At 44.2% G+C, this 144179-nt stretch overlaps 9 protein-coding genes across 12 annotated transcripts in view; 8 read left to right on the plus strand and 1 right to left on the minus strand.

The window, feature by feature from the left end:
* Window positions 1–2732: 2732 nt before the first annotated feature.
* LOC106746022 lies at window positions 2733–13266 on the plus strand. The gene is made up of 10 exons (XM_014622120.1): window positions 2733–2765; window positions 6472–6603; window positions 6807–7109; window positions 9752–9860; window positions 10162–10285; window positions 10808–10981; window positions 11139–11297; window positions 11890–12221; window positions 12307–12583; window positions 13038–13266. The coding sequence occupies exons 1-10, from the start codon at window positions 2733–2735 to the stop codon at window positions 13264–13266; spliced, it is 1872 nt and encodes a 623-aa protein (XP_014477606.1).
* A 17746-nt stretch (window positions 13267–31012) lies between these two features.
* LOC106746011 lies at window positions 31013–36377 on the plus strand. 3 transcript variants are annotated; one of them, XM_014622106.1, is made up of 4 exons: window positions 31013–31254; window positions 33500–33596; window positions 34917–35003; window positions 35108–36377. In XM_014622106.1, the coding sequence occupies exons 1-4, from the start codon at window positions 31240–31242 to the stop codon at window positions 35350–35352; spliced, it is 444 nt and encodes a 147-aa protein (XP_014477592.1). In that variant the 5' UTR covers window positions 31013–31239; the 3' UTR covers window positions 35353–36377. The 3 variants fall into 3 exon arrangements, with proteins under 3 accessions (XP_014477592.1, XP_014477593.1, XP_014477594.1); XM_014622108.1 differs by lacking the exon at window positions 31013–31254 and adding an exon at window positions 31287–31659; XM_014622107.1 differs by lacking the exon at window positions 34917–35003 and having other exon boundaries at window positions 31023–31254.
* A 349-nt stretch (window positions 36378–36726) lies between these two features.
* LOC106745999 (uncharacterized membrane protein DDB_G0293934-like) lies at window positions 36727–42174 on the plus strand. Its single transcript, XM_014622087.1, has 4 exons — window positions 36727–36975; window positions 39808–39874; window positions 40165–40699; window positions 40770–42174. The coding sequence occupies exons 1-4, from the start codon at window positions 36958–36960 to the stop codon at window positions 41605–41607; spliced, it is 1458 nt and encodes a 485-aa protein (XP_014477573.1). The 5' UTR covers window positions 36727–36957; the 3' UTR covers window positions 41608–42174.
* Window positions 42175–44576: 2402 nt separating this feature from the next.
* Window positions 44577–49466, plus strand: LOC106746010 (neuropeptide-like protein 31). Of its 2 annotated transcripts, none has more exons than XM_014622104.1 (3): window positions 44577–44679; window positions 45672–45846; window positions 46409–49466. In XM_014622104.1, the coding sequence occupies exons 1-3, from the start codon at window positions 44662–44664 to the stop codon at window positions 46492–46494; spliced, it is 279 nt and encodes a 92-aa protein (XP_014477590.1). In that variant the 5' UTR covers window positions 44577–44661; the 3' UTR covers window positions 46495–49466. The 2 variants fall into 2 exon arrangements, with proteins under 2 accessions (XP_014477590.1, XP_014477591.1); XM_014622105.1 differs by having other exon boundaries at window positions 45672–45831.
* A 5417-nt stretch (window positions 49467–54883) lies between these two features.
* On the plus strand, window positions 54884–76908 carry LOC106746000 (extensin). Its single transcript, XM_014622088.1, has 4 exons — window positions 54884–55045; window positions 74147–74301; window positions 74476–75706; window positions 75763–76908. The coding sequence occupies exons 1-4, from the start codon at window positions 54884–54886 to the stop codon at window positions 76906–76908; spliced, it is 2694 nt and encodes an 897-aa protein (XP_014477574.1).
* Window positions 76909–78126: 1218 nt separating this feature from the next.
* LOC106746001 lies at window positions 78127–83744 on the plus strand. The gene is made up of 5 exons (XM_014622090.1): window positions 78127–78273; window positions 80234–80667; window positions 81601–82008; window positions 82454–82885; window positions 83252–83744. The coding sequence occupies exons 1-5, from the start codon at window positions 78127–78129 to the stop codon at window positions 83742–83744; spliced, it is 1914 nt and encodes a 637-aa protein (XP_014477576.1).
* A 1084-nt stretch (window positions 83745–84828) lies between these two features.
* On the minus strand, window positions 84829–102300 carry LOC106746128 (cadherin-87A). The gene is made up of 14 exons (XM_014622360.1): window positions 102222–102300; window positions 95027–95330; window positions 94498–94769; window positions 93742–93906; window positions 93062–93500; window positions 92376–92617; window positions 91591–92115; window positions 90879–91231; window positions 90456–90670; window positions 89739–90298; window positions 89199–89507; window positions 88660–88954; window positions 86641–88285; window positions 84829–86048 (listed from the first exon to the last, which is right to left on the minus strand). The coding sequence occupies exons 2-14, from the start codon at window positions 95322–95324 to the stop codon at window positions 85838–85840; spliced, it is 5529 nt and encodes a 1842-aa protein (XP_014477846.1). The 5' UTR covers window positions 95325–95330; window positions 102222–102300; the 3' UTR covers window positions 84829–85837.
* A 10671-nt stretch (window positions 102301–112971) lies between these two features.
* LOC106746023 (neurogenin-1) lies at window positions 112972–114265 on the plus strand. The gene is made up of 2 exons (XM_014622121.1): window positions 112972–113157; window positions 113744–114265. Exons 1-2 carry the CDS (start codon window positions 112972–112974, stop codon window positions 114263–114265), a joined length of 708 nt encoding a protein of 235 aa, XP_014477607.1.
* Window positions 114266–140600: 26335 nt separating this feature from the next.
* The window catches only part of LOC106746013 (vitamin K-dependent gamma-carboxylase), a 6760-nt gene continuing 3181 nt past the window's right edge, over window positions 140601–144179 (plus strand). The window contains exons 1-7 of the mRNA XM_014622111.1: window positions 140601–140733; window positions 141016–141280; window positions 142358–142679; window positions 142770–142952; window positions 143449–143612; window positions 143760–143990; window positions 144061–144179. The exon at window positions 144061–144179 is cut by the window's right edge and continues 138 nt beyond it. Coding sequence (XP_014477597.1) covers window positions 141043–141280; window positions 142358–142679; window positions 142770–142952; window positions 143449–143612; window positions 143760–143990; window positions 144061–144179 — 1257 coding nt within the window. The 5' untranslated portion in view covers window positions 140601–140733; window positions 141016–141042. The remainder of the gene's footprint in view (window positions 140734–141015; window positions 141281–142357; window positions 142680–142769; window positions 142953–143448; window positions 143613–143759; window positions 143991–144060) is intronic.

Genomic DNA, 144179 nt, shown 5'->3' on the forward strand with positions numbered 1-144179 from the left:
CACACCACATATCGCCACATATTTCATATGCAAAATAACACTTTCGCCATTTTACCTTTTCCAGCGCGATATTACATAGATCACTCGATATTACGACGCCCGCGCTGCGCTTTCGAAGCAATTCCATATGATTTAATCTCAGGTGAGAAAGTCCACGACTGCAACCCGCAATCGTGTGGCGCTCCTAGCTGTTAAACGTGCTGTTATACAATCCATTCTTCCGTGAGATGCTCCCCGAAAGGGCTGATCTCATTGTCAGTGGCGGATGGATGGAGCGGCCTAATGACTGGTGTCGCGAATTTCCTTCCAAGCTGACGTCGATCGTCGAGTGGATGTAAATATAACGTTTTCGAAACGTTAAAAACGGGATAGTTACGCATAATCCCGAATAAGAATCCCGAAAATAAGAATCCCGAAATTTCAGAAATGAGACAACACCCTTAAAAATCTTAATCCCGAAAAATGAAAGCCGAGACAATCTCTCGAAATATTGGAAGAAAATAAAATCGTCTCGCAGGATTATAATTTTGTGAAACAATTCCAACATTTCGGAAGATTATCTCTGTATTCGATTTTGGAATTATGACTTTTCACGATGTTATTCCACTTTTTGAATTTCGACACGATTTTTTCGGGAATATTCGTGTCCACCGAAAATGGAAAATCGGCTGCGACGTGCTTTACAGATTGTCACGATCTATTTGGCGCGTCGAACGCATTATCAGGCCGCGCGTAGAAAATCTCGGACAGTTGCGGACTTTCTCTAAACAATCGTTACTCCGTTAATCGCGTTATCGAAAGTAAGGGACACTGAATGGCAATCATAGTGAAAACAGCTTATCGGTTAACCCGCTGTGGCCGCCGGTTAATTTCGCTTCTTCTTTTTACAGATACGATATCTACGAGCGACCGACCGAACGTGAGATTGTCACAAGGACGCGTTTTCGCGGGAGCACTGGACCTCGAAAAAATCGTACAGGGGAAAAGCAATTCCGTTGGTGTAACTCAATTTCCTGTCGCCTGGCGACCAGACGTAAACTCGGTTGTAGAGACGGAAAGATTCCGGTATTCGGGGAAAAAAATTAATATCAATTCAGGACTCATATTCTCATGCATAAATAAGGTGCAATAGTATCAAAAACATTAAGACTGTACTATATCTGTTGTATTTCTTTTTATTTTTATTTGAAAATCCTAATAAAAGATATTTTCTTTAGTTACTATGTACCTAGTTTCCTAATTACTATATATTATATACAGTACATCAATATACCGTATCAACACATTCTATGGAAAATATGAGTTAAACAAAGTGATTTACTCATCTTAAAGGCTAAATCCTCCTTTGGAGTTTCACATGAAAATTTCTTTTTATCTCTGTAATTGCTTTCAAATTACCAACTTCTCAAAAGTATAGAGTAATTTATTATTATTTATCGGGTAAGTTACTGTCAGGTTGGGTCATTTTCGTCTCAAATATTTTGCGAATATTTGTCTGCGTTAAAACTCGGCCGAGACAACTGGAAGCAATTAAATCAAAACTTTCTACAGGAAGTTTATCATATATCCTGTAGTTTCGGCCTAGTCCGCAAACAACGGAAAATTCAATCACACCGATAAGATTATTTCTTCCGTGCGGGAACTGTTTTCTTTTCCGTGTACAGATATCCGTGCGACTACTTGCTTCGCGCACGCGACGGGAAGATCGGTTTTGCGATGATCGATGCCGAGGAAAAGCTTCCTCGACACAATAGGATGTCACATTGGCCGGATCCGGAACAGCAATCGCAGAGAGAACAACGTGTTGATCATCATTATGTGCTAACCCATCGTTCGTGCAACGTCGCGCTCTACAGAGTGTCCCACGCTCTCTCTCTCTCTCTCTCTCTCTCCATCTCCGTTTCCCTTTATTCACGATTCTTCTTTCATTTCCCCGTCAACTAGCGATCGTCGATTTGTTCCGAACGAAAGTTAAGCGAAGCGCCGATCTCGCGAGGCCAACTGTGTTCATGACGATGAAGTCCGCCTCGAATCGAGACTTCGCGCTCTCTTCTCGTCCCCGGGGTTTTATTCCCGCGACGTCCTTACGTTGTATTCACCTCCGTTGAAAGACAACTGGACACAAAGACCCGGACACCCTGTATAGCGTGGCGCAAGAACCTGGCGATGCTGCGCGCGTAGTCTGTTGACCGAGAGTAAAGCCACGGCTCTCTCGAAGCAGAGGAGGAGCTCGGCTGGCCGACTTCTTCCTTCTCTCCGGTACGACACGCTTATCCACCAACCCGGCGACGGTCCAGTTTTCTCGGTCACGGTTGCACGAGAGGGAGACCCCGGGTTCCTACATTATCCCCACGTGCGGGGAGCTCTTGGTCGGCTACCTCCTCTCTTCGGGAGAGCTGACGTCTCGCGCTAGTTCGACGAGCGGATCGGCCACAGGTGGATTTCGCGAGCGGAATTCGCTACGGAGAGGTCCTTCCGGAGGTCCTGCTACTCGTGTCCCATGTACGGAGCACTTGGCTTCGCGAGACTAAGCTTCGATTAAAAGGGCGCACGAGCCACGCAGTGGTGACCGGTCGCGAGGGCGATTCTTCCGTCGAGGTTTTGATGACAGCATTTCACGGGCATGCGGAGAGCTTGATGAATAGTCGCAGTGACAGTGACAGTGTGATCCGTGAGAATCGCAGGGCGCTTGATATCGGAACTGTTGATAAGACTCGCTATCGGCCGTTACGATGAGGATAGGAAGGTCCTGCTGGGTGCTATTGGTAAGGTCTTCCCGCTACGAGATTAGTGGTCTCTCCCCAGGTAGCAGGGACTTCTGAAAGATGTCTTGGAGACGCCTAAAGGACACCCGAATGGTGTTTTTAAAAGAATTTTTAAACTTCTGCTACCTGGTCCCAGATCGCTATCCTGATTCCTGAATTTTTATCTTTCTATCTCCAGACTAGGCTTATTTAGATTTTATATCGTCGGCGCGTTCTCGTGAAAAACATTCAGAAAGAATTATAGAGAAACGCAAGCATCATATTACACTTTTATGTGAAAGATCAAATTTCTCTCTCCTCTTACAAGATAAGATTTTGTTAGGTGCTGCTATTAAAATTTGCCGCGCTAATCCCGGGGTACAAATAAAAAAAAAAAACAGTTATTCGGCAGATACTAATAACACATTTACTTAAATCTGAGTGCTTTTATTTAAATAGAAAAACATTTTCTCATAAAAAACTACAGTTTTAAGAAAAAAAATTCTTTCTCAGTGTAGAAGTAAAAAGAAACGTATTATTACTACTCGACCGAACAAATATTTTTTATTTTCTTAATATTTCTCTCCCTCGGTGCACGACTTAAAAATTAGAGAATACTCTGGACGCATACCTCGCGAAGAACTCACCGGGGGAATTTCGAACAAGAACGTCACATTACATTTCATGCAAGAGGCAACATTTCTCTCCCCTCTCGCGGGAAGTAGCGCGAGATGGAATTTTGTGTGGACCGTCAAACGGTGGATCGCCCGTTATCGGTGTCCATAATTACGGTCGGTCGATAATCCCGTTGTTGACTCGGCTCGAAATCACGTTCATAAACAAGTTCCACTTAGGCTCCAACTCTTCCGTCCGCATCGTGCGGATTGATCGTTCGTGTGACGCTTTCTGCGTCTCGACTCACCTGGTCCAAAGTGGAACAACCTTTGTCGCGGCCTTGATCCAGCGGCCGACCCGGCCGGTGGACGAGGAAAAGTAATATAAACGTTTCGAGCACGCGCCGGAATAGCGAGTTCGCTCTCTGCTCGCGTGCATACGCGCGCGACCGCCGGAAAGGCTTTTCATTCAACGCGATGAATATGTATAGATATTCGCGTGTACTTACCGTAATATGGGAGCGGTACTTACTTAAAGCACTCGGCCACCGTCACGCGACTCCGTTCATCTCTGAGTAACTGATGAATGCCAGTGAAATCGTCCGCTCGACTCGCTGATTACTGGATCGTTACGTCGACGATAAACGCCGAGAGCGCGGCAGGATCTCGGCTGCACGACGCAGGATCAAGTGGACGATCTCCCGCACAGATCTACTATTTCGTTGAACATTGCGATTAACTTTCATGTAAGCGAACCCACGATGGCATTCCGCGCTTCCTGCGGCGGCTCGACTTCTCGCGTTCCCGCGAGATGCAAGGCATAGTTTTCATTAGGGAGAAAATCACCGAGGAAGAATATTAATCCCGTGTCCGTCGGTTTGTCTCATTAATTATTAAGGCGCATCGCAGCAATTAACCAGCGTCGATTATAAGTCCGCCGATCCGTCCCACTAACGTTGATGAGACCTAAGTATCGATAAGTATAACATCGCGTCCTAACTCATTAATCCGCTGCGGGACATAAATTTATAAGAACCGTCCCGCGCGCCCGCGTTGACGTGTGACGACTTTCGTCGTGCGATCTCTTCGCGGCCCGTAGTAATAATTGAGTCGCTTAGTTTAAGTAATTAAATTGGAGCCCGCCACCGTTTATCACGTCGTCCAATTATGGGCCGGCCGACTATTAAGAGTCGCTCTGAATGAAGCTGACGGGCATTTACTTTCACTAAAAGCCGCCCGAGTCGCGCTGAAATTCTGCATGGCGCATACAAGTATAAATTACGCGAGCGCGAGTCATTTAATTCGGAGCGACCGTTCGACTGAGCGAGGCGGATTCAATCGTTTCTCCCGCGCGACGGGATTTTTCGCGAGGGGGGAGGGAGACTCTTCGGTTTTTTCTGCTGAATGCCATACACTGAGAGAAATCCCACTAAAATCATATGTCAATTATAGTCATCTTCGACCCCAACTATAGGCTTTGAATCAAAAAATAGTAGCGATAATGTCCATGTCAAGTTATCGCTACTGTATATTCATAGTTAAAAAAATGTATACTTATACAAATTTATATTAACATATAAATATATTAGTACACGGTAAAAAACATTTTGTGCTTGTGTTAAAATAAAACTTTATTCAAATTTTTATATTAAACGTTTAATATACTCGTGTATTAATTTAACATATTTAACATATTGCGTTTATAAAACAATTTACAAAGTATTACAAATTTATTAGAAAAATAGTTCTCCTGACTGTATACATATCATTCTTTCATTCTCATGCGATTATAGTTACAAGTACAAGAATGAGTACAACAAATTACAAGTGTAATATAGTATAGTATAGTTACAAGTACCAACAATTTTTTTTTTCAATGTACATTTTTCGGTACAGTAATGGGATTCCTTTTGACGATCGAAGTAATTGAAACAAAAATAATCAATAAGGTGAGGTGATCACCAGGTCGACCGACATTAGAGACAGAAAAGTAAACAAATCGTGAATATACATATGTAATGTCAAAGCGGAAGTAGAACCGAGCCTTTCTTTTTCTTTCTTTACTTGGCGATTGCACAAAGTTGCGTAGGGCGGCTCCCGCATGCCGCAAAAAACGCGCGTTGCAGTCACAGCGTCGCTTCCGGTACAACGCAGGTAAACCCAGCCGTTGTTTCCCGGACGGCTCTCCCCCCCCCCCCTTCTTTCTCATCGTCCTTTTTTTCTCCTCCTCGTTCTCCTCGTGGGGAGGAAAAAGGAGAGAAAAGAAGATCCCTCGCGCGCGATAGGCGGTCCATGCTCTTGGCAAACAAGAGATACGCGTAACGTAATTTACGCTTCCTTGCGGTTCATTCTCCGGCTATGTATAGCACCGCGCGACGTTGCACAATCGTTACGATTGTTCCTTTCCGGAAGTTGCATTTTATTGTCCCCTTCTTCTCGTTGGATCGCGCGAGCGCGCGCCGTTTTCACTCGCGTTTCATTACAAACGGTCGCCCCGTGCGACGGCCGGCCTAATTAGCGATGACGGAAATTGTTTAACATATTATGTTATCCGGCGACTTGCGAAAATTCGCTTTCATACGTTCCACGTTTTGCGCCTCGCGATCTTAGGTCCGCGGTTAATTATTGCTTCTCGTATCGCTTGGGATCGCGGTGTCTCCCGGCGAAGTTCTCAGCTCTCGTCCCGTAAACTTCAAATAGCCTTCAGCCGTTTGAATCCTAATTTCCCGGAGCGTTATGTCATGTATACCCTGGATTTCCATGTAAACATGACGTTCTTGAAAATTTCACTTCTTTACGAAATATTCGATAAATTTTAGAACTATCTTAAAACTAATGCCAACATCTGTAAATTTTTGCATTAAAATACCGTGAACAGATATTGTAAAAAATTTCGTAAATTAAATATCCCAAAGATCTGGAATGAATATCGCGTCACTGAAAAATAACGGATTCAGTGTTCATTTGAACACAAGTTAATCGTTCAATTTGGACTAGGATTGAATTAGTAAATAGTCCTTGCGGATCAATTGGTCCTTAGCCTTTCTAAATTAATCAGATCGCCGTTTGATACATAACGATTATGTATAATGCGAGTTTTTTTTGCTCATTAGATAGTCGCGCTACTGTCCCCGATCAACGGCGAGGAGGACGCTGATGAGGTGAGCGATGACGGGAAAGCTCAAGCGAAGATATCGACGTCGCTCAAGCTCGTCGACGAGGAGGACCAAAACAGAACCGATAAAGTAAGAGAAGCATAATAGAACGGACGAAAATTTTTGTTTTGTCCGTTTCGCGACTTCTCCTTTCGTTATTTCTACTCTTCCCCTTTCTTTCTCTCTCTCTCTCTCCCTCTCTCTCTCTCTCTCTCACACTCTCTCTTTCTCTTTCTCTCTGTATTTTCAAGCTTGTTGATCTCACTGAACCGCCTCATCCTCTTTTCTTCCAGGCAATGAAGCTGCCGGAGAAGCAAGAGCAAATCGGCGAGCAAATGCAGCTGGCACGTAGCGTGTCACCGCCGCCGCAAAAATTGTCAATGGCGGCATTAATCGCCAAGAGAACGTCGAACAGCGACACGACTTCCCCGTCGCTCGAGGAAACGCGTCCCCCCATCGGCGGCAGCAGAGCGAACGTCAGCAGGGAACTCATGTTGCCGATCAACATGGACATCACGAAGATTATATCCGATGATTCCGCCGAGGAGACTGACGAAGAGGAGGACGAGGACGACGCGCCTGAGGCGCTGCCCGAGGTTAGTGAAACATTAGTAACTTGAGGCGCTCCATAGATGTCTAATCGCCAACGAGAAAGGGAAGAGCAATATTTTACATACGAGGGTGAAAACAAGGGAAAATTGATGTATTTGTACTCGGGCATTTCTCTCCGTCGCATATGGAAAAAAAAATCGACTGCACGGTAACAAGTTTTTTTAATTTAATAACGACTATTCAAATTTTTGTGTTAATTTAATACGAGGTGAATATGTTGAAGAGTAACACAAATATTATCTCAAAAATTGACGCGAAATTAATATTCATAAGATTTTAGTTTATACTGAAAAGTATAAAATGTGTTATTTTAATACACGTTCAATATCAATTCAAAATGTTGAGATAACATTAACATAATATGTTAAATCAGCACACGGGTATGTTAAAAATTTAAACAAGCACCGATTTTAACACAAGTACAAAATGTTTGTTATTATGTGAATTTACCCGACGGTGAACAAATCGCTCTTTGACTGAAGGAAACAGAATTTCGGGTTTTTATGAACCGGATCCAGTTCTTATAACCAGAAATTCCGTCTCCTCCGACCGAAACATTGCCAGGTGAATCGAAACAAACCCTTTTTTCCACGTGGGCAAATCGTTTAGACAACCACGTGGACTTTTTTCCCGCCGGCGGGCACAGCGCGGTAGAAAGTCGCGTTTAACACGACCATCTGTCATAAATTTCAGCGGGATTTATCTCCCGCGGTTGAATATGTAGACGCGTTTCCCTCAGCGGAGATGTTAGAGCTTCCGGTGTGATTCGCGAGCACCGAATTTCATCTACAAGACGGGCGCCATAAATTGAAGTCGCGCGGCGATTTCTAAATCACGAAGGCGAAGTCCGAGACGTCGTCGCCATCGCGTACATTTTATTTGAAGATCGTCCGTTATAAGTTAATCATGCAGATTCTTAATCGCGATACGCGGAATTTTTTACTTGCCATCGACAGCTCGCTCAGTCGCGAAACTCGTATTATAATCACGCTTAAAGAAAATTGTTTTGTCTGCTGTTCAATTTTGTAACGTTTTAATTTCATAATTAACCGTTCCCTCGCGTGGTATTATTCTCTTTAAAAAACACATCGATAGCTTAAATAAAATAAGATTACGCTTTGAGGTCTTCAGACTGGTGCTTTTCGGCCGATAGGGTGAAAATCGTTACTTCAAAAATATTATATTTTTACTCATTATAATGATATATCATAAATTTGAATCTGGAACATATTACACAACTATATCCGGTCGGTAATGTGTTACGCGGTGTTCGACGCGTAAGGTTTATTCAGCATCCCCGTCTGCAGCATCCCCGTGTCCGGCATTCCCGGGCCGCGTGTCTACGATTTAGAACGAAGCCGCGTGGACCGCGCGCATCGCTCGCGCGGTTTCACTCGTAGCCGACGGCCTTCAAACGGCACCTCTTATGCGAGTACTTTCACGCGTTCGATATATTTTATTACGACGCCTCGTGGACCGTCTGGTGAATCTCGAGTGGCGGCGGTCGTGTCTGTGTACGCGCCGTCGGATATTCATCGCCGCGCGAGAACACGACTTTCCATTCGGGACATTAATTAGCGAGCGAGAACTGGACTGCCATAGGCGGATGTGGATTTATTCTTCGCGTAGATCAACGACGATAGCGCGATGATACAGTCGCGGGCGGGACGGGGTAATTGGAGAATGGCTTGTGTGAACCGTTGTTCTCGTTGCGGAGACATTTCCCGAAAAGCGGAGAAATTTGCCGAACAGACGCATCCGCGATAAATTCAAGGCGATATTGAAGGCGCATGGAATTCAGGTCGATAATAAAATATATAATTTGCGAGTCACTGTGTGCGTACACATATACAGTACTGGTGCATATAGCCTTAATAAGCAATTTAGAATCAGGTCACTAGTATTTTCTAACCGTTCGTAATTTTTTTTGGACGTTAAGCAAAATTTAGCTCTTAATGTGATTGATGACTTCGATTGGTATATTATTTTTAGATCTATTAGTGGTTTATTATTTTCGGTCTCTGTCAAAGATCTGGATATACACTCCGATCGCAAACAATAAAATCATTAAATACTTGCTAAGAGCTGGCTTCCGCTGAACGCAATCACTGTGCCAGATAAACCGCTTTGACACATCGTTCCCGTTTTTCTTTGATTACTCGACAAACAATAAATTGATTGTGCGTACGATTAGAAAACCCTAATGGCCTAGTTGAGCATGACATGTTAACTTTATCATGCCGGTCTGCGTACACAAAACACTCGGTGCGGGGTGGTGTTCCTCTTTCGATCTAAACGATCATTAAGGTCAGCGCACACGGACAATACTTGCGCGCGCTTATAATTATACGGCGAATATAGTTGTTAAGTTCACAATTTTCACACGGCAAACCGCGATTAGGCGTTTATCGCGTCTCGTTACCGATAACAAATTACCTTGTAAGTTTAATAAAAGACTTTATTCGCGGATTGTACTTTTCAACCTCCGCAAGGCAGATAAATGGGAAAAGAAATCTTCCGACGGGAGAATTCAACAAAAGTTCTGATCGAATCGAGCATAGCCGGAACATCACAGTTTTGTGGGAAGTTCTATAGTTTGTATGTACGTGTTGATTCCTAATTAAAGGCCCAGGAATTGCGAATGATGAGGCCACAAGATCGCCGACGGCCACTTCCCATGAAACCTTTGCGACCCATCAGGCCGTCTCCACCGAACAGGAGGAACGTTTACACAGGTCAGTTTTCCGCGAAAGTCGACCTTCGCAAAAACTGCGGAATTACATCTAGTTGATTCTAGCACTTTTTTTCTATGCGCATATAAATGGCAGCATCGAATCCTAAAAAACAGTCTTAAAAATGTTGCAAATAAAGCGATAGAAATCATAGCTCGTTACTTCTTGGATAACGATAACGATAAAGAGTTACTTCTTTAAAGTGACTACTCAACCGTGATCAAACGCGTTTAATGAAAGATGAGAAAAGGAGTCGCGAGATGAAGAAATGGATCAATCGACTGATCGATCGATCACTTTCCAGGACCAACAAGGACTCCCGTGATACGGTCGTCTAAGCGACCGAACGACTCGAAGAGGCGACCCACGGAGAACGAATGTACTTTCTTCACGAAGACGGTGTGTCTCGAGGCCAACGATTATCCGCAGTGAGTCTGTCCCGAACTTTCGTTTCCCCGTTGAATTAATGACGGACATTGTTACGCGGCAATTTGCATATCGGCGAGATTAAAATCTTCCGGGCCGTCTTAATTGGCGAAGCTGCGGCGAAGTTTTCACTTTTCGCGCAGCCTCCCCCCTCGGCAAGTGCGACGACGGGCGTCCGAGGATTTTGGAGATAAATAAAACGAAGCACACCGAAGCGCGCGCGTCTTCGAGATCTCTCTGACGTTGAATTAATTGAGCGGTAAAAGTTTTTACGCGCCAGTTATTTACTGGAATTGAATAATTTGCAAAATCACTCCTGCGCTTCCTTCTCGAGGATTATCCACGGACGAATGGCTCGTCCGTTGGATTAATCTGAAAACTGGAATCGATGTTATTCCCGAGACCTCCTCTCGCGTAAATGGCGGGTACGCTGTGGAAGGAATTTTCCGCATCGGTGAAAATACCGCGCGCCGTTACTGCTCGCTTTCGCGCGTGGACGCTTAATAGCGGCCTTAACTTTCCAGCGAGGCGATAATAAGGAGTTTAAGGACCAATAAGGAAATGGTGGCGGCACTGCTGACCGACTATAAGATGCCTGATTACGGAAGCGCGGAGGAAAAATTGCCGATCCCCCTGCCGCTGGAGAATAAGTTTGAAACTCGCTACGAAAACAGATACGAGAATAACGAGATTAAAAGGTGAATAAGAAGGATACATCCGTTTTCTCTATTGCCTTTCATTAATGTCCGTTACTTTTCCAAACGAACGGAGGAACTGGTTCGTTAATAAAGCAGGTGTGGTAAGGTAGAAAGGAATTTATTTTTCGTTACTTCACGCGTAAATTCTTGATTTCAGACGATCGGACAATCCTTTCGACAACGTGGAGGAGGGTTTCACCTGTCCGTCAACTGTCAAGTATGCTCGTCCGCAATTAGCGAGAGCCGCTTCCGGAGTCTGGAAGTACATAATAAACACCGGCGAACACACCCAGACCTTACGACTGGAGAAATGCTCGTAAGTGTGACACGCGATATATTATAACGTCCGAAAGAAGAGATGTAATTTATTTGGGCATTAATTACCGGATTATGTAACATTCCGTCGTGAGCGATTAAATGAAGTATGCATGTTCGGTGGCGAACCACGGCGAAGTTTGCTCCGTCGTGAAGTACGAAATATGGCTTGCGACGAGAAACTTAATTAGAGAATAATTAATCACCAGTTGTGGGAGACGGGCGATACACGACGAGCGATGAATCGAAAGGAGAGGGGAGGTCTTGTTTCTTTTTTCTTTATCAAAAGATCAATTATCTTCCCGATATTTTCGAATTCAATTAATCCCAATCACACTATTTGAGGACAAACAATATTATGATTTTGCTTAAAAAAGATATCCTGTAATATTTTATTATAATATATCACAGATTAAGTATAACATATACAGGGTATTTCATAATATGTGGGCATAATTTCAAAAAACGAATGTGTTATTTTTGTGTCGTAAATTTATTTTTCAAATTATGTCCACACATCGTGAAACATCCTGCATAAAACCTTTTAAATTTCTTCCTAACAATAATCGTTCTCTGACGTTTCCCCATCGCAGCAATCCACAGTCGAGCTGTTCGTTCATCTCCGAGAATTACCGCTCCTCCTGCGTGCAGATCTACAACTACCACCGGCTGCTGACGTGGGACCAGAAATTGGGACTTCACATGGACATTTTCAAAGTCCCGACTTGCTGCAGCTGCCACGTGCACGGTTACGCCGAAATCTTCCCGCCTCATCAGAAGGACCCACCGATGAAGTCCAAGGAGACATTCCCGGGCGCAGACTTCGTCACTAACGACCACAAGGATGACTTCCAGGACCTCAGCAAGCCCGCGCTGAATCACATCAACAAGTACAATCCCAGTGCGAGCTTCGATTCCACTCTCGGTAATTTACCTAAGAGAACATCACTCGACGTCGGCCGACGATGCCGAACGATCTCGATTGACGTGTCCTCGCTTCTCTGCTTCAGTGTCCAGCAACAAGAAGCCGGTGCTGGAAGTCAGCCCGAGCAGACCGAGCTTCACCCTCCCAGGTAGAACCAGAACGAAGAAGCCCTCACCGGTCCCGAGGCCGTACGACAAATTGCCGCAGCAGCACGCGCCCAATACGCGAGCGCCGGGCTACAAAGGACCGCTGACGAAGGGCAGCAGGCCCACACGACTCAGCAGGCCGCCCTTCAGGAGGGAGTCCACCTCCCACGTCGAGGATTACACGGAGGCTCCCGGTAACAGCTCGGTCAAGAACCGGTGAGTGAAGCAGCATTTTGTATCGAAGCGATATACAAGCGGTGGATTCGACCCTACAATAAGCGACACGCCTCTTAGCTTACTTGTTCGTGGAGAAAAATCGTCTCGGATCGCGATTATTTAAGCGGATAGCAAACTTACAGTTTCCGTTTGAAAGAATGAAATACAGAGAGACTTTTTTAAATTAAGATTTTTTAAAATCAATTTTAAAGTCTGAAAATAATGTTGAACATAGTGTTGAATTAATTTACGAAGTAATGAAATTTACACTTATGTAGGTGTGAAAATTAGAATCGTTGATATTCCATTTCAATTTTTGAAACCAATTATTTTGACCCTCGGAACGTCTTAAAGATCGTTACAAGTAACATATATTTTTTTGCCTTTAATATATATGATATTATTTGTTTTTTAACGTATTGATTATTATTGTCATTGGATATGGGAATTTCAGATACAGTCAGCCGTACGACCAAGAAGTGGACACCTCGTTGAGGCTACAAAATGGGGGTTTCGACGAAGAATATCAGGAACCGCAAAAGAGGATCAACTACAACTACCATCCCATCATAGACTTCTTCAAGCCAGAGGCTTCCATGCTGCAATCCGTCGAGCCGCAGCATACCAACCAGCCGGCGACAATTCAAAATGACAATAACGCGTGGAAACCGATGATTACTTAGAACGTGAAGTTCCAGTTCGGAGTACCTGACATCCTACTTCAATGATGATTTGAAATCACATCGTTGTACGACGTGTTTTCAGAATTTATCTCCACGATGGTAAGAAATTATTTGTCCTCGGAGAAACATATCAGGTGTCCCTTGATATGAAATGTCTGTAGCAAAAATATTTATCTTCACTTTTTAACTCTGAGCTGAGAAGCTCAAGGAAGAAACAAGTTCGCAGCGTAATTAAGATTTATAAGATATCGCGTATGCTAGTTATAAGCGTTAAAATTTTATCCTGTAGCTGAAATTTACTTAGTCTCGATTTCATCTCGAAAACACAATTCGATTAGACATTTCATCGTAGGACACTAGATACGTGTAAAAAAATTTAAATGGGTATTCTGTCCAATTTGTTTTTCCGCATCGTTAATTATTGCATTTAATTATATCGTCTAATTACATCTGTCACTCAAAGACTTGATAGATAATGATATGTTTTTATGATGTATCGTTCGAAGGGGGATCCTCTGTATAGTAATAAAATAAGAGTCAGAATAGTTCTTAAAAAATATTCGTAGATATATATGTAGTCGTAGATATATACTTAATTGAGTATTATGGCCATGATGGGCAGATGCAATGACCGTTCTTTCTTTTCTTTTACTTTAACATGTTCTATATTACGTTCGTTTGGACTTTTTATTTATTAGTCGTTAGTTCTACAAGTTATTTATAAATCACACTTAAGGATTTTTTTTACAATATTAAGAAATCTTTGAATAAAAAAAAGATAGATGCGTTTCTTTACACGTGTTTTCCTGTATGTTTCGAGATTGAAAAAAAGAATAACAATTTTCCTAATATATTTTAATAATATTGAATGCAACGAAACTTTTTGAAATCATGAGGTAGATATAAAAAAATGTAAAAATAATGCGTAACGTAACCCATATACATAATATAAAAAAATATCATATAATGTATTTAATTGTAGTCCATATTAAAATTGTAATTATTATACATTGGATTGTATTATATGTTATGATAAATATCATATTTTATAATATAATCACTTTATTTTATACCATATTTTAGATCCTATTATGTATTATTTTATATTTGATTAAATTGTATTAAAATATAATAAAAGTAGCTGTGCAAAAGTTATATATGTTACTTTTTTTGTTATTTCCTTTTTCATGTCGTATTTCCGATACAAATCTAGAGCCAAGTTTCAAATCACTTTAGCCAAGACTCAAACCAATTTGGTTTGAGTCTTGTCTAGTGAATATTGGCCGTACAGTATGTTTCCTTGAGTTTCTGGCTATTGACATTTTTGTCTCCAAATAGTAGATTCTTTCATTAGATGTCGATTTAGAAAACGTGGCATATTTGCAAAATTTTTGAGTATGAATTGCATTAAGAAAATATTTAAAAAAATATATTAATATATAGAGAAAAGAATATTATATATATATATATAATTGAAAGAAAAAGCAAAAAAAAATTATATCAACAGTACACGGTGTTCCCAAGTGGTCACCCATCCAAGTACTAATCGTGCTCATCGCTGCTTGACTTCAGTGATCGGACGAGAACTGGTACTTTTAGCGAGATTTGACCGTTGACGAATATTCATTCTTTTCATTAATATTAAGACTAATTGCAATGGTATGTAGCAACTAGAATTAAGTGTTTATGAATAAAATACAATAGTCTACATGGTCTGTAAACTATATATAATATATGTAAACAATCTATGTAAACAATAAGTAACCTATTAAATGTTTTGGAACGGTTCGTCTTTTTCTTACATCTCATAAATCTTATTTTTATATTTTTATTTTCTTAAAAGCTCATAGGTAACCTGGATGATAACATTTATGTATTAATAACAAGCAGACGCATCTTTTATCATTATAAAGATATTTGAAATATGCATATAGTGAATTATATCTAATTTAACCTGTATCAACTTTTAAATGTTTGATATCAAATATCTTTATAATTATCTTTATAATATCGACATCAGATATGTGCGCTATTTTATAGCTTAAATTAATTTAAATTAATGTAGTGGAGACTCAAACCTTTTTAAATTAGTTTAGCCGAGACTCAAACTAAAATAGATCAAGTCTCAGCTAAACAGGTTTAAAATAGTTTGAATCTTGGTGAAAGCGATTTTATTAGTTTTGGACCGCAAAATTAGTTTAGCTGAAACTCAAACCATTTTGATTTCAGTCTTATCTTTGTATTTATTTCTTCATTCTGTTACGGTCTTACGTTACCCACTCTGCGCATTCTGTTGCCGGCTGGTCCATTATAATACCCTAGATTCACACTATTGGCGCTGATGTTTGCGCAGATACAATTCGATCCGTAAAAAGCGCGTTAATCAATACATTGTCGAAAGAACCTGATTAAAACATTTAACTGCCGACCAAATTGATAATTAACAAATTCAACATACTAATATACATACTCTACTGTATATGCGGCACTTGCTTAAAACTCGATCGAGTACTTAATGTACTCGATCATATGATTTATTCGAATTCATAAGAGATACTTTCATTGATGATGAGATTGTTCTCTTTTTTCAAAACTTATTTAATGGCGCGATACAGGCTGATTTTGTATTATGCTACATGTGCAACAGTCGATGACTGAAAGAGACAAACTGAGAAAAGAGAGAAAGAGAGAGATAGAGAAAGAGTTCAACATTTTAGTATCGGAATGCAGCCAATGCCAATAGCTTTCAGCATGGATTGTGCAGGATTATTATTTACCCGCCGCAATTTACTTCGATCAACGATCTGTGAATGCAGTTTCGCGTGCCCGCGTTTCGAAATCGAAAAATCCAGCTTGCTTCCTGTAACTCGCTTTCGTGCCAAGGTGACTGACCATCGGTCAATTTTCGCGGTGAATCGCGGATATCAGGATTCAGATTTTATGTGAAAACGAGGATGTAGCCCAACCGTGTCATCTTCGCACTAACGGAGAAAGTTGAATTTTTTTTCTTCGCCTGTTTCTTCACCGAAGACTTCCTCTCAAGGGTGCGGGCTCGACACAACAATGCAGAAGCAGGAAGAATTCTGATCTGGTTCTTACCGTTCGGTTTTTCTGGCCCAACTTCTATTAGCTTACTCGCGTTTCTGTTGCTCATTACACATCGCTCGGTGGGAAGAGAAAGTGAGACCGAATAAAGAAACGGGATTAACATGCGATAAAGCAGTTCGTTTTGCAGCTCGGTGTACTATTATTTGGAATTAGGATTTCACGCTGTGAGAATCGTGAAATGAATTTGACCACTCGTCGATTGGTCGTAATTTATTATGTGTTCGGATGCCGCTCAGCTTCGTCAGCTAAAGCTTCGAAGTAAAAGCGCGACACATCTCGTTGAGAGAGAGAGAGAGAGAGAGAGAGAGAGAGAGGGAGAGAAGAGTCAGCTTTCACATGAAGAAGAAGATGTACGACGTATAATAAAACGCGCATTAAACCGCGAATATATTTAAAAACATATTTCAGAGATGTTAAACCGAATTTATACGAGGACAGTTAAATACATGTAAGCGCCAGTTGCGTGAGCTGTTCTTACGATATGGCAACGCGTTATAGCGCGTAAAACCATCCTTGCCTTCGCGAAAGGCGCTACATTGCGCTGTGACCGTCGAAAGTTGGGAAAGGGTCCATGTTACCACGATTAAACGAACTTCGTTTTCTTCTCTCTCGAATTTGTACACTGAAAAATGAGTTTGGTTGGATCTGCCAAATAAAATAATTAATACAATAAAATGAAGTAATTAAAGTAATCTAATTAAAATAATTAAAGTGATCTTTATTTATAAGTAAAATAATTACTCCGATATTTTTTAATAAATATTTATTTGAACGCACTACTCCTTTTTTTTCTACTGCAGAAATTCTGTTCCCTTCAACCAAAACGCGTTTGCTTGTCTATTGTCAGGTGGATCCAATCGAATTCATTTCTTGGTGAAACCATGCTCGCATCGAGCGCGCGAACAACTAATGTCTAATAAGAAAAGACACACGCGTTTACCAGTTGTAAGTCCTCGAAATGCAAGGTTCCATTTCCACGACGCTCTTCTGCGACGGGCTCGTCAGAGCGAAGAAAGTCCCGGAGCTCGAACGACACGCTTCGCGGCCTAACGCGGAAAGACGCGGGAGACAATCGCCGAGCCGAGCGGAGCGCGGCGCGGCGTAGCCGGCGAAACGAATTCACAGCTGACTGATTGAAGTAAATCGTGCTACTTCGTCTCGTTCGAGATACCCCTGTCGAAATTTCGTTTCTACGTTAACCCCGCGAATTTCCGTCGAACTTGAAAGACCACAGCGGAGTCTCCTCGTGCCGCAAGCTCCATCTTGATTCTGCCTTCACCTTTCTTTCTTCTCGATTCCTTTTCTTTTCGATTCTTCTTCTTGGTTCAATCTTGTCGTGCCTAAACCTAAATCCGAATTTACTTTTAAGTACAATAAACAAAGCTAAATTTAAATCTCTGCTGATATGCACAATATTATTGAATATCTAATTACTATAATTGCCTTTAGAACACCCTTCTCTTTTATCCCATTCGACTCTTCAAGTTCCATCAAAATGTCAAATGCTAATAAAGGAAATTATAAAATAGTAAATTCTCTTTACGGAAGTTTGCTGTCTCATTTATCTACTTTAAGCCTTGTCGGATTATTTAATATATGCTTATCATGCCGCACTCAATCTGCAGTCGAGTAAGTTGCAATGATTGATGCATCGCTCACTAGAACTAAGGAGAAAGATGAGACGCATACAAAGTATCGGGACGACCGAACATTGAACGATTCTGAGGCAGAGGTCCCTCTTCACGTCTCAACACGGAGAAAACGACAGTGGTGACAGTAACCATTTGTACCACCGATTGTAGGGCAATCTCTTGTATAACGCTACATCCGGAGATTTTCCATCGATCGAGCCCCTTCAAGTTCCACGGGACTTGCAGAAATATTCGCGGGAGCAGATGTGGGGCAAAAATTTCGACTGGAGAAAAAAGAAACGTTCCCGTAGTGTCGCGTCCTGCATCTCGGCCGTTCCCTCCTCACCCTCCTCGCGCCGAGAGTCTTCTTCTTGGCTCGCATTAACAGTGGCGCGTTTCTCTCGATTAACGACGCTGCTCGTCCTTTCGAGCCGATCTTTTATGAGGCGCCGTGCTGCGCTCCAGCACTCGTAATTGAGGGTACGAGTGCGTCGTAATTAGGATATCGAAGTTCTAACGAAGTTTCTAATGCGTTCACCGGCGATAGACGAGGAGGAGGAGGAGGAGGAGCCGAAGTATCGTCTGGGTGAAACGGCGAACGGATCCAATCGAGAGTGACAGAATCGTTGATCTGCTCGGATCCTGCACGCTTCGCGGAGCAGGGTCTCCGGCTCGTTCCAGCCGTTTTTCACCCTACCTCGCCTTTCAGAGATCGCTGGAAAATATAAATTAGGCCAGACAGCCCGTACCGCCGACCAGTTCGACGCAAGACCTCGATCGAAGATGATTAGAAATCACGGCGGTTCGCGCCGGTCGCACGTTCATCGCGAATTTCTCTCTTTTACCGCAACCGACGCAATTCCTTGATCCGTCCTCTTATCGTCCATCTGTCGTCCTGAGGAAGAACGCTCATCGCGGGCCGGAGGGGTCGAGCAGCGTAACAGTGTGTCGTCCATCCGCGGCGCGCGACGGTTCCTCCTCAGAAATTCTTAGCCGCGCCGTTGGACACGTCTTGCGAATTCGGTGCTCTTCGGGTCTCGCGTAATCGACCTCTTCGGGTACGAACTCATTGCAATCGGATTCAATCTTAAAGTGACGCAGATGTGACAGTTGTCGAGCGTGCGACGAGATTTCTCTTTTCCTCGTGGAACTTCGCAACAGACGTTTATTCTCAATAAAGCTCGTCATACTTTATCGATGATGCTCGAATTACTATTTGACAGACTTTCAATTAATTTAAGAAAAACAATTAATAAAAGTAAGGATAAAAATTAATAATAAAAATTCAGCCCATCGTGTATGTATCGATATCCCCGTAAAAGTTAATCGATAATCAGTTGCATCCCGTCTCGGTTGGCGATAACGCGTGTTCAAATTTTCACGAGTACCTCCGGCATGAACGCAATATTCAGCATCGGAAGCGCGTTGAAACCGCCGTTCATCGCCGCGGTGCACTGAAAGCTGCTCCACGCTCTGATGGCATCCGGTGAGCACGTGCCGAACATTACTCTCGCCCGCCGATAATGCTATGAAGCAAGGTCTGATCCGACGGAATGGAGCGACTACGAGTGACTCTTAAGCTGATCGTCGCGTTTCTGCTGACGGTCGCCAACTTGGCCGCGCTCTCGTCCAGCCAGAACCTCTACACGTTCACTACCACGATCAACATCGACTCTACCGGCAGACCCGACCAGCAGATCGATTACTCCTGGCTGCGGCCGCCCAACACGACGATCTCGATCTCCCAAGAGACCACGACCTACCTGCCGGCTCCGACGACCGTCCGACCGCAGGAGATCCTCGATCCCGCGGAAACGGGTTTCCCGGGTCGATACGCCGACGAGCCGCCTCGCCGCCGTGAAGAGGAGGCGGAAGACGACGACGAGCCCGAGGGGCCCGCGATTTCGTATTCGGTGCACGAGGAAGCAAGGGACGTGCCCACCCGGCCGAAGTACGTCGGCCCAGGAGTCTGGGCGAAGCCGCCGCCCGAAGTCCTGGACTTCGTGCCGACCAAGTTGCACGCGCAGGTCAGGGGCAGGCATACTGTGAAGAGGCTGCCGCAACGAGAAGCGATCGAGAGCGCAGAAACCGAGGAAGAGAGGCTGAACGCGCATCGTTTGAGAGAGGTCGTCACCAACACGAAGGTCAACACCGTCTACACCGAGGAGGGCTACGAGGATGCGGCGTACGATCACGCGGGCCACGTCAGAGACGCCGACTTCCACGAGGGATTCGCGCGGAAGCTGCACGATCGGAAGAACGACAAGCACGGCTCTCGGAGCGGAAAGAGGGGGAAAGGGAAGCGCGAGAACCTGACGCCCGAGGACCTTAAGGAGTACGATGAGGACTACCAGGATCATCTGGAGGAGGGCAGGAAGCGCGAGAAGAGCTCGGACGACGAGTACAACTTGATAGGATACGGAAGGAACGCCTGGGAGGGGTCGGAGATAGATCCCAAGTTGGTCGTCGAGAATGGTATCCAAGAATTGGAAGAGGACGTCGAGGAGGACGCTGAAGAGGCCGAGAGGAGCGAGAGGATCTATCAAAGGGAGCAAGAATCGAGACCTCTCGGTGAGGGTATCGACAGCTCGGGGTCGGAGGAGACTTACGATGAGGGTGATTTGAGGAACGAAGAGAACAAGCCGGCCGTGTCGAAGAAGGAGAAGAAGGTCAAATCGCGAGACGGGAAGCCCTATGATCCGGAGAAAGGAACTAAGGCGAAGGAGCGGAAGAAGAAGCCCCGTAAAGAAAGTTACGAGACGACCGTGCTTCCACTTAACTACAAGGCGAGTTCAGAAGTCGACCCTGAAGCATCCGCGAGTCCTCGCGGCTTCGTATCGAGTCCCCTGAGCTCGCAAGTGTACTCCGTCGACCAGACGACCTTGAGATACGTCGCTCCAACCTCGTCGGCCGCGTTCGCAGGTCTCGACGAGCCGACGACCGGCAGTTACAGTCAGCTCTTCTGGGATTACTTCAAGTCGAGGCAAGAGCGGTCGACCGTCGAGCCGACCGCGCTCGTCCCGGACTCCACGACCCTGGAACCGCGACAAGAGGAGCAGCACACGCCCGTCGCGGTGGCCACCATCGACGGCCACGGCCCGTACCTGTTGGTCACGAAGGAGGAAACCTCGACGATGCCGTCGACATTCTTCGGCACGCCCAGCTTCCACCCGCAGAGCCTCTTCTCCGATCGCGTGGAGTTCGACCCGAGCTCCATTTCGGAACAGAGTCTGTCTGGACAAAGCGACGAGGTCGGCTACACCAACGGCGCAAACAACGTGATAGCCTCGTCGACGGTCGCGACGTTCACCAGCCTGCAGCCTCTTCTGCTGCAACCCTTGCGGTCGACGGATATCGAGGATACAAAGTACTCCTCGACGACGACTCTGTTCGAGGAGGCGGCGTCCACGCCGGCTGTCATGACGCTCAACTTCACGAAAGAAGCCTATTCACGGATAAACAATTACCAAGCGAACCCTTTCCTCAGTCCTATCCTCGAGAACAGCAACATCGTCGTCGCCCGGGACAAGCTCAAGTACCGAGTCCTGGTGCGACCGACACCGAAGAAAGCCGCCGAGCCGACGGTCCCTCCGCAATCGTCCCACCGAAGGACACCGTCGTCCGCCAGCCTCCGAAAGGAGGGCGAGAGAACTCGCGACGCGCTCGGCGCGAAGTACACCAAGATGCTGGATTACCTCAAGAGCAAGCACAAGGTCAAGCCGCTCGCGGGCAACAAGAAGATCGTTCTCCCGGAAGAACTCACCTTGCTGAAACCGCCGGTTCCTCACCAGCGACCCACCCATCCGGTCTTCCCGAGTCGTTCGATCGCCGATCACTCGAGCGTGTCCGTCGAAAGTGAATCAACGCGAGAGGCTGACGATTGGAGAGGCGCGTCGCGCGATCAGCGTCGCTCTCAGCCGTCCTACCGTCTCGATCCCTTCGTCTTCGTCAATCCTGTGAAGTTGACCTATCGCAAAAACATGCTTCCGGTCACGAAGCTGCTGCCGCCGCCGCCGCTGCCGCTGCCGCCGCCGCTCTCGGTCCTCGGCGCCCACTTCGCGCACCACGGCGGCGGGCAACACGATTACCTTTCCCACGTCCCGGGCAAACCGCAGCAACGTGATAACGCGCTCAGACTTTTCCCGCTGATACCCGAGGCGAGCTGGAGAACGCGCTCCAGGAGAAAGAGGTCCAGCGGAGGTGAGTCTCTCGCGAGATACGGAGATTGTCGCGCGCCCGATGTGAAAGCAGCGGCAAACAATGCTGCGACTAATCGCGTCGGAGCGAATCGGAACGATACGAAGGCTCGCTCGGCCGCACCTGCCGGAGGAGAGAAATTGAACCCTCGAGGTGCCCGTTCAGCCACGAGGTAGCACGTTTGTGTCCGACATCGGTGTCGGTCAATAATGTAACGCACTCTTCTTCCGGTGGCTGGATGAATAAATCGGCTGATGGTTAGAGGGAAGGAATTAGTTATGAGATGAGAAATTATCAACTGGTCGTCAGTAATGTAACTTCTGCTTCTTTAAGATTCTTACGAAATAGCGTAACTTCAATGTCGACTCGTTTCCAAATTAAAGATGCTGTACGGTAAATAATTTGGTGTTAATCACGGCCCACTGAAATTTCATGTTACTTTAACGTGGGAATATGTTAAAAAGCACACAGATGTATGTTAAATTAACATATTCGCCTTGTTAATACATTATTTTCTAACATTATTTATCTTATATATATACATAATTTCCGATTTGCTGGATCTCAAAAATATTGTTCATCAATTACAATTCTTTGCTTGTAATGCACACTAAAGAACTTTCCCGTTGATAAACATTATTATTATAATTATTATTATATTTCATCCCTAACGAGCTAGAACATTTGATCTAGCCTATTACTAATAGCTAGTTAGCTAATTGGTTCACCTTGAAAAGCTAGTAGAACAGTTTGTTAGTAATTAGTTGCTAACGTTTGACTCAGCTCAACTAGCTACGTTTTCATTCGGATAACACAGATAGAGGAGGAAAAGTTGCCGGAACCGGAGTACTCGAGGATGATACACCGGTCGATGTTTCAGACACGATAAACGCAGCCGACGTCGTCGTCAATGAAGTTAACGCCGAAGAGTCCGTGAAGAAGAAGAGACGCGTTCCGCAGGATATAAGGCGATCGGGAAGGAGTCCGAGGAAGAGCGGAGCGAACGGCAGGGATCACGAGAAGCTCCTAAACGAATCTCCGAAAATCAGCGGCGACGTCATCGACAAAGAGATCGCGGCGCGTTTCAACGAGTCCGACGAGGACGGCAATGAGACCTCGATGGAGAACAAAAGCGGAGGAAAAGTCGAGGTCGAAGTGCCCGACTTCGATTATGTGAAAGAACTCGCCGGGGGCAGCCCGGTGGAAGTCTCCACAACGACGGAAGCGGCCGTAGACGTGAAGAAGTACCCGTTTTACAACAACAATAACGTGCCGGTTGCGTCCGCCTTGAAGTACGTGACCGATCCCAGGACGATCCCGCGGAAGACCTCGCGCGGCATGGAGTTCTACGATTCCCGCAACGCCTACAAGCAGTGCGACGAAGTAGAACCGGAGCTGGGCGAAGTGTTGCCCGAGAAAGAGGAGCCGGACCCCGAGCGAGGTCCACCGGAGAAACTACCGCGTCTTCGCGGTCTGGGCGACAAGCTGAACTGCTTCAAGGCCAAGTACTTCGACGAGAACCCCTTGGACAATCCTTTGTTCGCTGAGAAGCTGATCCAGGACCCGGCACCGCCCTCAGAGCTGGATCCGATCAAGTTCACGTCCAAGGTACTGCTGCTGCCCGAAGAGGACGACGACTATGTCGTGCACCGGGTCTCGAAGAAGCCGGAACGCCACGGTCGCAGGCAGTGGAGGGGCAGGAATCCGCAGTACGAGACGCACGACTCGATACGAATCAACTACAAGCACGACCCCATGACCGGCAGAGGTAGGAACGCGTACTTGCACAGCGTGAGAGGCTCGAAGCCGACCGTTGGGGCGCGCAGGCTGAAGAATCGCGGCTCGAAGCCGAGGAGTCCCATCACCACCACCACCACAACCAGCACCACCACCACTACACCGTCACCGAGGTCCGATTACCAGACCGAGTCTTACCAGAACCAGGTGTACGAGGACGTGATGGGCAACATCAGGAACATGGCGAACGGTTACGAGGTGTACGAGATGACCACCTTGCCGGCCGCCACGCAAATTCTGATTGCGGGCAGCGAGAACGCGCCCCGGATCGCGGACGAAGCGCCGGATTTCTCCGTGGAGAAGAACACGACGGACGCCGCTAACGTCACCAGCAGCAACGTCGTATCCTCGGAGATCATCAAGGGTCTGATGCCTCCGCCGAAGTACTTGACTCCGCGACGACTGGCGAATTACAGGAAGTACAGGCCGCCCGGTAAGAGAGTCTCCTTGTTGAGAGCCCCGAGTCTTTCTCGCATCATCGCCCACCATCACGCCGTCAAGATAAGAAAGAGGAGTACGAAAGACGACGCGAATTCCTGGGGAAACGCGAGAGACGAGGGCAAAGGGAAGACGGTCGGAAAATTGACGGAGGTCGAGACTGGAAACGACACGGTAATTGAGACGACAACAGTCAAGACGAGCTCGATGCCCGCGGCATTGGACGCGGAGATCGAGGAGAGCAGACTGGTAAGTGCACGGGACCAGAGTCCGCTGCTGATGAGCCTGAAAGTCGACGAGAAGAAACGACGAAGGAACTCCACGAGCGCCGACCCGGGGAATGAAACTCCTCGGAAGATCGTGTACACTATCCGAGACCGAATCAGGTACTCGAAGCCCAAATGGGACAGCAGGGGGTTCGGTAAGTTCAGCAACAGCCCGAAGACGGCGGATGTGGACAGCCGGAGAAAGGAGCCCAGGTATAATCACTCAGTGAGGAAGAAACTAGCAGCTGATTCACAGGTCAGTTCTACGTCGCTAAATATGATCGACAGCGCTTTAGCCATCGAAAGTGCAACATCACCGATAGAAGGCGGGGAAATCGACGCGACCGAGGCTCATCGTCTGGAGGAGCCCGTCGCGCATCAGTCGGTCTACGGCAGGAGGATTGAGTATCCGGAGGCGGAAGAGGCGGAGAGTGTCAACGATGCGAAATCTGAAGAGAGCTCGGAGGAAGAAGAGAATGAGGATGACGAGAAGACGAAGGGAGAAGAAGAAAAAGAAAAAGGAGAAAAAGAGGAAAGCGAAGAGAAGAAGAAGGAAGAAGAGACGGAGAATACGATGCACGCGTATCGCGTCCACGAGGACGTCGACGAGGACGTTGCCACGACGACGACGTCAAAGGGGCTAACGAGTCCTTTGAACTCGAAGGAGATCCTGAGCTTCCAAGAGTATTTGGAGGCTGATCCGCCAGGATACGCGGAAACGTTCTCCGAGGAACTGACGACGCCATCGAGTGCGAACACGAAATATATATCGAAAGACAGCGACGAGAAACAGGATGAAGGGGCTGATAATTCGAAAAACACGGCGGCTTCGTCGGAGGACGATTCCTCGGAGAAGGCTGAGGAACAAATCGAAACGCCGATGAAGACGGAGAAGGAAAACGACGACTCTACCGAAGATTCCTCTTCGAAGGAAGGCTCGAAAGAAGACCAAAAGTTCTACACGACGCAACCGTCATGGGTCGAGGGTAACAAGGATGACGAACGCTCTGAGAAGACGACGTTCTATCGTCCTTTTCCTTTCACGAGGTACAAGTCGATGATAAAAAAGAAAGAGGACGAGGACGAGAACTTGGGTTCCGAAGAGGAGAGCGAAGAGGCGAGCAAGGATTACGTGTTTCCTTGGCACGGCGACAAAAAGGGTGAAAAGAGGAAACAGAAGGATTTCGACAGATACGAATATCCTTGGGAGAGGAGAGCGAGATTGGATAAGGAACGACAGAAGAGGCGGCAGCGAGCGAAGAGATTGAAAAAATTGATCCTGGACGACGACGAGGACGAGGATGAAGAAGAGGAAGGGGGACCCAGGAGGCGAGAGGAGCTCGAGTATCCTTGGGATAGGTACAATGTTCCTTCCAAGGGCCACGTGAACACCAGGCGCGACGTCTCGTCCCGAAATGCGGACAACAGCGAAGAAGAATCCAACAGCGAGGAAGTGACATTTGCCAAGTACAGCAGCAGATACAGGACCGCCAATGCAGAGCCGACGATGAGATCGTCCAGTGCGCGGGAGATCGGCAGGTCCATCAAGAAACTCCTGGAGGACGACTCGCACGAATCAAAGGAAGAGACTTCGTGGGAAGAGAGCTCGAAGGAGGCCGAAGATCACACCTCTTCGTCCTCACAGGTATCGCCCTTCACCAACCGAGGGCTCTCCAAAGGGACGCTCGTGCCGGAAGATATCACACAGCCGCCTAGGAGAAAATCGAAAAGAAGAAAGATGTCCCAGTACGACAAGGACATCTCGAGCAACTCCCGGTTCGATTCGAAGAAGCTGAAGAGCAAGGAGGCCGATGATGAGGAAGAAGAAGCGAAGGAGGAGCTCGTGAAGAATTATTTGAAGCTGGATAAGAACGATTCAGGGGATTCGAGGTCGCAAGCGAGCGACCACATGTCTGACGTCAAGAAGAAAGAGTCTCCCCCGCTGCGTAAGAAACGTCGACGTATAATATCGAAGAACAACCCCACGACTTCGCTCAACAACGCGCTGGCCGAGACCTCTACTGTCAGTCCACCGTACGAGTCTTCCACCGAAGCCGCCAAGAAAAGACGCAGAAAACCTCAAGCGTCAAGTACAACACCAGCTACGCCTTCGGAGGCTGTCGAAGACCTTAAGACGAGCAAGTCAGATTTCGCGCACTTACGAAGGAGGTACTCAATGGGCGACGTCATGCAGACGAGCGGGCCGAATTCTACCGAGGAGACCGCGAGTTCCACGGATGAAACAGTCAAAGGCGACAGCGCGGAAGCGGAAACCTCGACCCCGAAGACGCGAACGATCGAGCATCGATCGCGTGTCTCGAAGGAGAAGATCGTCACGAAGACGACGTATCCGGACGAGACGGAGGCCTTCGACACCGTAAGGAAGAACGCGACGTTCGCTTCACGGCAAGAGCCAGTGAAGAAACTGAAGATCAAAGTGAGTCGCCGGAAGAGCAACGGTAAACGGAAGAACGACGGCGGCGGAGAGTTAAGCGATAACGAGAAACTGATAAGACGAAGAGGCGGAGAACATTACGACGTTCGTTTCAAGAAGGACGGTGCCGAGAAATCGGTGACGTCGGGAAAACCCGAAGTCGAGGGAAAAGATAATCCTCTGAAAGGCTTCGGGATGAGGGAGGAAGAGGTTAAGAGGATTAATAACTTTAGCACTTTCGACGGGACCGTTAATGATGAGGACGACGACTTCGGCGACGCAGTGCCGGCAGAAGTAAGTTCGCCATCGCAGCACAGGACGGTTCAGCTGACTGAATACGGCTCCAGACAGATAATGTCCTCTTTGTCGTGGGTCTCAAAGAATTACGATTAGTAAGGCACGGAATCCTACCTTCTTCTGTTCTCTCGCATGCGATCTTTCCAACAGAAAATGACACTTTATTCCAAATTTATTTACCGTAAATCCAAAATCTATTAATGTCAAACAACGACAGCGAGGCCAGGGTATTTATAGTTATAAATTATCTACAAGAAGTCTTTGGATTAGAAATATAATTAGTCACGGATTAATTTATTAATTGCATAATTCATTATAGATTTGTGTTCGTGGACTGTCATTGAGCTGTTTGAATCAACTTTTTCTACGATGTAAATATAGAGATAGATGAATAATCAGAGACTCATGATTCTGTAACTTGTTACTTATCAGATACAACGATGAACTCTATGAATACCGGCCTAAATGTATTTTAAAAAATGTAAACATTTTAAATATATATTTATTTATAATTCACCCGGCAGCTTCCCACTAATGAAGAGATCTTGCGATTTCAGACGTACGTGTTGAACAGCCTGCTGCGGAATATTCCACCGAGCCGTAGAAACGATCGAGCGACGAAGAAGACCAAGAGTGACTCAAGCAGAATAAGCGAAAAGTGGAAGGAGCAAATTAGCATCGAAGAGAACAAGAGAGCGCAGGAGGACGATACAGAGGAAAAGCCGAGGTCGTTATTGCAGGCCAAGTTCATAAAGGATCCGAAACGCAGACTGTACTATTATGTAGAACGTAAATGATTTCAGTTAGTGCTTTCACTGTTTAAATACAAGAGAAGAAGAGGAATTTCCACGACTGCTCGTAGAACGACAAATACGTAAACACGCGACGTTAATCCTAAGGTAACTTAGTATCCTGAATAATCGCGTAGAAATGTCCTCCGTTCAAATTTGCGATCGACCTTAGTTTTATTTTACGCGCAGTTAATAACAATAGTATATGAAGACGAGCCCTCCCCTTCCCTGCCGCGGATTGCATTAGAAACTTAGAGATTACTGTAGTTGTCGTTTCATTGTACAAATACAATTAAGAAATTCGGGTGATCACTGGCAATAATTATCCTAACCAAAGGAAGAATTGAAGGCCATGAGGGATCAAAGCACGGATGTGATCATAGTGTCATTTAAATATTAATATTGACAGTATTAATATTTAAGTAGAATTAAAGATCATTCGTGCTTTGGCTTTTCATACACTTTAATTTTTCCTCCGGTTAAATCAAGTAAAGAGCAGTTAATTAATTTAAATAATTATCTTCACGAAGCACCGACACTTAAAAGAAGCGGGAAGAAAGGAAACGGAGACACGACGCGACACTCGCACTCACAGTTAACCCCCAGAAGCACGATACTTCATCGATTTGTTTATTTAACAGCTTACCGCGTCGTACAGCGGTATTCCAGCTAATTAATCATTGTTCCAGAGAAAGCGCATTTTCGACGTGGACCGTTACTAAGCTCCGACTGAGGATGTTGTAACGGTTTCTTTCATTGTGTTGTCACATTGTTGTACATAATCTAGCATACCTTTGTTATAAATAAACGTTATAGAAGGAGATTGCTTAATCGTTCGACCTAATCGGCATAATCATTCGAAAGCGCCATCATGCCCCGTTCCTTTTTTTATCGATAGCGGGACCAGCGAGCGCGGCCTCTACGAACGTCGCGAAGAAATCTCGTAAAACCACGGAGAAATTGTATCTACGGTCGCGAAAGAAGTTCCATTTAGGAGCCGAGGATTTCTCGGCGAAGCCGTCACGCTCGTTCGCGAATTCGCAATGCGCTCGTAATAATTGTTCGTCATTCTTGCGAGCCGTCCGGCTATTTTATCTTAATTAGAAAAAAAACGCACGACAATATGCTTCATATTTTAAAGCGTTAGTAGTGGGCCCGTAGAAACAGTGGACGAAATTATACTTTCCCTCGTTAGAAATTCTCCTGTACGTCGATTACATCGGTGAATAATAATAATGTCAGCATTTCCAATAATTGGGCATTTTCTTTTTTTTTCATTAAGTCGATGTTTATCGTCGCTCCGTTTTAGTATTTTAATTGCGACGTACCGTTTTATCGGCCGATGTATTTAACGTCGTAACGATCCCCGAAATCGGTCTTGAATGGGATTCGGTTGCGTAATCGCCTAGCTGGTTTCCAAAAAGTGGACAGCCATGATCTAATTTTCGGCGCGCAAGAGGGCAATAGCATTCCGAGCCGCTCCTTCTTGCGACGTGAATAAAACCGAGCATCAGTAATAAAATACTTTCCAAACGTTTTCTCCCCCTCCCTCCCCCCCGCCCCCCGTAGCGCACACCGACTTCTTCGAGCGTCCATTATAAGAGCGCATTATGCGGCATATTATATTAGTTAATCGCGACGCGCGCTTTCTCGACCAGCGTCCTCGGACAAAATGAATAAGATTAACTCGCAACGCCCACACGTGGCTAAATAGTTGCACGCAATTAAGCCACGATCCAAGACGCGGCTTCACGCTCGCGTTATTCAAATAATATACGACAGCGCATCTTCACGAATTTTCTTTCTTGTATTGTTTTGAATGTTATCGAACATATTTCCGTGTATTCTTCAAATTCTCGCATATTCAACCGTCCATTGGCTTCGACCGTGTCGTTATTAAGATAGTTGGCCCGTGAATTAATTTTCTCAGGAATCTTTTCAAATTTTAACAGCATATTAATTGAAATACGATCTATACACATGTAAGAAAATAATTTACTATACCGAGGCTGAAGTAATTGAAATTAAAGTTAGCAATACGCAATATCACACAGGTACGGAAACGGCTGCCAATATCACATTTCCAGCAACCAAACTACTCTTACTCTTACTTAGTGACAGACGAGAAGATAATAAGAGAGAGTTGTGGAAATATGAGAGTTGTGGAAATATGAAAAAAATACAAGATTGTTAACCATTTCAGAAACTGATGTGTAAAATGTACAATTTCTGATAACGTTTGAAAAATATTCTTGAATTGATACTACTCTGGAGGACTGAATTCCCTTTGTTTTAAGCTTTTGATGCTGCAGCCTTTGATGCTGCAAGTGAGAAATCATTTCCGTTTCCTTCCCCTCGAAGACTTAATGCCGACTCGGGAGTTTGCAATTATTGTTATTATCGCTACTATTCCTATTATTTCTATTATTATTATTATCATATCGTCAATGCAAAATCATCTCGGTGATCCGTGAGCCACGGATTTCGCTGTCGCCCCGTCGGATCTCTCGGCTGGCTCTCGACGTTTCTCGCGCGATAGAAGAACGAGCGCCGTTTCGTTAGTCATCGCGTCCTTCTGTTCCGATAGGAACGTCGACGCGTGTTTGTCACTCTCGTGGAGGACGGTCTCGTTGAAAAACCGAAGCGAAGAGACACAAGAAGAAAACGCGCGTCGACGTCGCGTCAATCGGGAGGAAATCGGTCCTTGGCGCGCGCAAGGATCCGGGGGAATCTGAGAGATCGCGCGGCTATGTGAGAGGCGGTGCGCGCGCGCCAAGGTTAAGGTGCCGCGTAACCCACACTCAGCCGGCGATATCCTTCGCGCGCGCTCTGATAATATCCTAGACGGGCAAATAAAATGCGCGTTCGAACGAAAGGGAATACTGGCCGACGATTGGTCAACGTTAACACACACGACACGCCACGTGTATATAATTCGATCTTTGCCATTGTAGACTAGTCACCTGCTAAGTGTTCTGCTGCGCGTCGAGTGTCGTTTGCCCGCGAACAGCGATATGCTGCCCACCAAGGTACGTGAAAGGGTCCCTGCGATCGGAAACGGGATCGGGAAGCGGTAATTCCGAGCGTGCTTCCGGCGACGAGGAAGTCAGTGTGACGGGTTTGAGAATCCGGTCGTTTCAAGATGTTCTCGGGATTTCGGACGGTCGAGCTCAGGTGGAACGGAAAACGACTATGACGTCGATATGACGTTAAAGTGGTGACCGTATGATCTGAAAGTGAAGTTTTTATCATCATTTCTACGTCATTTCGACGTTACCGTGACTTCTGTTCTATACCGAGAGGGCGCAATAGTTGAGATTATTTTGAAACTCGGATGGATAGATTGATGCGCGTTTGAGTATGGCGGAGCGTCTCGAAGGCGGATCTACGCGAATGCGTCGTCACGTCGTTCCTCTATCACAGCAATTTCGAAGGTAGCCCGGTCAACGAGGATGTCAGTGCGGCATATTCAAGGATCTTCTCGGAGTTGCATGCCGAGGATAGTGGCTGAGATTTTTTGAACACCCACGAGAACAGATTGGTGCGCGTTCGAGTATGGCGGAGCGTTTCGAACGCGGATCTGGCGGAATACGTCATCATTTATCTTTGCAATCGAAAAGGAATTACAGCAACTTCGAGAATGATCCCGGCGAGAGACGGGGACATTAGTACAAATGGCTTTGAGGCTTTCACGATAATGAAAACGGTAGCTGTGACTTTTTTCTACGTCTCTTGCGAGGACAGATTGATACGCGCCTTATAATGATGCGTTTCGAAAGCGGATCTGATCGTCAGGATCTATCGATCATCTTCGCTATCGTGGACGGATTATGGTAATTCCGAGAACGGCCCCGAGGACATCGGTGTGACGGATTAGTCCTCGCGGAAGCTTACACGGTTACACGGAAAGCTGAGACCTTCTCAGCTCCCACGAGAACAGATTGACACGCGTTTCCCTCGAATACGGTAGCGAGCGGAACGAACGCGTTGTCGTGCCGTTCGTTACGTAAAGGTGTAACGTCGACCGGCTGTTATTTAATCGGACGCTCGTTGCGCGCATTGAGGGTTTAGCAATAATTATTGATTGATCAGCCTCTCGGCGGTTCTGCACGGTGTATAAAAATCGAACGTGAGGGACGACGTGCGGCAACGCGCGAGAGAGATCGCGGGTTAATGCGCGCGTCTAATGCAAACCGTGGAAAAAGTGACATGCAAATGCGCACGGCACACTTTCTATCCGAGGCGAGGCGTTTTTTATCGCGATTGCCTAAATTCACCCTAATGCAGCAGGTGGACGTTCGAGGTCGCGACGCCTACGCGACACCGATCTCGCTTCAGTCGCCAGTCGATATCGTCGAGTCGCTCGATAGCTCGGTGACACAATCGTGGCACGGCCGTGTGTTTAATTCCATGAAACACTACACGCACGATATTTTTAGCCGCGCTCCGCTCCATTGTTGAGTCACGCAAATATATGCACGTACGGTGAATTGTTAAGTAATTCGCTGCGTAAGGAGGCGGATTATCGAATGGTCTGCTTTGTTCGAGTTCGCATTTCGCCAAAATCAGAGCGAAGAACACGTTTGTTGATACGGTAATGCCAAATATTACCGATTCTTCCAAACGATTTAACTATATTTGATAGTTCCGCGTTAAATATAATTAACTATTTGATACAAATATAATTCGTTACTTCCGTGTCAAATATAATTAAATCCACTATAGACGTTCGATCTCATTTCGGCGAAGGCGAGCGCAAACAAAGCGTCATTCGATAATCAATTAATGAGATGTTAATTAATTAATTAGAATATTATTATCTATTTATTTGTGGGAGGATTTCCTTTACACACATCAATTATAAGTAGAGATTCAATACATCATTTCGAAAAATAAAATGAGAAAAGAAAGATAAGAAAATTTACATTAAAAAAGATTATACATTTTTTGTAAATTTTTTGTAATTTTTTCATATATTATATCAATTAATAATTATATCAGAAGAAGGGTGTGATGTAAACTTTTGGTATTAATATGTTTGATACCGGAAATTTATCATACTGATTATCGTGCCGGAATTAATAAAAATCGTTGACATAACATGTCGACCTTTGCTAACGGAGAGAGGAGGAAAGAAGAGGATCGTGAGAATTATATAAAATGTACTAAATTAATAGTTATATTTTTTCCCGGTATGCTTACGTTAACAGGACACTACCGTGTGCGCATATTGAAATCAGCGGATCGTCATGTCTGATATATAATTTCCCGCAGGTCACTCTGTTATTTGGATTCGCGACACTGTTAAAATTATCATCAGCCGCACCGGACAGCGCGGGCATTGTGGAAATGGCGAATGGATTGGCGTATGGTAAGTCAGACTTCTGCTTCCTGACTTTCTAGAAAATTAGAGACCCGCGCGTGAACAAGCGCCTGACGAGTTTCCCTGAGAGATTCTGGTTTCGCGTATTATAATTAATAGTGCATATTTATAAAAGAGAAAAACACATTTTCTTAATTATACGAATATTACAATACCTTAAATATTAACGATAAATAATCTTCGGATAAATAATCTATTTCTCTTCGGATAAATAATCTATTTCGCTCGATTCACGTTTTGAATCGTTCTGCAATCGTTACTAAATATTTCTATATATGCGGAGTAGATTAAATTATCAACGAATAAATAAAATAAAATATTTTAGTCCCCACGTTTTCGAGATCGATTCAGATTAGACTCCAACAGAAAGCAGCACCGGTGGCCACTCGTGTGTCTAAACCGTTTACCTTTCACCAGAGAAGAATAATCAATATGCCAGACATGGGCGGCCATATCAGATAGTTAGAGAAAAATATAGTAAATTTATTGATTTGACTGTTCGTTAATCAATTCGTCAGTAACTCGGAATCTAAATTTTTATACTATCGTGTGAAACTATTTTTGGAGTTGTTCTTTGCATTGTGTAGGATGCTCTGGCGCAATTATTTAATATTTCAGACGCCAGATCAGGTTTCAACCCACTAAATTATTTTCCAGACGTAGATCAAAGAAATCGCTTTACATATTTCCGGGATTCTCTTATAAATTACGATGTCTTTGCGACAATTATCGTCTCTTCGCAGACGATAACAGTGTGTAAACAAGATTTATCGGCTCGTTTCGCGAATAGTCTATAATGTGTGACCCAAGAGTCTCCCGAATCCTATGAATATCGAATTAATTTACGACAATGTTAATTCTCGTAATCACAATTCGCGTTAATAAGAATCATCATCAGATCAGATCACCCATCGAACATTTTATTTACCCACATTTCTTTTTATCAAGTCAATTTATTAAATCGACTTATTAAATATATTATTAAGTCAATTTATTTTATCAATCTAATAATAACGTCGACTTTTATCAAGGTGATAGCAAATAAATTCAATCGATAGATATTAAGTAATAATGATTCGGTTCTGGTTTTAAACAAATTTAGAAATGATTTAGAAATTAGTAAGAGCGTAAGCACGGATATCCTAGTGCCATTTTGAATATTAATATAATTATTATTATATTAACCATGTCATGTTAATATTATTATATAATATTATTATAATATTAATATTACTATAATATTAATATTAACTATATTAATTCGTGCTTGGACTCTTATTGATCCAGAAATAATTTCTCAATCGATAGAATGGCAATTTCAAAACACACGTAAGACAAAAGGAAAGCGAAACGTTTTGGAACAGTCAACACGGACGAAGGAGTCGTGTATTGCGCGTGAGATCTCTTTCAGTTTTTCTTTTTCCGCTCACCATCCTCGTGATTTCGCGTGCTATGTAACAACTCCGTTGACGTAACGAGCTGATTGTGTCACTCAACAGGTGGGATCCCGTACGGAAGTGTGAGTGGCATGCTGGCCAAGTACCCGGGCTACGTTCAAGTCAACAGCCCTCATCAGGCCAGACAATTGGACACCTTCGGCTTCGCTCAGCGCCCGGTGATCATTACGCCGAATCTGCGCGCCAACCGGCCGCTGGGAGTCGCGTCCCGACCCGTGCAGATCTACAATCTACCCGCAGTCGTCGCCCCCGGCATCGTCGGTACGATCAGCCAAATCGGCTATTAGCCTGCCGAGCAGACCTCTCCGTTGGAGAAGCGCCGAAGTCTCGCTGTGATCATTCGAACGCTGCAGTCGCATGACGGAACATCCTCCGGCCACTCTCTTGTCATTCGTGAAGAAAAGAATATGTTGAGAGCGTCCCCTGTTGAAAAAATCAGGTGGGAATCCATATAGGAAATTTATATAGGACGTTCATGTGGATTTAAGTCAATAATCCAGATTCTAGTTAACAATCCATGTGGATTCTTATATGGATTTTCACACATCGTGTGGATTCCCGAGTCGAGATTTTCAATTCTACATTAAGTCTCCAAAGGAAAGAAAACGGAGATAAGTTCCTATTTGTAGTAACAAAAGAGTACAATAAGTTTTCCTTTAATACTACAAATAAAAGTGAATACCTTCAGAGTCCAAATTTTAGTTCTGCGTTAAATCTTCAAGTGGAAAAAAACGGCAATAATTTCCTCATTTGTATCACAGGAGCGCAATAAAAGAGCTTAAAAGACTAAATATAGAATTAAATTCGACTTAAAGTAGAACTAAAATTTCGAGTCGAATTTCGAGGTTTCACACACCATGTGGATTCTGAATATCCTATGCGGATTCACATGAATTCCCTTGGATTTCCGTGGGAATCCACCTGGAAATTTTCAACAGGGTTGCGGGGGTCGCGCAAAAATTGCATCCCGCTGCGGTCGAATCGGCGATCGCGAGAAGTACCGTCGCGAATGAAGTTCTTACGTTCTTGTCGCCGAGTCAACGAGATTCGCAAGCGCCGAGCTAAGCTGCGCGACACCTTTCGCGTAAATTATCCGTAATTGCCAACGATAATGCTCGTTACTTGAGGATTATTCTCTCTTTCTCTCCCGCTCTCGAGCCCCAGTCGGAGAGCCTTACGAAGCGACGCTACGTGCGCTCCAACGTCGTCCTGTATTTATGTGCCACTCATTCATTCATTGCCATATTTTTTTAGTATACTGTAAAGTCCATGTTTGTAAAAATAGATAAATATACACGGATGCCTGGCGAGACGTCGTTGCGTTGTTATTAATGTCACTTGTTAGTGCGACCATTTGCAAGTTTCACACGTGGAAATTACGAAGACGACACCCCCACGGATGTCACAAACGTGTGGTGATATTTGACACTTTTGCGATGTGGAATGATGACATTTGTCTCGAATTAGAATCTTCCGTATACAAACAAAAAATGCTATTTCATCAATAAAATTAATCAACACCATAATTATAGTAAATCTTCTTGATTCGATAACGGTGCTATCGGAACTAATACATAACACATTGTTTTGATAAAACTCGAGTAATAATTTCAATACCGCTAATAATACAGATACAGATCAGGTGCTCCTCTTCTCTGACGAAACAACCTGAAATATTCCCGAAATGCCGGAAACGATTCGACCGAAAAAACCGTTTGGCTCCCGATCTACGCGATTTCGCGAGGATCGAGCGGATCACGAGTCCGCGATCCACCCTTCCGACACACCCTGGACACGGTGCAACGAGGGTAAAGAGGCACGTTTGAGGAGAGAAAGTATAAATGACAACGGACACGATGTCTGTCCCTTAGTCGTCACGAGCCGCACGCACGATGCATTACACGTTGCACGTGAGTATCCTCGCATGTCAAAGCAGGTCCGTCCGTCTATTCGTCTATCGTACACGAGGAAGGGGAGGGGGGGGGGGGGCGAAGAGAACCGCGATTTCGCAATAAACCGGAAGTCACGAAAAATCCGTCGCGTGCCGAGGAGATCAGTGCGAAGTGTCGGATCGCGGATTATTTCGCGAGAAAGCGCGGACGCAGGATCTTCCCCTCTTCCTCTGTCTCTCTGTCTATCTGTCTCTCGGTCGGTGGTAAATCGTGGAAATCAATCACAGCGCGCGATTCGACGTAATGACCGAACGAGACGCTCTCGAATTCATTTACGAGGATACCCGTCTGCCTCGGTCTTCGTGTTACTTGATTTGTTGCGCGCGAGAGCACATTCGGTATACTGCAACGTAAACGTTCGATTTATCCCGTGGCTGTTTAATATGCGAGGAGAATGGCAGCTTTCAAAATTCACGTTCGGCTGGGTTCAGTAGATCTCACGATACAGGAATATATTCCCGTTTCGGTTAAGTTCAAGAAACAGATAAATCACCCGGCGGCGTAACAACCCGCCATTAAGCGTGTCATCGTGATCTGCAATTTCACGCGCATAGCGCGGCTATAAAGTTAGTCCAGTTCTGAACCACGATGATTCATACGCAACTCCATGTGAGCAAATGCTGGCAGACACGTCGGCATTACAAGATGTGCAGTTATTGGAAATTTCAATCAGCTCATTCGCGTGCCGCTGAAGCCGAACGATAATATCTTTATGAGATCCCAGGTATTTTGTAACAGCTGTGCCGTCGGTGTTTAATTATTATTTTTATTTACTTCTCGCGTTGAGTGGACAAAGATTATCACTTATTTTTCTAAACTTTTATCACTTTCTTTTTTTGACATTTCCTTCTTCGAATATTTCGTATCCAATTTTTGCCGTCGATGGCACGTATTATTTTTTCTCGGAATCGCGGCTGATGGAAGAAAAAACATTGAGTCGTCGGGGGTTTTATTAAGCGTACGATTTTTTGGCGGATAGATAATAATAAATGTAAAATGTGTGTCGCTGAATGAGCGCCCGCCATGATGTAGGCGCCAGAGCGTTAGCGCGGCTAACTTGATGTGAACGTCGCAGTATACGGCGGAAGTCGCGTCGTCCAGCTGCATTACGCATTATAAAGTGCGCTGACATTATAAAGCGACGGTCTGAAATTGCTGCCTGATAGCTATATATCTTATAAAACGCCGGGTAAGAAATAACAGGCGGTGAAAGATCCGTACATAACGCTACGCCCTCGCGCTCGTACGAGTCTTACATAAATCGGAGGAGTATCTGCGATCGCAACTTCCGTTATAGAGTTTCCATCTTGCGGAGCGTTGAGCAATTAAAACGACCGATCGATTGGGAAAGAAATTTTTCAATCCGAAGCTGAGTAAACGCTGAACGCTTCGTAGAACGATGTTGGCCTTACTTGGTCAATTAGAACCTAACGCAAATTATTCGCGATGAATTTTAATTGTGGGAGGATAATAATGTTCAAAAATACGCAAATGCACTCGCCAAATTTTCTTGTTATACAAATTTTCTCAAATATGCACAGTAAAATTATCTTCCACCCATCAAAATTATGAATCCTTCGAAATATTAAATGAATTTCGTTCTTTACTTGATTCGACAAAAACACGATAAATCTTTCACGCCAACTTAATACCTCCCCGTCGACTTTGTGATCATTTTTTTTGCCGGATGTGAATTAATTTTAATTAATTTAGCAGCGTCAAAGTAACTCGACTGTGCGAATTTGTCCGGTTCGTGCGGCCTTGCCTCAATACGTGTGTACGTTGCACTTCGCGAAAATGCATTCGGCGTGACCGCACACAGACCGATCCGATTCTGCTATTATAAGAATCGGTTTCTACATGAGGAGAGACGACAGACGGCTAATAAGCACGCCGGGAGACGATATTTGCACGCGCGGGCGTGCGCGCGTGCGTGTCGACGCTCCTCTTCGCCGAGATTTTGCACAATCGGCACACACACGGTGCGTTGATCACCGGATTTATGTGCATACGCGTTTCTCCCTCTCCCTCTCTCTCTCTTTTTCTGTCTTCTAGTCGCCTTATGCAATGACAAATAAAACATAATGCTATAGAAGGATCGTCCGTCACGCTACCAGTGCACCGTCGCGCGTTGCGCTGTCCATAACTTCTTCTTTCTCCCTCCTCTTCTTCTTCATTTTCTTCTTCTTTGCAAAAATCTCGCGCGAACACGGCGATAATGTCGAATTATTTCGCGCTCGAATCGCATAAATATCGACATTTGCCGCGAAATGACCTTTCGGTTTCGGAGAGAGGAAGAGAAAGAGCGAGATAGATAAAGAGAGTAGAAGAGAGATAGATTGTTACCTCGATATTATATTTGTACTCTCTCCATGCTGAGGTCCCCGTCCACTCAAGCATGCAAATCCTATATTTAGTTAATACTAGTTAATACTAATATCTGCTTATAATCGAGTGTTTTGCAAAATAATCGCGTAGCCGAAATTTATTGCCGAACAGTCGCTAAATACGAGCGTGTATTAACGACGAAGTTATTACCATAAAATATGGATGCGTTATGCTAAGTATTGCGCGGAAAAGAATTTTTTTATCAACCGAATTATGCACAAAGTCACCGGAACGCTGTCCGCACGTTGATAAATTTTCAAGAAATTCTGACAAAAAAATGGTAGAAAAACGCGAAGTCGCGCGATCTCGCAAACTTTGCCACTGTATATATATTTTTACCTGAAAACGAACGCCCCTTTCCGCGACCGCGGTGTTAACATCGCGGATTCTCCTCCGTTGCAGATGCTGTTCCACTGCGTCGTGCTCTGGTGCGCAATCAGCGGCGGCAGAACAGCGCGAAGCGCGATCAGTAAGTATGCCCTTTTCTCCGAGTAATTGACTCATTATTCAGGTTGGACAGGTGTACGTAAATTTGACAACTACTTTATTAGTCGTTAAAAAAATTCTTTTCTCTCAAATTGATTTCCGAGTCGGATTTGTTCGCGAAACGTCGGAAACAAATCCTTGAAGTACGACAGATCACGTCCGCGAATGCAAATCAAAACGTTTCGAGACATTCGCGTTTAATCGCCGTTGAGATTCGACCAGCGATAAAATATCTCTTTTATTAAACCACTCCTTTCTAAATCTCCTTTTTAGGCCCCGAGATCTTGGTGAACTTCGCTAAGAACGTGGCCTCGGCGATATCGCCGGCGATATTAGGCGACGAACAACAGCGCAGCAACCAGTCGTCCTTCCGATCCATCCTGGCGATACCCATCCGCTTCAACGGCGATGAGTTGGAATCACCTTCGACCTTGGACAACGTAGTCGACAAGACGACCAATTCAGCCAATTATTACGAGCCACGCACGAACCCTTATCCCTACAACGGCCTCTACGAGAATCCTGCGACAAAAGTGGAAGAATCACGAGGGAGCGGAGGACTCGAGCAATCCTTGCCGAACGAAGAATCCTACCTGCGCCAAGGACGGCCGAGTTTCTACAATCAGCCTTACAACTTCCCTCCGAGTGACAACCTCAGGGCGGCCGAGAAATCGGCCGTCGACGGCCGATTTACGACGAGCGACGTCGAGTCGCCGATCGGCAACATCGAGCAATCGTCCACCAATCAGTACTCCTCCTATGCGGGTGGCTTTCACAAAGGTCCCTTCGGTCTCTATCTAGGCGGGAAGCCCTACGGAGGTTTCCTATGGACACTTCCACCCTTACGATGATCATCACGGGGACCACGACGGCGGGAGTTCAGAAGAGAACGCGCGGGTCGAAAACAACGGCACGCACAATCGTGGTTACGGGCCCTATTTCGGCCACCACGACCATGGGCATCACTATGGATCCTATGGTGGCTCGCCGTTCCCTTACGGCGGGTATCACGGCTACGGGCCTCACGGGCACCATCACAGAAACGGGAACGACACCGACGGGCACGGACGGAATGGACAGTACGGGTATCATGGGCCTCATCATCACGACGGGCCTGACTTTTATGGGCCTCCCGGCTATGGTTATGGACACCACGGTTATGGGCACCACGGTAACGGCAATAGGAATGGCAACGGCAATGGTAATAACAGGCAGACGGAGGAGCCGGCCAATGGCAACGGCGACAGGAATAACTCGACAAAAAACGGCTACCCGCACCCTTATGGGCCCCCTTTGAAGCCCCTATTCCCCCTCCACACTTTCCCGCCCCCGTTCAACATTCTGCCGTACGACCACTTCCACTTCAAGGGCGGACCTGTGGCCGGGGTTGGCCACGTTGGCTATCCTCTATTTGCCGATCCTTATCTGATTGGCTTACCCTTCCACTTCCCTTACGGACCTTTCTTTCACGGTAAGAAGTACCTACCGCCGAAGGGCAAGCCGGTCGACTCCGGCGAGTCCGGCGAGTCCGGCGAGTCCGGTGAGCATCCGGAGTCGCCCGGAGAACTCACGGACGACGGCGAGAATCCCGAGCGAATAACGGCGATCAATCAAGAGGAAGTGGCGCCGGCTCCTACCTCGAATCGATACAAGACGTCAGACCAGAAGAGTCTCAAACGGATCGGCCTGGTCAGCTTGGAGAATCGGAAAATCTGAAGACACCAACGTTAAAAATACAACCACGTTTATTAACTTTCCAATCTGATATTCGGTGAAACTGACAATTGCAAGCGACATAAAGAAAACCGCAGTGCATAGCGAATCAAAATCGCGGGAAAAAGCTTCATTCTATTTTTCGGATAAGAATGGGCTACCCCCAAGTAGCGTCGTAATAGGAATAATCTATTTTGGGACATCTTTGGGTATTCTAATCAGAATCAATGCTGTATCTAGAAAAATCATGAGAAATTTCTACGCAGGTAGACGTAATAATGCGTATATACGAAGTACATGCGGTATGAGAATCTCGAAGCAATCCTTGTGTCTTTCTGAGCGGATTCCCGAGTAACACCCCCTCCTTTATTTGTAAGACGGAAAGTTAAATAACGATACAAGGAATGCGCCTAAGTGTAATTTTAATTTTAAGCGTGGTCCTTTCGAGTTCAGCTGAGAAGTGCGAGAGGGAAGAGTCGCGGGCTGAATATAAGACGGGAACATCACACCATGATTTTCTGCGAGTTTCCTCCGGCTAGCGAAATAACGTGATTTAAGCGCTGATTGTTGTTGCCGATTATGTATACTATTGAAAGATATAATAAAGTTAATAATGTTCACTGAGAAGGTTATGAACTTCATCCAGCGCGGGCGCACCGTCACGAAGAATACGGAGAAGCGTTCGACAACTGCGTAATAGAGCCGGGTAAACGGCTGGCGAACTCCACAACACGCGATCCCCGATGACACGCTCGGCGAAATGACTGCTCGTTGTTGTCCGTTAACCTTCGACGCGTCTCTTGGGCTCGCCGCGATATCGGATCCGTACGAAAGAGAAGCCGATAATTAGCGAGCCCGCTAATTAAAAGCCGCGCGACACGCGCACGTCAAGATTTATCATCGGTTCAGCATTGCGACGTTCCCACGATTATGATGCAGTAGGGAACGTTCTCATGATTATTGCCCGGCCTTTACCTACGCAACAGCCGTCTACGTCGTCCGAACAATGCACGGGGCTTAGCATGGTCCAGTAATTTTCGCGGCCTCCATCGGACGATTTCGCGAGGCATGCGCATGGCATCTATCTAACCAGCGTCAATGACGATACGAGGTGCGATTATGCAAGGCACGTGTTAGAGACGCTTAATTTTCACATAATTAGCCGCATCCGTTTGCTCGCGCGGGGAAAGAACCGCTGACGAATCTTGACAACTGTAACATTTTTACAATAACCGTTTTGGCGCGACGTTTAACCTCCCCCGGACATTTCCCCGATGGGGAAATATTTTACCGAAAATATGACGAAGTTTAGTTAGAGAGTAACAGACAGATTTCGTTGCGACAGCATAAAATTTGCCGTGCCAGCAAATGATTTTTCTCCGCGTACGACGAACGTCACAGTGAATAAACACTTGCCGCAATATCCCACAAAAAGAGGAAGATCTCGTCACATGATTGACAGGTGTCAAATTTATATCGCTTGAAAATTACATCGTTTCCTTCTGTTCGTTAATCAGTTCGTCCTTGAAGATGTTACATGTCGGCGAAGATCTCCCGAAGAACGAGTCTGTTTTCTTTCGAGATCCTTCTCGACTAGAAAATATGTTACGGTGCCCGTTGTAAAGGTAAATGCGTAACGATTTACGTAACACGCAGGAAATCATTCGTTATTCCGAATATCGATCGCGGCTTCAGTCCCGTTTGTCAGGAACGAAAAATAAATCGGCGGAAAACAATCGAGCGTGAAGGTGAGTGGAAGGAGGGAAATTATAAAAAAGGCGAAGACAATCGCGGAATATTCATATGATTGGTGTCCCGATCGAACGAGACGCGATACCGCTTCTAATTGCGTTGTCGCGCGATCCATGATAAGTGTAAGATATCGAGGAAGCGAAGGAATAAGGAGTATATACTATCGACCAAAAGGATCAAAAGAAGAAGTGACAACCTCCTAACAAAGCGTCCTCAATTTTTCTAACAGATCTTTATCTTTGTCAGCCCACGTGTGAAGATTATATTATTCATGTGTAATGCTCGGCTTATATCGCACGTATGCTGAGGTGACTTTATCCGAGAGACAACGATCTTTTCCAATCTTCCTTGACATATTCATCCTCTTTTACATTGAGAGAGAAGAAATATATAAAAAATAAAAATTCGGCTTCATCTTATAATTATATCGTGTATGAGAAAAGCTCGAATACTCACATCGATCATTTCCTGCGCGAAATTTATGGCTTCCCGACCGACTTCGTCTCTCTTCTCGCAAATTTCGGCAATTCTAACGAAATTATATCGCCGAGAACGTCGTCGCGGAATTGGGCAACCGGCCGTATATCAGCTTAGGCGCAATGTATCAGCGTAATTTTGCCAACGACACGTTTTGTAAGAGAATCCCCTCTTACGTAAGCGGTCGCATCGTCTGTTTTGCCTCTTTCTGTTTCGCTTGCGATATTCGGAGAGGAGCGTTTCCTCGTGCTCGGCGGCCCGGGATTCACCGGTGGGCCCGGGCATTATTGCCGGCGATAAGCGATTACGGCGGTCATTAAGTATCGTAACCCGGCGTACGGTATTGCGCGACACCGTATGATTCTGTCCGCCGGCCGCCGATAATAAGGGGGCTCGCGGACACACGCGAGCAACCGCGCCGAGGAAGAAATTTTCGGATGTCAAGGCGTCCATCGCGGGCGGAGCGGCCACGCCGCGAGCGCGCGGGAACTCACGTGAATGTCGCACGTGCGCGGTCGCGTCGTGTCTCTCTTTCATAATGCCCAAGCCGCAACTCACTCGTGTAATCTCAGGGTTCAACAATGAAGTTTCCTATTAGCACAGACGTAGAGGCCAATGCGTGGCTCCGGAAAAGCGTGACTCTCGTGGGGGGTCCACGGCGCGCGCGCGCGCGTCGCCAGGACCCCGCCTTTGTTATAAAAGAAGCCGTGTCATAGAGAACCGATAGACAGTGGTATTCGGTATATAACGACAGATGGGAAAAAATCGGCGCGACTGAGAATCAGCGAGAGACCGTCAGCTCGATCGCACATTTGCAACCACAAGAGAATGGCGTGCCTGAAGATCGTAAGTGCGCGCCGAGGCGCGGGAAGCCGCGAGTCGAAAGTCGCGCGCGGTTCACAGTCCCTCCTCGCGAACTTTCTTCCCCGATATCGTCCGTACTGATTTCCCATCAATTTCTTTGCGACGCATCGTACAATTTTCATAACTTTCTCTAACTTTTTTATATAAATTTTCTAATCCGACTTTTCCCAACCTTTTCGGGAATACTAATACTTACGTATACTCAGAAGAAAAAGTTTCTTTGGATTTAGTATACGTGCTTGTTTCACTTGGTTCTGTTTAATATAAACAATATAATTTAATGTCAAATATCATTTTGTTTGGATGAAAATCTTATCGCATCACTAGAATAAACCATGTTGTTTGATTGGAAAAAAAAAGTGCTATTTAGAGGAGATGATATTTCTTCAATAAAAACAATTTATTTTATCATATATTAAATGTAAATCATATAATAAATCATCATATAATAAATTAAAAAATATTGTATCATGGAAACACAAAAAAGTCTTTTAATATTTACCTAACACAGTATTCCTTTTTTCAAGTAAAGTCAAATGTTACATTCACGACAAAATTCTATAGGGAAAAGGGAAGTCTCGTCATGTGATCGGCGGATGTCATATTTATGTCACTTAAAAATCAAATCACTTTCATCTCATTTTAGTATCATCTTCATTCTGAAGAGGTTAACTTACGAATTTTTTAACATCCTCCGCTGTTCTTAAATTTCTAAACTTCCCAGTGACGCGTGTGGTGTAAATTTTAGATTGCGGTTTTCTTGAACGCGAAGTGACTTCATCGTGCGACAACTCCCGGTGACTCGCGCGAGTCATTAAAACGGGATTCACTTTGTCGTTTCAACACAATTTTGCGAGAAATGAATCCTCCGGTGTCGCGAGTGATCAATCCGGACGAGCTCGTTACGTTTAAGGAACGAAATAATTCTTCTCGACCGTCGTCGACCGGCATTGAAATCTCCCTTGCTTTTGCAGTATATTATTCTGCTTTTGGCCGTTGCAATCGGTGTGGCAGTTGCGAAACCGGGATACCTGGGCTACGGATACGGCTACTATCCATACTACGGCGGCTACCACGGATTCCACGGATACGGACACGGATACGGCCATGGCTACGGTCACGGCTACGGATACGGTAGGATTTATCGAGGTAAAATCGACACAATTTACAATACTACTCTCGCAACATCATCGCAGGGTCACCACAGAATCGTCATTTCCCTCATCGATTCGTACGTCTCCTCTTTCACTTCGTACCGCTATTGATTTGCTGCTACACTCGTGACTGTTTCCTCACCTCTTATCGCGACCACTTAATGTCGCATTGATAACGTAAAGTTGAATAATCCTGATTTAACTTTAGATAATTTTATCGTAAAAAACACATAGAATCGTGCGAGAATACAATGTTGGCAAGAAGTTAAGCGAGTTTTTCATAGATCGTTGAAAGCGGACCAGATAAATTGTTCCAGACAGCAGCACAGTCTTGTTTTCAGGTTTTGTATACCGACGCGACAGATTTTTTATTACACAACCGCAAAACACGCAAACTCTGTACAGAACGGCTCGTATGTGCGCGTGTGCGAGCTCGCCTTCGTGACAAAGAAATCATATACGCTCACACACACACATATACGCGTATTCATTACTACTCGCAAAGAAATTGTTCGCCGGCGGAAATATTGACGTGTTATTCTTTCATCCCTGCTTAGGATATCCGTTCTATGGCGGCTACGGCGGCTACGGCGGTTACGGCGGCTACGGCGGCTACGGCCATCACGGTCATCATTATTATTAAGGTGGACACGAAGCAACAGTCTTTCTCTGGATCTCTTGGATCCACCATCCTAAGAAGAGTGAGCCCCGAGTTATTCAAACATAACTTATGTCGCTTTCTCCCCGCTATGTATTTTCATTGCTAACATTGAACCGCCGGACGATCGAGATCGGTCGGTCGAAGAACTTCCATCCACGTGACGTTCGCATCGAAATACGCGCACGCAGGAAGTACTTACTTGAGAAGAAACTTTCAACAAACACGATCACAAAAGGGGAAAAAATTAAAAAAATAAAATAGATCGCAACGCGCTACGTTCGTACGTCATAAATACATGTCGAGTATAAATATGCCGATGGAAATAAATTGTCACATCACAGCGAAAATCGAATCTCCGTAACGACATCCTCGATAACGCCGAATGACGATGACGATACTGCTACCAATAATTGTTATCAACGCACAATTATTTCGACATCGGTCGGTGAGAAGCACCTGCTTGCCGCTTCGAGTGAAGATACTGCCACTTTTTATTAGTTTAGCTTGAGATGTCGCCTCACAAAATTTAGGGAGCACCCGAGTCGAAGTTCTGATGCTACTTGTTTTTTACGCTCTTAAGAACAGTTTGCACCTATTTACTCTCTAAAGTGCAATCAGTGTATTATCGTTAAGAAGCAATCAATATTCACTAGTGATTATAAGTATAGTTCTACTAATGAGTAAAATTTCGCTGCAAAAGTCTGTCAGTAGCAATGATTGTTTCTACCAGAGAGATCTAATTACAGAAACAGTGAAAAAAAATATCATTTATTACAATTTCTTTATTACAATAATCACATTGTCATCCTTGAAGTGTTGTCAATAATTTTATCTGAAATATTCTTAATTATGTTTAATCGATTCAAATCATATCGCATTTAAAAAATACATTTATCCCGATGAGACTCGAACAGTGAATTACCGGCTAAAATCGAAGAAGTGTAAGACAAAAGAGCTGAGTGAAAGTGTTTCCATTGAAGATTAATGAATACTCATTGCTTACAGGTGCAATGTTTTACTGATTCAATCAGCGATATTTTCATTGATTCGGCTTAAGAGAGTAGATAGTCTACAGACTAATAAAAATCTACTTTTGCGATACTGACACTTTTCCCCTGAACCTTTAAATCTACAGGTTCATTTTAATACCTTGAACCACCTCTTTCGAAGCCAAAGTAGCGAAAGTGAAATTGAAGGCATCATAAAGTAAAGGATGATTGAAGGCATCATAAAGTAGAAAATAAGAATAAATTATATAATTAGAATCGAAATTGAATCTATCTTGTTATCTTAGCTCCTGTTGAGTTGCAAAATAAAAGGTTTAACTAGTGGAATTAAAATTTCGACTCGGGCAAAAACAAAAGCGACAATTCAGAGCGCGGAGAATCCAACCGACGATTTGTTTTCTCGCGTACTTGAATAGGCAGCAGCGCGCAGTGACTCATTCGTCAAACCGGGAAGAACACAACACCGCACGATGATATCAGTCATTCTTCTGCGGAATGACGATTATGCAAAGTGACAGGTGCGACTGTCGCGATCGCATAAAGTGGAGTGTAGTTTCGAGTGCACTCGAGGCACTGTTTAGAGACACGAGCGAGAAAGAAGACGCGCGTCCGCCTACGCGTCGCTTTATTCAATTTGCAAGTCCTCCTGACATCGCACACGAGAGTCCTTTGTCCATTAATTACAGAGCGCGTGGATCATACCTCCGTTTTCTTTTTCGTTCCCCTCCTTCTTACATCAACTGGCGGTTACGGCAACCGAGGTCTGGCCGCGCGCCGAGTGCTTCGTCATGCGAGCGCCGCCTAAGCTGCCGTAAGCGCGTTTCGGTATCCTCGGCATTTCGTAGGAAATGTAAAGCCGCATCGAATGGCGTGTTCGTGTTCCGCGTTCGTCCCGGTGTGCTTTCACGCGTCGAGAAATATTATTTAACGTTTCTCTTTCTCTCTCTCTCTCTCTCTTTCTCTTTCTGTCTCCCAGGCGAGGTTTACATTTTAGCGCTTCTCCAACGATCCACGACGCTCCTGACGTTTAATACGTATAATTAAGCTGATACGCTAATTAATCGTCGTTAATTAAAAGTGCGGAGCTGTCAGCGCACTGTCACCTAGCTGCGCGAGGATATGAGAAATGTTTCGATGCGATTGGAATTAAGTTAGATAAATGATTGCGCGCTCTCTCGGCGCGAGACGCGGGGACTTCTTCTTCGGTCGCGACCCACATACCCGGACTTTCCAGCCGAAGAGAACGGTAGATCGTGTACTTTTCGGACCTGTTACGAACGACAACATGTCTCTGCGTGTAATGAGCATCCAGCGCAAGCTGTTTAGAACGTCGGTGCCGGATAAAAGGACGGTTCGAGGAAAATCTGCAAAATTATCGAACAACGCCGAAAATATCACAGGTTGAATCACGGTCGCGACCCGCCGTGATTTCCCGCTATTCTTCGCATGGATCTTCGATTTTACCGATTTCCAGGGAGATCCACCCTTACCGGGGGAAATGTTACTCTTCATGGTTCACTGCCTTAAATCGACCTAAGAGTAAATTCGATTGTGAATCTTGGCGCGAATTATGGCGTACTTTATAGACAAATGCAAATAAAAATTACCGCGTGCGATCACCTCCTGTTTAATCAAACGTGCAGTTTTGTCGTTCACTTTTATCGGTGAAATTTTTTTAATCACTGACATCTAACAAAACATATATTACGATAAAAATGTATTGCGAGTTGAATTATGAATCGCGATCGATCGTGATTTCTCGCTGCTCTTCACTCGAGTTTTCCGATTCTCAAGGAGATATCGCGTTCGTCGCGGAAAACGTTACTATCTTCACGATTTATTATTATCCTACATAAGTGCAATTAACCAAATAACTTAATTAATTAAATTCGATTATGTCTCTTGCGCAAATTACGACGGAAATTTATAGATACACGTGAATAAAGATTATTCCACACGGCTATATATTTCTTTTTTATCAAACGTATTATTTTTATCTGGTGAATTAGTTCCTGTGCGATATCTATGAGCGAATCGTCGGAATAAGCAATTGAAATTCAGTTAATGAGGCGTTCGCAGATTCGTGAGACGACCTTGATGGGACAACTTATGGAGATGTGAGGCTAAGTAAAAGTGAAACATCTCTGATACACGGCGTGTCGTGTATATTATGACGGTTAATGCGTTGGCTGCCTTAAACAGCTCCGGCGCCCTCGTGACATTTAAATGGCGAAAATTTTGTCAGGAGGCCACACCGGTGCATTACTGCTGTCGTGCTTTGTATCGCGCGATCCTCGCGAATAATTATTTTTAGCCCGCGAAGCGGCTCCGTCTAAACAATTTATTGCGACATTCTCGGCTCGTTCAGACATTTCTCGAATCGAAATCCCAGTTCCAAATTCTAGTCTAATTTTGCATTAAGTCTTCAAAAGTCTCCTATTATGCTCCTCTATGCTCCACAAATAGGAAGTCATTGTTGTTTTCCCCCATTTGAAGGCTTAATGTAGAATTGAAAATCTCGGCTCGAGCCGTTGATAAATGCTTATCGGAATCATCAGAGTGTGATAGATAGATTCAACGAGAAGTTGAAGTCGTCGCGGCTTCAATTGGGCAAATTGTCCAGGAATTTCGACGGTGAAATGAACGAATGCGTCGAGCGCAATTAACGAGAGAAGATACGCCCGTTATTACTTCCGCCCAACTTATTTCGCGTGTTTGCCGAAGAATGCACTGATTGATCTCACCACATCGCTCGCGAGAAACTACAGCTCCGGCCAAGAATGCGAGGCGCCTTTGACGAATCGAAGTAAGCCAAAGTAGCCATCGTTTTCTCAGGAAAATCGGAGAACGGTAAATTTTCGGCAAATTTCCAGATCGACCAAGGCATATATCAAAATACTAACAGAGTATCTTTTCGTAATCTAAGTGCCTTTCCCTTTAATTTATCCGGTTTGTTCGCATCTTCCCGCGAAGAAGCCGTTCACGCTTTTGGCCAAGATTGTAATTGCGTTTCTCTCTGCTACGATATCAATAACGATAAAGATCAGAGACTCACTTAGGCGTCTTCGAGGAACCTCGTGCAAGCCGCGGTTTACGCGGCTTCTCGAAGCGCGACGCTTCGAGCGTTAATAACTTTCGCGCGCTAAACGATAACGCGAGTTCCTCGACGCGACTCTTCGAGATGGAGAAGGAGTCATGGAAACCTGAAAACATCGACAGCAACGACAAAATACCACCTCTCCGTGCATTCCTAATCAATTGGGAAACCGGCCGGACGGCAGATGCGTCGTATTGAAAACGAGCGTCGCGCGCGAAACCCGCAATGAAGTTAATACGTTAACTATCGAGCCGGCGCGAACGAGCACGCTGCAAAAATTTATTACTTCGTAATATTTACTTCACCGACGACGGATAATGGCGAGTGATGGGAAGTAACACTATTAGCGTTTCTTTCGGAGTAGGATTTTCCTCCTGCTTCTCCTCCGTTCCTTCGGCGTCGAGGCATCAATCACATTTTAACGTCGTGATTTTTGTACGATTAAGATCTACCCGCGTCGCATGCTTAGCGAGAAGGTTAGCAAGGAGATAAAATTTCGATTAAGACGCGCGCGTCTTGGCAAGAAAATAAGAAGAGCTCGGAAACGCTGACTCTCTTCAACCGAAGTTAATTAATCGAATTAATTCGACAGGCACGTGTGACTATGAACAGTCGAGAGCTTCGAGTCTTTTGACGGAGCGTCGATCAATAATGAAGGCCGTGTCCTTTGGAGTTACCCAATTTAAGAATAATGACCTCAGGAGCAAAGTAGAAAATAGCGTGCGGGGTGATTCGCATGCAAATGTACGATCTCGTCTCATAGATCGCCTTGTTTCTTCATCATCATGTGCGTAATCGATGACCCAGTGAGCACCAACAAATAGTAACGTAACACCAATATTATAATTCCCCGCTCAACAACGTAACTGTTACATAACACACGCACGTTATATTATATTTACGTTAAGTGGGAAATTTATATACCGAATGAAATATCCGATCATATCGGATAATCCAATTAAAAAGTAACGATATATTTAATCAAGCGCAATGTCCGATCGTTTCGTTATTTCATACCGATAAAAATTACAGCAGATGTACAAAGAACGACTAATTTTCCGATTAGGTTTCATCGGTAACTTCATCGGATAATGATATTCATCGCTTAATGGGACGATGGAAATAACGATCGGATACATTATTTAATCGGTTTATCCGATGGCAATTTTTTTCAGTTGACATTGATATTATGTTACTGTTCTTGAATTATATTTCTTTGTCCTCGATATTTTCATCCCAGCACCTGCTTCAATCTTCTTCTACTTTTTTTTGCAATCGCATACTTCCCAGTCGAAAATGCATACTTTTGCCTTTAAATATATATCTTTCTACTTAAAAAATATACATTTTTACAGTTTTTTCCTATTTGGAAGAAAGAAGGTTCAATACGAGTAACTTGGTCGTAAGTAAGAAATTTCAACACGAGTAACTTTTAAACGATATATCGTAAAGATTTATACACCCGTGGATTAATCCGGCGTTATCGAGTTTTTGCGCATCTTGAGGGTTCTTAAGGATCGCCTTACATCTCGCACATCGCGGGATAAACATTGTTCAAACGGTGAAACGTATATCGCGGCTGGTGACGTAAATGGGAATCGAGTACGCGCATATTTAGAAATCTCTCGCTGAAATTCACGCTTCCGAAACACGAACTTCTTCGCGAAATTACCCGCTTAATCTATAGTTCACGGTTGAGACACCGGGTCATTCTAATTCAAAGCCCGAGGCCGCTGATTAATCTTAACAGGGAGGCGAAGGCACGTTGTAATAAATCTCCGAGATACGTTCGCTAATAAAATCTTTTCGGACAGTGAGAGTATTTCATTTTAGATCCTTTCCACGAACAACCGAAGAGACATAAGAACGTATCGCGAAACGTCGTGAACTTTTCCATTTGCAACGTATCTTTCCTCAAATTGCAATTAAGAATCCAAGTTTATCGAAATTTTCGACACTAATAAGAAGTGACATTAGACAGATTACGAAAACGAAAAGCTCGTTTAATTTATTGATTTGTCCATTAATCTTCGTGAATACGGCCAAGATAACCGATGGTAATGAAGCGTTCATGGTATCGAATCGCTTTTTATCAGTGCATCAGTCGCTCACGCATCGTAAATCCTCGCTACACCCGTTGCATCAGACGAATAAACGCATCCTGATCGTGGGTGAGAACGGTGTCGTCCAAAGACCAAGACTGGTATAGAAAAGTATATTTTAAACAGAATTTGTGTTTGTTAACAAATACCGTTTCCAACAAATATCTCGTTTTCTAATCAATATTGAGTTGATGCAAAAGTTCGTTTTATTTTTTAATTAATTTTTCGTTCGGAAATTCTCGAGTTTCAATGAACGCGGGATCATGTAGCGACCGAGGAGATGGCTGGTCATTGAAAAAATTCGAGTTTTCCATTGGTCTTGTCTCTCTCCGAGTATCTCTCCGACATCTTATCCGGTAGAAACAGCCGGCGAAGGTCGCACGGGATGCGATCACGACCTTTTCTGCGGTTGTTGTGTCGAGCCCCTTCATTCAGTGGAGAACTAAATACTAAACGAAAGGTTAGCCTCACGAGAGCCAAACGAACTTCATTCATAGATAATTGCGGTGTCCCGTGAGTTATCTACTGTGTTCGCGGTCAAATCGATAAGAGCATTACGGCTCAGACGCGCGAAAGAAGTGCATCGGTCGATTTCGCCGCTCCCGGCGGGACCGTCTCTTAATTGGTCCTGACGATGGCCCGCAGCGATGATCTAAGGTCACGCCAACCATGATTTCGACCTTTCTAGGATTATGCACGGAACCTTAAATATACAGTGGGAACGAAGAAGCGAGAGAGCCGCGAGTTCTGCGCACCTGCGGCTGTCGATACAAGACATCCGAAGAATACTCTCCTCGCTTATTTATATTTTGCGTGCGTTACGTACCTTTATTTATTACGTTGCGTCCGTAGCACTCAATAAGTTAATTACAATAGTTTGCGAAAAATTTTTTTCATTATTTTCAACTAGACAAGGTGTTTCTTAAAGATTTTTGACAATAAACTAGCGTTATTAATTGGCCGCGCGCGAGTTCTCGAGATTCGGGGGAAATTCAGTAGGTGGAAATCGCGAACTGAGTTTTTTTCCCACGTACAATGGGCGCCCACGCGTCTGAAATCATCGCGCGTGGCGAGCTGACTCGCGCGATCGCAAAGAAATTTCTCACGCACCGAGCCGACCGGATGAGATCCTTTTTCGCGATCATGTTTATTCCGCTCGCATTAGAGCTTCATTAAACTTTCCAAGAACTCATCGTTCGTGCCTAACGTGGATATTTTGAATATCAATGAATCGATCGCGTATTTTAATTAATAAAAAAAGTTTACGGTAAGTTCGAAAACTTATTTGGTTTTAACATTGTTTGAAACTTACTTTTTTCACATGAAACAACATGCACATATCTGAAATTCCTCGGAAGAAAAAATGAGTTGAGCCCGATTGCAGAACACGAGCGTGTAAAACTTCGAAATGTCAAGCACGTTCTTCGACGTTTCATATTCGAATGGAATATCGTGATGATAAATCTGGAGATAATACGCGGAACGTCCGTCTCCGATTTCTATTAAACTTCGCGCTCTCTTCGTCGATGTCGCAAACCATTATAAACTATATTGACAGCGGAGGAAAAAAAAGCGACAGTGAAAAGACGTACAAACAGCATCGTCAAACTAATCATATTCTCGTGTGATTAGGGTTACAGCATTCCGCGCGAACGAGACGCCTGCGAAGGCTCGAAGAATTCGTCGATGGACTCTGGCTACCTCCGTGCGGGTGCATCGGAATTATTAATTAATCTAAAAGTCACAATAATTACATGATAGTGATTAATTTAGCTGCGGTAATTAGCGCGGTGATTATGCACGCATACTGGAAAGAGACGATTACTCAACGATATTTCATTATATTTGATGTCGCCGGCATGTACAATGTGGCCCATGGCATGTCATCTTCGGAAAAATTATTTCGTGCTTTTTCGTACATTTTTACAAATTATTCCATATTTTTTTATATATTTCTAACGAATCGTATATCCTCCGGAATCACGGTATACCGTCAACTATAATATTGCTGGTGAATGTTGATTGGTGAAAAAAATTATTAAAAATGATGAAAAAAGCATTTCGTACCTCTTCGTACATTTCTACAAATTATTTCATATTTTCTTGTGCACTTTCGCTGATTACATCCTCCGAAATCATGGTATGTCGCAAACCATACACGGACGATGGTGATTTATGACTTGAAGAACTCGGTGGCGATCAAGCCACCACCGCTTCGGAATGAAGCGCGAAATACACCGGAGACCGAAGATTTCTCTGCTACTGTTCTCTCACCCGTTAGCAAATTGCTCAGGTGCTTACCGTTAGTAATAGTATGCGCGTCATTGGTACTAAACTTTTATTGGACCCCACGGTAGCGTCGGCCGGTCGACTGGCGCGCTGCAATTCGCGCGGCGCAATGCAAGCTGACGACGGAGCCCGTCGTGTAATGTTTACGATGACCTGATGTCGATTGTTGAGCGTCTTCATTGTACCTAGTCAGGCTCGACGAGCAGGATTTGCAGGATTCGAGAGAGTGGATGTTAACGCGGCGCTCTCTTGCGCAACGAAAACCTGTCGGCTTTTCTTCCCGGTAACGAAAAATCTTGCGGAGTCTCCCGAATTTCGGCAATCCGATCGATCGTGAAATCAGCAGTATGATATTATTATTATTATTATTATCGTTATTATTTATAGCTTTGAAAGCTCGAAAGAAAAACAGTTTTCCCATTTTTCCGCGGTGCCTTCGGCTTCTGTCCCAAGAATAGAAAAATTCGTTCGGAAAAATTCACGCGTGTTCGATTAAAATCTACCACGTTTACTCTTTTCTATAAAAAAGATATAAGAAACCGAAAAAATCCACGGAAAGATGAGAAAAAACTGGATTTTTTTCAAACCTCCAAAACTATAATATTATTACTTCAATAAGTACTGATATCGGTGGAATTTTGTTGCGTCATATAATTAGCCCGTGAAAAAAGTTCGAAGGAGCATTTAAGGATGGGTCCCCAAAGTGGACGTATTAGATAATCCCGAATTAACGAGCGCATCATAGCCAAGCAGCCGGCAGTTACCATCCTATTATCTTTACGACGGACGAAATTAGCCAGACGCGAATGCCGAAATTCAAGTAACAGCTTTCGTCTGACTGGCGGCCGTAAATCGATTAGTGTTACATCACCGACAGTTCATAGCGCGGTTGTGCAATATTAAATGTCAACAATATCAAAATACACGAGCCGCAAAAATACACGGCACGGTCCATCGTGAGGCTCGCCGGGTGCTCGCTCACTCCGTCACCCTTGCTTTACGACGATGATTAAATTTGTCTTCTGTATTACACCGGCGCGTTCGTCTAAGAGAACCGACGGACGATAGAATTCAGCCGCGCACACGATCGAACAGTGAATGGGATCACGGACAGAAATATTTTGCTGGAACAGGAAATTTGTCAGTTACTATACGGATAGCAAAAGAGATCTGTTTGAGCGGTAAAAAGATTTGTTAGGAATATTAATTGCTATTTGCTAGATATATTAACAGAAAAATAATTTAGTTAGGTCAACTAAACGTTTTGCTCCGATAGCAAAATTATTTTTTCCTTGTAATATATATTTTTTGCTGTCCGCATAATAACTGAAAAACTTGCTGTGCCAATAAAATATTTTCTTCCGCGACGTTTTCGATAGCGAAAGTGTATCAGAGTTATCCCGGACGACCGGCCGGTCGTCGTTTTGGCGTCACTTTCAGTCGCCGCATTAGAAATTTACGATGAAGTGTCGCGCGTGGAGTTTGGAATCGCCTTAACTGCCGGATCGAGATTTATCGGCGTGGCCGTGGCTCCGTTGCTTAATTGCACGGCTAAGCGGGAATGAGAGAGACTAAACTGGTCCCGTTGGCATTTCGGTAACGTGCGTCAACACCGTTTTGGTAACACGCTCATTTGGACGCCACAGCGTGGAATGTCTCAGCGGGGCGAGTTCCTCAGCATTCTCCCGTGTAAGAGAATGCTGAAGGCGCCACGTCACGTCATTGTAACGTCGTTGTAATAGACTGTGAGTTGTACAACGTTCGGTTGAGCTCGTCTTGTGCAATCGGTAACGCGGATTCGATCGAGTCCGATAACGGGTGCGAAGACACACGTACAAAAGCTCTTGCAAAAGTTTCATCTTCAATCTTCACTGTGAATAAACGATACATTGTTGTCTCCCACCTTATTCGATCCGTTTTGGTCCAATCACTTATTCCCATTTGTTTTTAACAGCGAGCGAGGACAAAAATTTGAATTTTTTTACAAAAAATATACTCTAACTCTGTGTTTGTTAACAACTTAGAGTTTAAAGATTTGCATTTTTTAACAATGTAAAATTCAAAAACTTTTTCTTTAATAAACATTTTTATTAAAATTCAAACTTTTTGGTAAAGGTAAATTTTCGAATTTTAAGTTGTTGAAAAATTTTAATTCTCCCTTCGGTTAAATTTCATAATAAAAAAAAATCAATTTTCACGTTACTTTTGAAAGATTTTGGCCGCTGTAAAAATCACAGCATGCGGTAATTTCCAGAATCCATCGGTATGTGAAAATCGATTCCCGGCGTGACGCTGTTACATCACGCTGTTGCGCTGTTCAATATCAATATCAGTCAGCCTCACGCCGGCGGTCGTGTGCTTTTACTCATTTATCGTAACGCGGTATAAATCATCGCGCCACGACATCCCCTGTCCTCCCCCGACCACCTGTCTTCCACCGAAATAACGACATCGCCGTAAGCTCGTTTCAACGAGACGCCATTCATCACGCCGCCGTCGAACCCTGCGTGGTTCACGAGATATGCACCAGCCGGGCGATCCGGGCAACATTCTTCTCCCTTTCGATCTTGCCGTATCCTTGAGTCTCGCGCGAAATCATCGTCCCCGGACGTTCGTCGGATCAGGGACGAATATACGGAGTCCTTCGCGATCGCCATTCAACATCCGCCGCGGACCTTTGGAAGACCGCGGCTGGCTCCGTCCTTCTTCGCGGCGAGAGATTCCCACTCTCACTTTCCTCATCACTATCTCTTTCTCTCTCTCTCTTCCTCCCTCTACCTTTCTCGCTTGCTCTCTCCCGCTCCCTCCGAGAGCCTTTCCAAGCCGACAACCTCCCCACCTGCGTGCGTGCGTGAGAGAAGAAGAAGAAGAAGAAGAAGAAGAATTACAGCATCTTCCCGCGTACGTCTCTCTTGGCGATAATCGTCATGGACCGAACGTCTCCCCCCCCTCCACCGAGCAATCGGGTGAATCCTATAAATGCCCTCCACGTTGCCCGCAGACGAAGAAATCACCTCCCGGGACGCTCGAGCTCTCCCGCGCGAGGCATGTGTCCGTTTTAGAGTGTCTGTTCTCCTTTTTCTTTCTTTTTTTTTACCTCGGTCTTTCTCATCAGTGATTAAGGCGACGATCGAATCATGGTAAGTAGCAGTGCATCACGAATCGTGAATACAAAGTGTCGTGAGAGGACAGAATTAGGCGACGGCCTCGGGGAGGGTTGGTGCGTTCAGCGCGCGAACGGGGAGTCCCGATTCCTGCGGAGAGTGTTTGGAAAAGTGAGACCAAGTGAACAAGCTGGTGAAAAATCGTACAGTTCGTCGTGCCTTCCCGCGCTGGGGGTGCGCCCCGAGGTACGTCCTCGGAGATCCTTGCATCTTCCCGTGAGAAACGCACCGCGATAACGTCGCGTCTCGCGCACGCGGAAAAGCGGGGAAGTAAATAAAAAGCGGCAATGACGATGGTCCTGTTGTCGCGTTTGCAAAGGTGCTAACGATGCTTGGGAAACTTATATAATGACAGCAAAGTGGCGTCGGCTTCTCCTCGATGGAAATTCAATATAACGCGGTTTCTGCTGCGGTTTTCACACATTCCTGTTCATTGTTCAAACGAAAATCCCTTTGAAAGGTATGAAGTAAAGCCTCATGTTATTCCTTCGATCGAGGCTTCATCGGAGAGACTCAGTCCCAGACGCTGTTAAATTTTACTTAATTTTCCAGCAAAGGGAAAACTTTTTCTTTTAATTTCGGAAACATTTCTACTTGTTATTAAGTGAAGATCCCTTCGAAAAATAAAATTAAGTCTCGTTTTACTCCTTCGATCGCGAGAAATAATTTGTGAGATTCAATTCGTGATTCTTACAATTTTTTCCCCACTTTTCTGACGAAGGGAAAAGTTTTTCTCTTAGTTTCGAAAAGTTTGCCGGACGTTTCCTTGCTATCGTTATATATGTGTATATTTTTTTTTCACAAAATGTTCTGTACTTCAAAGACGTGATTCCGGGACGCGCGACTTGGATGGAGAATCCACGGTAGAAAGTGCCGAACTCGGTAGAATTGCAGCGGCGCGGTTTGCATCGGCGATAATTTATTCCGCACACACTCTCGCGAGAAGGACGGTCGCCCCCGCGCGCCTACGATTTTCGAATGTCGCGCTCACGTGCGCTTTCCTTTCTGCAAAACGGCATTTTCGCCCGGCCTCGGCAAGTCCTCGCGCGCACCTTCTTCTCGTGGAAATCAACGGACGCGAGCTCGCTGCAGCAAATGTTAGAGGTCATCGCCATTGCTCTTCAAATCCGCCTCGTCGAGCAGCCACGTGCTTTCCGAAACTCTTTTAAGAAATTTCCTACTTATCTCACAGAAAAGAGACGTCTGAAAAATGACCTACCTATCTCAAGATCGAAAACATAAATAACAAGAAGGAAGACATTTGCAATATTGTAAAGAAATCTTTATGTTTGTTTTGTAACAAAAGAATTTTTCAGGCCAATAAGAGTCGCATAGTATGGTAATCGCGAATCATTATTTTTGCGGGAAGATAATGTCAACGAAGTATCATTGAGAGTATTGGAAAGTTAATATAAAAATTTATATTATCACAATAAAGAATTTTATGTTAAAAACGCTCCATTGAAATTTCTATGTTACTTTAATATGGGGAATATGCTAATATTCCTCTATTCTAATCGTAAGGTTGAAATCGGACTTAACTGATGTTCTATTTTGTTCATTTTTCATCTAATTAATGTACAAAAAAATTGAATAATAACATGGAACTTCTACCCTGTTTATTCATAGATAAAAAAAAATACAATGAAATTTACTAACTGACTTTAAATAATTGCAGTAAAACGCTTTGGAAAACACATTTTGAAAACCCACTTTGCCATTAGAGTCAAAAATACACAAATATAAGTTAAATTGATATATTCACCTTGTTAAAGTAACACAAAAATTTCAGTGAACCGTTTTTTATGTAAAATTGTTTAATGTGCAGAGTCCGCTCGATGTTGGAAGGTGGCTACAAATTAATGTCTTAGTGAAAATGAATGAAATTCTTGGCATATACGACATTTTGTTTATATTATTATCCTCTCGTAGAAATAATGATTTAAATCATCGTTCTCTGATCGGCTTGAAAAATTTCTCTACGGCCGAATATTCGAAGAACTTCAATGCTGTTTACTTCCCAATCTGTAACTCTCAGCAGCGATATCGCTCTCGTCAATCATCCACTTGTCACGCAGCTACTGTGTTACACCTGCGTTCAACCTTTAAAATCAACGTGGTTACCATTAGAAGATCACAGAATCTGACCGAGTGAGTCATCGTATACGAACGAATATTTAAGAACTCGCTAAACACGACTGGTGCATCTCTCTCTCTCCCTCCCGTAAGACTATCTGAATGAATAAAATTTTGAAAGAACTCCCCTGGCTGAGCCGAGAAATTCTCCAACTTGTTCACATTTACTTCCACAAAAATCTCCGCGCACGCGGTGTCGTCCTCTCCACCCGCAACGCGGTCGCCGAGGACTCATTCCACGAAAGCGCAAAACGCATCGATCTTCTCCCACAGAACATACACATACATATTTCGCAACGGCCGGCTCGTTTGTAAATTAACTCTAACGCAAGCCGACGACGTCGCGGTCGTGATTGCGGGTGGAAGAAAAAAATCGCGCTCGCTCATTAACGGTTTATGTAAGCCCCCTGCCTCTCGTCGCGCGGCAGATTCCACATCACGGGCCGAAGTGAAACGCCTATTCTTGCTAAATGCGTGAATTAAAACGAGAACGCTCGGCCGATCACGTAACGAAGAAGTTGAGTCCTCGCCCGGCAAAGGTCACTCGCGCTCGCTTCTAATGTAAAAAATCGCACGGCATCGAACGCTTCTCGATTCGCTCGATTGCCATTAGGAGTCCCGAGGATCTCGTGGCGTAATACATCGCATCTTTAGCGAATAGGCCGATACAACGATACAAGCCTCTCTGTCTTTCGCATACGCGCGCGTTCGCGTCGCAACACATCCTATGCAGATCGCACGGGACCACCGGCTTTGCAATATGCGAAACGCGGAGACCTCGACGCATTTCTGGGTGTCTGTTCAATTCAAAACGTCGCGCTCGCTCTTCTCGCACGCGGTGATTTCAACGCCCGAACATGACGAATATAATTGAGACTCTCGGCTCGCGAGTCGGCTTCAAAGGAGAGCCGATCGCATAATAGGGATATTTGAACTCCCTATGTCATTGGCACAATTCCATATGCCGTGCGTCGTACTTATCCGTGACACTCATCAGCATGTAATGCGCGAGATAATGGAAACGCATATCCAATCGTCAACTGTATAATTGCGACGCGAGCCTCGCGCGAAAGGTTTCCACGTTGCGAGGAGTATCAGGACCGTTGCGACGCGCCATGTTACGACGGCTGCACAAAACCGTGCATCTTTTTTTGCAACGTAATTTAGCGCTCTTTCAGTTTTTTGAAGTGGAAAACTTCGAACAGTAGAGAGACAGGCAAGTCACTCGAATTCGATTCTTCACTCGTATAGGGTGAATTCGCCGCTCTGAATCGTCGAGTAAACATCTTCTTTTGAAATTGAAGTGCATCTGATTTATTCCACCGTCATAAGAACAGTGTCGTTCTAATCGATTGGGATATTCATTTACACGTAGTCAAAATCAATTCGAAGCTCGAGTGAATTAATTCAAAATATGTTGATAATATAAATATCAAACTTTAGTTTACTTATTCTAAGTAACGAAATTTAACTTTTCTTCGATAAGGTTTACAATATTCTTGAAAAACCAACAAATTCTTCTCTTGAGTAAACGATAGTGAGTTATTCCAATATTTTATCGCTAATATCGAGAAAACATTCTTTGTTTAAAATAGTCATTACTTAAAAAAGAAAAACAAACTGAGCAATTGCTCCTCTACGTACGATAATTTGTTTCCTCTGTATGTGCATTTTCTTCGGAAAAATAATTGTAGATATTGTAAGATGTAAATTGCAAGAGAGATATGTGGAAAAGTAAATTATTAGTAAAGTTGTACAATCAAACATCACGGAAATGAATAAAATATCCGATCCGTCGTATCATGTATCACGAAGATCACATATCACGAAGATTAAGTCGTAATGAATAAATTACGATGCTATTAGACCTCTCGACGCATGTATCAAATTATAACGATCGATCGATCGGTGTTAATACGGTATTAATTGACCGCCTTGCAACACTTGCAGCACAATCGTAACTTTCACCCATTCGTTAGCCGCCTGACACTTGTCCGGTGTCTAATGTCAATGACTGCGCGTCGTTGGTGGTTCGCAAAAATGTTGCAATTATTACCGAAGCATGTGCTTGTCGTGTTACGCAAACAAATCGCACCGGCAGATCCCGCGAGGTGAAGGAATCTCCGGATTATGGTCCGTTGACAGAATGATGGATCGTCAGGCCGGCGATTCGATTCGGTGTCGTGCGTTTTGCGCGAGTTCGGTTGCCACCGCGAAACGATTTGTCTTCGATCGTCGGCCCATCGGGGCTGACACGCGTTATGAATAACGAAGGATGAGCACTGCGACGGCGTCAACTGACATTCCATAACTCGGTTCGCGTGCTCAGACACCTTTTCAACTGATGATCTTTCCCTCAGTTTGCATCTGCAAAATTATTGGGTTGTGCAATAAGTGATTTTTCGGGCAAGATGAAACAACTTTGTTTTTGTATCGTTGAAGTTTTATGAAACAATGTATGCTCCGTTTTAATCTATCATTCTCTATTATTTTTCCTTTCGTGAATAAAACTATAACTACATAAAAATGTATGCTTTTCATTCTCTGGAAAATCCGAACTTATTACACAACCGAATATATTTGATCTTCGAATATTTTAATAAAGTCATACTTGGCATTATTGCGGATGGAAACACTTAAATATTACGATGGAATTTGCGATCAACTTGAGAGCTTAGGAGCCCTCAACTCGAAAGCTCGATCCAGAATCTTTCGTTCCTAACCATAAAATTCCAGTTCCCTTTTTCCGAAGAATCAAATTACCCATTACGTAATCCATCGATTGTTTCGACAGAGTTTATTAACTAATCGTTACACGGTAATGAGACTAATCCTTTCTTCACACGGATTGCGCGATTGATCGTCTTGATGAATAAATCGCCGATAAATAATCGCACGATTTAATAAAAGTTCTTGCAGCACGTACCAAACGGCGAAGATTTCGAAATCAATGACGCGGCCAAATTTACGGCTCGACACCTTGCATCCTGACGATGCTAAATAACGTGTTTAACATAGAAATACCGCTATTATTTTGACAGCTTTCGCTAACGCGACAGAAGCCTCGATGTAATTTCGTACCTTCGTGACGATTTGTAAGTAAATGCGCTTTTCACACTCTCACGACACGTTCGCTTGAAATCGCACGGTACCGACGCGTCTTACGCAAACGTTCCGCTAAGTACGATTTCGCATCGTTCGGCATGTGGATCTTGATTAATTTGCAGTTGTCAGGAGAAATGGTCGATAAAATTCACGGTGTTTCCGCTAATCCGACATTATCAGAATTTATCGATCGTCGATGGAGTCCTCCGAGTCATCTGCAAGGCTGCCGTGAGGCGACCTTGAAAGCAACAATTATTTATCCCCAAAATTGCAAAAGTGAATGTTGCAGGTTGCGTAACGGAAATTTCACGAGAGAAGATGATCCGCGCGAGATAAACGCCCGAAACTATCGTCGAAATCGTCACGTTTAGCAACTCGGCCGAGAGATTCGTATCATTAATCTCATACAAATTTGGAAGGGACGGGAGAAGGGGGAATAATTTTCGAACGGGATTTCGCAATCAAACGTTTCGCGACTTTCGGCACTTCGTAAGTATTTGGGTCGTCCACAACGCGATATTAATCCCCCCCTCCCCAAGTTGCGACATTTTGTCGTATTTTATCGTATTGCAATCGCGTTCCTTGCGGCTCTTCGCCGTTTTTCAGCACGACGAACAGCGCACGTAGAAAGTTCACCGTCTCGCGAGCCACCATGTATGGTCTTGTTTATTTGAGCATACACTGAGAGGAAAAATATCTAAAAAATAAACTGAAAAGTAACAAATACTCTTTTATTCGGTAGATATAAATAATATATTTGTTCAAATCTACATTTTTTTAACCAAACGGAATAAACAATTCCTTTATCAAGAAAATATATTTTAGAAAAATATATAATTTCTCACTTAAAAACATTTTTTCATCATGAAAAATATATATCAGCACAAATAAATATGTCATTAGTTTATAGTCATTATACGGAATAAATATTCTTCGTATTTTAGATAGTTTTTCTTCCGATATAACATCACAACACTCGGAGACAACGCCTGAGAACGCAGGCATACCTGTAACTTGAAATTAGCCCGTGTTTAAAATACCGGCCCGACCAGCAGACGGTGACATAACTCCGTTACTTTTACGTCGCGATTTGAATGAGAGGAAGCGACCTGGGCACTATCGGGCGCGTAATGTAGCATCTTCGTACGTGCGATCCCCGATCCCCGATTATTACGAAAGAGATGCAAAGCAGCGTTACACGAACAGCGTAGAAAGCGATTCCTTTTTCCACCTGCTATCTGTCAGTATCAAAACACCCGGCCGGCCCATTGACAGACCCCAAATACGAGATTAAGACCCCCTCGAGACGCCACCGTCTTGCAATTCACGCGTGACTCACAATTTGCACGCGTGTCGCGCAAAAGAAGGCATGACGATATGACATAAGCGCTAAGGTGTCGCCGGCGATTTTCAGTAGCAGCGGTTACACTGGTCAGCACAAAAATTGTATTTTGGATTTAAATCAATTCTAGTTAATTTTTGCTTTAATTTCCTTTGATATAGTGATAGCTTTCCTTAAAGGCGTCTAATAATATAATATTTAAAATGAATTTTAGTTTTTCTGTATAAAACATAAAATATATATATGAGAAATAAAAACAAGAAATTATATAAAAATATATCCCGTTGTTTTATTTTCATACTTTATATTTTATTAATTTATAAAAAACTAAAATATAGCCAATATTTCTTGAACCATAATTTGCCGGTGCAATTTGCCTTGAACCATATCTATACAATTTTATTAATTGCCACTTTGTATTTCAACATATAAACATAAATAAAAAAGGCCAAAATTCAAAGAGGATACAATTAATGACACGAAATTTGTTGACCAGTGTTATCGGCCACCGTACAAGTTTTTTTGTTACGCTTCGCATTCACACTCGCATTCATGCCGATCAATCGAACGAGCGTGAACGGGCACCGTCGTGGTATTTTCGATGATGCAATCGCGCGCACGGGGCCAAATTGGTTGGTAAATTTCAAGATGAGCCGTCCTTTCGTAATAATGATAAATATCTGGCTGTCCTTTTTCTCTCTGCTCCTCGTTCCCCGCTCGACGCCACCGCGTATTTCCCCCTGCGAGACAGGACAGCAAGATCGCGAGGTCGCCGGGCCTCCCAATTGCGCAATATAATTATAATGCGTTCCATCATCGGACGCACATCGCGAACTTCCACCTTTTCGGCTCGATACGAATTTGCCTCAAGATGCGGTGGCCTCTTCTCTTAATTATATATGCCGTTATCCCACGCAAACTCGCGGAGCGAAACCGCCGTGGCCTTACCGGCTTCCGTCCGGGTCATTAATCAGAGGAGCATTTCGGGGAACCTCGAGGATAAAGTCTAGGTAGCCGATTAACTGCGAATCATGAAAATTGGCGGCCGACGCGATAGAATTTAATCAAGATTCATGTCAGATTTCATTATTGTCCGACCTCAAATTTCACACACATTCGTAAATGCCGGATTACGTTCGCGCGGTGGCTTTCGATTTAAATTAGGGTTAAAGTTTTCTTTCGGAGGCTTCGACATTCGAATGTCGAATCTTCGGAGATATCGAAGTTTCGGTGTTCATTATTCGAAGTTTCGAAGTTTCCTTCGAATTCTTCGAAGCTTCGAAACTTCAAAATTGTTGAAGATTAACAGTCCTAATTTAAACTCAACCTGATAATTCAACTCGGACTTGACTTGTAATCAGTCTCTTCGCAGCTTTGTTGTGGTAAAATTATGCGGAGAAGCGACGTTATTTTCCATCGCGAGTCCATCGAGCGGCGAATGGATGAATGCGTTGACGCGTCTTCTCTCAGGCAACGTAATACGCACGGCACGGAGAAATGTCATGGAGTTGAAAAGCGAAGGCATGAGTTTTCCGCTCGACACGTAGCACGCGGCCGGAGAGAATGCACCAGTGTCATGTTAAACAGCGAAAACGCCACACAACATGACCGAGACTTTTGTCGGCGTCCGCGACAATGGTTCTTTGCTCTTCCCGAGCCGCTTTATTCTTCCAACGATAGAGACGTGACTCTGAGGACTCGGAGAGTAGCGGTGAGTCGCAGCATGCGATAAGCAGGTGCAATTAAAAGACTTTCCATTCTTTTCTTGACTGCATGATAATGCGCCACTGATGAGCAATACAAAACGTCTCCCCGCCCATCACCTTATCTATTATTGTTTTTCGTTAATAAAACGAAAGAATATCATAAGGAAATATTAAAGAAAGTTAATAAGGGAATTATAATTAATTATAAAGATTCGAAAAAATGAAGTTTCTTTTCCGAATTCTTCCGCGAATTTCCGCGAGTTTCGTATCTTCTTTACGAAAAAAAGGAAATGTAAATTTTAATCGAACATACATGAATTGTTCTAAACGAATTTTCCTATCCTTGGGACAGAAACCGAAGAAATCTGCAGAAAAGTTGAGAAAGAAAATCAGTTTTTTCTGATCTTTTGAAACTGTAAAGGAAATATTAAAATTTTCATCACACAAGTAAGTTCATCGAGATTAAAAAGTATGATCAATATTTTTTTCATTATAATTGTAATATACATTTTATCTCATATAGGGTTAGGCGCAAAATGTGTCGATGTGCTGATGTTTTAACATCATGACTTTTTGCTCACTTTCCGTCTCGAAATAAAATATGATCGATAGACATCGCGGTCATAGGACGCTATCATTGTAGAGCGAGATAATTAGAAAGCGCGTTTGCGCGTCTCTAAGCGTCTCTTTAATAACATCCAACACGTAACCGCGAACGTTCACATGTATTACGCAAGAAACTATATTTGCACCTTATATGGTTGACCCGGCCGCTTACCCGTTGAACGTACGCACCCCACGCTGATTAAGCCTGTTTTGCTAAGAACGTTGTCCGTCGAACCGAACGTGGCGAATTGCTTTCTCCACGGCGCAATGTTCGTCGAGAGAGTGCAGCGCGAATTCGCATCATCTCCAGCCGCGGGCCTCTCTCTCCCAGTGTCATTCGCGAATTATGGCACCTGTTTTACCTGTCTCTCTCTCCCTCGAGGATGCATCGCCTTGCGAAACGTTCGCTTCGAACACAGCGTTGCTCTGAATGTCCGTGGCGAATTGTGAAATATATATATGTCTATAGATTTTTTTTTTCACCCGTGTGCTGCTCTCCGGTGGTGAAATTTCATGTCTGATTAAAAGAAAAAAGAAAAATTCGGTTACATAAGAACATGAGGAGCAATTGCAACCGCTCATTTACATTTTTGCGACTACATGAAACATGTTAACTGAATATTGATCCTTTCGAGCCCGTTGAGTCAAATATACAATAAGTTGAATGGAGAAATTTATTTTCAACTTATTACTCTATTTTATATCGACATTGTTTAACTTATTTTATTTCATTTATTTTCGACTTACAACATTATTTATTTTATGTTAGCATCTGTTTAACTTGTTTTTCAACATGACGACAACATATATATATATATATATATTTGAAATTCCTCAGAAAAGAAAGTGGGATCGTAAGGGTGAATCTCGCTGGACGCGCCCTTTTCTCTCTTCTATTTTCCTTTTTTTTTGTCTTATCGCATGCTGTAGTCGTTCGTTACGTTGCCTATTTTCATAATCCGCTTGCGATAGAGAGACGAATACTAATGAGACAACTTCATGAACCACCTGTTACAAACGGCCGTACGGTTACACGATGATGTCCATCAACTTCGCCGAGTCCCTCTTTTAATACCGCGCCTTTTTAGCGATTAATATTCCGCTGGTGAGTAATGCGTTTATTAATGGTAATATCGGCTCGGTAATCCAATATTACAAAATGTACGACCCGACTACCGACCAGCGTCGTAAACATTACCGAGAAACGCTTTATTGCTAAGCGCCCCGGCGTGTATAAATGTCATCCGAAATATTAATAGCAGACGATGATTGTTTTGCGCGACGAATTCGCCGATCCTTGACATTTACTTCATAGCGAAGTTCATTAATTTACAATGAATCCGACGGGAGTATCTGGATGAGTGCCTAGCGCAGGTGTCTCTTTTCTTGAAAGTCATAAACGCTATAAAATATACTTCTTCAAATGAAACTCGAATAATGGTTCGTAAAACTTCAAGATTACATATGCTGACAGTAAAGAAAATGGTTAAACTTATTAAAATTAATCATTTTCGACGTTGACGAGATGTTTTCCTTGCTCTAACAGAAAGATGATAGTAATGATATGCATGTAAAGCACATAAAGATATTATCATCAAAATTATATTGAGCGCAAAGTATTTTAAAAATAAACAAAATATTTACTCGTCGGATACCAATAACATATTTACTAAATTCTTTTGTCTATAGAATAAACAATTGTTTTCACGAGAAAATGTTACGGTTTTAAAAAATCTATATATTTACTTCCCATAAAAAAATTGTTTTCTTGGTGCAAAAAATATGCGTGTTAATATAAATAAATATATACGTTATTAGTGCATATCAAATGAATATTTTTGCATCGTTCAGATACTTTTTCTCTCAGTATAGTGGCATTTACTGCGAAAATAATATTTCGAATATAGTTATTTCGCCATTATATCGCAAATACCAAATACTTTCCTCGGTGCAAGAAGAGCTTCCAATTATTTCGTATTGCACACCGCCGATTATAATAGAAATTCATTTTCTACTGAAGTCGCGTTCACGATACCCTCCATATTCGCGTACCCGCTCATTTATCCGGCGCGCAATCTTCCCGACGAGCGCCGCACAAAAGCGACTCTACCACTCGAATGATTACCCAGGCGATTTTATCGAATATTCATCGGCGCACTCTTCCGCGTATTTCCATTAGCGACAGTCGTGTGATTAGAAATTTCAACGCTGGACTCTTATACTTGCGCAAGAGTCGCGCGTTTTGCACCTTGCGCGTTCCTCTTCAACCTGAGACTTCGGCAGAGAAAAACGTCACTGGCCGGCCCATCGCTTATCGGCTGGCGTGGCATCGCTCGTGGCATTTCTCACTTTCTCCGAATATAAATGAGACGTTCAAAGGATGCTTCGCGAGAGTGATCGATTGTTTGTACTTCATTTACATGGGTCTTCGCGCGGCGTTAGGTAAACAGAATAGCGCGCGCGAGCGCGTGTGCAAGTCGAGGTGTTTGCAGTTGCAACATGCTCTAGTAATTGTCCCACTTATCGGCTCGATGACACGAATGCTCGCCATAAAGTAGCGCTCGCGCACGAATACGCGATGAAACGTGCATCAAAGTTTCGAAATTAACAATTTCGTCCTCTCCCACCGTGTTGCATTTTGCAGATAAGTTGATTAAAATCCAAAGAAGATGATTTAATCTCAATGTAACACAAATATGATCATCTGTCAATCACGTCGCCAGATTTCTCTTTTCCCTGTGAAATTTTCAGGTGAATGTTTATTTACGGTATACGCAGTAATATTTGTTATACCTTGTCGGCACCTTGTTCGCACTGAAAGAGAAAAATTCAACGTATACATGTGTGCGCGAGTATCTGAAAGGTTACAATTTCGATGAATGAAGTAGCTGAGCCATTATGTTGCATTTTAATTTCTTGAAGAACGAATTGATTAAAATCACAAGGAAATAATTTAATCTCAAAGTGACATTAATATGACGTCTGTCAGTTACGAGATTTCTCTTTTTCTCGCGAAACTTTTTGCCATGAAGACTTATTCACAGTAACGTCCGTTGTATTTCATCGGCAATGTTGGAGAACTGAAAAAAAAAAGTAAACAGAATGTATCTAAATGTATGCACATGTTTGCCGATGTCCTTGAAAAGGATAAATTTAAATAAACGAAATAGCTGAGCTGCTCGACTCGTGTTCTTCTCGTGTGGCTCCTGCGGAGCCTTCATTCGAGCGTCCCGTGCAAGAGGAAAAGTCGCAAGAAAAGGATGATTATTCACGTCGACGGTGAGCGGTTCGCAAATAAATCCCGTCACAGATTCCGTCAAAGGCGATCCGCCACCCCGGCAGGGATGTTTGCGCCGAGAGAGCCGGGTCACGTTGCAGTCTTTCTCACTAAATCGCACCTGCTGCTTCTTGCGCTTCTTCGACGAGGCGATCACCTCACAAGAATGCTGCCCGAATCCCTTTACATAATTGCACGACCCGCGTAATTTTCCGAGAGACGCCAAGCGAACTCGCACGCTGGCCTCAATAAAACCAGTATCATTATTATTGGACACTTCCTACACAATCCTCTCTTTTACATAATAGCGGCATTTTCTGCATGGATATCTCCTGGATCACTTTCGATGGACGCGTGCCCGTCTCGCGATGTGAGCTTACGCTGAGTCACTTGCGAGCGAGAGAATTTCAAGTCGCGAGAGAAACACTCGGAACCATTTCTGTGCATTGAGAGAAATTTTTAGACAGCTTTTCTCATATACATTTTTTTAACATATTTTCTAGTACAGTGCAGGAATGAAATATCAATAGGTTTCACTTGCCAAGTAACACATTTAATTTTGTAACACATTTTATAATTTAGGGATTTCACTATTCCTAGTATGTGAACAACGCAGGTACCCATAAGTAATCAAATATTTACAAGACTTTTATTGTTATTTTATGACCTTCTGAGCTACTTAAACTGCGTAGTATATAAATATTTTTTAATGTGCTGTTTGAATAAAATATTCTTAACTAATTATATCATTGATTAAAGAATAGGAGCTATTTCGAAAGAATTTTAAATGTACTCCATTTCGAAGTGTTTGATTACTTATGCACGAAAAAGAATAATTTTAAATAAAACCATTGGTTGCTATCGTATATTCGTTGTGACAGCGATAAAATTTAATTTTGCGTAACCAAATTAGCGAATTATCTGCAATTAGAGCAGAAACAATTTTGTCACCAGGATAGAAAATATCTCGCTGAGTGAATTTGTCTCTGGGACGCGTTAATTTACTGTTGAAACGAAATGATGTTTTCCTATATTTACTAATATTGTGTCTTTCTATACTTACTATTTGTTCTTACAGCATAATAATTTGTAGATTCAACAAGATTATTCAACGAACGGTAATTAGTACTTTTAACAAACCGGTTTGCCGTCCACACAGCAACTGATAAATTTTGCCGCGATGGCATAAAATTTGCTACGCCAGCAAATTCTTTATCTCCAAGCGGGTATCTCCAATATGAAACTGAAGGACGATAAAGGCGACATGAATGTCGACATGTTCTTCAGTTACAAAATCCCACTGTAATTTTTCACTATGAAATCCTCGCCGTGCAGGAATCACGGATCCGTTTCATAAGATCGTTTCGAGCACGACGCGTGAGATTCAATTTGAGCGAGAAGAGCGACGATTCATAAATATTAGGTGACTTTATGTGACGCGCGACCGGTTCGCTTGAGATACGAAGCGCCGTAAAAGCGGGCTCCCCGCGGGAGTGCTTTGAATTCCTCGGCTAATAAATTGTCGTGAACGCGCGATAATCTATCCGTGAACGTGGGCAGCGCCATTGACTCGATAAAACGGCGTGACCGTAGAATGCCTGCAATTATTATGTCGCCGCGAGCGAACTCTTCTTGTCGTTTTTCTCGCACAATGGGGGTCCTCGCAATGACACGCCGGGGGAGGAACCCGTCCAAAGCAAATAGCAGGCACCTATCCATCCGCAAAGGCCAGAGGTGGGATGAGATAGGCGGGTTAGTGACGAGTTGATGGACGTAATCGATTGACTCGGATGATACACGGCGGGATACGCATCTAAGCAGAAGTGCAGAAATTACCCGATACAATGACGCTCGTCGCGCGCTAATCTCTTGCTTTAGCAACGTAATAAGCTTCCTCGCGCAATTGCGCAAGTCGGCAAGTCGCAGCCGCGCATTCGAGCCACTCTCGCCTCCGAACTCAAATCGACCATTGTGCTCGTCGGTTTCGCGCGTCGGCTATCATTTACCGAATTGAGATTTTTCGCGCCCTCGCGTTTTTCGCCATTGTTCCCATCACCATTTCGCGCAATTACACGTTTGTCCGTCGCGTCGCATTGTTACGCACTGCCCCGAGCGGTCGGCAGATACGTACCTGCGTTTCTTGCACTTATGCAGTTTTGCAACGGTTTTACGACGCGCACGGTACGTCCGAGCCGTAAATATGATAATGTACACTGCATTGCGATCATACGTTGCGGCGTTAACTAACACCACGCGTTCCCGTAACTATGTGCCAATTAAAAGGACGCTGCGCAATTGACGTGAAAGTCAATGTTAAACTCGAGCCCGCCCGGTAGCTTTATTCGCGCGAAGCTCCTCATTAGGAGATGCAACCCTAGAGACGCCTATTTAGATAATTAACTTTAATTTCATATGCCGCGCACCACATACTTATTTCGATCGATATAAAAAAAGAAAACAAAATCTACCTCTCGACGAAAACGTCTCGAAACGGCCGAAATTTTCCACTTAGGGATTTTATTTTATTTAAATTGCGACGTATATATAATATTAGAAAAAAAAAAACTTTCGAAGTTGCCGAGAAAACATCGCGAAGAAAATGGTGCTCGTTGAAATTTGGATTGGAAGAAAAATCGAGCACGAATTAAATGATCCGTTCACGCGGACGTGGATTTCGGGACGCGCGATTTTCCGCCTGAGTCCGCCGATCTGTATCGCCGTCTCTCGCGAATCGGCTCTCCGGCACACTTATACAGCAGAAACCTTTCGCACACACCAACAGGATACGCCAGCTGAGGCCTATCTTCTCCTCGTGGCGCTGCCATCCTTCTATATAAATTATACGGCTAAAGGTCACCGGACGTTTTCTGCGAGACTGAAGCATCACTCGTCGCGCAAAGACGATGCCGCCGTGAACGTTTACGATGGCGATTTAATTCGCCAGCCAGAAGCCTCGGATGACTTTCAGGCCCCTCTGAACATACCTTCACGCTAACGAGATCGCGATGCACCTGCGAGCAAGGTGCAAGCGTATTCTCGATAGACGATGCGGCCTTCGATCTTTCAGTTACTCGTGCGGTTTCCGATCATGAACGATGAAAATTAATCACGAAAATATTCGATAACAACAGACGACGATGTATGTTAAATCTGAATATTAAAGATAGGTATCGTCGGATAAATCAAGCAGTAAAAATCACAAAATTGTATAACAAATAAAGTAGCAGTTGGCGACGATCGTTTTGTCGCTTGAAATAAAGGACGCGTTGATGAGCGAGACTTCTTGTGCTCGCTCATTCATCCTCCGTCAAAAAAGGAGGCACCGTTATAGTAATTGGTAGTGATCGTGCCGTAGAACGTCGGTTAATCAATGAAAAGACGATATACTATAATCCATGCTCGCGAACCTATCACGATCATCGGCGCATTATACAGCGCGCCTCGTGGCCGAGACGCGTTATGTAAGAGCACCGTGGGTGAAGCGTGAGATTATCCCACGGATGCGATCTTCGGTCTACTACGATTGCGTACGTGAATGGCTTGGCTTAATTGTTGCGGAAAAAAAATTCCAGAGAAAAAATTACCTGGATAGAAATTTCAATTCCTCAATAACTCAGCGAGTTAATACGATTGAGCGATTAGAATTGTGTGAAAAGTATTCACAACGATATTCGTTACGTTAAACGCTGACGCACGCGTCTTCGTTTAATGTAATGCATACACTGTACAATGAAAGTGTACGATGGTGCAAGATTATAACAATTTAATATTACCCAGAATTGATGAATTTGTCATTGTTGCAGTGGAAGCTGCTGTGGGCGGCCTTTCTGGCGGCCGTGCTGTCCACGTGCCATGCGGACGCGAGTCGCGAAAGAAGTAAACGTGCCATAGAGAACAACCCTCAGTTCCAGGGTTACGTCTATGAGCCCCCATCGAAACCGTTTACTTTACCCCCTTCGTAAGTATGATCGAATGTTTTAAAAATATTTCAGAACCATTTTTTCAAGAGTACGAATGATCCGACTGAAATTGTTCGAAGAAATTGTTATCGGTAAACAAATATTTATCGTTCGATTTGTATAATAATCCAGCATAATTCGAACGTGTTCATAAGACATGATTACATTCACAGGGGGTCACGGACGAGTTTAGCAACAGTCAGGCCACCCACGGTGACCACTGGATATATTTATACAAGTCCGAAAATTCCGTTTATTACGCCTACTACTAGAAGAACGCCACCGACTGATGGATATACAACCCCTAGAACTCCGTTTATAACGACTACTACTAGGAGAACTACTCCTTATACAACCCCTAGAACTCCGTTTATAACGACTACTACTACCAGGAGAACTACTCCTTATACAACCCCTAGAACTCCGTTTATAACGACTACTACTACCAGGAGAACGACACCACCGGTGACGAATGGATATACTTATACAACACCTAGAACTCCGTTTATAACGACTACTACTACCAGGAGAACTACTCCTTATACAACCCCTAGAACTCCGTTTATAACAACTACTACTACCAGGAGAACGACACCACCGGTGACGAATGGATATACTTATACAACACCTAGAACTCCGTTTATAACGCCTACTACTACTAGGAGAACTACTACTTATACAACCCCTAGAACTCCTTTTATAACGCCTAGTACTACTAGGAGAACTACTACTTATACAACCCCTAGAACTCCGTTTATAACGCTTAGTACTACCAGAAGAACGACACCACCGGTGACGAATGGATATACTTATACAACCCCTATAACTCCGTTTATAACGCCTACTACTACTAGGAAAACTACTACTTATACAACCCCTAGAACTCCGTTTATAACGCCTAGTACTACTAGGAGAACTACTACTTATACAACCCCTAGAACTCCGTTTATAACGACTACTACTACCAGAAGAACGACACCACCGGTGACGAATGGATATACTTATACAACCCCTAGAATATCTACCGTAACGAACGGTTACACAACCTCAAGGACTACATTTACACTGCCAACCACACGAACCACGTTTACACGAACCACACCAAAGGAAGGATATGTTTACTATACTCCGGACCAATCGTTTACATTGCCAACAAGAGTACCACCGCCGCCGCCGAAAACAGGACCGCCTTATATTCCTCCGCCACCACAGCCTCCTAGAACTCCACCTCCACCTCAGCGCCCCACACGTCCACCTTATGTGCCGCCACCTCAACCTCCCCCAACTAGACCTCCTTATGTTCCTCCAACTAGACCTCCGTATGTACCTCCACCCTCTCAACCTCCAACTAGACCCCCATATGTACCACCACCTTCTCAACCTCCTCCAACTAGACCTCCTTATGTTCCTCCACCCCCTCCAACTAGGCCTCCTTATGTTCCTCCACCCCCTCCAACTAGACCTCCTTACGTACCTCCACCCTCANCCCACCCTCGCAACCGCCAACTAGACCTCCATATGTACCTCCACCCTCTCAACCTCCAACTAGACCCCCATATGTACCACCACCTTCTCAACCTCCTCCAACTAGACCTCCTTATGTTCCTCCACCCCCTCCAACTAGGCCTCCTTATGTTCCTCCACCCCCTCCAACTAGACCTCCTTACGTACCTCCACCCTCACAACCGCCAACTAGACCTCCATATGTGCCTCCACCCTCTCAACCTCCAACTAGACCCCCATATATACCACCACCTTCTCAACCTCCTCCAACTAGACCTCCTTATATCCCTCCACCCTTTCAACCCCCAACTGGACCACCGTATATTCCTCCGCGGACATCTGCGCCAACTTATCTGCCGCCAGAATTTCCTACACGATCATCTGTCACAACGCGATTCACTACGAAATATACACCGCCCGTGACTCCACCAACCATCAGGTATACGACCCAACCACAAACCTATCTTCCACCTACGAACACTACACAACGCACCACGTATACGACACCACCTACCAGGTACTCGACACCACCTACCAGGTACTCGACACCACCTACCAGGTACTCAACACCACCTACCACGTACTCGACACCACCTACCAGGTACTCAACACCACCTACCACGTACTCGACACCACCTACCAGGTACTCGACACCACCTACCAGGTACTCGACACCAACCAGCACGTACTCGACACCGACTACCAGGCCACCGTTCTCCACCACCCCGGGCACTTATCTACCGCCAAAAAGCACCACCCCGGGAACCTATCTACCGCCAAAAAGCACCACCCCGGGAACCTATCTACCGCCAACCACCACCACGACCCCTCGACCATCCACTTCCAAATCAACCACCCCGACCACGACCCATAGTCGTCCTCCACCTTATCTACCGCCGTCGACCCCGAGGCCGAGCTACCCCACGATAAAGCCGCCACCGCCGCCGACACCCACTTACTCGATCACACCCAGCACACCCACTCCGCCGTCGCCTACAGGAAGTCGAGCGCCACCCCCGACCCTGCCGCCCACGACGCCGAAACCAACTCAAGGTTATTATTACCCGATCCCCGAAATTCCCTTCGATTTCCGCAAACGATGAGCGTTCTCGGTGACGCGGCTGACTCGACGCGTCTTACCGATCAGCGACATCGTGAATCTTAAATATTAGTACGCGTAACATTAACATTAGTGAGGATTATTATTTAAGGGCCGAGACGGCGAGTCGCTCGCCGGACGCTTAGAGTATCGCCTTTTTTGTATGTAACATCGACCGATTTGTCGCCACACGTCACGAGGATTCTCAACGACATGAGAGTTCCTTTGCACGTGTATAACGAGCGCGGGGAAAGGAATAAAAGTTTTGAGAAAAGACACCACCTGTGTACCTGCACCTTCTTCTCAGAAAATAAAGAATCGCGGGATCGCGTCTTCCGCATGTTTGTTGGCATTTCTTCATAATTCCAATCGTGATCGCGGTAATAACGGGATTCTACGCTCTTCTAAGACATATGATATCTCAATAAATCGACTAACCGAGACGAACCTACGAGGGACAATACTAATTTCCTCTCGTGGTTCACGTTGCACTACAGTCAATATCTCTACAATCAGTTTCTACAGGACTCGACTCGGCGTTATTATCTCCAGCACCTGATTTCAAACGTCCGACTCTGCTTTCGCATCGTCTCGCATACGTGTGCAGGCGTTCGCGCGACAAGAAGCTCGCTTTTACACGAGTCGACAAAAATGGAGCGTTAGCTCGCGTATTTAGCGGACCAGCCACCGAAACGGCGGTGTAGCGAGGCTGAGAAGATTTTCCTCGCGTGAGCGCGAGCTGACGGTGGCGGCCGGCTTTGCCGTCGAAGTAAGTAGCCCATAACTGTCCGCCTTCCACACCGCTGTAACGAGCCTCCCCCACGAACAAAGGAAATCTCCTCGCGCTCTTGATAGAATCTTCCCCAGCCGTGGTGAAAATAGCGAGCCGAGAAATGCGCGATCGTTAGTCGCGTGGGAAGCGCCGATAGAGCAACGTCGCGTGCTTCGCATCGAGAAACCGGAAGAGAGAAAGAGAGGAAGAGACAAAAAAAAACCTATCTCGTCGAGAGTTCGAACTTAATCTCGCCCTTTCGTTTTCTAAAACACTCGTCGTCGCCGGCAAGCTCCGTCAATTACTCGCGATTCGTATCGAACGGTTCGGTAATGGCCAAGTGAAACGAGTCGACGAGCATGTCAACGGTAAGCTACTTTAAGTAAGCATATCCAATATCGTCAATGTGTAATCGTAAAGGACACCAGCCGCCAGACCTCGAGGAAGGCGATGCTTGAGACCAGCAGGAGGTCCGCCATAAGTACGTCGGAGCTAGGGCTCTATTCGGATCGCAGTGATCGATACAACAGGAATCGCTACGGCCTGATCGTGAGGAAGTTTACGATCGGCGTTATGGTGGTGGTAACGGTGATCCTGGTGAGTGATTGAGAGAATTGAGCAGTGAGAGAGAGCGAGTCCGTAGATTTAACCCATTTGCATCAGAAACGTGTGTGTACGTTCACTTCACGCCCGGCCATGTTGCGGACCCGCAAAAGGATTCTTCAAATCGCGATTTCTTACCGAAGACGAGTCCAGTCACGAAGTTCACGCGTTTTTTATTATTTATATTACATTTGACGTCGATCCAAAGACTAAAGGAGAAAAATCAATGATATGGGAATATTTTTTCAAGTCCCCTAATTATGCAAACGGGTTATTTAATTTCCGATTATCGGCCCGTCATATACAACATATATGCCTAAAAGACGATCTCAGAGATCTAGACGTCCAGACGTCTTATTGTGTCAAAGACATTTTTACGATGTCTTAGGACGTTTTAATGTTCTCTGGTTCTCTTTAATTTGTAGTCATCAGACTCTTACATATACTATTAATTAACTTCATTATGCCCGAACGAATCTGCGACCGCAGCGCGAATGATCGATGAAGTATTAAGAAGAAGACTCGAGGATTCGCTTTTAGAAGTTATTGATCTTTTCGAATGTTCTCGTAAGCTTTACACGTTTGCGCTTTTTATTCATCGTCATTCTCTGACTTACTTAACGGAGATTACATCGAAAATTCATGGCGCCATTACTCGAACTCGAGGATAACATTTACTCAGCACGATTTTCGAGCTAACACCGTGTTCTTCACAGACTTATTGCCGACGTTTCGTAAATATTTGTTATATGAAACTGTTTCGGGTCTCTCCTCGCCCTAAAGAAGTAAACTGAAATGTTCGCGATACGCCGGTAAAATAAATCCACAAAGGACACGGCACTAACTCGAAAACCAAACTGTATAATTTACTCAGCAGTTAATGATCCAGAAATTAATCATCGTAAGTCTCGCAATTTTCCAAGTAGCTTATTTCAATCACGTCTGGTTAAGCGTCTCTGCACGTGCTTCGCAGACCGACATCTCGTTCTTCGTGAGACCAGCGCACGGGCACAGGTGCTTCTCGGGTGCACCTGTCCTGACGGATCGATGATTCCGCGCGATGAAGGAGCATTGATAGCTTAGCGTTATAAATAATCGCCTCCTCGAAGAGTCGTTGAACTCACGGCCAAGATATAACATAAGATAACGAGTATTACGAGAACGCATCGCGATAGTGACGCATTATCGATCGCTCCGCGTTATTCAATGTTATTCGCCGAGCGACGTCGATCGCTCAGCTAAATGCGCGCTCGGTTGCGCGCGGACAATGACCTTGCACGACAAAACATTTTCTGCATGCTGATTCACGGAGCGATCCTCGCATCCTGCTTCGCACGATTTTGCCGTACGCGCAGCCTGAGAGGCATCACAATCGAACGGCGGCGCGAGATTTTCGCGAGTTTCTTCCACGCGCGAGGAACAATGGGCATAATTGCGGGCTCGCACGTTTTCTCCGATGATTAATGTCGGAGGTGGCCGGGAACCGCCTGTGCCCGCATATATACGTACGTATGCGCGTGTGTATACGCGTGTGTACGCGTGTGTTCGTATGTGCACGTCGGGAATCGCATTTTCACCGCGAATCTTCGAGGATCCCTTCTATGCATGGCGAGCCAAGCGTCAAAGATTTCTGCGTGCTTCACATATAGGGCGTTAACTGTGTTTCGGAACGGATTAGCTCGCGGCTGCCATCTCGAAACAGGGTTAATTGCTCGACTTTGTTGCCCGACAAGAACGTCGCGAGCGCGCGCCCGCGCGTGTGTTTATTAATCGTTGACAACCAGCGACTCGTTCTCTGTCTATTATATCGAACCGAAGATTCAGCACGGATCTTCGCGAAGTATCAGCGAAAAGTGCAATAGCGCAACTTTTGCTTCGTCGAATGAACTCTTTGAGTGTCAAGGAACGCGTTCTCCGGGTGATCCGAGACTGAGGCTCTTTTCGTTTCCCGCAGGTGGCGATATTCATGTACGACTTCGCGTCCGCCATGTCGGCGAACAGCAAAGTCAACCAAGAAACGAAGCACATATACATCCTGCAGAATGCCCTGAAGAAGTCGCCGAACCTCTCGAGGAAGTCGCTCAACTCCACGATTCTACCCGAGGCGATCGTTCTCAATCAGACGGACACCTTCCCCGCGGAGAGTCGCAGTTCGGACGAGGCGAGCTACGAAAGTCCGACGCAGCGAAACGGAAGCGTCGAGCCGGCGCCGGCCGAGTCCCGCATCATGAGATCGGGCGAACCCGAGTCCCGGGCGCAGAATTTGCACAACTTCAAACAACGGAAGAGGGTGCTGAAGTCCATTGTGGATGACGGCAAGGAGAACGAGAGGCCCGGGGCCAAGCAACTGCTCGACAACCACGCGATTGTTTATCGTGTGAGACAGAGGTACGTCTCGATCGTGATCGATACCGGCGATTTTCCCGCGGGCAATTTTTTCGATTCGCCATTTATCACGGCGAGCGAACGTTATGAGCCGAAAAGGAGCTCTTGATTTGAGTAACGAGCGGGAGATTTATGAAGATTCGGCGCGGCTGTGTTATGACCTTTGCGCGATGCAACCGTGGAAACGTCTCGGCACGCCTCGCGCAAATGTCGCGGTGTGGAATCATCGCCGATCTACACGCCGATAATTCCATCGTCATTAATAATCCGAAATCGCCGGCGAATATCATTGACATTCTTTCCGATTACGAGATATACTTTCTACATTGGGTAACGATGCGTCGTCGCGCGTGCTGAATCAATTTGTCAAACTGCACGTTGCAACGCTTACGTTTCATATCCTTTTATTCTCGTATTATAATTAAGGAGTATAAATGGACGTGTGTATGTGTGTGTGCGTGTGTGTGTGTGTGTGTGCGCCACGCGATGATGATTTTTGTTATTAGGAAAAAAATGATTCTGTGTGCCGCTTGGATATAATGTAACAATAATTATGATTATGTCCATGAAAGAGTGGATTTTTATTAGATAATAATATCTAATAAGATATAATATCTGGTAAAATATAAATATGTATCTAAATATTCTAAAAATCGAATGGTAAAGATTATCCGATATACATTTATATAAATTATCCCATTATGATACATCATAAAGAGAAATTATAGTACATCATAATATGATATATAATTATGTGTGTGCACAGAAAAAAGATTTCTTAGAATTTAGTATACGTCGTTTAACTTGGGTTTGTTTAATATAAACAGTATAATTTAATATCAAATATCATATTGTTTAAATGAAAATATTGTTGTTTTGCTAGATAAGATAACATTAGATGTGATAATATTAAAATAAAATTTATTATTTCGTCAGATACAAACATCCTGATTCGGATGAAGAGGACATCAGCGCGGAGGAGACCCGACCGACGCCGTTTCATTGGGAATTCAAGACGCCGCATCCGTCCTCCTTCAAACGACCGAGGTATCCGCAATTGTCGCAATACCGGTACCCGCAGTCATCGAGAAACATACAGGATATCATAAAATATCTGACGAATGATGCCGAGATGCCGAATCGCGGCATCAAGTTCACCGGCGTCTATATGAATCCGAAGAAGTATGATCTGTTTCCCGGTATAGGGGAGATGATGTCCGGCAGCGACAAATCTGAAGAGGACGAGACGCCCCCGTATTCGCCTACGTACAGTAACGATCCATTTTACCAGTACAAACCGAAACATCCGGCGGACGTCAATCTGTTGGCCACGTCTAACGTGAGGTTCGTAGTTGAATTTAACCCATCTGCGTCAGAGAAGTGGTTTTCTTTATTCATTTAGCAGTCATTATCATAAAACTAGATTGAATCACAAAAATCAAGCGTTTTATCCGTCTTATTTGACTTCAACCTAAAGAGAAAAATTAAATGATGCAGGCATATTTGTTAAATCTCATAATGATACAAATATTTAAATTCTGGAAAAAAATTATTTTTACACGAGTGAGTGTAAAAATAGAATAATTTCTTTTTCCAGAATTTAAACATCTGCATCATTATGAGTTTACACGAGTAAGTATGAATGAGTTTTATAACTGAGAATTTGCACTAGTGCTTATTAGCCCTTTTCTCCTTGTTAATTAAACATTAAAAACTCTTAAAATTGACTTTTCTGAAACATAAAAGAACATATATCGAGTTTACTGACAACCGAATAATCCCGTTTTAGATTCTCGCCGACCGGATTACATCGATATAGCCCTTACTACGATACTCTGTACTCTCGACCTTTGTACAACTACAACAAGCCGATCGTGACGGAGCCGCAGTACGAGAACGTGGGCGCGTACTCATCGAATACTTTGGGGAAGAGCCGGAAGCCGAAGCCGTTCAGCGTGATGCTCGATATTTATCCCATCACCGATATCATGGAGCAGAATAAGAAGACGGCGTGGCCGCGGCCACAAGGATCGACGGACGATTACGACCCTAGGAGACCTCTCCAGTTCACCCGGGGACCGAAATTCTATCCGTCACCTCAGCCATCACCCATCCCTCTCGTAGCCATGCCGAGTCCTACGACTTTGCCGGAGGAAGAGGAAAGGCAGCAAATGATATTCCATTTAAATCTGTATCCCCGGAAGAAGAACAAGCTTAATAGGTATATTAAAAAATAAGAAATATATTTATTCGATGACTAATAACATATTTACTTATAATATACTAATATATATTCTTTTATATAGAAAGGAAATTTGTTCAAATGAAAAAATATATATTTTCTTAAGATTGCAGCTTCTCATAAATAAAGCAATTGTGAATTATATTTAAATAAAGAATTTAGAGAGACTTAATTAAATATGTTATTAGTACCCAACGAATAAATATTTCTTATTTTTTACATATTTTTTCTCTCAGTGCAATTATTTAAAGATTTCAAATAGTTTAATCTTTTTCACTGCTCCTCGCTTGGTTCTTGAACAACACATATCAAAAACTAATGTATTTTCTCTGGTTTTATTTCCAGACATGACATCATCCACAGATCGGAAATGATGGGACTCGAAGAGCAGCAGCAATTCGCGAAGAAGATAATGTCACCGTTGGAATCGATCGCCAAACACCTGACCGATCATTCGACAATCGAGGAGTCCGATGACGAAAACCCGGAGACAACCCACTTGCCTTTAACACGGTATCACGAGATCAATCTGGACGAAAAGGATGACGGTCTCGAGTTAGATAAGGATTCAGAAAATTATCCAGATTCGGATCGCGCTGAGGAGAATGTCACCGTGCCTTTGAATCACAAAATAACCGACGAGGACTATGCCAGCACGGAAAAGTTCGACCTGCAGAAAACAACGGAGTCCACGACAAAGGACAGTGCAAATTGTGACAATGCGAAGTCGATCGACGGTCCGAAGAGCAACGCGAGCAAAAGCGTCGACTTTTCGAAGGATGTCGATACCGTCGAAGGATTTCAACGCTTCAGCGACGGTCTTCTGCGCTCCGACTGAGTGGACAGAATGATTCAGGCTAAAGGATGTTGAAATCATCCGATTATTTCTAAAGAGAGTAGTCGAATATTGTTGTTGTATATTGTTGGACGAAATATATTTTTATAATACTTCATTCTCGATGCAGTCTGAATTTCCTAACTTCGCGATCTCCATTAGAATCATCAAACGAACGATAGTAAGGCTCTGCAATTAGAATCGGAAGAATAAATATGTAAAGGTCAATAGGAGCCAATTGCGGATTTAGCTTTCTTGTATTTTGCAACATAATATGCTGTTGGGAAGGTCGATCTGAAGAGGAAGACGTCTCGCAATTTTCGAATATCGAACCTTGTGGTTTAAAGAACAACCGAAGGATGTTCCACGCGCGAGGAAGATGAAAAGTCATTGACACATGGTGAGATTCAGCGGCAAGGATGAATCCACAAGGTGATATGGAAATTTTTTTATTGGATTCGCCGGTAATAATAAACGAGTGAGGCATATTTACTAATTAGCAGGAAGCTTCGGTTCGTGTCCGTCACGTTGAACTTTTTCGGCGAAAAGAATGACGTCAACGTCTCTCCACGTGAATAATGAGAAATTTCAGTTCCGCGACTACAATCGACTTGCCCGATCCGGATTGCTTCTTCGCCTTGACATTTCCGTCGAAGACATTCAGAGAACTCTCGTATTCTCCATCATGAGCGATCGAAAGGCATTCGTTGATTTTTTGAAAGCTCTTTGTCGGTTGCTTCATAGGCCACTGTGTTGCCGGATATACCGTGTTTACGAGATGCTATTGTCGAGACAGTTATAAAATTTACACAGCAGTCGGAACGTTGGAATAACTGAAAAAAGAATTTTCATAGATATTCGAAGAAATTCGAAATCATCGAAAATATCCGAAGACGCGGGAAAAAGCATTTGGCAATTCTAATGATAATTATGCAAATCGCAGCTTCACTAGCGCATATACTTACCTGTACGATTCATAAAACAAATCTGTCCGATGTAATTTGTACCTCTGCAAGACACCTCCGAAAGAAAAACTAAGTTAAATTATATACGAACGCTCACGGATACGTATATTGTCGCCTATAAATACAATGAAATGTACAGTTTTTTTATTTCGTCTTAAATACGACATTATATTACAACACAGGAATCGCGCGCGGTTTATGTTCCTCCTTAATAATAACACAACAGGGAGAGGGAGAATCGTCTGTATAAAATATACAATCTCGCGAATAGCAGACCTGTAAGTTACTTACAAGAACATAGTCGGGCTTTACAAACCGTGTGTCGCTTTGTCGGCTATGCGGAAGTTCGTGAAACTTCACGGTGAATTCATTAGGATGATCCGAGACACGAGCTAAGCTACGGATCAACCGTGCCTTGTGCGCTGAATGGAAGATTGAAAGGGAGATCTTGTTTATGTCGAGCGATGACGCACGCGAGAACAATTATAGGTGTGCCGTCAGCGAAATCGGATTATCTAAACGTGTCTTACAAGGGAAGGTCTGGAAACCGTCTCTCACCGATTTCGACGAGCCTTGGGGGCTTCGCCAACTTCCGCATAGCGTACGTCCCAAAACGCCTCTATCTGCACGGCACTTTTTATATTACAATTAATTATAGCACCATCGATTCGCTTCTCGTTTGTCAACTGCAGCATCATAAATTACACTGTTAACAGTTCTCCCGTCGCAACATCTTCGTGTCAGAGAGCACTGGTTGTCTTCAAGACTCACTGGGATCCTGCGCACAATGTTCAAAAAGAGCTCTTTCAAGGCATCACTTATCAGAAAGTTTCTAATCGATTTTCTCTCCGCAGCAATTTCATCATTCTTGATAACCTAGTTTCAATCATTTCCGACGATTCTTTTCGAACGGAATTATCTCGGAAAGTAACGAACTAATTGAACCCTACGGAAAACTTCTCTATAGCAGAATCTACTTCGACTTGACGTTGAAGTCAATTTACATCGTGTGCCATTGAAAAGAGATTGATCGTTCGCTCGTTAGAGTTCTCTTTCCAATTGTTCGAGCAAATTTTCGCTAGAGGAGAATCGAGGTAGCTCGTAGGGACATCCACAGATCTCTCTGCACCTCTACGTTCTCGAGCCCAGCGTGCTTGGATGGTAAAGCGTCGTCTCGGCTCCCCATTCATACGGGCCCTCGTGAGGGCCCAGTGTGACCATTGTACCGGGGCCCAGAGTCGTGTGAGACCCGGCACTGACCATTGCCGGGCCGGAAGACACGTAACTGAGAGGCGGTCGCGGTTGATCGCGCAAACGTGCGTGTTTTACTTGCCGTTTATACCTGCAAAGAGAAACACACATCTTGCAACATTTACGTTCCGACCTCCTTTCTAAACGACATCTGTGCGGCCCGTGCTATGAAAAAGTGGGTCTCGAGCGCGCGAACGACCTTAACGCGCTTATTGTCCAGCACGTTCCAAACGACAGAGAGAACAAATAATTACGAACTATTGATAAAGTAACGAGATGGGAAGAAAAACATTTTAACTGTATCGCAAAATAAAGTCAAATATTGCGCGACTCTATATAGAACTGTAAATTAAATATTGAAAATTTGACAAATGAAAGGAATCAGGATATGTCATAATTCGAAAAGATGAAATTATTTTCTATCTTCATTTATCATGATGTCATAATTTATATCATTATATAATGATCTCATTTATGATTATATCAGTGTATCATTTCACTATGCATCATTATTTCGTTGATACAACTATAATAACATCTTTATATAGATACATCATTATATAGTTTATTTATCAAGATATATTTTATATTTTCAATGTTTTGCCGATTTGCTATCATTATACATAAATTGTCGAAACAACTTGACTAAAAATCTCTATGGGCGAGCGAAATTGATCACTTACTTTGCGTGCATGCAGCACAACGCGCAGCTGGAGACGACGGTGGCGATCCCGACGAGGACGGCGATCGCCAAGACCCACATCTGCGTCATGGAGGCGTCAGCACGCGCCACCAAAGCGGCGCAATGTTGCACTTTCTCCACGTGGTACGTGCTGTAGACCTTCTTCAGCTCCTCGTTCTTCGGGTCGGTCAACAGCGCTCTCATCTCGTCCAGGCCGTAGGACTCCTTGCCGACCATCTGGAAACACGAGCTGGTGGACGAGAAGTCCAAGGAGTTGTCCTCCTTGGAGTAGAACTGCGTGTCGTAGACGTTGACGCTGATGGGAAGTGAGAGCGCCTGCTGGACCGCCCTTTCGAAGTCCTCGAGCGTCTTCCTGACCTCGACCGGTGGCTTTGAGAAGACGAATTTCAGCATGTCACGGTCACGTAGCAGAAAGATCCTGATGGTGATGTTCGTCTCCCGTCCCGGCGTCGCCGAGTTGTTCGCCGACACGAGCATCTCCATGAAGCCGTCCGCGTAACCAGCCATCGACCCGGTCGTCCTGAGCTCGCCGGTGCGAGGGTTCAAGGACAACTGCGACGGGATCTCTTTCTGCGACATGGACGAGTCTACCAGGGACGTGAAGGAGACCTTGCTCATGTTGTAGTTGATGGGCAACGCGCTGGAGTCGATGTCGTCGGCTTCCAGAGTAATCAAGCTGGTGTCGATAGGCACGTTCAGGCGCACTCCCAAGGTCACGTTGTCCTTCTTGAAGCGTGGCTTGTTGTCGTCGATGTCCAGCACCCTGACGAGGACCTGCCTCTCCGAGGGATCCTGCCTGTTGTACGGCTTCGGCACTATGTCTGATCGCCTCGAGGTGTACTTGAAGCATTTGACAGTCAGCAGGTGGGACTCCGCGGTCTCTCGATCGAGCCGACCGTTCGATTTGATGACGGCGGAATTGTTCTCCAGCCGCTGCACCACGAACAGCCCAGCCTCGTTCCCGTACACGATCTCGTAGTCGATCATCCCGTTCTCGCCGATGTCCTCGTCGATCGCCTCGATCACACCGACCTTCGTGCCCAGCGGTGACTCCTCCAGCACGCTTAGCTCGATCGGAGGACTGTCCAGGTTGCGTTTAAAGTGCGGCTTGTGGTCATCGATGTCGTTCACGATCACCTGCAGCACCCTGGTCGCTTGCTGGGGCGGATCGCCGAGATCCTGCGCTACCAGGATCAGCGTGTAGCTGTCCTTGATCTCGCGGTCGAGCAGCTTGCGCGTACTGATCAGTCCAGTCTCACCGTTGATCCTGAAGGCGCTCGCGTCTTTGCCGAAATTACCGTCCTCCAGGAAGCGGAAGGTGATCCTGCCGTTCGGCAGGTTCGGGTCGTCCGGGTCGGACGCCACCACTTGGAACACCGGACTGCCGACGGAGGAATTCTCGGAGATGTAGGCCACCTCCTCCAACGTCGGTCGGATGAACAGAGGCACGCCGTCGTTGCTCACCACGTCGCCGATGTACAGGGTGAGATCCACGTCTGAGAACAACACCGGCTCGCCGTTGTCCTCCGCCCGCACCCGCATGTTGTAGGGCTCGGTTCTTCCTTTGCCCGTCAACGCTCGCGCCGAATAAATCTCACCGGTCGTGTGGTTTATCTTGAACAGCCCTGAAAGGGGAACAACGGCGGTCAATCATACTATGAACATTTTGAATTACTTCGCGGAATACGGGGCGTTTTGTGGGTCTTGAACATAGCATAATCACCGAAGCAATCGAAATGATTGCTTTGTAATTTTTCGTAAAAATTATTCATATTTATAACGATGATTTATATCTTTAATTGGATTTATATATTTTAATTGAATACAACTGAATCAATATCTTCTTTCTCTTGCATTGCATTTTTCTTTTCGAAAACCTGACAGCTTTGGTAGAAATAGGTCGTCATACTTCGATAGTTCTACTGTAATTAATTTAAACTTTTTTTGTACTTATACTTTTTTGTAAGAAATAAAGACCTCGCCCTCGTTCGCAATTTACCATTGGCTTCACCCTCGTCGATGATTTCATAGTGGATTGCGCCGCCTTCGTCTTCGTCGGGGTCGATAGCGGTGATGTTCACCACGCTGATTCCCACAGGCGCGTTCTCAGGAATCACCGCCGTGTAGGATTCCTGCTCGAAGCTGGGCTCGTTGTCATTGACGTCGATGACGTCAACTGTCACCAAAACTCGACTGCTTCGTTGCTCGACCCCACCTTGCGGCATGTCCGAAGCCACGACGTAGAAACGCAGGACCGATTGCCTCTCTCTGTCGAGAGTCGTGTTCGCAGCGATCTGTGAAACATCCATTTCTTTAATTATTCCGGTAACTCGAGGACGTAAAGAACATTTAAGACATCTAAAATGTTAATCTTTCAGATATACTTAAAATTGTTATGCTGTTTCGTATTAATTTTTTTATCTTGAAGTTAAATTAGAATATTTTTAAAATTTCTAGGGTATATTTTAAACTTCGGTATTTTCTCCGAATATTGAGATATAAAATTTAAATAAGAATATTGGGAAATATTCATTTTACCTGAATGTTGCCCATTATTGGGTCCACCTCGAAGAGATTCGCGTTCTCGCCAGTCAGAGAGTATCGCACTTCGCCGTATCCTCGTTTGATCTCCTCTTCGGTGCTGGAGCTGTCCATATCGGTCGCCTTCACATTCAGCACAACCTTCGAGGACTTCGCCGACTCCAGCACGGAAATCTTGTAGTCCTTCTGATCGAAGATCGGACTGTTGTCATTGGTATCCTGAATCTCGACGATCACGTTGGCCTCCGACATCTTTCGCGTTATATCGTAGTCCCTGGCGAGCGCTCGCACTTTGAAGCGAATAAACTGAAAAAACGAAACAGCCCCGAATACCTCCAATATATTATAATAATAATACGACCATATTAATCGCAATATCAGAATCAGCATATCAGTAATAATTTCAGCGATAGTTTTAGTCACAGCAATTGTAGTATCAGAATCGTAATGTTATAATTCTATCAAAAATTGCAAAAAAATAATTTCGTTCCCTCCATTTTTCTCTCTCAGAATTTCTCTCGTCACACATCTCGCTACCTTCTCGTTCAGCGCTTCGTAATCCAGCCTCTTGCTCAGAACCACATTGCCGCTCTGAACGCCCACATTGACGTAGCCTTCGTCATCGTCCTCTCTCACCAGCTCGAACCTCTGAACCGGGTATCCCGTCATCGGCTCTTTCGCCGATAACATCAACAGCGTCGTGCCCAACGGCTGCTCCTCCGGCGCCGTAACCCTTATCGTCGGATTGTTCGCTGACCATCCGGGATTGGTGAATGTCGGGTTGTCGTCGCTGTAAGCTTGGACGTAGATCGTCACTTCTACCTTTGCTACTTGTTTCTCCTTGTCGACGACCGCATTCAAGTCCTGCACCTGCACCGTTAATATCACAACGGCGGCCACTTGATAATCCAACACCTGGTTCACGGATATTAAACCGCTGGTGGAATTGATACGGAAAGCGGTCTTGTAATCGTAAGACGTGGTGCTCTTCAGGGCCACGCCGGTCTTGTCGACGGCCCGTATCGGTTCCACGAGAGAATACTCGAGATTCGCGTCTGCGTCGGGATCGGTCGCTATCACCTTCAAAACGGGTTCACCTGCGAGTAAGAAGTCTCCTGTGATACTTTTCATCAAAAGTACTCGAACGAGTATTGAACAAAGAGGAAGCAAAACTTTCAAGGTAACACTTGTTAATTGAAATTACGTAATTTCACCAATGATTGATTTCAATTTTGTTCGTTGCTGGAAACCTACCGATAGCGGCACGTTCCGAAACGTAAACCTGATACGTGGATTCATCGAAGGTCGGTGGCTTATTATTCACGTCAATGATGTTCACTGTGACAGTAGTGGTGGCGGTTTCCTTGACGGGTGTGCCGGAATCAACGGCGTACACGATCACCTCGTACTTCTCACCGCCGGCCTCCAAATCCAGGCGAGCGTCAGGTGACACAGTTATGATACCCGAGCTATAAGTCAAAATCCCTATTAATTGTTGAAATATTAATCTTCATTTCGTCATATTTCCACTAGCAACTTTTAAAAGTAAAATTCGAAGAATTAAGAAAGATTGAACGCAGGTAAAAATTGTTTTCCATCAATTAATTTCTGACCACGCAAATTTCAATTATCGTGTTGTAGGCTCCCTGTAAGGTTTCTAGGCTAATTGATACACACCTGGAGTCAATGACGAAGTTATCCTTAGAACCGGACGCGATGTAATACTGCAACAAATTGTCCCTGCCGTCAGGATCATTGGCGACCACCCGAATGACTTCCGTTCCGGAAGCAGCGTTCTCCAAGAGCCTCGCCCGATAAGTATTGGGACCCGGCAAATTCGACTTGTAATTTCCCCGGAAGATGGGCTTCTGATTGCCCGGCACTCCAACGCGAACGAGGACTTTCGCCTCGGAATATAATGGCAGTGTGCCAGTGTCCGTTGCACGAATCACCAATTCGTAAATGCCTCTCTCAGTGTCGCCGGAGCGAACCGGCTTCGACATGATTACCTCGCCCGAGTCCGGATTGACCTGCGGAGTTTATTAAATTATTTTAATTGTATATCAACACATCCTTAATAATTGTTTATTTTCTTGATCTACGGAGATAAAAACAAGCATCCAAGGTATATTATAAGTATTTATAATGCAATATACATTCTCATTTAATTTAAATTTAAATTAGAGTGTATTTAATTTTTATTTATTTATTTGATTTTGTTTAAGTTAAATTTTATTTAAATTCAAATTAAATGAAATGTGAAATTAAAAAATTGCAATTATAATTTATATTAATATCATATTTCATTTTCACCAGATCGAGTAATATTCAGCTTCGCTAACGAACCGTCAGTCAGAAAGACAAATGTGAGGACACCTCGGTTACGAACCTTAAAGACGTCGTCCGTCATGCTGTTGTGTCTGCTGATCGAGTACACGACTCTTCCATTTCCCTGAGTCGGCCCATCAACATCAGTCGCCCTAACGAACAATTGAGGATCGAAACTGGTGGCACCTTCGCGAATGGTCCTGGAATATTCCGCCTGCTCGAACACCGGCTGGTTGTCGTTGACGTCGTCCAGTTCGATAAGGATATTAACGGCGGACACTCGACCGCCGCCGTCTTTTGCTTCCATCGTCAAAGAGTAGGACTTCTGCGTTTCATAGTCCAGCTTCTTCGCTACGGATATGCCACCCAACTCCGGATCGGTGCCGAATTTGTCCGCGCCGAAACCACGCAGCATGTACGTCAACTTGCCGAAGGAGCCGCTGTCGTAGTCCCTGGCGTAAACGTCGCCGAAACGAGTGCCAGGTTCTGCGTCCTCCGAGACTGACAGTTTGTACACCGACTGCGAGAATTCGGGGCTGTGGTCGTTGGCGTCCATCAAGTGGATGTGCACTTTGGAGACCGCCACCTGCAACATGGAGAATGCACGAATAGAATTTTATAATAAATATCACGATATAGAATTTTGCTAACGAGCGAGATATCGACATATTTCGCCTTAATTTATTATCCTTCCATTTTATATATACTATTTACATTTGAAAAAGTTATAATATTTTTTTCGTGTGTACATCTCAGGAAGATTTCTAATTTTTAAAAATTGATTATCTCGTTAAGTAGATTAAGTATAATTAATTGAGAGATGTTAAGAAACTTTGTCAAGCTGACCACTTTGCTCGCCACAGTGGCAGCGACCTCGAACTCAAGCTCCCTCTTTACGGGATCGTCCACGTCGTAGTCGAGAACGTTGACGTCCTTCGCCTTGATCACAACCGGCACTCGACCCTGAGCCTCTTCGGGGCTGACGGTGAATGCCTTGCTAATTCCAGGATACCGCGGCACATCTCGCAACGTCAGGAAATACTTGGCATTGTCGCCCACGTCACCGTCGCTCACGATCATATTCAGACCTGCTTAATCATGATGTCGTCAGTCGGAAGAATTTCTTTGAATTGTAGAAGAAGAGACGCGGACAATGGTATGAAGGTAGAGAAGGTAGAGAATAGCGAATGCTATTTCTGCCAAGGTCTCAACCTTCCAAACGATTGTTAAAGAAGCAACAGATTTAAATAACAAAAGTGAATTTAGCCATCAAAAATAAACTAAATTTCCAACTATAAAATTAGATGAGAGGGAGTTCAAACGTTAACTTAGAAAAATTGAAGCAAATACAGGGTGAGTCAATAACTATTATCAACCTGAACATACTTTCGAAATATGAGAGTTGAAGGGAAATTTTCTGAAGAAAAATTGCGTTGATGTCAGAAAAATATTTTTTATATAAGAATAATTAAAAAAGTTATATTTATAAGATTACAGGTAATCAGACTGGCACGACTAATCGGCTGAACGACCTGGTAACGGAGTGTCCTTTCCGATGTCCTCGGAGATCCTGATGTTGAAATAATCCTCGTTGAAGACGGGCACGAGGTCGTCCACGTCCGTGACGACGATCGTCACTACGGACGTGGAGCTGTCGGCCGGAATCTCGTCATTGATCAGTTCGGTGGCTCTGACCTGGAAGTTGTAAATGCCGCCGTTCTGCAGGATCTTGGGATCCTCACGATCCAAGGACACGTTGGTCGTGACCAGCCGGCCGACCGTAACGTCACCGTCGCGGGACACCACGAGGTCGAAGTGGCCCGCATCCTCGTCCTCCAACGTCAGCAAGAGATTCCTCGGCTCGCCGGTGTCGCCGTCGCGCGCTCGCACCATCAGGACCGTGTGACTAGCTGCGGTGTTCTCCGGAAGCGCCGCGCTGTAGGGCGCGTTCAGAAAAACGGGTGGCTGATCCTGCGCGACGAAGCAGGACGTGACACAGGTAATCAAATCACCCGGGACACGTTGCATTAGAGCGATCGCGGATCTTGAAAACGTGACTCGCCCTAAACGTTCGCGCTGACAGGCAATGATTGAATAACCGAGGACGATTCCCCGCCAATTTCCTCGCAAACTACGTTATTATTCAATATGAGGCCACCGTCGGCTGTAACATGCGGGTCGCTTGAGCGAGGTTCGAGACCTATGTATTTACCTGAACATCGAGGACGTCGACAGCGACGGTTGCTCTGGCCTGCAGCCGCTTCAGCGGGTCGCTGGCTCCGTCGACGGCCAGCAGATTGATCAAGTACGAATTTCTTCTCTCGTAATCTAACGGCTTTGCCAACGTGATCTGCACGTCGTATCGTCCCTCGGCCAGCTGCAATCATCGCAACGATATCATTACTTAATTCCATTTCTTCGAAATAAAAAGGAACACCTTATTGCATATTACATTAGCGGTCAGACTGCAAATGAATATAGTTTCGAAGACTCAGAAAAAAATACGGATTTTTTCGGTTTCTTTCCGAGCAAAAATTGAAAGAAGCAATATTTTTTTAATTATGCAAACGAAACGAAGTCGTGGTGCGATAATGAGGAGACCAAAAGTCCCTTGAAAAATTAGCGATACACTATAGTGTTATAAACATAGAAACTTTTGCTCGTCCAGACGTTTTGATTTCATTATAATAATAACAGGTACGAAAGTTGAAAGATATAACGCAATATTGTTACAACATAAGCTTAGTCTCGCAAACGCAAAGTCATGTGTATAAAAGCGGTTTCGATGTAAGTCAATAATAACGGGTTTTGCTCTCCTTATTATCGCACTGTAACTTCCGTGCGTCGGCTGTTGTTGAACATTACTTGGATTTATTTTTATGAATTTCTTCAGAGCCATTTAACTTGTTTTCGAAACACCGATGACGAAATTACGGTCTACGTGGACGAATGTGGACGAATTAATTACCTTTTCTGTGGAAATATCAAAGACCTCGCAGACGTCGTCGTCGCGCGACGCCGCGACACATTGCACGTGCACGTCGGCATTCACACCGCCATCCCGATCGGTGATCGTGATCGTGCTCGAAGGAAGCAGCAAGCCGCCAACGTCGGCGCTCTCCGGCACCCTGGCCGCGTACGGTCGGCCATGGTACACCGGCGGATTGTCGTTCTCGTCGAGCACCGCTATCTCACGACGAAGAGACACCGTGTTGGGCTCCGATCCGGCGATACCTTCGTCTGAAAAGAGTGAATTCGTCCTCAACGAATTTAACTCGTGTATCTAATTGATGTTAGACATGTCACAATCGCATAATTAAAAATTCACAGTAAATCTGATTTTTATCGAGATTTCCTTCAAGTCCGCGTCACGAATTGTTTAAAATCTAAATTAAATACAAGTCGTACGTACATCAAATGCATGTGATGAGAGTTAAATGACAGTGTATAAATTAAACTAAACATGCGTAGGTTGAAGACACTTGTATAAATTTTACCCGTTATGCTAATGATGACTTCGATAAGGTCCTGCGTTTCCCTATCCAGGGCTCTCCTCAGGATCACGACACCGGTCTCCCGGTTCACGGTGAAGTACTCGCCGCTGATAGAATAGTGCAGTCTAGATCCTTCGGGGTCTTCTCCCTGAAGAGTGTAAACAGGAACGCCAGGTGGTGTGCCCTCCGACACGGCCAATCTGGCCATGTCCCCGCCTTGAATGAAGTGGGGCGCCCTGTTGATCACCTGACCCCATGACGAAGACCACGTGGAGACCAATAGTAATAGAATCGTCCACATCGTCACCTGCGGTAGAGACTCGCACTTAATCGAATAGTTGGTAATTGTAGAATAGCAAGTGAATCATTGAAGATTGCAATTAGAGCAACGGTTGTAAATAGCGGATGGCTCTTCCCGCAGGCCGCACTGTATTGATTTTTATGTAACTGTAAATGTAATAACGTCGAACCGAGAGACTTAGTTTATTTATGTAGATGTAGGAACAATGAATCATCGTTGTTATGCACGGTAGGTGTTAAGTTGGTGGCAGTAAATGTTAAATGGAATTGAACATTTTGAGTAAAGATGAGCTTAAAGTGAGAGATCTCGGTACGTCACATACGTGTGACGCTGGTAGCGAACGTGTTGAGTCGCGATCCATCGGAGGCCGTACATCCGCTATCAAAGAACGTCTACTATCGAGAGCCTCGCTATGAAACTGTTAATGGACGGAGCGGAGTTCGTTGAACTATTACTCGAAAAGCAACAGCCGGCGCATAGACGAGCGTGATAGGAAATGGCGATCGCGTGAGTAGGATACAACGAGGCCCGAAGTCGCTCCGGCCTCTGTTCAAACGCGACTATCTACCGCCTATCGCCTTCCTTTTAGTCACTCCGCGCGAGAGAAGTACGGCGTCCCGTGGAACCGCGACCGGTACTCCGCAGCCTGGGCAACTGACCGGCCAGCCGTCAGAATGCGTTTTCCGCCGCGAGTGAAACGCCGTTAGAAATCGGATTCCATTTCTGGCTAGTTCGTTCGCGAGATGCCGATCTATATAAGAGAACGACGGCTCGACGACGTGACCAAATCGAATCGCACCGATCACGCCGCTGGAAACGCCGGAAAAGCGATGGCGTTCTCATCTCATAATGCATCCGGCATAAGACATTACCGAAGGGAGGACGTGGAAATACAAAGAGCTGGAAAGAAATTAATTCCACGCCGTGTTTTATGAGGGAAAACGGCCTACATTATAATTGTCACACAGCGACAGTTAGTTGCTTTGATTAAGCAAATTTATATTTAAAGGAAAAGTCGCACTTTCCACGTTTCTACGAAATTATGCGCGAAACTATGCCTCGTAGGAAAGAAGTCCCCCGAATTTGAGAAGAAATGCTTATTAGAATGTTGTATCTTTAATTTGTATCTTTAATAAAAATACGAATAAAAAATGAAAATATGTTCGAATCTTTAATAGAAATATTCAAACAACAGCGAACAGCTTTGAAAATTTTATTTTTGATGACTTAGCTTTCTTTTCTTAATCATAACTAAAGATATTCAAACGACGGCAGACCAGCGGAAGAAACCCGCTGATTCCCCGGAGATGACATTGATGTAACGAGAGCGCAACGCGAGCGTGACCGTTCCTCTTAATTAACGTTCCCACGCAGCATCCTCGGCGAGTCGGTTTTATCGTTAATATCTCTCGGGGAGATAAGACGATCCGGCGTAACCGGCGCCAGGAAGCTCTCGACGTCGTCGAGAGCAACAATGACATGGCGTGGGGTAATGGCCCTGCATTTCCTCGACGCCTTCGTGCGTGCAGAGCGACCTCGACTTCCGCGTTCCCCGCCGGCCGCGGATCAGGGAGGATTGTCCTCGGCTGAAATGTAATTATCAATCGAGCGAAGGAAGGAAATTTACGGTCACTGATACGGCCGGATCTCCTTCTTCTTCGCTCATGTGCCAAGAGCAGTTGGCGAACGCGAAGAAGTCTCATTATACCGGCCGGGAGGAAGCGCGTGTTACGCGCGATGCAGAATGCAATCTCCTGCAGCGAGAATACGACACGCGAACGAGCGCGCACGAGTGAGCGCATAATAGCGCATGTGGCACAGCGCTCCGAAAGGATATGCGAAGACGGTGCTGATGATTGCGGGCACGTGTCTGTTTCGTTGCTGCCTCCGCGCGAGTCCTCTTCGTGTTCTCACTGGAGGCTCTTGCGGATGTTGATCCAGATGGTAGATTCGGATAACAATCGCTAGATACGTGCCGATTAGGCTGGGAAGCTTCCGTATTTGAAATATATTTCCTTCCGGCTGCGTCAGCTATAATTTGAGTCACTCGTTGAATCGCGTAATAACGTCGGCCGAGGTGCACGTCTCGAGCAGAGGTGTAACTGAATTGAAGTTTTTTAGCTCGTTATTAGCTCGTCACCGGCTCTGATTATTCGCCGCAATGTAGACTCGGTTTCGCGAGCATCCGTTGCCTAGCCATTCAATGTGAAATATGATGGAGTAAATAGCATTGTCTGTTTTGAAATATACACACTACGTGCGAAAATTAAAGCATCGCCTTCCGGAAAATAGGCAAACTTCGAGGGAGTGTAACTTGCTTAAAATAATGATATTTAGAATGTTTCGAAATTAATTCTATAGCTTGAAATGTTAACTTTTTAGACTGATTTTAAATGTACTTATTTGCTATGGATCTGCAGAGACGCAAATCCGTCGAAAAGACAAGATTTTTCAAAGTCTGGAAATATTTTTATTAAATTTATCTCGCAAAAATCCGAAAAAGGCAAAAATGGGCTTAGTTAGTACAATTTCTTATCTCATGGCAGTTTCTTTCGTCTATCATCAGAGCTAACTTATTTTCATAGCTAAGAGAAGTGAGCGTTATATTACTGGCTAGTAACGTTAGGCAGAAATTCACTACCTTCTAGCAAGACAGTCACAGAGATTTTACGCGAGATTGCGGTCTCTCCTCGTCATCTCACGATGAAAGTGGAAACCTCCAGTTACAGTCTCCCAAAAACGGCATTCCTCCGCGTAGGGCAATTATCCTTAATTGTCGAACGTGGCACGAGACAGCTCACGCAGATTTGAAGACGGTCGCCGTTCGGTCCGTGATTGGACGCGATTTTGCAATCGCGACTCTTACTCTTCGCACAGACCGTAGAATGGTGTGTGACAGTTAATCGGATCACGTTATCCCGGAGCCGACGACTCGCGGTCCCTCCCGTTCTTCCGTGCTACTCAAAGTAACGCGGAAAATCGTGCGGGGCGCGGAAACCGTGACGCGACGCGCGTTGTGCCGCGAGCACGATGCTCCCCGCACGGATTACGACACGTAGAGAACCTTAAACAGTAGCGACCGTTACTGCCAGCCAAGTATAAAATGATACCGCGAGATTGGATGATGGCACCGACCGCGGCTTGTATGCGAACGAGCGAGCGAGCGAGCGAGCGAGAAAACAAAGAAACGCGGCTCGGTGTAACGCGGAGTGTTTGGAAACGAATCCTTGCGAAAGATCGGCGCGATTGCGCAACGCAACGCGCCGATTGTGTTGCTCTACATCTAATTACTGCTGCTTACGTGAACGATCGCCATAAATCTTCGCGACAGATCAATTTGTCGTAACGGGATCTTCTAACGGATTTACTGTATGCATGCACGCTCGCGTGTCCGTTGAATGCACAAATCACTGAGAACGTGAAGAGATTTAATTCTCGCGACGTGACTATATTATTTTTAAATAAAATTGTTTAAAAAAAAATTATTTTTAAGGAATAGCATCCTTTCACGAAAAACGGTGGATTAATCCTTAAACCGGAACATCCGCTTATCAGGCGGATACAGTTTTACAATTTATTTTTTTTTATTACACCGGGGTATGCATAGAAATTTAAATATATATACCTAACATCTGTAATTTGATTTTTATCTTATTACCATATTTTTTTTTACTTTTATAATTTGATTCTAATCTCTCTCTCTCTCTCTCTCTCTTTCTCTGAATAGTCCTGTAATTATTATTCTTGAATTTCTTCTTATATTGCATGACTCTCCGCGATTCGCAGGAGTGCATTTAATTCATCAGGTATCCCAATTCTCACGTCGGGATGACTGAATAACTGGAATTAATCGAGTCTATGTAGGCGATGACATTCGAATTCGTCGGACCTACTCTAGAAACAACTCCAAGACCGCCGAATCGAGAGAAGGGGGAACGGAGAGGAAAGATTATAAGTAGGACAGATAAGTTGAAAGACCGAGAGAGAGAAAGAGAGAGAGAGAGAGAGAGAGAGACGGGATGACTGAGAGGCCAAGGGGGGAAGGAGAGAGGGAGAAAGAAAAAAGCCGTTACATCCCTCTTCCTCCGGCCGCCGTTACGTTACGCTCTTGGAATCCTGACACTGCGTGACCAAGTGATGCCAGGATGAATGACGAAGAAAAGGAATATCCTGCTGTGCGCGTATCTTCTTGCGGCTCTTCACTTTCATCAGCAAGCCCCGCGGAAAAGGACACCAGTTGCAAGATGAACGAATCTTCAACAAGCCGACACGCTTCCTCATCTCTGCGAATTTTCATCCAACGGGATCTTTCACGGGGAATTGACGGTTCGAGAGAAGTGGCGCCGGGAAGAGAGAACGATCGAGGTTACCTCTATACATCTTCTTCGGCTCGGTGATTTACACGTGACTCGCGACTGCAATGTCTCGTGCGAACAAAATCACAAATTGCAGCTGGAGACGTTATCTTGAATGTCATTTTGTCAACGTTACGGAGAGAAAAAGAGAGAAAGAGAAGGAACTAATCCATATCAGGAAATAATATTGCTTCCGCATCACTGCACAGTTTGCAACTTGCTCGCGAAACCGAAACCTCCGTTTTATAGTTTTGAAAGCTTGGAAAAAATCCGGTTTCTCCGTTTTTCCGCGGGTTTCTTCGGTTTCTTTCCCACACAGAGAAAAAGGTTTCTTTAAATTTAGTACACGTATTTGTTTGACTTGAGTTTTTTAATATAAACAACTATAATTTAACGTCAAATATCATTTTGTTCGAATAAAAATGTTGTCGTTGCACTATAATAAATGTTGTTTGATAGAAAAACAGTTTTATTATTTTGAAGAAATAATATTTCGTTTTTAATAAAACAAAAATTTATTTCATCATATATTAAATATTATTGCATTGAAACAAAAAATTATTTAATATTTTTCTAACGTGGTGTTTCTTCTTTCAAATGATTTATCATTTGTGACAACCAATGTTTAAATGAAAAGACAGAAGAAATATGACGTAAGATTGATGACGTATTTGACGTAAAGATATTTATATTATTTAGAAACCAAACAATCCTGTTTGTTGAAACAAACATTTATTTGTTTGCTTTATTAAAAGACAAATTTGAGTTAAAGAAATTTTATTAATTCCAAAGAAATCTTTTTCTCTATGTGAGAGAGTAGAAAAATTCGTTTAGAATTCACGTGTGTTCAATTAAAACCTGTAACGTTTATTTTTTCCCGTAAAGAAAGTAATTGCGCGCACTTAACTGAAATTAAATAATGTTAAATTTAACTTCAGCTGCGTACATACTATTATCTTCGCTACGTAAAAAATTAAATGCGGCAGGTTTTAACTGCACGCACGTGAATTTTTCTAAACTAATTTATCTATCCGTTGAGGAGAAAACAGAAAAAATTCGCGGGGAAATGGAAAAAACCAGTTTTTTTAGGCTATACTTCGTTCACTCCTTTTGCAGCGACTTGATTATCTGCGGAATTAGCGGTGTCCCCTTAATCGACGAAAATCGCGCGGATCGAAGTCGTGGTCGAAGAAGCGCCGTCGAAAAATCGACACCCACGCGGCTTTTCCCGCTTGGCGAACTTGACACCGGTCCCTCGCAACCAGGACTTCGCCGACTCGCAAATCTGCCGGTCAAAACTGGTTTCTTCTGGCGGAATGGCGAAAAAGACAACGGGGGCTCGGCCGGACTCGTGTTACTGCGCCGGGCTTATCGATGCACCGACAATTCGTCGGAATTTTCGGAGGTTCGTTCGTCAGGCTTCGGAAATTTGAAAGAAACGTCAGACAACGCGACTGTACATAAGGACACGTGGACAGTCGATAGCTTATGACGCATTCCGCTCGGAGAAATCACGTCGAGATGTTGGCATGCTCAGACGTTGTTCGTATAATTGCCGCTTTGTGTTAAACTTGCGATTTTATTACGACTCTTAGGTATCATGAAAGCCGGACGGCTCCGACTGGTTCTAATGTCGTCGCCGTGTCACCGTTCCACGGGTACGGGACAAAAGGAGAAGCACGGTGATACCGTTGCGCCAGGAAATCCTCGAGGAGACGATACCCTCAATCGACGACCTCGATTCCTCGATTAGCGCGCGCCCTCGAATCTAGAATCCGATCCTGCTCCTCTTCTCTTCGCTACGCGATTCCCTCAAACGTATGAACAAACTTTAGACACTCATCGAGTGTTCCCCAACGGTCGAATCGAAATTAGTAATGCATCGTCACTAATCACGCGGAATCACCGATTAACAAATCTGATCGAAATGATAGATGTCGCGGATTACTTTCAAAAGATGAGACATTCCCACTGAAGCTGTAAATATGATTCCAACAATTCGGAGCAATGAAGACAACCAAGAGTCCCCCGACGTTTCCATGAAGATTTTTCGAAATTGGCTGATCAACAACAACTGAAGCGAGGACTCGAAACCAGGTCAACTCAGCTCAACGGTTGTTCAGGGTGAACCAACGAAGTAAGAGTCCGGATTGCAAAATTGCGCGAGCTATCTCGTTCCACATTCGGCAATTAAGGGTAATTGCCTTACGCGGAGGAATGCCGGTTTTTGGAGGACTGCGGGCTTCCACTTTCATCGTAAGACGACGAGGAGAGACCGGAGTCTCGAGAATGGAAGCCCGCGTCTTGCAACCCTCCGCGTGAACATTCGACGTTATCCGAAACACCTGGCCCGCGACGAACCGGAACAGACCGGTCACAATCGGACCCGTCTAACAAAGAACAAACTCGGGATTGCGTCGAACGGCTCTCTCCAAGCGACTGGCGAGTATCCAGGTCAACGTTTTCGGTAATTATCGTCTCCATCCGGCCGATGACCGGTGCGCCAGGATCCTGCCTCAACAGTTCCCGCACGTGAACTCACCTTCCGAAGAGTCACTGCGAGATCCCGCGCTGGCAAGCACGACGAGCGTTATCACCTCATCGTGTCACGACACTGCACGTGCTAGATTCCCGCGCCACCGCGCGTATTTCACTCGGACGGGCACGCGAAACCGAAGCGTAGAATCCGCATGACGCACCTGCGGACAGGTAACAACCGAAGGGACGGCGGAGAGGCGAGAGAACCGAGAAGGACCACCGTGTGTTCTTACTATCCTCGCGGTCTCATCGGCGTCCGTCGCGTTTCGGACCGAAAAGAAGCAACCGGTGTCTGCCAGCCAATGGACAGGTCTACACTGCATCCTAAGGAGGTATGCGGCCTCCGCCACGGGAGTGGAAGGTATGGAGAGAGAGAGAGAACCAGCGCGCCTCGGAGTAAGGAGAGCCTATAGTCCGTGCCGGTTAAAGCCCCACCGATCACTACGACCCGAGGGGCGAGCCTTTTTTCTCGCGTTGCCGTTCTCTCTTTCTTTCTCTCTCGCGCTGTCTCTCGGGGCGCTGGGCGAACCTGGAGATCTGCACGACCTGACCTTCGGCCGCCAGCCCGGAGGGTCGGCAACTCGGTCTCGAAGGGACTACGTAACTCGCGCAGATGATTCGCGCTTCAATCAGGATTGCGATCAGCACTGAGAGAAAAAGAGAACGAGAGAGAGTGAGAAGGGGGGTGGGGGGATATTTTAGTCCTACACTTAGGGAAAAATATTTAAAAAAATATATTTATTCTGTGGATATTAATCACATGTTTATCTAAATTTAATTTTTTTTATTTAAATATAAGACAATTTCCTTCACACGAATTTCCAAATTAAAAGGAAATGTAATTTCCTTATTTTAAGAAAATTCCTCGGCGTAAAAATGTATATATTAGTATAAGTAAATATGTTATTAATATGCACCGAATAAATGATTTTGTATTTTTTAAAATTATTTTTCCTCAGTGTAAGGTATCTCCTTTATAAAGACAAAATTTGTAAGTACATGATGAAAACTTTAGACGACGAGAGCGATGACAGTAACTTATAACCGGAGAATAATACAAGAAGAACGAAGTGAAAGAAAATAAAGCTAAGAGACGAAGAAAGAGAGAGATTACGTCACCGATTTTCCTGACATTTCATTCGCGCCGGAATCGATCGCACGAAGACGTTGTGACCTTTCGACGTAGACTCTCTAATCGATCCTCCGGGTAAATCCGGCGAGGAAAACTCGGCTTCGTGAAGCGAGTTGATCGACGTCGCAACCGATCGCGCCTTCCATCTCGCGTAAGTTACGATGAATTGAGACGCACTTTAATAATTACACTTTTAAGAGAAAACTTTGCGGGAGAAAGCAACGTTTTTTCTTCTTTTCATCCAATGAAACGTCCACTTTCATGAAAATGATACAATTATCTCATTCAGAAACCCCTTTATAGTCCAGAGCCGTAAGTACCGCTTCATGTTTAATCACCAATCGACGGATCATTACCGCTGGAAACTGAGGCTGTTAAAAATAATGCAGCGTTATTACAGTGTTTAACTTGTCTAAACATATCGATATATTACACAATGTATCCAACATAAAATATTTCACTTCTCTTCGCTATTCGTGAGCAACCGCAAAAAGGAACATAAATTTCCCGCCAGTAATTGAGCAGTAATTTAACAGGCTCCTTCGATCTGACGTAAAATAAAAATAAATATTACATCAGTTTTCAATGTTTAAAACCGCAGAAGTGAATGATCAATCGAAAGAGAATAAAGGCACGATCTTCTGATATCGACTCGGTCGTCATGTCAGTCGTCTAGTATACACCGCTCCTGAAAAGTTGCGTCTCAATGCGACGCGTTCGAGCCAATCCCTCCGCGAGAGATTCTCGTTCTCGTCCATCCCGTCAGGAGATGGTTCAAAAGGTCCCTCTCTCCCGCAGTAAGGCGAACGTTTACCGTGTGCAGGCTATAAAAGAGCAATGCTAAAATGCCGAAGGCTCGGCGCGTCCCTCTCTCTTACTCCTTCTCTCTTTCTCTCTCTCTTTCATCATTCTCTCACCGGTTCTTCCCTTCCTTCTCCCTCCTCCGCACGGTGGGGATAAAAAGGACGCGGAAAAGGGGTATCCGTGAATCGCGGCGCGATCGGGGAATAAGGACGACGGGAGAGTAACCGAGAGAAAGGCAGAAAATCAAGCGGGTAAGAGGAGGAGGCCAGGTAAACGGAGGAGAAGGAGAAGGAGGAGAAGGAAAGGTGCTAGAGCGCGCGGCGAAGGGGACTTGTACAGTTAGCAAAGGCCGCAGCGAGCGACTCCACCTTCGAAGATAGAATATCGGCCGGCCGCTGGCTGCTCGGACGGAAATTGTTTTCACTTGGACGCCGATCGAGATCTATTCGCGAGACCTGGCCGGTGATCGAAGCTGCCGGACCGGACTTTGGATCTCTAGTCGCGCGTGCTTCAGCTTCCTCGTCAACGCTGGTGGTGTCGAAATCGTGGCGCAGCAAGGCGAAAGGAACCCATACTACTCGACGGTCTCCGATCCACAGAATCGATGCAATCTCAATTTGAATTGCGCGACGGGTCCTTGATTAATGAGCAACGCGACCAGTTAGCGATAATTAAAATTGAAACTCCGGGCATTGTATGATAATTTTTACGACCGCAAATAACAGCGAATTTAAGTGAAATCAGCCGCTGACCATCGCAGTATATGTCGACACACCCGTCTCGATGAATAATTAATTCACCATTAATATTTAATCCTGAATTATCATATATATGAACGTAGAATTTCATTCCTGAAAGCGTGTAAAAATGTTTACCTTTTCTCCGTGTAGATCTATCTTTTCTTGTACCTGAAAATATCTATTTTCAAATTCACCTTTGGTATTGACATCGTTGATCGAATGATTGTATTGTCACGATTAATTCATCATTAAACATTTTTACATGCTTTGAGGAAAGGAATTTCATGTTCGTGTATACGATAATTCAAGATTCAATAACTACTGTAGCTTAATTTTTCGCCCGGGTCAATTTTACCCATGAACAACAAACCAGGATTCATATTAAGCTATACTGCATCCACGTGGTGCGTTATAATTTTCATTAATTGATAATTAGGTGTTAATTGCTGGTTGCAAAGGCACGAATCGACTGAAAGATTAATATACCTTCTCAGACGCGTATCTTCGTGATCAGAGTGGCGAGCCTTGCGTACGAAGCCACAAGACACGTAACGAATTACATGTGCGCGACGATAATGAGCTACAAACGATAGCGAGCTGCGAGAGGGGAAAAGAGAGGCGTGGGAGAGATCGCGTCGTGCGAGCGCGCGTGCAGGCATCATCGACGCAACTTCTGCGCCTTTCTCCCTCTCTGCGTTTCTGCAACTCGCGGGGACGACGTTTCGTTGCGTTGCCAACATGTCCTGTTACGAAGCATGGGAAAACTCCCGTGAACTACATGAGGCAGCAAGGGTGTTGTCGGTTAAATAACCCACTTCTCACGAGTACGCGCGCTCCGCTCGTACGCGAGCGAGACCTTTTGAGATCGGCCAGCGATTCTCCCCATCCGATTATTATCGCCCGCCGATTGCATAGAATCGCTATTTCGAGCTTGAGACGAGCCGCTCCCGGCGAGAAGGTGCTCTCGCAACGCCCCCCAGGAAAAACGGGAAAGTGACCCAGTGCGCGCTCGTTTTCACTCGGGCGAGCTCGCGTGAAGAATTGAAGCGTTTCTGACGTAAGGACGAAGTACATAATTCGCGAAGCAGTATAGTTTGAAGGAAAAGTCCGATTTTTCTCATTTCTTCATGGATTCTTCTCAGGTTTCCGTCTCAGGTGTAGAAAAATTAGTTTAGAAAAATTCACGTATATTCGGTTAAAACCAACCATAATTTTTTTTTTCGTAAAGAAGATAAGAAATCGAGAAAATCCGCGACAAAGTTTTTCGCGCTCGAGGGGAATTTTTTTTCTGAGCGCGGAATAGATATATCCGTTTATCTATTTTATTTTATCCATTTATTTCTCTCATTCGCGCATCTCGATATCACCCGAGAGCGATCGGAGAAAACTCGCAGTGACGTCGAGTTATCGATACGACCACTAATCGAGTAGTTCCGCGAAGAATGCAGATCCCGGAAGTACTTTCGAATGGAACATTCGCGCGATCCACGCACATAACAGCTTTCTGTTTATTTATGAGGTATCATGATGGGCTGTTATGAATCCGATCGTTAACTTACCTCGCATCATCGCAGCATCATGCGTATGCTAATCGTTTGATAGCGGGGTAATCGATGAGATGTTACAACCGGGTATCATCACCGATTGCACCGTCATACCGTTGCGTTTGTACAACGTAAAATTAAAATTAGGAATGTGTCTATTCGACGAAATGTTTTGTTTAACGAAACGACGAGACGCTCAACTTGAATTTTCTCCCCGACGATATCTGGAGACGGGGGAGACAAAACGACTGGAAAGACCGAAGCGTAATTTCACGAGCGTAATTTTCTCCCAGCTTGCAGAAATATTTTACGGCTACCTGCGAAACCAGTTGGCAGGCAATTCCATTGATTGCCCTTCGCCGATAAATTATCCAATCAGAGCGAATCGCCTTTATCGGAGTTCGAACCCTTTTTACAGGCTTGACGTTCCCGTCCCGCGAACGAGCGAGCGATCTCGATGCGCGCCTACCTACACGCCCCTTTTTTATTTGATTTCCAATTCTACACGCCTGTGGGACAAATCTTTCGTGTAATTCCCAATATTTCTGCGACCCGATCGAACATGTGTCTGCAACGGCATCGATTTCACGGCGACCTTTTACCGCACGCTGCAAATTTTCAAAGTGTGAAAAGGGTTGGGGGGTTTCTCGCTGGCGAAGGGTGAGCGAAAAGGCATCGCCAAAAAGAGACGTGCATTTTAGAACTGTTCATAAATATGAAACGTCATTCTCGGCGTATTTCAAGCGGTTTGTTGTATTTTTTCCAGATACATGAAAGTATCCTCGCTCGATGATGCATTTTGTACGTAACAAATATATATACACAGAGAGAAAAGCGCTACATTCATGTAATATTTATTCAATCCGAACAAAAATTTGCTAAGAATTATTGGAGTAATTATTCACTCGAATGTGGCGGTTTTTTTTCCATGTACATCTGTAATCATGAGATCCCCGAGTCGCTCGTTGCTGTTCTAATTAATAGCTGGAAGTAGCCGTGAAACAAAGTTAGTTAAACTAACAAAAAGCGCCTATCCACATCTCCTCTTCATTACTTCGTTCCGATTAGATCTCGGCGAGTTAACAACGACGCGATAAGCCCGCGCGAATTAGTAACGATCACCATAAGAAAGCGTGACAACGAGTCGCAGTGCGTTCGCACGTAGAAAAAGGGAAAAAAGAAAAAAAATGATTAACAGCGCGGAATTTCGTGACGTGGAGTATCATTTCTCCCGAGAAAGGAAACCCGACGAATGCAGGAAGTCGTGCCAGCAAAATGCGTCATCCCGGCGCGAATATCGAGAACATAGTTATTCGTTTAGTTTCGCGTCCCGCGCCTTTATGATACCCATGGGCGTTCAAAGGCGCATAATGCCGAATATAATAGCCTAGCCTCGCCGTGAGAGAAAGTGGTTTTATTCGAAGTCCGCGGGGCAGTCGCCGCGGTTAAATCTCATTCGTCTTCGTTTTACGGCGCGCGGAAAAGTTACGTAAAGTATTTCCCCCTCCACGACGTAGTTCGTCGACGCACAGGGAAAAGTGACGGTAAATTTTATGCCGTCGTAGCAAATAGATCAGTGTAATCAAGTGAGATCGGTTTATAGTACGTAGCAGCGTAAAACTTGTTGTCACTTTTCTCCGCGACGGCGTCGTTTCTCATATCTCGCGCGCGCTCCTTTCATTGGGAATAAATTCTCATCGATGATATTTGAAGGCCGAAAGCTAAAACGAATTAAAAGACAGAGAAGAAGTAATTTCTCTCTCCCGGGTATAATTTTTCCTCAGAAGTAGTCCGCGCACGGAGAAAAGTAATTTGCTGGCACAGTAAATTTTATGCCGTCGCGGTAAAACCTGTCTGTTATCGCGTGGACAGCGAAACGATTTGTTAAGTACTAATTGCCATTTGCTGGATATATTTTGTTAAATCTGCAAATTATTTTTGCTGTAAGGACAAATTAAGTAAGGACTTTTCCCCAAGGACGGAAAAGTGAAAAGTGAAATCTCATCAAATTAGAAAATTTACACTTTTCACGAATTCAGAATTGGAGGAGAGGATTCATGGCCGACAACCAGATGGTCATAAATTTTCTCCTGCAGTGTGAACTCGTGAAAAGTATAAATTTTCAAATTTGAAAACACTTCACTTCTCACATTTCCGTCCTGGGGGAAAAGTTATATGATCGATACACAGATAATCGCCTTCGCTCGGTGAAAAAAGAATAACGAGCGAGAAAACTCAGAAAGATAGCGGGATAGATGCACGAGGATGCAAATGACGATGGGACGCACAACCGTTGCGGCGCATCCTGAAGAATGCAACGCGCCGTAATGACGTGAGATATCGAAGGTGGATCTGTGCCAAGTCGGCCGGCGCGCCTCTACACGAGAGGTGCAACACGCTCGTAAACACGCGCGCGGAAAATTGCTGCTTAGAAGCGTTACAATTATGCAAATCGATCGAACGGTGCCATAATACTCCTCGCATTATGCGCTTCATCTTCCGTTTACGACGGGAGAAATTTAGCGCGCAAAAAGCGACGACGCGCGACGAAAGTAGTCGAGCCGACGCTCGTCTGTTATCAGACAGCCGGGAAATTTCCAGAGAGCGATTTCAAGATAGTCCAGCGATTAAGTGATGCATGATTTCAAGGAAAAGTACTTTGCAATCGCTGGCTTGGTCAAGCAACAGGTCATTAGTGGAGGGTTCTTGTTGCCGGAGCGATCTGCCGGATCGCTGCATTCCAATGAACCGAGGTCGTGAATTATGAAAAAAGATATTAAAAACGAAGAGGAAATGTTTGACAGGACTAATTTACGTAATAACTGCATGATAAGTGCTCAAGGAAGTAAAGTAAGAAAATTTACGGAACTACTCAATTATTAGAATAATGTAAAAAATGGACGGACCCTTCAAAAAGCCGGCCACACGTCAAGATTGGCAGGAATTCGAAGCTCCATTTTTTAATTCATTCTAACAGTTGGGGTATGTTTCGTTTAGTATGTTTCGCAAATTAGATCTTTCATTGGCTCTTGGTTGGCTTTCCTTCGTTTCCTATTGATTAATTGGGCATCAGAGAACTTTGATATTCCGTCTTTTAATTATTAAAGAGATTATAATTCGAAGAAAGAAAGATTTTAATATCATAAAGAATAACAATGGTGAGTTCCTGATTTTGCCGATAAATTTATCTTTATCATTCCGTTGTTCTTGCTAACAGGTATGAGCACGGGGGGTAGCCTGCAGCACAGGGAGGCTTTCAGCTAGAGACCTGCAATCACATTTCGCAAAATTGTGTCAACATAACAATCCCGACGAGAGATAGCACTCAGACGACTCGTATCTTGAGCTATCACGAGTCATTTTTATCGCTCGACTTTTCATTTTTGTTACTTCCTTCACGTCCTGTGCAAGTAGACACAAATTATTTGCAACCCTGTCCCCTCCGTATGACGACACATGTCGTGGTCGCTTTCATTCGCACGCGATACGCGCGCCGAACGTTGGCGATCCGACGCGAAGTCGAGGACTCGCAATCCTCGCGACGAGAACACGCGGATCCTTGTTTGTTTCGGTAGAACAAATTATTGACAGTACACTCAAAATGCGAGAATATTTCTCAGTAACAAATCCTTGTGCAAACAGCCGCCACGTGTCCCCGACGTTTCCCGTTCCCGGGTAACGCGTAGGCGGCGATAGGCTTACATTATTCATTGACGCTCGATGAAAAATCGAGTGAGTCCCCTTCCCCTTCCCCATCCACCTGAAATTGAGAAGTAACGCGTTACTTGTAAAGCCGTTCTCGTTATAAGTTATTTTTTAGTAAAAACTTGAATAAAGATTGTACTATTATTTATGTACGTATGAAATATTCAACAAGAAAGAACATAGATACGCGATATGCATGAAAAGTAATCAGTATAATACATTCACGTTCATATTTTTCGTATAAATGCGAAATGAACTTGCTTGTATTATTTCAAAGCACGATATGAAAATTTAGGTCATACATAGTTTAAGGGATGTGTTCAAATGTGTTCAAATGTTTTTTTTTATTGCATTATCGCATATATTAACCGCAATTTTGAATTTTGAAAGCCTCCGTCCCATTCTATAGACATGGTGTTAAAAACGCCACGTTTTAGCATCCGCGGAGCTTCAACTTGACTGGTGACATCGTGATTGATGAGCGTTAATACGGACGTACGAATCGATGTTGATTGCCAACGCTATCTGTGCGCCGTTGATCCCTCGGCAAACTGATATTCCGTGTCGTGCTATTAAATGTACAAGATACACTTTGATAATCTCTTGCGCGCCTCGGGCGTACCTCGGCTTCTTTATTGCATTGCAGCACAATAATATTCGCCCGATTGATAAAAAGCCTTGATAATACCTGCAAATATACCTGTATATTAATACCCGTAAAAAACACCTGTAAGAAGCGCGGCAATGATCGTTCTCGTCGCGTGTGTCGCACTTCCTTATCGTTTTCCCAGCTGATTATTGTGCTCCTGGCTGACTTCTCTCGTAATCTCGAAGTGGAAATCACAAAAACGCCCGATAAAACCTCCTTTAATTGGAATCCTTCACCTCGAGTTTCGGGAAAATCAAACAAAAAAGATCATTTGCGAGATAATGATCGGCTCGGTCATGTAACAGAAAATCGATTGGCACCGAGTTTCATGGTTTGGCACGTTAAAACTCTTCCCCGTATGCGTTGTTAACACCGTTGGTTTCTATAGCAATGTCCCGGGCATTATCTGCTGATTAGCAAATGCGACATATGGTCGTCGTTGGTTTTATTAGATTATCTGCCATTTATTTTTAACCGCAGATCGTACGCGAACACGTCAGGTGCCTGCGAGACCGCGAACATTCAGAAGGGAACATTGTAAATCGTAAGTAACAAGTACGTCTTATATTTTACAACAAACGTGTTACTTTCCGGCCGAATGATATCTTGCAAAGGTAATATAACGTTGTTGAAATTAAAGAGACACGCGCACTCCTCTGTCCTGGCAAAAATTACGTTTCTCTTTCAGTAATCTTTCAGTTTCCTACAGTAAGAAAGAAGCAAACTTTTCATTTGTTTAGAGGTAGCATAAAATAAACATCTCCGAAACGCTAAATAACTTTGATGATATCTAATAAAAGCGAAGCTGACAATTACACTATCTCGTAGACTTATTCCTTATAGAACAACCATGCACGCCTGTTTCTAGCTTTCCCGTCATACTTCGCAGATAGACGGTACAGACAGAAGGACGTCTGAGTACCATAGAGAATGTGGCTCACTATTAATAAAACTTTCCTTGCAATATAAATGAATAACATAATAAAAATAAATTTTAACTTGGTATAAAAATATCTTTGACGTAGTTTCTAACTGAAAAACAAGAAAGTCCATCTCCAAGTATTTAACAATAAAAAGAAAAATATTCACAAATCTTAGGGGTTTTCTTTATGAGTGTGACACAACTGTGTCTCTCAACTGCAATAAAAAATTAACTTCTTTTGCTTCTTTACTTAGCATGAGGGATCGTTTGCAATTTCAAGATTACTTTTATAATAATTGAAATTAAACCGCATTATTTGCTTTAAGTTAAATTGATATTCCTCCATAACATTTATAACTTAATAATTTTGCTCTTCAACGTTTAGATATTATCGTAACATGGAGCGATCCAATTTTTAAACGGCAATCGTCTCAAAAACACGTCGAAGTTCGACTGTAAATTCAGGGCCCGCTCATTCATGATGATCTCAAAGCGGTGTAATCGCCCTAAAAACCTCTAATCTTCTAACAAGGCGGCTACATCGCCGTGGCACGCGTCTAATGCATACACGAGGAGCGGGGAGAGCGCTAAGGGTACCCCTCTATGGTGATTATGGGGTGAATTCTCCCTCTTCCTCTCTCTCTCTCTCTCTCTCTCTTTCTTCCTCCCTCGGTGCCCCATAGAGCCCCGGTAGCCCTGCTACTCGTGGAGGGGGCAAAATACCCCCGGGACGGTATATATGTTCTAAGAGCCCTTTGCCACATGCACAGTACCAAATTGTACCCCGCCTAGTCCGCTCGTCGGTGAGTTCTTATTTTCTCGCGCGAATCGCGTCAATCCGTCGCGCTTTGCGATAGCGAAGTGTTTCCAATAATCGCTCGTCTCTTTATCCTACGAGAGTGCAGTTTCCATTCTGTGTTGCGTGTCACTTTGGGATTACTTTGTCTCGCCTGGGATTACTCACTTTTCTCTCAGCTCGTCGAAAGGTACGTTGCAAGTGCTCGTCGAACTCGATGATCTCAGTTCGCGAATTCGCAACATTTGTTACACGGGAATTTATTCGTAGTAATTTCTCAGACAGGATTTGACGGGGGGAAATATGGATCTTTCACTCACAGAGGGTGCGATATAAATAAAAGGCATTCTACTCTTTTTTTTCTTGTATGTTAAATATCTTTTATTTCTAAATTTAATTTGTATAAATCGAGTCAGGGTGTAAAAACGCCACGATTCATTCGCGTTACAGCTAGAGAGAGTGATGTCGTCGGAGTATTCGTTCTGCAGCGAGGGTGGCTTCGACGAGCTCTCAAGCTCCTCCGATTCTGGTTTCGACGTCAGTTTCGAGTCGCCGAAGCACGAAGTGCCGGCCGACACCCTCTTCGCCCCGGTCAAGGAAGAGAAGCGTAAGAAGACTCGGAACACTCGCTGCAAAAGTCCTACTCAGGTACGCACATCACCGTCGTCGATTTCCATGCGTCGAAACGGAGCCTTAAAAATCGCGTCTGAATGAACAAACATTTTCATCGGCAACCACGCGATTTAAATCACCAGAATTCCACGTTTCTAACACAGATTCGTACAGACTCTGAAGAGTTCAACGAAAGTAAGAAATACGATTACTGAAGACGGTCCATACCAAATTTCAGTCGAGGACCGAAATGTTCAGAATCCTTTCCTTCATAATATTAACAGAATGATGTCATAATATGGATTGAAGATGTTACATAATATCTTGTCTCGTTAATTGCACTAAAAGAACCGTGGATAGGCAAATAAATATGTACTTGGCTCTGAGTTTTTCACGAAAATCCTTACAAAAAAGTGCTAGTCAAGTAAATAATTACTCGAATACTTCTCAGCAAATCTGTACTCGACTTAAGTAAATTTTACTTGGATTGAGTAAATATCACTTGATCAAAGTAAAAAAACTCGCTAAAAAGTATTGAAGGAGCACTTTTTCTCCATGTACGAACTTATGGAGGGACCCGATAATGAAACCTTAACGTTCGCGTCTTTTTCTTCGCGAACAGGTGCTGAGGCTGAAGAGGAACCGGCGGATAAAGGCGAACGACCGCGAACGTCATCGGATGCACACGCTGAACGACGCTCTGGAGCGGCTGAGGATGGCCTTACCGACCTTTCCGGAGGACACGAAGCTGACGAAGATCGAGACCCTGCGCTTCGCCCACAACTATATCTGGGCGCTGTCGCAGACCTTGGGCAACTCGGAGACCGGCGAGATCACCGTGAATGTCGGCAACGTCACCGTCAGCATCGGCGAGAACGGCAACATGATCACCTCGTCGACGGGCAGCTGCGCGGTAGCCGCGCAGAAGAGGCTCGGCCCAACGCACAGCAGCTTCTCGTATCCTCAGGAGCGATTCGTGCCGGAATGGCAGGAGTACGATTGCTACAGCGACCAGAGCGTGAGTCCGCCTATGCAGTACCAGCCCTGCTATGACCAGAGGATGTACCAGCCTCATCGTCCTCAGCTAGCGCCGCCGCCTCACCATCACATGGCCCATCACACCAACATGTACCAGTGTCTTTAGGCAGCGACCTTCACTGCGCTGCGCCTAGAATTAACCACTACCAATTGTGACAATCCGTAAGTCGTCGGCGTAAATCGTTGGGATTGACGTTTCTCTGTCTGCGTTGGAAGCAGTGTCGTGATGCTGAGGAAAACGGTGACGCAGTCGCTCTATGAATTTATTCGAGGGTTATTCGAGGGTTAGCCAAAGGAAAAAAATTGGAGGAAGGGTATAATAGTAAATGAAAAAAAGTGTTAGATTAAAATAAATATTTGCTCCAATACTCCTTAGTAAATTTCACAATGGATTGGATTAAGTAAATTTTACTTGGATCAAGTTAATATTTTAGCTGGATAATTTATCTGGAAAATATTTTACTTGAATCAAGTAAATATTACTTGATCTCTTTTTACTTAAAAATTTACTAGAAGTATTAATTATTTTGTTGAATCTAGCACTTTTTTTCTGTGTAGCTGAAGATCAAAGGGTGCTCTCTTCCCGTAGAGTCGATGTGCTAGTGAAAAAAAGACAGTGCTATGATTTTATCGTTATCTACTTTATAAGAAAGTATCTTTTATTTGAGGAGTATCGCGATGCGGTGTCAGTCGATTGGGACGGTTCTTCAATTCAACGTTCGACGTCCTGTTTCTGATTCTTCAGTGAACCCATGCTTCTTTCCTTTTCTCTTTTGTCATCCTGGGGAAAGTGGGAAAAGTGTAAGCGAGGTGTTCTCGTGCGTTTGGCCGATTTGATTCAAAACTAATCGAGAATATTCCTTTCTTTTTACACGGAGAAGAATAATTTGCTGGCACAGCAAATTTGATGTCGTTACAAAATCTGTCAGTTATGTGGACAGCGAAACGATTTGTTGAGAGTATTAATTATTAATAATTCGCTGGATATATTTTGCTGGGTCTACAAATTATCTTGCTAGAAATTATCTTGCTATGAACGAATTAATAAAGATAGGAAAACATTACTTTGTCCTAACGTCAAATTGACGTGTCCTAAGGACAAATTCAGTTAGAAAAATTTGTCTGCCCGACAACAAAACCATTTCTATTCTAATTATGCGAATAATTCACTAATTTGGTTATGCCAACTAAATTTTATCGCTGTCGTAACGAATATGCAGTAGCAGCAATGGCTTCGCTGGCGAAATTATTTTTTTCCGTGTATGTTAATTTGAAAGAAATCTTAATTCCGTAATTGAGGCAAAATTGATCGATCGAGGATCAATTGACAATTAGTAGATCTCTTACGTTACATGTAGCATATTTCATCCGCGCGTTCCTTTTGTTCTAGTCATCAATATTTCTTTTAGTTGATTTCGTACGCTCGAACTCACTTTTGGTTCGGCGTGTCTCAGCTAAGTTTAAGTTTAATTACACGTACGACGTCCGTCAGTGCTCTTATCGTAATACGGAGAATTGCCGCGTATCAGGGAAAATATATATTGTACATAATTTATACTTTATCAATAAAAAAATGCATATTTTACCTAACGCGCGTGTGTGTCGGCAATCCAATTTTCGTGATCCCGTCGCACCTTCACAATGTTCCACGAAATGTCCCGATCCACTTTGCAGGAATGGAACAGTCGCTCGGGAATGAAAGTGCACGTGCCGCGACACGCGTCCTGCCGCGGGAAGCCACCGCAAGGCAGATGCATCACAAAACGTTCCTGAAGTCACATCTACCCGTATAATCCGGGGGATTACACATGAAACAGGACTGCGAAACGTTCAAACGGACGTGAACGTGTTGAACAATCAATTATCGCAGTTTATCAATTTCAGTCATTCGCGCTCGAATTCACGTCTTGATTTAATTTTAGCAATTAAACTTTGGCAATTGATAATGAAACCTTGATGATTGAATCGCGATAATTTTGATCATGCGAAAGGTGATTTCTTCAAACTTCAATTTTCTCTTTCTTTCTCTCTGCACTTGAAGAAATTATTATTCGCTACCTACGCCCTTGCGTGGCAAAAATGGATTTTTAGCGATTGAATATCCGAGATCCTTGATGCAGTTTCGTTTAGTTCTTTTACAACATGATATTTTGATAATCGTTATTTTTTGCATTACAATATTATATTCCGCAGCCATAAAGCGAGTCTTAAAATCTTCGCGAATATTATCGCAGTCGGATTTATCCCGGCGTGAATTCTTCCAGAACGTTCGCACAAAGGAGATACGCTCGCGCAGAATTTTCCATCGAGCGTGCGTGAATTTCGCCGTACTCGAAGAACAATCGCTCGTTATTATGCAAAAGCCTCCCGACGAGGAAAGCAATTTGCATAACTAGAGCAAGTGGGTGTTCCCTCATTGTAGCGTGACTGCCAAGTGTTAGGAAAATAAATAGGCCAGTTCGATCGTTCAATCAAACGGCGAACGAACGAGAGAGGATCTGTCAAAACAGCTGTTGGCTGGAGCGCCCAAAATGGAAGGATAATATTTTCCTGCCTGGTCCTCAAGAAAATTTCACTTTCTCTCTTTATCTTTCGAGACCCACTCCCGCTCATTCGTCGCGATAATATTGATCTACAATTAGTTATCGCGTCATTCATTAAAAAATCATTAGAATTATTTTTCACTACAATTTATTATATTTATCATTTATTTATTCATTATTATACGTGTATATTTAATTGTATCGCTACGTGTTTATTTTACTAAATTGCAGAGAGGTCTAGTATTGCTTTGTTATATTATATTAGCACATTTGCTGAGCAGGCAAAGTGTTAATCTTCTTTGATATACACCAAGATTTAATCTGTAGGAACAAATATATGATAAGCTCAGATTTTGCAGATCGCTGATTCGGGCATGGCGATCCATCAAAACAGCTACTGCGCGAGCCAGTAATTTCCTATACGAGATCTATTTGCAAACAGCGCGCAAGCTGCAACGAATCCGTTAGCACGCTCGATCGTTTCCCTAAATTCCGCCAATAATAGTAATGCCTCAATGGCGCTATTATGCGGACGATATATCAGTGTGTGCCTAGCGTGCGACAGACGGCCGGCGTATATAAAGGTGTCGGATTTTGGGGGATTCAATCAGTTTTTGCCAAGGGATTACACCCCGCATCCACGTCCACGTATCCAGCGGTGTTAAGAAAAAAGAACGATAATAACACATGAAAGCGAGTGCGACCAACAGTCCTATCGCACATTCTGTTGCCACAGAATGTTCCTCAATAATAGCGGGAAATTATTTACGTATCTTTAAGCTAACTTGCAGTTAATTTTTCTCTTGCCTATTTTATAATATTAAATATCTCGACGACGGAAAATTAAATTAAATATATAAAAATTTCCAAATGAAATATGATAATGATAATAATAATAACTTTATTGGTCTGGAACAAAATTAGGAATTAAAAAAATAAAGAATAAAGAGTGTGTTAATATTATTGTAATAATTATTACAAAACGAACAATTTAAATATTTACTATTGTAGATTTTTAGAAGACATTTAGAAAACAAAATCAATTATCTCAACGAAACATTAAGTTAAATGCTCGTTAAAATTCTCTCGACTGGGAAAACACGATTTCAACATTCCATGTCATTCCAAACCGTGTTGCTTTACGAGTAACAGCTGTGACACTTATTTCGCACATTAAGCATTTTCGGAAGATATTTTTCGCCGACGGTAGTCAAGAAGCGATACAGTTTCGAATTTTTCTTCGCTTGCTCGTAGAAGCGGGACTCATCTTTCGAGACACACACACACACGTTCTCGTGGGTGTCGGAGTATGCGAGGTCCACTGATAAAACATCCAGTGATTCGATCGTTGTAGGATATTTTTTGCGCCGCGAAGTCGCAGACGTGGTGATTTCGCTTCGATCAACCTTCCGTTGGGTCGTTTCCGTCGAGTGCACATATCGATCGGACGGTCGACCCTTATTGTGCCTGCGCGCTGGTCTGTACAGTGACATACTGGTGGCTGACAGAGACGGTGGTTCCCCCCGTGGAGTCGCCCTGCGCGGCCACGAGGGGGGCGAGCCGGGCACGGTTACCGAGGGCGCGGGTGCGACGGGGGAGGCGACGCGGGCTTTCCTAATTCGGGAAAACTCGTGAAATTACCTTGACCGATCGTTGAGCACTTAATCGAAGATTAATGGCGGTGCCTTTGGAGGTCAGCCCTCCGACAGCGATTCGTTCTCGCGCCGCCGGTTCAATTCGCCTCGCGGCCAGCAGTCGCGTCGTTCCCGATCGAAACCGCACAGCTCGGCGAATTTTGCATCGACCGATTGCGAAATGTTGTTTGTGGGACAATTAGCAATCGGAGAGCACAGCAAACCCGGAAGTGTTCCCCGAGGAGGAGGCCGACGCGTCGAATCAGCTTTCGCTTATTTGTTGAATTTAAGGATTTATCGCTCGTAACTCATAACTTTTTCATAATAATGAAAAAATTATGGAAAAATTACAAATTGACCTACATTGCATTTCAAAATGATTCTAAAAGTTTGACGATAATTCAGAGCCTGGATCCGTAGTTATTTCATTTTGAAAGAGATAGCAAAGTGTAATGACTTTGATAAGAATTCGATGAAACTCGCACTGCGTACATACCTTAAAATATTATCTAACTCATTGCCCGAGCAATTAGAAAAAGATCGACCATTTTCGAGAGTTGAGATGTTTGTAACTAATATCGACACTTCAACTCCGTTTCAAATTAACATTTATTATTTAGGTAGTGAAATAAGCATGTAAGAACGCAATTCTGCTTAATAAATACTAAACTTATAAATTTGAAAATACGGCACTTATAAATTTGAAAATACGGCACTAATGGGTAACACATCACATAAGTTCGATTATTTGTTGGAATTACATTGGATCACTGATCGTTCACCGGTTGTTTACCAATTGTTTACCAAATTAGGCACTGATGCTCACGGGAAATCAACGCGCGCTTGTAAACGCGAGAGCGGCCGATCGTGTGTCAGCGGAAAATCCGGGCGGCGTCGGAGGTCGTCCAGCGAGAGTCGAATTTCCGCATCTGTTTAGACGAGCCCGAACGCGTGCAGGGTAGGCCGCCTTTTCATTGCGAGTAGTCGGCATTCGCAGGCCTTTGTGGTAAACCACGGACAATACCGCGGTTAAGCTATTGCCACTGCGTCATACGCCCGGAACCCCGAAACGCGCGCAATGGAACTTACGGTCTCTCTCCGCTCGCGATGACTCGAGCAGAATACGGAAAGCCTTATTTGAGTTGCGGGGGTCGATCGGTGTCCCCGGCCGCGAGACTCGTGAAATTAATTAGAACGGACCGCGGATTACGGCGTACACCCTCGTCTCGAGTGATGCATCGGCAACGGATAAACCACGCGGCACCGTGTGTTTGCGCATCGGCATTACCGAGATTGATGAAGGCCGCGAGATCGAAATGTTTAACAGATGCTCAAGCTCCACTTTGTTAATTCAGTCGTGAAACAATGGGACTTTGATTGGCAAATTTGCTAACAGAGAGGGATTTGCACTCGCTGCTGATGGATCTCAAAAGTTCGTTTAGATGGTACCCAAAGAGACAAATATATTTTTTATATACGGAGAGAAAGGTTTTTCTTGGATTTAATACATGTGTTTGTTTGACTTGGGTTTGTTTAATATAAACGACATAATTTATCAATATCATTTTGTTTGAAAGAAAATTTTGCCTCACCAGAGTAAACCATGTTGTTTGATAGAAAAACAATATTATTTAGAGGAAATAATATTTGGTTCTCGATAAAAGAAACATCGATTTCATTATATATCATTTTCTCCTCGTTTTGACGTCATTTTCGTCATTTTCCGTTCTACCGAGGATGTCACGCATATGTGAGAGCAGCTGTCAAAGAGTTAAGCGAAACTTGACTTTGCAACGGTGGGATTAATCCGTGAAACTCGACAGTCCTCGTGCACCCTGAAGCGTTACACTTACAATTTTGCACCGGGAGCGATTCACCTCTGACCAAAGATAATTGCAAAACTAATTAAACCAATATACGAGCAAGGAGACGTTATTCGTCGGCCATACCGTTGGCTCGTCGTTCTCCGACAATCGGTGCCGTGAAAATTGATGGTTTCGCGAAACGTTCAGCCGACGACAGGGAGAACTTGACGAGAATCCGCGCGTACACAAATACACACGCACGCACGCACGTACCCCGTAGTTTGACTCCAGCGCTAGACGCGCATGGAGGACAGATGTCTACGGGGGGCAGGTGTACCCCGGTGGTGCGCGTGCCAACCAACCCCCCGCCGCGCCACCCATTGAAGACTATAATTTACTTGAAGAATGCCCGACCCAGCCTGGCATTCATCCCGGAGTGACGTGGGTCGCTGCTTTAGGTGGCAGCGAGGCTCCCGATCACGAGGAGTCGATCACGACGTCCGATTGCCACCCGTGAAACCTCGGATATCGCCGCCACGAATCGCGTCTGTCACAACAATGACAACGACACGCGAATGTCGGTACGCGTCCAAGTAATTAACGCGGATTTGGGACGACAAAATTTCCGCCTTTAGCTCCCTCAAGGATGGATTTCTTCAAATCGGAAGAAACTGATTGAATTGTAAAATGACGCAAGTATTATATCTGTCAATCGTACGGTGAGATTTCGATTTTTAATTAGCATCGTTTAATTTTGAAACGTGCCAATTTTCGTGCGTCTCGTAAATTGCAGTATATATATTTAATTATAATATAGATATTTAATTAATTAAATAAGCAACAGGGGTGGACAATTTGCGACACAAAGTTCGAAATAATCAAATCTCGTGACGCTCGGCTGTTTGCAATATTGCTCAGATTCGTATGCGAGAGCGGTGCATTTTCGTAATGGCATCAACCGCCTTGACACTTTCATCCCGGACTTTAATCACATGTAAAACCGGGATTAAGCCCGCGCCAGAGCCCCGCGTCGTACAAATCATTGATTTACCTTCATTGTGAAGCGCTCCGAGCATCGCGCGTTTTATTGGCCCGGTAGGGTCGAGCTTATGCAGGATTACATGCGCGCTGAAAGTATATTTGATCTCTCGTCTGTTGTCCGCGTCTGAGTTTTATTCGAGTCGAAGGGGCTCGAAAAGACAGTCCATTCGAATCCCACTAAAACAGGACTTAGTAGACTCATCCGAACAGATAATTTATGCTCGCTTCGTTTGCTTCGTCTAATAAATATAGACAGTTATTTGTCGACATTAAATTAAATAGTCGCAGCTGGAGATAAGAGGATGCAAGTGACGCTTGCGTTCAGCGTGTTTTATTTTTATTAGCCTCTCCAAGAATACCGATATATATGTATAAATACGTTTAAATACGTTCAACTTTTCTTTTTTAACATTATCGAAAAAATATAACAAGCATTACTGTGAATTCACCATAAAATTCCACAAGAAAGAGGGAAATCTCGTCACATGCTTAACGGATGTATTTATGTTGCTGTGGAATTAAATCACATTTTCTTCTGGCTTTAATAAATTTATCCATGCAGAAGTTCAGCTCAATGTGTGACACGCGATTTTGACAGATTGATCGTCAGTTTCGTAACGGCCATTTACAGTTACTCCGATTGTGTCCGATATGGAATTCACTCTCAAAAGATTTTCCCGTGTAAACGGTGAATATAGAGTTTCCTCTTCACGGGCAATTGTCGAATCGCCGTGAACGAGCGATTTTCCCTAAACCGTTCAAATCGTCTGCAAATATATAATAGTAACTCAATACAGTAGCCAAGCAGCCCTTCGTGTTTCGAAACAGCTAAGCCACTGCTGTAACTACCGCTATTAGTGCCGAATTAGTAATTCAATATCGTGAACGCTTCTTCCTCTCGTAGGATGAGGAACTCAGTAGGAAGAAGCCACTGGTCTTGTTTTACGGAGACGTTGTTCTCTTGAATAGCGGAGCGCAACCGTTAGGAATCGACGATCAGTTGAGCGCAAAATCTGACCGACACGAAGTGAAATAGCGTAGACAGATATTATTATATAAAGATACTTTGAAAAGGTTCGTAGAACGCGAGCCCTTAGCTTTCATATCAAAACGCATCAGTATATGCGAGCTTTAGAAATTACTCATTGTTAATTTACTTATTTTTTAATTTACAACAAAACAAAACGACCCCGACTCTCCGATAAATTCTACTTGAACCTTAAACCAAATAATCATAATATTAACGACTCTGTATTTATCTAAAGGTCCAGAAGCTATTTCTCGCGGCTCGATCGGTTAGCATACCACCTGTCATTGTCAATCTTCCTTTCCGCGGCTGATGCGCGAGGTCGAAATCGACGAGAGCGCGTCGCTCGCTCGCTCGCTCGCGCGCGCGCGCGTGGATCCCTTTAAATATATTCAATGTTATTCCTACACACTTTACACGGCTGCCGGTCCCATAAGCAGTCAAGTGGTGCCGTAGCTCGTGCCCCACGTATCCCCCGTCCTCGCCGCACCCGCCGGGTACCCCGAAATCCCAAATCCGAGGACTCCCCCTACGGGCCCCTTCTCGTCATCCCCCTTTCAGTCACTGGCTGGCAGCTCATTAAACACCCACAGCGCCCTCGGTCGCCCCTCGCCCTGATTTAACTATTGTTTAGCGCGCGTGTGTGCGTCGTCGCCTACACGGGCGCGTACACGACGTACGCTCGGCGTGTACAGAGTGCTCGAAAAATTCATCGCACGAGGGAGAAAAATTATATGCCGACAAGAGGGTCAACACGGGCCCTTCAGCGCGACGGAGAAAGCGAGGAGGTCGAAGATTTGCGAATGCGAGGATGTAGAAAATGGAAACTTCTGTTGACAAAAAATCTGCGAAAACGTGGGTTCGAGTGTCGATGGAAGCGAGAGCAGCTCGGAGAAACAAGCATCTTCCGGAGGACGAGCAGATCCGTAAATACGACGAGTTCGAGAATCTCCGGGAGAGCAAAGAAGATTTTTCGCAGTTTCCTCGGAGTTGCCTCTGGAGTCGATGCGGCAACTTCGGAACACCCTGTATATGGCGCTGCTAATATGTGTACGATCAGCGGCACCGTCGCTACTAACGTTCGCTCACCACCACCAGCGGAGGGCTCGAACGAGCCATCTGTCCGTATTTTGATGTCGTACGTATCGTACGAATGGTGCAGTGGTTCTTACTTTGATGCACTTCGCACAGTTCATGCGATGAGTTATGCAGGCGGGGTGAGAAGGCGAAATTTCGCAGGCGCCGCTCCTTCCTCGGGAGGCCGGTCCTCCGACGATCCTCCAGGGAACCCGTAACGAGGTCGTAACGTCGCCGACGGTCAATGTTACTGACTCGTTGGCGCGATTGCTTTCAATTTAATTGCGACGTCATCTCGGGATCGTTATTTGACCTGATTGCCGAGAGATAAACGCGCCGGGCGAATCGCCGCGGTAAACTCGAGAATTGATTTTGAATGAATTTCTCACTCGCAAAACTCGATGTTGAATCCTAAAATCGCGGTTTAATCCGGTTTAAAATTTTGGTTCCACTTTTCTTCTGAAAGATTTCTTATACGTTTATATTGTCACATGTGGAAGAGTAAGTTAAACAATGCTGACACAAAATAAATTTTCCCGGCTTTCTGTAAGACACGTGTGACCTAACGGGTCGAAAGGGTTAAGAAACTTATATCTACGTATAATCAGTTTTTTCCTACTTGTTTCTTCAATTAGATTCGAATTAATTTCGAGAGCCGATGCTAAAGCTCTAATTTGCGGCTTAAGGGATTTATATCTATGTAGTGATTTTTCTCCTACGTATTTTTGAATTTTAATTCATCCATTAGATTCTCATTTGAAAGGCTGGATTTCAGATTTACCTTTGAATTCCGCCTCGCAAACCACGCGATCGATCGTAGCGACACGCCAGATTTCCGGCGCCAGGCTTTTAATCGGCGCTCATTATCTACCTAAATCCAGTCACGGGTATTGAGCACCGCCGGAAATACAGTAGTGACGTGTCCCTCTCCCGGCCGTGTACACCGGCTCGAGCTTTGATTGCGATCGTTCAACCCCAGCTACGTAACTCACCCCTTCGCGCCGTTACGCTCCCGCCGACTCTGCGCCGAAACATTATTATTTCATAATAATTACCCGCGAGTGGAACGCTGTTTATCGCGGGTAAGCAAGCAGTTAAAAGCCGGATCAGAAACGCGAACGATAACGAAAATCGCCTCGGTTGGTGTGTGTAACAGGAGACGATGGACAATCGCCCGTCGGTCTGTCCGGTTGTCCATCCGTCTGTTGAATCATCTGCCAACGAGTTTAAATTTCATCCGGCGGCGGGCAAAAAGTTAATTAAATCCTTCGCTGTCCATCTCGGCCGAAGGATTAATAAAAAAGCTTTCACTTGCTTGGCTGACTCCATCGTCATCCCCGGTTATAAGTCTCGAGTGAGAGCCATTAATGAACCTCTCATTACGTAGTTAAACACGCGTTTTAATGTAGACATATCGCGGTCATGTCAAACGAAATGGAACAATCAATAAACCTTCACAATGTAGCTGCCATCTTTCACAATAAATATCACATTTATAAAAATATCTTATAATATACATATAAAATTATATAAATTGTAATCTTAATTAAATTTAAATTTAATGAAAAATAATATAACATTTTATATTACTAATATACACAGTACAATATATTTATATAAATATATTTATATATAATAATAATAAATATATATTTTTTCTACAATAAAATTATTAAATACAAAGTTGGACTTTGAACAACAAAACATCATTGCAGATGAAAAAGAATGTTTTCACCGGTCGTTCCTTCACCTGTAGAAAATGATTGATGTGAATTTGCTGGAAAACGGAAATGCACGATGGAGCGTCCGTTCTCGAGGACTTCCTCGAGCACATCGAACAGATTTTAAGATTACGATTCTCGATCTCTCACGCCTATATATTCCCAAGGAGCGCGCTCCCCTCTAGATAAGAGTTATGTATTTCATAAATTTCCGAGTCCTCTCGCGCAAGTCCGAGTTTTCTCACGCGCACCGCCGGCCGGCCGGCCACCGGTGCGTCCTCACGGAGGAAGCGCGCTCCTGACCACCCCGAAATCCTGTCGAAGTGTGCGCCCCATTTCACGGTCGTTTTGTAGAACGCGGAACAAGAAGCCGGCCGAGGGCGGCCCTTTGAAACCCACTACTTCGCGGCGAAGATCTGAGGCGAGCCGCTGAGAAAGGATTTTCGCGCTCTTGAGTCCTCAAAGGACCTCCATGGGCCCAGCCGGGCCGGGACGCGTGGAACCTCGTGGATCGCGAAGGATCCCTCCACGGGCGCGATACACCACTCTCGATTTACCCAACTTTCGGAAATATCGATTCGGCCGGGTTCTTTTGATCCTGGCAACGTAACGTAGCGGATCCGCCAGATCGAGCATGAGAAGAGGAGGGCCTCGAGGATGGATCGCCTGATTTTTCCTTCCGACCGCGAGAGCACCCCTCGTGGGAGTGTGTCAGCCATCGATGTCGCATCCGGGTAACCGTAAATCGTCGGCAGAAAGAAACATCAAGTAGGCAGGAAGTATTGCGTAAGTACGGAGGATCCCGTTATGTCCTTGTGAGAGCCGAAAGGGTTGCGTAGAAAGAAAGGTTGGTCCCGTTTTGGATACCCGCCACTTCACACGGCGGGTCGGTTTACTGAAGAGGATCTCTAATAAGCCGGGTCAAAAGGAATTAAATTGCAAAACATCGCCATTCATCCCTGAATACGAATCCGTCGAACGAAGGAGGAATCGCGAAAAAATAGCTGCACTTTGAGAGAAAAAATATCTGGAAAATAAAAAGTATTTACTCCATGATATTCCGGAGAAAAATATTCCTTCGAATTTAATGAAATTTCTTTAATTGAAACAAATTTGTCTCTCGGGATAAAGCAAGCAATCGAATGTCTGATTCAACAAACAGGATTGTTTGGTTTCCCAAACAATAAATATCTTTACGTCAAATGTTTCTCTTATATTTTCATCTAAGTATTACACTAGCTATCACAAGCAATAAAATATTAGAGAAAAGTAGCGCTACGTTAGAAAAATATTATGCATCTTTGATTTTTCAGATATTTTTTCTCTCAATGTGAGAAAAGAAAATTAGGAAGTCTTTCGATTATTATATGCCTTCAGGCATATGTCTTCATTCCGGAAGCGATCGGCGAGGAACGAATCGGAATTCGCCGCCGTCTCGCTTTGATTTCGTTTTTATTGCACCGCTTCCGGAAGGTGTAAAAAAACTTCCGTGGGACAACTGTGTCGCGCAGTTGCGGCGAAGGTTCGGCGCTCGAGTTAAGCTACGCGTTTTCCACAGGAGCACACACGAAGGAAGGAGCGAGGGGAGAAAAGCGCAGAGCAGGAAAATCAGAGGCTGGTGGCCCGTGGCTGGTCGCGACGGCCATGGCGAATCGATTAGAATGCGATACGGGGGTGCTCGCTACCTTTGTGAACCACCGAACATGTAATTTCAAGGTAGTTAAGCCGCTTAACGAGATTTTCATCCCCATTCCACCCAGAAGAAACGGGCGATTTTCATTATTAAACGTCTTTATGGATGCTGCCTCTTAATGATGCGCGAAGTCACTCTAAATAAAGACAGATATTGTGTGAAGGCACTAACGGTAAACAGACAGTAAAAATGAACCAGTATTTTTCGCAATACCTATTAAATTTTCTCTATGAAGGTTCAGAGAATTTATATAGGAATTTCCATATATTTGTATGAAATAATTATTAGAAATATTATTCGCATTCCTTAAAAATCACTCTATTATTTGTTTTTTTTTACTTCTATTTTTATATATATTTTTTTTTTTTTTGAAGAAAAGTGACAACGACAAGTGACTGAAAAACAACGAATTTGTTATCGGCTGCGAGATAGCTCTTTGTTAACATATTCTCAACCGATAACGATAATCCTACGTCAAAATCGTTAGCTGAATACCAGTGACGTGGTTTTACGTCATTTCAAAATGTTTAGCTAAGAATTTTGAAAATTGTATGCAGTGCTCAGCTAACAGTCTCGCTTCAAAACCGCCGGCTGCGAATGTGTTAATACGTAATAAAAATTATAATCTGCGTTCTCCTGTAGCGGAAACGCGATATGATAATTTAACAGGCCGCATGCGTTATCATATGATAATCATTTCCAGGCAATTGATCGCGTCGCTCTTCACCTTCGCGCTCTGCGAACTATCGCGCGCGACACGTGTCAGCCACGTGCCGGAACGAGTCGTTACCACGCATCCTCGTGCGTATATTTGCCTACAAAGCGGGCGTCAATTTGATCAAGAACCGCTCGCAGATAACGGGGTGTCACGATAAATAAATAAAAGGAGAAGAGAACGACCGGAAAGGATGACGGTGATAAAATAATAATTATGTCGTTCGGCAAAGTCACGTGGCGAAGTGAGTGGATTAAAAAAAGAAAGGAAATAATCTCGAAAGGAAAACGGAGAGGACACCCTTTGACATGTGGATCCTGGAACGATCCATATGTCGATGGAAGATAAGCGTCATTATGTTCTCAGAATGAATAGACTTACCTTGTAAAATCAATATAATGCGAAATAAATAAATAACTACCCGCCGTGTTTCCCTAAAATATAATTAATTAAATTATATTCAAAAAGTGGATTTTCACCAAACTACAATTAGAATAATTAATGATTACTTGGCAAAATTTTCAACAGCAACTTCTGGCTATGTAATTTTCCGTCTGAAAATAAGAAACAATTAATACGTGAATTTTGCTAAAATAAAACAAGCAATGCTAGACTGATACATATAGCAATTTTAAATACATATTATAAAGAAAGAACAAGAGAAGTTTCTTACACGTTTTCCAGGAAATTACACTTTATTTTTCGTGTTGACAATTTTCCCGGCTGAGTTAGTCGATTAGCTTAATCAGAATTGTTGAGAGTCATTCTTGTACTATTTAACGAGATTAACATATAATTATTATATATATAATGAAAACATAATAGATATGCAATGAAAATACAATACAGATATTGCAATAATACCAGGAATTGTCAAAATCGCGACGATTAATTAGCGGAGAAGGTGAGCGCGGGCGATTGATGTCCCATCTTCGTTAAATACACAGAAAAGATTGTGGGAATATCCAAGCGAGTTACTCGCCACGACCGATCGTCGCATCTTCACGCCCTCATCGTTTTTCCCACCGTTATCGGCGGCGTATCGAGACGTATCGTCGCATCCGCCATCGATCTTCTCTCTTTATAAACGGATATCTCGAATTAACGCGTTGCACGACCGCGGTCACGTGCGATCACAGCGCGAGACAGAGGAGCTAACGCCTCCGCCACGTGGCCGTATCACCAACCTTAGAACCCTAATGCCGCGACGGCGACACGTGCCAAACGAACAGCGAGTAAAAGTGACCGTAATTGAGATATCATAGCCAAACGATAAATTCCCAGCTAATCTCGGCGGTTTCGCGCCACGGTCGCGCGCACGTGTGACCGCCACGTGCCGCGCGCTCGTGCGACAAATTCGTTACTTGTTACACTTTGCGCGTCGATTAGAGGAATTAACATCAGAATCAGCCGAACCGCACACCTCATGTAAGCGGACACACTTTTATCCTGCACTGCTTTGTCCCCATTTATCAATCAATTTTTTTTTAATATAATCAAAAATAAAAGATCTCCTTTATAAAAAAGAAATTTCAAGAATTTGGAAAAGCACGAAGCTCAATTTGAAACAATACGAAATAATATGAAACTTCCTTTTTAAGATATTTGCTTTATGAGAAAAAATTCCAAGAATTTGAAATAAGAGGAAACAGCCAATTCTTTTTAATTTTTAATTATAAAATTGATGAACTCAATAAAATACAATTATATATTATAAAGATGTTCAAATTAATTATCTTTTATTTACGTCGCTTCCATTTTCATATATAGCGCGACGTCAATAAATAATTATATAACAGTTATGCAATATAATTATATGATTAAGTATACTATTCCTAATATTATAGAAGCGGACTCAACAAAGCCAGGCTCGGAGAAAGAAAAAATAACACAACAGAACAGATCGGACATGGTCGAATTGTATGAGACGGTGTTACAGAAATTGCCGGGGGATATTGGCTCGGGCTACCGTAAATGTTTGCAGCACGTGATATGCCGGTGGCAGTTTGCGGAAGAGTTCAATTAAAGCGCGCGGTCTGTCGAGAAGCGGCTTGCACGTCTGTTTAGGCGAATACGTGATGGACGTGTGTACACGGAAAAAATATACTGTTGTATCGATAGAATTGATCAATAGTGCCGTAATTAAGTCCTTTTGATTCAACACCAATATCATTGAAAGCAATACTTGAATTATTAAAACGACGTATATGATGTATTAATTGTAATATTAATCCATTAAATCGAGAAGAGAGATTTACTTCCATTACAACGCTGTTGACCACTTCCGATACGGCATTTTAATTAAATTTTTAATGTTAAACTAAATTTTTCCCCTATTAAATTTCGCCGAATTTTTTCTCCCAATGACACAAAATCCCAGCGGATTACAATGATTAAAGCTGAACACTGTTATTCGTATTGACTCATACGGATCTCAGCGATATCGCATAATTAGAAACAGGAACGAGAAAGAAGTAAATGTATTGCAACGCGCGCATAAAAGGGTACCGCCTGGACGAAATCCAGGCCAATCGCGGACATAACGTCATTGTGCCATTGGCCGTAACGACTCGCGTCGGGGTTTCAATCGTTTCGTGCGCTCAGACTCCTCACAAAAGCTCCCCGGGCCCCCATGCGGACGATCATAGACGTCCGCACTTAAATCTGATTCAGATAACGACTCTCCGTCGCGCGAGAGTACAAACGAACCCACGTTCGCTCAATCGCCGGTGGAAACATGCGAGGCGCCCGACGACTCGATTATCCCTCAAAGAGGAAACCCGATCGAACTGCGCGCCAATCGATGCCGCAATGAGATACACACTGCAGAGTAAAGAGAAAAAAGTTACCCCACGCGAAGGAACCCTAAAATGGCTGCAAATTGCTCGCCAATATCTAATTAATTCTTATCGTCGTGCCGGGTTACTTTACCGCGGCATGAAGCGGCTTTGCGTCATATTGAAAATTATTTTTCAAACGCGCAACAGCCGAAAAGATAATTTCGCAGTATCAAGAGAGAAGTTTAAAGATAAAATTCGCTAAAAATTTATCATTTATTTTCTTGAATATTGCGATGACATATTTTACGTAACGTTGTTTACACGGAGGAAAATAACTTGCTTGCACCGGAAATTTTACGCTATCGCAGTAAAATCTGTCAGTTAATACGTGAGCAGCAAAACGATTTGTTAAAAGTATTGATCGCCATTCGCTGGACTATCTTGCAAAATTTATAAATTATTTTTGCTGTAAACACAACTGAGAAGCACCAGCAAGTGGCTGAAATATTTAATCGTGGATTAACGGACAATGACAACTTTAAAATAAATAAACTTAAAATAAATCAACTTTGCCATGACACCGGCAGTGGCTCTTACAGGCCTGGCATACTCGTATAATTTCGCATTGATACATTTTAAATACATAGAAAAACAATGAACGGATGGAAGAATGGATTCAGCACAGCGCCCTGTTTATCCGCGAAGATACAAAGCTATCTGGAGTCCCGATCGGCCGAAAACAAAAAGGAAAATATAAGGGTTAAGAGTCGGGTCGGCGAATTCGATTTCCGTTGGCGGATGAAAGACGACGCGGTCCGGCTTGGCGCTGCTCGGCCCCCGTGGTTGCCGAGAGGGTGAAACAAAGTGGTCACATCAGAATCCACTATGAATCTCATCTCGAGGTCGGGATACCTTCGATCAGATACCTTCCCAGTGTGCCCAGCCGCCAGGTGAGCCAATTCGACCGAATAACGCCTTTTGACGTTAACGCCAGCACTCTCTTGGGCGCGCGGCCCGCCGTAAACGCGGTCGTCACACAATAGCCGAGCAGATCTTTATCTCCCACCTTGATTCCCGTTTACGGACGACCATTACCATTATGTTCGTACTCGTGTACTATCACCCCATTGTCTCATTTATCTGTCGGAGCGTCATCGAAAATCTGCAGGCCGTTCGTCTACGTTAACAGATTCGCATGGCCGCTCCGATACCGAGGGTGACGTCATTGTCTCTCGTGATAGTCATCATTTCTGATTTTAGTTCGTAATTTTTATTGTATTTCCGAATTACACATTCTGGTAGGACCTGACAGCAACCCTTTCCGTACTGTATGATATTTTATATTATATTGTAATTTTATATTATATTACATTGTAAAATTTTGATATCATATACCTGTCACTTCTCTCACCTTTTGAGTATTTTATTTTAATTGTATCTGTAATTCACGATGATCGTTTTGTATTGAATAAAAGTAATAATAATTCTGAGATCGCTTTTAGATATCGAGAAAACACCTGAATAACACCTGAAATTTCAGATTGTTCTTCTTCTGGAAGAAATTAAATTTACGAAACATCAGAAACAAATCCACGAAAGACGCAATACCGACTCGAAAGTTAAATCGAACAAACATTCTAATATTTTGTTAATTATACTCCATTTTATATGCGAAATGTATGAGATACTATGAATATACAGTTATATATTTTAGTAGTATGTTTGTATGGGGCTTGACTCTTTAATTATCATTAGTCGAGATGAGATGTTTCGTATAAGATAATCCGAGCTTAACGTGAATTTCCTTACTTTATTTTAACAAGTATACGGAGGAGAGTTGGTTCGCCGAGTTTTCCCGACACGTGAGTCATTGATTACAATAAAAATGGGATTTACCGACTCATCGCATCGCAAAATCCGAGACAGCGGGGTCGATTCGGGAGAGACTGCAGCTCCTTTCTGGGGAATACTCGACGAGGGAGAGCCTTTTGTCCGCGTAGTTCGCGAGGATCCATCCTCTAGTCTCGAGGGATTCCTCGTGTATTATATTACCGGTCGCCCTCCTAGGAGCGATCATTATCTCTTTAGGAACTCGGGGCCAGGAATATGGGCCAAATAACGCAAGTATTATCCGCTTTATTAATAACAGCGGCGCGGTGCCGCCGCAAAATACTCGCGATTAATTTATAAAGTAGCATACATTCTTCCCGAAAAATAAGATTCTCACATACTTCTCAAGAGAATAAAATTTGCATATTTTCTATCATTAAAATTACCATAAAATTTAAATATCACAATTTTATTAAAATTGATATAAAACCGTATAATATTATAATAATTTCAAGAAATCATACAATTTTCATATCTTCCATTGGTTAAAATCCCTTGTTTTCCTCTCGTCTGCTATATTTTCGAAATTCGATACGTTTTTCTTCACGTCGTTAAAAAAAATGCAAAACTAATAACTAATCGCTGAAGACATCGTCGTAAGTTCCACACACAGTAGCGTTCGAGCTGATCTTTTTCGCGAACGAGTCTTTCGTAAAAAAGCGAATACGCGCGTGCGCGTACGTTGCGCGTACAACAACGATCGCAGATGTCTGTCGAGCACTTCAGAACGAAGTGGCCCGGTCGGCGAACAAGTAAAACAGTTACCGGCGGTGAAATAATATCGTCGACGAGAGAAAAAGGTTGCACGCGCCGGTGCTTCTCTATCGATGCCACGCGGGGAGATGAACCGCGCGGTGGCGTAAACAGGAGGCCTAAAGTGCGTCGAGGACGGTTCAACAGCCAAAACCTCGAAACCGCATTTTGCCAGAATGGCTTATCTAATAATTTAATCGCCCGGACGCCTCGTTCGACTGACCCGGATCTCTCCACCTTGACCTCGGAGATGATAGTTCAACCTCGTTTGCGCGTTACTCGAGTCACCGGGTCGAGATGCGCGCTTCAAGACACCTCTTTTTCAATTTTCCTCCTCCCTTCCCTATCAGGCTTCTATCTGAGGATGACCTCAGATCTAATTTCAGGTCCACTCAAGAGCAGGAGTTGCTTCAGATGTTGCGTCCGACGTCCATTTCACCTTGCGTCCCGGCTCGCCTTCCCTCACCGTTGAAAACACGGATTCCCAAAAGAGACGCGGTCCCCACGGAGGGACACGAGGCACCGATAAAAATCGCGATATTTTCCCCCCCGAAAACAAGGTCCGGTCACCACCGGGCCAGGCCAGGCGGGGGAGACGGACCCTCCATTTCTTGTGTCACCCCCAACGTGTGTGACAACCGGGCGCTCCACGGAACGGTGTCTCCTAACTGGGGTACCTGTGACCCCCGCAGCTTCGCCGCCCTAAAAACGTCCTTCCGGACGAACGCGCCGGCAGAATGGCGGTCCCTCGCACCCGGTAATGCGAACATGTCAGTTCCTCTCGCTTCGAGAGTTATGAGCCGCGCCACACGAAGACGAACGGTAATCAGATTCCAATTCGTTCGCGCGTGTCACGCGGATTCGACGCGATTGGATTGCAGACGAGGCGACGACGAGTGTCCGCGGATCGAACTGTGTACGTTGGCACATAAACGTCTAATTGTTGATCCTAGTCGGCTGCGATGCTTCGAAGAGGCAACTGAGAAGTCGTGCTGTACGTGAAAGATTGAGCGACAACAGAGGAGTTCCTGCGTTCATTAAACGATGCCGGTTTCAGGCCTCTCACGGGTAATCTTGATCGCCATCTATTTCTAATCTGGCTCACAGTATTCGGTTGCAGTTTAGTTTAGTATTGTTTAATTCAGTCTCTTGGTTTGGTTCAGTATATTCAATTTAGTTTTGTTTCGGTAAAGTTGCTTATTTCATTAAGTGGAAATTATTATGTTGTGAACATCTCGTCAAGTTTCAAACGCGACTAACTGCTTATAACTGAAGAAGTAAAAACATCCGCGACTCCGATGCTCCTCAGATTGTTATTATTTACGAAGAAATAGTGAAAAAACTAAATTCCGACATTAACGTTAACTACTGCTACGTCGTGCTTCTGTTTGTACAACTATAACCGGCACGGTTGATGGATTACAAAAGCGTGACGGGTACGATGTGTTCGGAAAAAAGCGAAAACTCGGGTGCGAAAACACCCTCCGCGCGACAAAACATCTCGTGCGCTCTTGTGATTTTTGGCGTAAAAAAACATTAGACCAGTTCTGGAAAGAGAGGAACGGCTACGTGGCAGCTGCGACGAGCGAAGCGTGAGAGAAACGCGAATAAGATCACACTTCTGGAAGACTGCCCTAAGTCATGCTAATCGTACGGAATACTGATCAGGTGTTTACCTGTCTACACGGAGATCACGCTTAGACATAATTCTGATAATGAAATTCGAGGTGACGTATTAAAAGCATGTTTAGCAGTTCAAGTAAATGAGGCGAAGAGAGAGCAAGAGAGAGTTGAGTTCCGTCATCTCGTTCCGTTCAATTATTTCGCAATATTCTCACTTTTGTAAATGTTTCACATGAGAGAAGAATTATCTAGAAAAAAAAAAGTAATTTAAATAATACCATTTTTTTTACTTTGTTTACGATATTACCTTAATTGAAATTATAATAGGTCGATGAAAATTGTCACAGGAGACAACATTGAATAATCGAGGAACGATTTTGTAAAATGACAAAAGCGGCAAACATTCCGTAATTTCGCAATTTTAACATTCTATTCGTGCAACGTCAACGATCGCCGGTGGCAGGAGGGTCGCGAGAAATAAAACGGCGCCGTTCAGTGTCAGCCCATTATCCACCGGAGAAAACAAACTGGTCATTTCTCGTTGCACGCATTATCTCCGGGCTGTCACGGTTGTAGAGGATTACACGTCGATTACGAGGCGCAATTTTAAACCGTCTCCCTGCCCACTCTCCTTCTCTCTTGCTCTCCCTCGCCCGTCGCTCGCGTTGCAACCCTTTGTGGGTTACTCCATGGTTTTACAATCAGTCACCCGTGCTGTGACACGGCCGATGGGTCGTCTCGAAGGGGTTGCCTCATTTCGATAAGCGGATTACTCGCCGTCCCGTTCATCTTTTTGGTTTTCGCCTCGCACCGAGCCGACTCTCTCGCACTCTTTCCCTCTCGATGACCGAACTCGACGGCTGCCGTTCTTGCGTGATCGATGAGCCCCGGCTCAAACCGATCGCTCCTTGCTTCCGACGATCGAGCACTTTCCCCCCTCGTTTTCCGATCGTCGCGACACGGATTCGCGCGTTTTCCAATGCCCCGTTACGATTTTCGCTCGTCATTGTTTACACGCAACCCTTGCCGACGAAAAGAGTCAGCCCTCAAAAGGGTGAAAATTCGGCATCCAAAAATGTAGTGATGTACCATAGAAATAACTTGAGATAAATGTCAAAGTGATAATATACAATAATAAAACAATAATAAATTTAATATAATAAGATAATCTTTAGTAAAACTGATCAACACTTCAATACAAATAACAGAATAAAATCGCAGATGGACAGATGGACAAATAAAAAGAAGTATCTTAAATAAATTATCTTATAATTATTACATTTTTTATATATATAGTACAATTTATTTAAACATTTTCAGTATACAGAATCTTGACTTCAACATGTAACAATATATCACAAATAAAAAAATATGTATAAAATTTATTTTACACAAAATTACACATGGGCGTTATTTTAAATATAAAAGTTAGTAGATCGCAATCGTTTCTGCGTCGGCTCCAGCAAGAACCATAGCTTCCAGATCGTTCCTGGAGCAACCAGAAAACCTCCCTCTTCTCGGCAAGACACGACACGACGCGATCTGTCGATACGTCCGGGAAATACTTGATGCGGAATACTACTCAGTGCTTCGAATGTCTCGCGGCCCCCCGCCCGACTCGCGCACTGCAAAGGTGCCCCCCGGCTTTTTTCCAGTATGAATGATGATGTATGGATGCTGGCTGGGCACCGGGGGCTCGGTAAAGGGTTCCATTGTTGCGCCCTCCCTTGGAGAACGGAACCCACTCGCCCCGCAGGGGAGAGACCTTCGTGAAATATTACTGCCGAGCAACAAACTGCATTCTGCAGGCTGTATACTGTTAATTTTATGCCCGATTTTTTGCCCACTCCATCTAGCCTGCCCTCTCACCCCGCCAGCAACCACCCCTCGATGCTGCTATACGGACGAGAGTCCGTGATCGAAGCGTACCGATATTGTGATAATAAATATTCATCGGATCATTCTCGGACATCACACACGAGCGCGAGACGGAGACACGCGAGATCGCTTCTGTCCTCCGGCCGATCCGCTCCTCAAAATCGCGTCCGTATCGAATTCTTGTCAAATCTTCAATCTCCTCGTTGCAATAAATATATACTCTCAAAAGAACTTGGCGAATTTCAATATATTGCGGGCGCGTATAAGTAATCAGGTATTACAAAATAAAACAGATTTACAAGTCTATAAACGCAATTTTTATTTTGTCACCGTTATGATAAAATAAGTATTTCCCTTACAAATTTCAACACGGTTTTAATAAATATAAGAATTTAGCAAGTAATTCAGTTTTCGTTCGAAAAATCCCTTTAATTTACACGAGAGAAAAGCGAGTGCTATTACGCTCGTCTGTATTAATTATTGCGCGTAATGCGGGACGAGCGCCTCGCGATCCGCGAGGAAAACAATACGAGATCACAATTAGTAGGTCCCTCGGTAATCGGATCCCTCGAATCGTGGATGCACCGCGAGCGCGCGTGCACTCTCGTTCCCCCATGCAGATTCGATCGGACACGGTTTTAGAAATTCGCCTTGGCCCTTCTCGTGCGCCAACAATGCCCTTCGAGTCCGCCGACAATGGGAAATAATAAACCGTGATAAATAGCTGAGCAAATACGCGGTGCGATCGCGAAGCTGATCTCGTACCGTATCTCTCCGTCTCTGGCTTACTCTCTCTCTCTCTCTCTCTCTCTCTCTCTCCTCGACCCCGCTGTTCCCCGAGTCGACTCCAGGTGCGGCCGCTCGAATTCCAAAATAAATACCCTCGCCAAATAGCCAGCCGGTGTGACCCGGGAAAAACAAATAGCCGTTATTAATTTCCCAACGTCGGAAGCAACCGGTCGGTCTCGATTTAGCGATGCGACGAGCGAGATGTCGCGGAGATCCTCATCGGTAAGAATCACGGTGGGTAATCGAGTTCCGAGACTGAAATCCGCTCGTCGTGTGTCGACGGAGAAGAAAATACGGCGGACTTTTCGGGCGCGTTTGAATCGAGCCGTGCGACGGGAGGGTGAGACGCGTCCGTGACGAGACGGCAGTTTCGGAGGGAAGTAACTTGAAGAGGCAGCACTAATCAAAAGTGGTCCGCGGAGACAGATTGAAGGGCGTGCGCGAAATAAATCAGTCTTTTGTTTTACAGCTCTAAAACGGCCGTTGGGGAGGATATATACAGCGCGAAGTGACGTCTATTCATTAAAGCACCCCAGCTGCGAGATCGAAAAGGCTCCCGGCACCGATTCAACGGCTCCGTTGCAGCGCGCGATTAAACAATCAGACATTGTGCGAGCGCCGTTATTTACGAGGTGAGCTTATTTATTATTATTATTATTATCATGCGCGGCATGCGAATTTTATCGCGCGCAAATTGCGGCGTGTCGCGCCCGGCCGATGTTGCGCCCAGACCGCAGCAACTCGAGAAAGGGGGTCGGGGACAATTATTTTCAGAGAGAGAAACGGTTTAATGACCGAAAACATCACCTTGCCAGGAAGGCTACAACGAGCGAGCAACGGATGATCTCTCGGAAAGTCTGTCGGCAGAAAAATCGATCTCAAGTTAACGAAATTATACATCGCCGGGATTCAAAAATCGAGCGTCGTAAACTCCGCATTTGATTTTTCCTCGAGTTGAAACGCACGAAAGAAAAATCTCGTGCAAGGTAATAAAATTTCAGTTGTATTATGTGGATAGCTAATTCTTTTCTCCGTGCCTTTTTCTTTCAGTACAGGTATAACGTAGTGCGTTATACCTGAAAAGTAAAAATTTCAAATTTAGTTACCTGGTGTTTTTCTTTCATTGCAGAACATTAATCATGTAAACATGAATGGAAAAGTTAAAATGAAGCGCTTTTAAATTAAAACATTTATTCTTTTCACAAATTCACGTTAAAGGAAAAACTTTATGACCAAATTAGGGACGATCATAAACCTTCTCCTTTAACGTGAATTCGTGAAAAGAGTAAATTTTTTAATTTGAAAACATTTCACTTTTCATTGTTCACATTTCCGTCTACGTGATTGATAACCTACACTGAATAAAGGGACCAGGTCCGATAACAATATTTCAGTCGTAATATATGGGCAGCTATTTTTTCCCCATCCTTTCTTCTTTCACTTGCAGATATAACACACAATACACTTTTTACGACACCGTCGCAAAACATTACAGAAAACAGACCTGCTGAGTTCACTCACCGTCGGTCGTTTTTAGCCATTTCAACAGATTTTGAACGAGGCCGAGTGTTCAGGCGAATATACGTTTTCGCATTGCGCTAACCGAGATATCGTTTCCCGTCACCGAATTCTCGACCGGTCCCCGAATTCGGTCGCACAAACTGAGATCTCTTTCCGTGCGCGACATTGCACGAGATATTTTTCGTACTTTCGAGCTCATGCCGCTCCGCGTCACTTATCGCCGCGCTAAAAGCGCGGGCCCCGTTACGAAAAGTAACGATAACGAATTGACGATAACGTATCGGGAGGTATGCGAATGTCGGTTAGTGCATGGGAAAGAGACGCTTCTCGACGGAATGCACTCTGACACTCTGCATCCCGCAGATACGGCTTGTCCGCGATGAACTCGTCCGACGTCGTTACTTTTCAGCCAGCCCGTCGCGGGAATAGTTATCACGAGCGCCGCGAATAGATCGAATTGCCATCGCAATCGTCCCGCAGTTTTCCCGGTTGCGATGCTACCAGCGCGAAAAGCAGCCGCGATCACTCGACAGTGGTTGGTGCAACATCGTCGATAACGACAGTCACGCGTCACTGTAGGACGGGATTCGGCGGAAAAGTCTGCGGGCGATAAATCACTCGTCGTATTTACGTTAATTAAATCCGCTTCGGTTACTTTTATCGCGCCGATAAGACCGAGTCGGGGGTTACCACTCGCCAGTTATCTCGAATTTACATGAGAGACATAAATCTTTCGAAAGTATTTTCGGGATAATCGTTACAATGAGAGGCGACTTGACTTCTACCGTTAATCGCGACAAAAAAAAAAAGACGAGTGCGTTCGGGTAATAATCGCAACTTTGTTTCACGCGATACGCGATAATCAGTTCGTTAGTATGCTCGTTCGCGCTCGGACGAATGAATCGTACGCAGGTTGGACGCGATTTGCGAAAATTCATAAAGAGGAATGCAAGTTTTCCAACAGGGGGGGAGGGCAGTCGCGTAATTCAGCCTCGCAATCGCGTGCTTAAGTCGCGATTGTTGCTTGGGTAACGTAAAGTACGACTAAAAATAGCGCACAGTTATAATTTAAGCGTCGTTAATGAGATCTTATGAATCATACGCGTTATATATAGAAGATAACACATCAATCGTACCTCTGCCATAACTCACATACGTCCGACTCTTCCAATGAAGAGCTCCGTATCAGTCCAAAAAGAATATCAGAGGATTCGATCTCTCGAATGCGACGAAAACCTCGAATTTCCATCCGTCACGATTGCGCCGACCGTTGGTGAAATAATCGCGTTATTCATTAGTTTCAATCTTTTTTTAAATTATTATTGTAGTTTTCAAATTTCGGGATGAATAGTTTCTGCGCGGATTTCTTCGGTTTCTGTTCCGATAAGGAAAATTCGTTTAGAAAAATTCACGTATGTTCGGTTAAAACCTGCCGCATTAATTTTTTTCCGCAAAGAAGGTAAGAAACGACTACGAAATTTGCGGAAAAATTAAAAAAAGAAAACCATTTCTTCCGATACTTTAAAACTATAATTATAACTTAATAATTATAATTTAATTATCATTTAACGAAGTATCATTAATAACGAAGACGACAGAAATGAAAGGCTCGTACGCGAACGTGGGAACTTGACGCTCTCTTTGACGCGAAAGGAGAGTTCGTTTTCGCGCCTCATTTCGCCACGTCGTATAATCGCTTATTATTTTCGCATTTCCCTCAAGGTGGATCTCGCCTCCCGACGAAAGACCGGCGACGTGGCGGAGTCCTAGCGTGACGAGCGTGTGCAGGATGAAGAAGTGCCGATAAAGTATAATTATTGCGCGGGCGCGGGTCAATAGTCCGCCACGTTGCCTGGCGACGGTATTCCTACTCTGAGCCTCCGGAACAACCGGCGCGAAGTGCTCCTCTTCCTTCTGCGGCTGCTCCAGACTCCGGACGGAGGCTGGCCAGTCTACCGCACAGCGCTACGAGGAAGAACGCTTCCGACCAGATCTTGTCTTCCAATTCTACCGCAGCGGACTTCTCACGTCATCGTCGTCGTCGCCGCCGTCGTCGTTTCCTTTCGCCCGGGCAGCCCAGCTAAGTACGACTTCCGTTTGCTTCTCTCGATCCGCCCGGAATCTCCAAGCACTCTCGACGTCGCAGATTAAGATTTTCGCGGGAGACGTCACACCCGATGAAATATTTGCCATCTTGCGAACACGGAAAGGTGCGACGATTTCCGCGCTTCGCGTGCACCTCGGACGGTGCGCTTTCTCAAAAGCGCGACTGCACCGCGGGCTTTTGAAGTGCGACGCGCCGTTGTTTTCATTTTTTTCTAATTGATCGTCGAGAAACAATTAATTGAAGGTCCGTTTTACCGCAGAACCCGCGGAAAATCGAAAACGGTGCTATGTGGCGGAGAAAAGACGAGTCGGCGAAAAACGCGACTATGTCGACGGACAAAGGATCAGCAAACATCGCGAGGACCGCAGTTAGACGGTGGTCATCGTGGATACCGTCGTTCAACGACAGCTTCGAGAAGCTCTGCGGCTGCAAAGTGAGCGATGTGTCGAGCTTCGAGAAGTTCACGCGGTTCCTCTACCGCCCGACCGACCCGGCCAGTTTGGGAGTGGCCAGAGCTCTGTTTGGTAAATAAAAATTCGGATATTTCTATCGTAATATTGGCGGTGATTTTTAAACCGGCAGCCTTCCACGACAGAGGTGTACGATGTGAATATTTGCCAGAACATCAGCGCCACTAATTACGCGATTAACAAGCAATTCGTTTCCATCCATTGATTGACTTGAATTATAATTAAAATTGGAAATTAGAAATCAGAAAGTGTGGAAATGAGAAATCGAGAGACACAGGAAGTTTTCGAATTACTTCATAATCGCTGTTTTGTTGATGCTTGAGGCGATTAGTGTCTTTTTTCAATTGATAAAACGATTTAAGAGAGCATTCCGCAAATCTGCGCGCAGACTCGTCCCGCTGGTAACATACAATTTAATCCTACTTGCTGCAACACTTTATAAGCGGGGAGTGGAGAATTTGAATCGTAATAACTAGACACAATTTAAGACCTATTAAAGCGGTCATGAGGATTAATGGCTTGAGCCAATGAAAGTACGACTGTGATTCTATGTCGCTCGTAGAAAAAGTGGAGCCCGACGCTCGCACAGTGTTCCCCTTCGTTTAATAACGCCTATCTTAATTATGTCTTGTCTTCCAACATTGTTGAACGTTGGGATTAAATCCGATTCTAACTACGGAGGTGGATGTTTCTTGCAATTACATTCGATTTAAGTGCAACCCGAGTCGCAATTTCACTCGATCACTCCAAGTCGGTAAGAAGTTTTTCATCCGATAAAAAATCTGTACAGTTCCTTCTCTCGGGATTGTCCGGAAAATTTTTCAAAATTATAATCGTTTTAATGTTTCACACATAAATAATAAGAAGTTACATTGTTGTTGCCTCATCTATCGATAGCATTCTTTTGTGAGTACTCTGTAGTATTGTTTACTTTTCTTTCTTTCTTTGGTGCTCCATAAAGTTGTTATTATTATTATTATCGTAAATTTCTTATTTATTATATTTATTATATTTATATACATACACTTATATTAGTAATATTTATTACTGATTTTATATTTTTTTTATTACCAGTTTGCACAATATCGTAGATTTTAACGATCAGACGATATTTGGCATTTCTTCTCGTAGGTCTGTGCATGGTGATAGACGTCGTTGAAGAAAGAGGATTCGCCAACATCGACATCAAATGGGGCGACCCGTGGGAATGTCATTTCCCGTTGATCCACGGAATGAAACCACTGTCATTGCCGTGGATGATAATCCTGTACACGGTGATGTGGATGGGTGCCTTCGGGATCGCGCTCGGTTGGCGCTTCAAGCTCTCGTGCGCCTGCTTCACCCTGCCTTACTGGTACATCTTCCTGTTGGACAAGAGTTACTGGAACAATCATACCTACCTGTACGGCCTCGTGGCGATCTTGTTCTGGGGCACCGGGTCGGACAAGTACCTGTAAGTTGAAATTTGCGGGAAACGCCTGAGAGACAGAGAGAAGGAGAAAGTCGATCGTGATTGAATATTAATTTATTCGCGTTTCCGCAGCGCATTGGACGCGAGCAAAGCAAGACGGCACGGCGACTGCGTGCCCTACTGGAATTATTTTATCCTGAAGTTTCAGTTTTTTGCGCTTTACTTCTTGGCTGGCCTGAAAAAGTCCAGCCGGGAGTGGCTCGAAGGCTACTCCATGACGAATCTATCCAGACACTGGGTCTTCTATCCTTTCCAGTAAGCACGGCACGATGACAGAAAGCGCATATAAAATTACATGTTGTAATGAATGCGCAAAAAGAAAATTATCTTCTATAGATTCTCGGCTTGAAATTAATTCTGCAACGTGATGGCTGCTCGACTCAAATTCAGAGGCGACATTTGGCTAGTCGTATGAACGCGAAGAAATTTTATCTCCATAAAGAAATTACAAATTAGAATAATAATATACTTAAATAAAAGCCAGAGATATTTTTCTCATTTACTTCACATATATGTATTGAATATGTCGCCGGTAGTGCAATCAACGTGTTACACTGAGAAAGATTTTTCCCAAATAACAAAATATACATTCTCTTAAATTCGTAACTTTTCATAAAAATTATGTATTCTATTTAAATAAAAAAAATTTTAATTTAAGTGAATGCTATTAGTACCCACCGAAGAAATATTTTTGTAATTGTAAAGTAAACTGTAGTTTCGTAAAATAATAATAACGCTTCTCCTCTTGCAGTTTCTTTCTGACCACCGAGCAGACGGATTTTTTGATCGTCCACTGGTTCGCCTTCATCTTCGACTTGTCTGTCGGGTTTTGGATGTTGCTCGAGAAAACACGAATACCAGCCATGGTAGTGTGCACAGCTTTTCACTTAATGAACACGAGGCTATTTAGTATAGGTAACTAGCACTCGAAATAAACAGTCGACAAGACTGTTAATCAGCCGCATTAATCAACCGCGAAAAACACAATCGGGGATTCCTCGTATCGTCATTCGAGTGGGATTCAGGAAGGGCGAAGATGTTTCACGAAGAACGCGCTTCCAGGGATGTTCCCGTACGTGTGTCTAGCGACAATGCCGCTGTTTTGCCGCACGGACTGGCCGCGTAAATTAGGCCTTTATTTCATTTGGCGGCGGGAGGTTTCCGCTGCTGACGTCAATCCGATCCACGTGGATAGCGCGAAAGCGAACGATGATCAAACGGAAGAACTCCCGAAGTCCGACAGCTCCGTGTCGTCTTCGAGTGAAATCTTGGACGACCGAACGACACACGAAGGTGAGCGACAATTTCCTTTCATCTGATGATATCACTTTCGCTGCATGATGGACGGAAGTTCCGTTTGCAGAAAGGAAAGAGAGAAACCGAGATTATTTTACCGAGACGGAATCTAAGGAAGAAATCAACGAAGGTGACAGCGGTAACAAGCAGTTACTTGAAAATACGATCGAGCCTAGTGAAGAGGAA

This window comes from Dinoponera quadriceps, unplaced genomic scaffold (assembly GCF_001313825.1).
Source record: "Dinoponera quadriceps isolate SergipeBrazil2010 unplaced genomic scaffold, ASM131382v1 scaffold1782, whole genome shotgun sequence".
Lineage (NCBI taxonomy): Eukaryota > Metazoa > Arthropoda > Insecta > Hymenoptera > Formicidae > Dinoponera > Dinoponera quadriceps.

Bases quoted from the DNA above. Each gene is read 5' to 3' on its own strand.
- LOC106746022 (XM_014622120.1), top strand. From the start codon at position 2,733: ATGAGGATAGGAAGGTCCTGCTGGGTGCTATTG. The intron at 7,110-9,751 runs GTTAGTGAAACA...TCCTAATTAAAG, and splicing joins CGCCTGAGGCGCTGCCCGAG to GCCCAGGAATTGCGAATGAT. The intron at 10,982-11,138 runs GTGAATAAGAAG...TCTTGATTTCAG, and splicing joins GAGAATAACGAGATTAAAAG to ACGATCGGACAATCCTTTCG.
- LOC106746011 (XM_014622106.1), top strand. The intron at 33,597-34,916 runs GTAAGTCAGACT...CTCAATCGATAG, and splicing joins GGCGAATGGATTGGCGTATG to AATGGCAATTTCAAAACACA. The intron at 35,004-35,107 runs GTGAGATCTCTT...GTCACTCAACAG, and splicing joins GAAGGAGTCGTGTATTGCGC to GTGGGATCCCGTACGGAAGT.
- LOC106745999 (XM_014622087.1), top strand. The intron at 39,875-40,164 runs GTAAGTATGCCC...TCTCCTTTTTAG, and splicing joins AACAGCGCGAAGCGCGATCA to GCCCCGAGATCTTGGTGAAC. The intron at 40,700-40,769 runs GCCCTACGGAGG...CGACGGCGGGAG, and splicing joins GGTCTCTATCTAGGCGGGAA to TTCAGAAGAGAACGCGCGGG.
- LOC106746010 (XM_014622104.1), top strand. The intron at 45,847-46,408 runs GTAAAATCGACA...ATCCCTGCTTAG, and splicing joins ATACGGTAGGATTTATCGAG to GATATCCGTTCTATGGCGGC.
- LOC106746001 (XM_014622090.1), top strand. From the start codon at position 78,127: ATGCTTGAGACCAGCAGGAGGTCCGCCATAAGTACGTCGGAGCTAGGG. The intron at 80,668-81,600 runs GTACGTCTCGAT...TTATTTCGTCAG, and splicing joins GTTTATCGTGTGAGACAGAG to ATACAAACATCCTGATTCGG. The intron at 82,886-83,251 runs GTATATTAAAAA...TTTTATTTCCAG, and splicing joins AAGAAGAACAAGCTTAATAG to ACATGACATCATCCACAGAT.
- LOC106746128 (XM_014622360.1), bottom strand. From the start codon at position 95,324: ATGTGGACGATTCTATTACTATTGGTCTCCACGTGGTCTTCGTCATGG. The intron at 92,618-93,061 runs GTCGTTCAGCCG...ATGATTAAGCAG, and splicing joins AAAGGACACTCCGTTACCAG to GTCTGAATATGATCGTGAGC. The intron at 89,508-89,738 runs GTAGCGAGATGT...TCGTTTTTTCAG, and splicing joins ACGAAGCGCTGAACGAGAAG to TTTATTCGCTTCAAAGTGCG.
- LOC106746023 (XM_014622121.1), top strand. From the start codon at position 112,972: ATGTCGTCGGAGTATTCGTTCTGCAGCGAGGGTGGCTTCGACGAGCTC. The intron at 113,158-113,743 runs GTACGCACATCA...CTTCGCGAACAG, and splicing joins GCTGCAAAAGTCCTACTCAG to GTGCTGAGGCTGAAGAGGAA.